The sequence below is a fragment of the Columba livia genome, chromosome 10 (assembly GCF_036013475.1).
Source record: "Columba livia isolate bColLiv1 breed racing homer chromosome 10, bColLiv1.pat.W.v2, whole genome shotgun sequence".
In the NCBI taxonomy this organism is placed as follows: Eukaryota; Metazoa; Chordata; class Aves; order Columbiformes; family Columbidae; genus Columba; species Columba livia.
The window spans coordinates 1,374,746-1,518,365 of NC_088611.1; the positions used below are offsets into that span (position 1 = coordinate 1,374,746).

The following is a 143,620-nucleotide window of genomic DNA, read 5'->3' on the forward strand; positions in this document are numbered from 1 at the left end:
TCCCGCGGGGGAAGCGAGTCAGCAAAAGCAGACGTGATTTCAACACCTTTGTTATAAATTCCATAGATTAGTAATTTGAACTTTATAAAACTCTTGCTAATTTGGGGCCTGTGAGACTTTCCACTGAATAACTTTAGCTTAAAAAAATTATAGGCACCGTCACAATGTTTGCATTCAGGCAATGGTAAGGATTCAAACAGGAACAAGATTTTACTTTGCTGCCCTATGGCTGCATTTGAAAACAGGCCATGCCCTAGAAAAGGTTCAGACAAGAGACAAGTAGCTATTATAAACTAAGTGAAGAATAATAATAATAAACTAAGCAAAGAGCATCAAGAATAAGAACCCTTACATTATTGAGACAGAAAAACGTGGCTATTTATACCACAATTCAAAAGTTATAGAGAAACCTTTTTTACAAAGGTAGAGATATCTACAGTGCTTGTATCAGTAAGCAATACCACTTGGAAACCTTATACCTCAAGGTGAAAAGAAAGCTAAAGAAGCAGCTCTCAGGAAAAAGGTACCACAGACCTCTAGGATCTGGCAAAAGAGTAAGGAAAGCATGCACGGTTTAAATTGTAACGTTCTTTAGAAGTAAGCATAGAAATCTGTATCTGAAAGCTAAAGAGAATTGTGTTTTCAGCCATCAGTAATATAGGTGGTGAAGTTCAGATGTCATTACATGACTGTGGGCTGTTAAATGTAATTAATGTCTCCTTATATGGCTGCAAAATTGTAGCTACCTCCTGACAGCAACTTGCATGTAATACGAACATATGCAAAATGCAAATATGAAATACATGAGTCTTGGAGACTGTCCATTTACAATTTTATTCTGTTATAATTCCCCAAATGATTAAGTTCTATGTATCAGCACACAATGATTCTCTGTTCACCCCAGGTGGGCAATGATGTGACAAACCAGGAAGTTTTATCCCATTGTTCTACGCAGCCTATATGTTAAACCCATACAATTAAATCTAGAACAAATTCAGTATGTGTAAGTTGTGCCAGACCTTAAACACTTGTCAAAGCATACATGTGAGCCTTCTCAGAGGTGTATTCATCACAGTGCTCTCTGCTTACAAGTGATTTTTCCTAGTCTAAGATCCAAATGCATAATCCAGTGCCCTAAAGGCATTTAGTAGAACTGTGATTCTCCCACGGGACTTTGTGGGTATGAATGGAACATATTCATCCATAGATGGAGTTTCCCATCTGTCACAGGTTGAAGGTGTTAAAGAATATCCCTCATTTTTCTCTAACGTTTCAGGACATAACGGAATGGAAATCACTTATATTAAATACATTAAATGCCTTTTGAAAGCCAGTACATTTTAGATAAATAAATTATGTGTGTAAATTTTACCTGCTATTGTCAGGGAAAGGATATGAGAAATGGGGTGTTTATGTATAATTTTGCTGGGTCATTCAAGTAGAAGTCTATGATTCGTGTGTTTCTATCCATTGTTTTACAAATCTGAATACCAGTATCTAGTAGTCATGTGACTGTTAATCAGTTTCTTCCCTTGTGATATGAAATCCAATCATGTCATAAATTGCACAGTAGGTTTCATAACACGCTGCAATGCGATGACAAGATTGTTCGTATTCAAATACAGCCACCCATATTGCTTGGCCACATGCCTCTGTTCTGGATTTATAGAAGGAGCAAAAGAATTGTAGCTTGTTGTAAATTTTATCATGTGTGAAAATAACCTTGCAGAAACATACAGTAAGGGCTCAACGTGGCTGCTGAAGAAGCTGTGCCTTTCCTCGGTGGCAGATAACGTGCAGAAGTAATCCTGAGGTAAAAGTACAGTGAGGACCAAGCACTTCAGTTTAGCCTTGAGTTAAACACACCAAGGTCATCTGTGAGTGTGGACTGGGATAATAGCACAGTTACATTATGGTAAGAGAAAATAATGCTTAGTCTTCTCTTTTTACTTCAGCGTAGTTCCAAGAGTTCTATATTCCAAGTTGTAAAAGCCTGCATTTTGAGCAATGGAGACAAAGCCTTCTGTACTATGGCAGCTTCTGTATTAATTCTTCCATTTCCAAGCCAAGTCCTGCATAAAACGCCACTCCTTCAGCAAGTTAGCAGAGGTAATTTTCAACCTACAATGCATCTTCCGAGGTTTAAAGCACTCTTGACTGGTCGTATAGCTCAGAAAAGTCCTGGCCAACAACTTCTGTCCTTTGCCAACCTCTTTAGTTTGCTCATTTTGTTAATATCTTATTAATATGTTCATACCTACACAGTCACTTATTTCAGAGACCATGCTCATGATCGGGGTTAATATGTTTATGGTTTTCAACGCTTAGCATAATGTAGAAAGTCTTTCTGGGCCATCTCCTTCTTTCTCACCCCCAGATTTCCAAATAATTTTTGCTTACAGAGCCCTCACTACTAAATAATGTTTAAATTCCATTTGATAGGCTTAGTATCTTCCTACAAAGACTGCTTTAGCTGCAGTAGCATGCCCATATTAGCATGCAGTTTTCAAAGGCTGTGCTTGACCTACTCATCCTGGCGATAACTGGTCACAGTTGTCTGAGTTATGAAGGGTGTTTTCAAGATTAACTGACTATTGGTAAACTACCTCAGAACAGTAGCATTGGTTTTTTGTTCAATGAATGTCAGACCGGCCATTTTAAAAGGAGTGGTAAAGATCATAGTTTTCTGCCAAGTCTCATTTTCATGACAGTAACCAGGAGATAGACATGATCAACAAAGCCTGGGTCTCTGAGCCTGATGTTCACCTCTGGAACATTGGTGTCCATGCCAGTGATCTCTTGTGTACCTAAGTTAGTGAAGATGCAGAACAACCGAGTGAAGATCACACATCCTTGTCCAACTACTTCAATTACACAAGATGTCCTCAAAGCCCAAGCCCCAGGAGCCTCCCTAAAGCTCACCATTCTTTCCAGTATGACAGTCTTTTACACAGCTTGACAGATGGAAACATGATTTTCCTAGTGTTTGCACTTCCTTTTATGAGTTATTTACTTTTTTTTAATCTGAAGCCTGGATTTCAAACACTACTGTGCCCACAGCTATAATCCTAGGGAATCCAGTCACTAGCTGTTTGTACCTTACTCATTGTTTAAACAAGCCCACATCATGTTATAACTATGTAAAGGGAACTGGCCTGTTTGATTTAGTTGGATCTATCCTGCAGTGGCATAACTATTCTACTTTTTTAACATGATTAGGTCAAAATTTGCTGTAGTTACTGCAGCTGCCACCATAGAACAGGCAAGGCCAAAACAGGTTAAAGTATTTCTGTAAGAAGTCTTTGAGAACTATTTGCTGTACTTCCTTTCCGAGTCTAGTCGAAGGGCTATGTACTTAAAAAGAAGCTTTTCAGTTTTAGGATTCACTTCTTCATGCCAGTGCCAATCCTTGTCCCATGGATCCAGTAACAGATGTGTGACAAACCTTTAGCCCAACGTTCGTCACAGCTGAGGCACCAAAAGCAGCAGAGCCCAGCAGGTAATGGGGAAATGAAAAGGAAGGATGTAATCTACCCTTGGGTTCAAAAGGAACAGAGAGGGGTAAGAACAGAACACAGGAAGGTCAGGGGCAAATGAGCCAAGGAACTATATAAAGAAGTACAAATGAGACACCAAGCCATGATCAGTTGCTCCCTCGGTTTATGGTAGGTAATTGTTTGCCTTTGTGTGCTCATAAATGCATTTAAAATAAACAGAACATTTCCTAGTATAGGCCATGGCACTGTTTTTTTTCCTGGTAAAAGTTTGAAGAATACCATAGGAATATTAAGATGCTGACACGTAAAACTCAACAAAAGAGCTACAAACCTTTTCCTGTTATTAAACAAACGGAAAGTAAATATTCAAGATCGGGATATATTCCATAAGAGGATGTTCTGTTTTTGTTTTTTTTTTTTTTTTTTTGTATTTAAAAACATATATACTTTTGGCAACAAATTGATTTATTTGGTTTATTTCAGTTCTTAGAATGTGATGATTTAGGGATTTATCTTGATTTGATTGTTATTTTGTCCTTTCGTCAGTTATGACATATGAACCTAGAGAGCATTCAGGATGAGCTTTGAGATAACTTCAGATAATATGTGAATCCAGTAGGATTGCTTATGTGCTTAAAGGCAGAGAGCCATGTTCAAGCACGTTCCTGGATCAGGCAGGGTCTAGATTAAATGGAGTGACACCAAAATTCCATTTTGCTATATAATAAAAAAACCCTATTCTGTTTCTTTAATATTGTAAGCGAGGTAAAAGTGTTGGACACATATTCAGTTTTAGATGCTACACTCACATCCATGGGAATGATAAATCACTAGTGCCTTGTTTGCATCTGGTCCTGGAAGCTGCCTTAAAACGGTCTGGTACACAGCTTTCCCTAAAACCCATCCTCATGTTTAGCAAAACTGAAAATGCCTGGAAACCAGAAGAAAAACAGTGAACAAAATCTCTCTTCTGGGTTATTTGTAGAACAGAATTCGGTGATCTGAAATAAGGCCTTCATTTCAGCTCTCTGGAATTCCCTAGTGTTTGAACTGCATGGCTGGTCTCTGACCTGGTATTAATGAATAGGAATGCAAATCACCAGAACAGCAGAGGACATAAACCGGTATCTCTGTTTGCAGCATTACAGGTAATTAAGGAAGTGAGTAAGAATGTCACTCATTCGGCCAGATAAAGATGACTCAAAGCCTTGCTGAGGCAAATGAGCAGAGCCATGGCAGAGATGCTCTTCTGCCAGCGCAGACAAAGCGATGGCTGGAGCTGGAATTTCCCAACAGTCACCGCTCTTGCAGCAGATGAGCACACACTTAAAACGAAGGGCAAACCTTGCTCTTCCCAGCCGCCAAAAGGTCCCCTTGTCCAGCCAAAGCGAGGAAAAGCATCTTCAGCAAGTGAATACCAAGGCCAAAAGGCCACAGTTTGTTGAAAATTGTGAGGGTAAAAAAGAGCGTCTGCTCAGTTACCGAACTTACGTGCACTCAAGCATAACTGTGCTTTCCAACACCCATGAGATAACCAGAAAAAGTAGGTAGATATTAGTCATCAATATTTGAAGAGAAATATGATCAACAAAGCAATTTTTTAACAATTATGCAGGTGTACCTAAAAATCGGAGCCACTGGTTTAGGATTCTGCACACATCTGAATGCAAAAGAAGAACTCTGCATAGAAAAACTAGAAGTCAAACTGAAAACAAAACAAAACACAACAACAGCACAACACTAAAAATCTTGAAAGCTTTTTCCAACTGTTTATTCCTACGAGTTAATTCAAAGCACGTATACTTCGAAAAAGAATAAGAAAAACAAGGTTGTGAACAACCAGAGGGGCAATACTCAATATCTGAAAAGCCTGCCAGCCTTGCAGGGCCTTCTTCTGAGAGTGTAGGATGTACAAAGTGAAAGGTGGGTTTTGGGTGTTCTGCACCAGGCTCAGTGCCTTTGAGACAAAGAGCCAGGTGCACAACTTCACTAATACGAAAATCTATCTTGTATTTACATCTTTCAGTGGAGCGTAGCTATTTTTATGCATTTTGCACAGGGCTTTGTTCATTGAAGTTATAATTGAAAATTGCTGAAATATAGACATCTAGTGGAGACATCGAATTATTACAGTCTCCTTTCCACTTGATATCCAAAATAAAAATGGAATGGATTTTACTGATTCTCTTGCTGGAGCCTGGAGTTTTGTCCTTGCTTTTCACTGCCTGGCCCGTTGCTTAGTTGCATGAGGTGAAGGTGACAGAGTCAGAATTTGGCAAAACAGAAGCTGTGCGTCACTTAACAACTTGCCTAGGTGACTGATGGAGCAGAAAATCTAACGACCCGTGAAGGAACAAATGTTTCTTCAACAAAAGGTAAATACACCTGATATGGGATCTCAAGGGATGGTCAGAAATCAGAGGTTCTAAGTGCCCTTAATTTCCCTGAAACTGCCAGCTCAGACTTTTTGCATTAGTTTCCATGGGGAGAAGGAAAGTGGTAATTTCAGAGGTGTTAAAAGCCTTGATGCAGCAAAAATGAATGTTTAGATTTGCAAGCGCGTATAGGTTGTAACAGAAATTGGGAGCTAGCTATGAGGACAAAGAAGTGACACTGTGCAGTGTGTGTCTGCAGAGAACCCGCACATCACGGGTTGATGTGACGGGATGTCAGCTGGATCGGACGGTTCTGTAGGAATTCCTTGTCAAAGTGTGTTTAATCCACAAGAACACAAAATCATTTTCCACATAGGAAGTACGCATGCTAACTGCACCTCAATTTGAACGTTCTCTTTTCTCATGCTATTCACTTTATTGCCGTCCACCTCGGGATTTCTGCTATTATGGGATTTCTTACTGAGTTGATGCTTGGCCAATATTTATCTGACTTCGCTTTTTTTGTCTCCTGTGAAAACCATCTGAAACTAAGCAGAAACTAACCTTGATTTATTTCTTTAATAAACAAAATGAAGATACTGCATGTTAATAAAAATGAAAACTATTCCCTAGTTGTTTTTTTAAAAACGTTTCCAAAAACAGTCCCATATCTCTGTCAAAGTTAATGTAACCAGAATTTCCATGGGAATTTCTGTCAGTCTGGGGAAACTGGAACTGGCTAATGTAAGTAACAACAGCACATCCTCCCACTACTGTTCAGATCACCTTGTGAGAAAGGAATCAGCTTTATCGAAAAGGAAGTGTCACAATGTTTCTTTTGCAGACTACAACTAGTATGGGATGAGAAAACTTTACAGGAACATTCTGTGGAAACCAGAGACAGAAATGAACCTAATGATGAATCATTACTTGAATTTCATGGGATTCTATGCAAAATGTTGTGGGTTTTTTTTGTTTGGTTGGGTTTTTTTTTTTGTATGCAATCCAAAATTACCTAAAGACACTACAAGAATAGGTCATTCTGTGATTTTATGACTAACTTCCTTGAGAGTGCTACGTAGGCAAATAGTTTTACGAGCTAACATTTCTGTTTCTTTTAATACACCTAAGAATGTAAAATATGCATTTAAAGAGTACCTGGTCTGTATGTTTTGGCTGAGATAGGACTGGGAATTAACTTCCCAACTCCCTATAAAAGTGCCCAAACATCCAGAAAACAATCGCCTTGGATAACGAAACTCTCTAGCACTTTCCTGCATATGGCAACTTAATTTTACTGGCAGTAGAATCTTCATAGCATGAAAATTATTTAATATTAGCTGTTAAATATTCGCTAATATTATATTAAATGTATAAACAGAATGTTTTGTCGGAACAGTTCCAGATGAACTTTGTAATACGACTGTTATTGTGGAAGGACACAATAAACCACAGAAAGGCTGAGAGTACACGATTGCAAAAGTTGTGAAGATTTTAAAGGATATTTCTGCATATATGGTCACAGAAAGTGTTTAATAAGCCTAATGGTGAGAGCGTCTCTTACCATTGTAACTGTATTTCTGTTCCACTCCTCTACCACTGACTGAGAAACCCTGTAACGTTGAGCAGAAGCTAGCAACTTCCCCCTGAAAGACGTACTGCTCATTCTGAGGGACTAGTCTTGTGCACTGGTGTCCCCAAGTGGGACAACGCTGTAGGAAATTCTGGGGATGACAATGCAAACATTAGGAAACAGCCAACTGGGAATTACGCAGCAAAGGCAAGTGTGTCAAAGTTTAAGGCGACGCATTTCTAGAACTGAAGGGATACAACCAGGTTGTTCTCATCATGATTTGTAAAAGAAGGTCATATTAAGTCTTTTCAGAAAGCGGACACTGGTTTGGACCTTAATTTAATAGAGAGCAACAGAATAATTGTTCTGAGTATCAAGAAATAGTCAGCAATTGAGTATTCTGCATTAGAAGCAATGAATCAGCCAGAGACAACTTGAAATAGTCTGTTCTCATAATGACATCCCTGAACCGAAAGCCTGTACAACAGGAATGGAAATCTCAAAGTTGATTTCACAGAAGCAGCAGGCGTTCAGCCTCTGTAGGGCAGCATCGAGATTGCGTTTTCTGCCGCACTGCAGACATCAGAAAAGCTCCTGGAAGGACAAATCCTGAAAGCTCCCCTGAAAGGGATTTTTGATGCTTGTAGTGCAGTCTGTTGTCTCAAGGCAGGATTAATTTGAACCATTCATGAAAGACATTTGCCTTATCTGCGCTTAAAATTCCCAGTGATGGACATAATACACTCCTCACAGGTAATAAGTGTTGTCCTCACCTCACAGGTACAAAATTACTTTGCAATATAATCTCCTTGCTCATTCTGTTATTTTCTGGTGGTCATGTACAACTATGTACTCTTTGCAATACTCTTTTGCCTATTTTGCCTTTTCTAGACTGAGTAATTTCAGTCTTTCCTCATAGGTCACTCTTGTCACTCTCTTCTTGACTCTTGACAGCAGTATGACATTTCTGACTCATTCGCAGTTCGTGAGTCACTATCATCTTGAGGGTTTGCTTTTCAGACCTACAGCCTAGTCATTTAGCTGTCACCTTGTCATTTGCTGTCTCATCACAAAAAGGGAGATCCAGATATTTGTGAAAGTGTCTGTACAATTATTGATATTCTAAAAAGTAAATTGGCCTGACTCATCTTACAGACAGCTTGTCCTTCAGATAGCAAAACGTCTGGCTGAAGCACAATCTGGGCTTATAATCAGAAACGGGAGCAGATATTTGGTTGAAGAAATATGAGAGTGATTTGGTTCACTGACGGAGTGGCGTACGCTGCGGTTTCCCTCTCAAGGCTCTAGGAAGATAAGGAAATGCGAAGGAAAGGAACTGACCCATCGCTTTTTCATGTTTTGTCTGCTGCTCACTGTAATCTACGTCTCACAGCAATGTGTCTGCACAATGATAAAATATAGATGTATCTAGCATAGATAAATTCCATTTCCATTTAGACGAGATTTGACAAATGTAGAAGGAATTTTGAGACAGTGACACCTCTGATATTGGCTTACGTTCATGTTTTTCACTAGAATACTTTAACTCAAGGGGTTTTAACAGCAGAGCTCTAAGAATGAACCTGAATTGATCACAGCATTGCTGTGTGCTTTGGTGACAGGAATACAACAGCACCCTTTGTGGTTTAACTTCAACATTTTGTATGTGAATCAACCAATGTTCAAAATAAATTAACAGTCATTAGATGGTATATAAAGCGACCTCTGTGGGAAATAACTGTAAGAACACTAGCTTAGTGTTCTTGTGTTTTGTGTTACATTTCTTCTGTAGCCTTATAACCATTCCTGCCCTCTCTGTGCCTCACTGGTCTGTAAGGAAAATGGGAATGAGAGATAAAATACCTCGTAAGAATGATGTATTTTCACAACTTCCACCGGTGACTTCGCCGATCTCACTGTTGAAAATCAGACAGATTTTTCTACTGTCTGCACCCCTGGAGCCAAAACGTCTTCATCCTCTTTCTTTGGTAGTGGTACTTCACAAAATAACCTGAAAATAAGAAAAACTGTTGCATTGTAGTTGCCTGTGTGACTGTGAAGTCGATGAGCAAAACTGGTAACAAGTTCACTGTGTATGAACACAGAAAAAGGGATGCTTGCTCCTCACTAGCTACTGAAAATGCCTCACATTTTATTCAGATACTTTTTTTAAAAAATTGCACCATCACGTCGTCCTGAATCCAGCTCTGGCAATAAGCTGCACCATCACAATTACCTCTGTTAACAAGTTGTGTCAGTCCCACTGCATTATCCCAGGCAGTTATATGAGTCAGGGCCATGTCAAGGGTTTGTTACAGAGCCAAAAACAATTGCTCCAAGCTGAAAATTATATCCCCGCCTCACCTCCCACAGCTATAAAATTCCATCCACCCATATATCTCAAATGCCCCTCATTAAGAAGCTCGTAACTCATTTGAGGGTGGGTGTTCCGCACAAAATGTCATTTTTCGCTCACTTTATTAAATGGCCAGCACGGGTGTGTTTGCAGTCCGGGGCGTCACTGCGGTTGGCACAGACACGAGCGCAGCGCTGCGGAGGCCCCGGGCAGCGCGGCCTCAGCTCCCCGCCCGGCAGCCGCGTCCGCACGGCCCCGCCGGCTCCGCGCACACCGGGGCGGCGGTCACACCCGCGGTGACCTGCGGCAGGACCGGCCCCTCACAGCGCTGGGGACCATCCGATCCCCTCAGACCGATGGGGACACTCCCCTCACAGCGCTGGGGACCTTCCTCTCAGATCGATGGGGACACTCCCCTCACATCCATGGGAACACTCCCCTCAGACCGATGGGGACGATCCCCTCACGGCGCTGAGGACGATCCCCAGATCGATGGGGACAGTCTCCTTACATCGATGGGGACACTCCGCTCACAACCATGGGGACACGTCCCTCAGAACGATGGGGACAGTCCCCTCACATTGATGAGGACACTCCCCTCACAGCGCTGGAGACCTTCCTCTCAGATCGATGGGGACACTCCCCTCACATCCGTGGGGACACTCCCCTCAGACTGATGGGGACACTCCCCTCACATCCGTGGGGACACTCCCCTCAGATTGATGGGGACACTCCCCTCACATCCATGGGAACACTCCCCTCAGACTGATGGGGACACTCCCCTCACATCCATGGGAACACTCCCCTCAGATTGATGGGGACACTCCCCTCACATCCGTGGGGACACTCCCCTCAGATTGATGGGGACACTCCCCTCAGATCCATGGAGACGATCCCACCACATCCATGGGGACACACCCCTCACAGCGCCGGGGACGTTCCTCTCAGGTCGATGGGGACACTGGGGACACTCCCCTCACGTCCACGGGACCGATCCCCTCACAGCGCCCATTTCGCCCCGCCCTCGCCGGCCCCGCGCGCCTCCACAACCGGCTCCCGCCGCGCGTCGCCCTCCCGCCAACGAGATGGGGGCGGGGGCGGGGCCACCCGCGAGGCGCCCCCGCGCGCCGTCTCCCCGCGCACGCGCGGCCTCCTCGTGCGGCGCTGCCAGTGAGGCGCGCGCGGCCTCCTCGCGCGGCGGTGACGGGTGCGTGGGGCGCGCGGTCGCCATGGCGACGGGCGAGCGGCGGCGCCGGGCCTGTGGCCGCCGGCTCCCAGCAGCTCGCCCCGGGCGGGGCTGCCGGCGCCGGGCCGGGCTGGGCGCTGCGTGGGTGGCCGGGCGGGCGGGAGGCGCCGCGCTGCCGGCCCTGGGCCCCGCGGCGGGGCTGCTGCCGCGGCCGCAGCGCCGCGGTCCGGGCGGGCGGCGATGGGCCCGGCGGGGACGGGCCCGGCCTTGAGGCCTCTCCCAGGCCCGGGCAGCAGCGCGGGCACGGGGGGCGCCCGGTGGCTCTGTCAGGCGGGGAACCGGGGCCCGCGTCCAGGGAGCCTCGGGCCCTGTCCCGCTCCCTGTTAAATCTGCCACGCTGCTGCTCCTTCTTCATTATTCCCATAATTATTCAAAACAGTTTATTTTTAGGCGCTTTTGTGCTGTGGTTTCTCCTATTCTACTCCTTCGTCTTGCTTTATTCTTGAAACGTTTTCAGCAGTTTATGTGCTCGCCTTTCATCTTAAGTTCACTTTATAAACTCTTGGCTGAGAACAATCGCTTCCTGGTGTCCAGGGCAGACTGCGTGCCCGCGAGAAAATATGAACCGAAAACGCTGGCAAATCGCTGCTTGTGTTTGTCAGTATAATGGTTATGGAATTGAACCTGGGTTATTCTGTAGCATTTATTGCTAATTTGCTGCTGGGAAGGGAAGATTACTGAAACATGGAAAAGTAGGTGAACTGTGACTCCTGAGCTTTAAATGCTTTGCTTCCGCTTTTTAGGAGAAAACGTTAATTTTAGGAAATGGCAGAAGCAGTTTTTCATCCGCCAAGAAGGAAAAGAAGAGTTTTTGAGACATACGATGCTCCCTTTCCTGTGGATGTAGGTGGGAAGGATTTCAGAATGTGCCGGGCTGAAATCATTAACAACAATGTTATTGTGAGGAACCCTGAAGATATTGAGCAGCTGTATAACAAGGTGCTGTACCCTGTTTGCACACTATTTTTAGTGTTTTAAATGTCGGTAAAGCATAATACTTGTTAAAATCTGCCTGCCTTTATGGTTTACTTCCTCTTTAGCCACCAATAATTTTCTGTTTCTCCCTCCTCTCCTGAAATCAGTACCAAACATATATTCTGTATCAAACATAAAAATGATTTCATTCTTATCCCAGCAAATACATTTTGTAATGAAATTATGTTGTGAGCTATAAAAAACAGCTGCAAAGACTTCATGTTTGTTATGTTTATTTCTTTTTTGAACATTTTATGCAACCTTGCAAAAGCATTTTATATTTTTAAAGATCAGGAGATTGGAATATTAATGTTTTATAAATGCTTGTGTGATTCTTTTAGTATCAGAGGGATTTATTTCTGAGTAAAATAAGCTACATTAAGCTTCTTACATCCAAGTACTGTTTCACCACCATTCTTGCCCATTAGTTTTATCCATCTTTTTGTTTCGTGTTATGCATTGTCACAGCATTGATACACAGGTGGTTTCTTCTGCCTCTGCTTTCAAAAGTCTGCTTGGAGACATCGACTGACAAATATTTAGAACTGAGGAAAAAGGCCCAACACCCTCCACTGGCTAAATCTTCGAGTGCACGTGTTTGGTATTGAACTAGTTATCAGAAGCTAAGCACCAAGCTTCAGGCATAGCTTAAATGCTGTAGAACTTCAGTTATTTTTTTCTCAGCTGGTCTTCACTGTAAACATTTTCTATTTGGAAAAAAGTTTGCTCTTGTGTGGTGATATAATAAGGCTTTTTCCTTTTCTCTGAAGGGCTATTTTGGAAAAGGTATCCTTTCAAGAAGTCGCCCGGTGCACAGCATTTCAGAACCTTCGCTGGTTACTAAGTGGCAAGGTAAATTGTGCCCATTTGTGCTTCCACCGCTATTCACAGAATCCCAGGTTGTCAGGGGTTGGAAGGGCCCTGGAAAGCTCATCCAGTGCAATCCCCCCATGGAGCAGGAACACCCAGATGAGGTTACACAGGAAGGTGTCCAGGCGGGTTGGAATGTCTGCACAGAAGGAGACTCCACAACCCCCTGGGCAGCCTGGGCCAGGCTCTGCCACCCTCACCCCCAACAAGTTTCTTCTCAAATTTAAGTGGAACCTCCTGTGTTCCAGTTTGAACCCATTGCCCCTTGTCTTGTCACTGGTTGTCACCCAGAAGAGCCTGGCTCCATCCTCCTGACACTCATCCTTTATGTATCTGTAAACATTAATGAGGTCACCCCTCAGTCTCCTCTTCTCCAAGCTAAAGAGCCCCAGCTCCCTCAGCCTTTCCTCACACGGGAGATGCTCCACTCCCTTCAGCATCTTGGTGGCTGCGCTGGACTCTCTCCAGCAGTTCCCTGTCCTGCTGGAACTGAGGGGCCACAACTGGACACAATATTCCAGGTGTGGTCTCCCCAGGGCAGAGCAGAGGGGCAGGAGAACCTCTCTGACCTACTGACCACCCCCTTCTAACCCACCCCAGGTACCATTGGCTTCCTGGCCACAAGGGCCCAGTGCTGGCTCATGGTCACCCTGCTGTCCCCAGGACCCCCAGGTCCTTTTCCCCTACACTGCTCTCTAACAGCTCATTCCCCAACTTACACTGGAACCTGGGGTTGTTCCTGCCCAGATTCAAGACTCTACACTTGTCCTTGTTCTATTTCATTAACTTTCTCCCCACCCAGCTCTTCAGCCTGTCCAGGTCTCTGATGGCAGCACAGCTTCCAGTGTCACCACTCTTCCCAGCTCGGTGCCATCAGCAAACTTGCTGACAGTCACTCTGTTCCCTCATCCATATCACTGATGAATATATTGAATAATACCGGCCCCAGCACTGCCCCTGAGGCACTGCACTGGATACAGGCCTCAGCTGGACTCTGCCCCATTGACCACGGCTCTCTGGCTTCTTCCCTTCAGCCGGTTCACAGTCCACCTCACTACCCGCTCATCCAGACCACACTCCCTCAGTTTAGCTATTCTGATAGTACTTTTCACTCTTTCACTCATTGAAGATATGTATTTACAAATTACACACAGAAGATAATCTCTGTACTGGGTCAGATCAAGGATCTGTCTCTGCTGATGGCCAGTACCAGATTCCCAGGAAAATACAGGGCCAGTGAATGTGTTGATAGCTCCTCAGTGTGTTCTCCAGCCTTCACTGGCCTGTTGTGCAGGAAGACTGTAATTAAAGGTATCACCCCTGGACTTTTCTTCCTATAACTCTACAGTTTTTATTCATTTTAATCTGTAAATTTTAGTGTCCATGAAATCATGGGGCAAGGATATGTGACATTTTTAATCTGCTTATAGCTAATTACATCTGGTCTGCTCTTTTTACAGGCTGGAGAATAATAGCGTATTTAGTTGTTCTGCTTGTGCAGGGTGTTCAGTCTTTATCTCTGTACCTTTTCTAGTTCTGCTATGTCCTTCTTTAATACAAGTTGGGCCAAAATTTCATAGAGGATTGAAAATGTGCTTAAATATTAGACTGCAGATTGCCTCAATGCTCAAAATAACATTTTTATGGTGGTGAAATAATGCATGACTTTTCTTTATACAGGTGCTAACAAAAACATGCCTATAATTACATCAAAAAAGTAAGTTAATTTATTTTTTTTTACCCAAATGATTCTGTTTTATGTTTTATCTTGCTGTTTTTCAGATAGTTGGTTGTGTACACGCTGGTGACTTGCTTTTATTTCCGTTCTTTGTGTTTCATTTATAAGTCACATTAGAAAAGGCAGAAATAGAGTAGATGATATTCAGCATGGTTTTTTGTGTAAGCTTGCAGTATTAATTGCTGCCTAGAAGCCAGGATTGAGGGAATGCATAGTGTAATAGTATGGATAACTAATTCATTAAAACATCAACCATAATAAACTTGTTCTTTAGCTGAGGAGGAGAAATAGGTGGTTTTGGGGCAGGTGACTTAAAATAGCTTTCCCAACTTCTTATTGAATTAATAACTGCGTGGGCTGAAGCAGCTCCTGGTCTTTTATAAAACATAACCTTTATAGGTTAAGGTTTATATAACTTTCTTTTCTAAGTCTCTATTAATATCGCCAGTTTGTACATTTAAGAAAACAGAATGTTGAACCGCATATTTATTTTGCTCTGCTTAAATGGTATATGTGCTAACTGCAAGAGTGTGCAAGTTAGTTACTCTGTTTGCTTAATCCTATGATAACTTAAAAAAAAAGTTTAAAAGTTAAGCTACTTCAGTCCTCAAGTTTAGGTAAGGCAAACAGCAGCAATGTTTCTGCTATTACAGTTATTACTGTGTGCAGAAATGCTTTGTGACTGCTTTGTGTGTCAGCAAATACAGCTGAACATCGAGGAAAGTGTCATTGCATTGGTGCAGAAGCTGCATCAGGATCTGTCTGAGGAGAGGTCTCTAAGTGCAAACTATATGGTAATTAAATCACAGGACAAAGAGGAGTCTATTTTTTATGACAAGAAGTACAGCACTGAATCATATGGCTTTATTATGAGACTTCAGAGGGACTCACATTTTGTGTTGACATATGAAATTTGCATTTAATTATCTTTGCAGTTCCTCGTTACCTGGTCTGTATTTGCTGTGTTAGGATTTTATCTGGGGAAATAAAGAATATTGGATTGGAGTTGTCCAGGTTTGAATGACGGCTGCACTCAGCTACCTGTAACTTTCACAAAATGAAGATTAATGTCTTCAACTGGATATTACTGTTATCTTTCAAGGAGAAATAATTGAAGGGGAACTAAAACCTGACAACTGGGATTATCATAATTGAAAAATATTAGGAATACTTACAACTTCTATTAGGAATACTTACAACTTCCAGCTACTGTCTCACTGATGGGATTATCGTTATTTCTCAGGGATGTGAAAATGAAGGTAGTTGCTGCTTAAGTTTTTTATGCTGGTGCTTTTGGCTACACCATTGCTACTTCAAAGATAGTTACAACAGAGTTGTAGTTAGCTGCATAATAGATGAAGTGTGTGAGAGATATGTATGCAAAGTCTTGTTGCGTGTTTTAACCATGCAAGCTCTGATACCAAGATGTTTTTGAAAGAAATTCAGGCTTAAGGTTTCTGTGGGAGGAAGGAGATTTTGCTTGGTGAAGTTTTTCTTGCAATTCTGTAGCAGTAGTCATTGTGCAACGTTCGGTAACGGTGTTTGTTGACACAGAAATTCAACATGCAAAACAAAGTCAAAGAGGGGAGCAGAATCCTGGTGATCAATAATGGCATCTGCAGCTTCTCGGAGACCAGAGTCCTGTTCCATTGTGCGTGCTGTATTTTGCATAGCGGTTATTGGGCGGCGTGTTCAGATTTGCTTTGTGAACTGTGTTGAGTCATCCTTTTTAAGGTGCTAAATAAAAGACGTAACACCCTAGAACTTCTCATTTATTTCACTAGGTACCAGCGACGTGTTCAGTGGGCTAAAAGTATTTTGCAAGAGCAAGGATTTGATGATGGCTCGGTTACCAGAATTCTTGAAAATTACACGAAGCCTCTTGAGCTGCCATTGTTAAAAGAGGATGGAACCGAGCCAACCGGAAATAGTTGCAACAGAATGGGCCCAAATACAGATCTTTCCAGACAGTCTTCTACAGATACGGGAAATATAGGAGCCCTGAGTGCTGAGAACGAGAATGCTGGCTGCAAGCAAGCCCGTTTGGAAGGGGACCCGGCGTGTGCTCCTGTGACCATATGTGGCTCTAAAGAACGGCAGCAAGGGGACTCGAAAGAGAGAGCCGAAGCGTCCTGCCAGGAGCGCGGTTTTCTCGTGTGTTGTGGCTGTGAGGCGAAGGAGAGCGTGGAGCAACAGTCCTGTGAGACGATCGAGTCAAAAGAGTGTGCTCCAGAATACGTCTTGGTGGAAGAGGAAGATGAAGGCAGTTTACATCCAGAAGGTGACTCTGCTCACGAGCAAGAAAATGTAAGGATGAGGAGCATCCTAATCTTTTAGTAAAGTTATATAATCAGTGCTATTTTCAGAATTCAGTATTTTATCTAGGTTTAGTAATACATTAATTTTTTCTCGTAGCTTGTCAAGAAGGAAAAACTAGTATGCAGAAGAAATCCATTTAGCATTTCTGAATATTTACAACTCAGCTTGGAAGAGGTACGTTTCAAGTACAGTACAAGTTGTTTTACTTTTAATCTGAAAAGTAAACATTAAGCTGTATTACAATGTAATTTAATACCTGCTTCTAAAGTACAGGGTTCTCCTGTGTCTCTAAAGTATTTGGACTGTCTTAGTCATTAAACATATTTTTAATAACTGGAGACAGTTACGTGATATGGTTAAACAATATATGAATGGTCCAATCCCAACCGATTTATATGAATAATCCCACTGACAAGGACAGCACTGATAGGACTTAAGTATAGAAATACCAGGAATATAACATTTGTATAAATCCTGCGTTGATTGTGCTCCTTCTAAATATATTCATGTGTTAGTTTTAACACAGCGCCTTCAGGAGTCGGCAGCAAGTGCATAGACTTGTTGTGGTGCTTTGTCTCTTGAAATGTGAAGGTCGTGAAGACAAATCTCTAAGGAAACCTTCAGGCAACTTATTGCTCTTGGTGACATTAGGATTCTTGTATAAAATGAATCTGAGCCTTCGTTCTTGAATGGAATGTAAACTACAGGTGGAGTCTAGCTATAGTTAAACTCATTATTTTTATTTTTCAGGCTTTTTTCTTGGTGTATGCTCTGGGATGTTTGAGTATTTATTATGGTGAGGTAAGAGATGGGATTAAGTTTGGATTTCTGTGGATATCATTAGTTTGGATATGTTTTGATCTGAAATGTTTACTGACACTGGCGGGATTTTATACTGTTAATTCTGAAGGAGGAAATACCAAACAGACTAATTAGGAAGTTTTTGTTATAAGTAAGGATATTTCTGTTTATTAAATACTGGTCTGAAAGTGTTATGTTTACTAAGGCAAATTTAGCTAAGCACAGTCCTTCTGCAGAGAAAGGTTTTTCTCGTCATTTAGGCAGGAAATATGGGGAAAGCAAGTATGGAAGGAATAATGTGGTGAATACTCTCTCTTTCCTGGAACAGGAAAATGCTTTGGAGTAAGCATTGATCTATATCAAGCTACTTTTAATGTAATGACAAAATAATTGAAACCTATGTGTCTAGTTCAAAACATAACATATTTTCCTTTAAACAAGAGCATTATGGGACTGATTGTGAAATGCTAAAAAAGCCACTCCATGGAGCAGCAGGTTTCTGTCTTGTGTTTAAGAATTGTGTCTTTATTGCCCAAAGTTCACACTCTTAGCGGTAGACTGTGATATCTGATATTTGGCTGTTATGCTCTAATATACACAGTATTTATACTGTATTATATACACAGTATTTATATTGTATTATATAGTTATATTAATGCCTTTGGTTGTGATTTTTAGGAGCCCCTAACTATTTTGAAGCTATGGGAAGTTTTCAGCGAAGTCAAGCCCAACTTTAAAACGACGTACATGGCGTATCACTACTTCCGCAGTAAGGGCTGGGTCCCCAAAGTCGGACTCAAGTATGGAACAGATCTCTGTGAGTAGCTTCCTTACACAAATGGGATCATTTGCAGCCAACTTCTCTTCAGGCAATGCCAGACTCCAGTGCCAAAGCTGAGCAAAGTACATGCATCTCATGATTCATTTAATGGAAGCCGGGCTTCTGCTCAGCTTACTGTTAAGTCTGTTTGTATGTTGTTTTTTCTCTTGGGTCAGAGGAGGGGGAAGGGACTTGCTTATTTGCTAATGTTGGGGTTTTTAATCTTACAGAAATAATCAGTAGCATCCATAATCCCTTGCTTAGTAATTCAAGAAGTACATTCAGCTCACGTCAACATAAACAGTACAGTAACACCTGTTGTTACAGGAAAACGTGCATAAAGGGAGATATTTTTTAATGTATGCACACAAACCAGCAGATGTTTTAATACTGCTGAAGCACTTTTATAATTTAGGGGTTCATGTATTTGGGTACATCGAGGTTGTGCTGAGCTGGTCCTTTAGATCAGTGTGTAGATTTAGCTGAATTCACCATCTCTGTTCTTAGTACCTTGGGCTGCAGATGGGGTTTTGCTATTGAGCACCTGGTGTATATGTGAAATTGTTCACCCTTCTTTTGTGTTCTGGCCTTTGTTGTTTATTGTATCACTGCCTTTGGATTTGTGCCAGACAAAGGAAGTGGATTAGTTTAGGCTAGTGGGGGATTAGTTTAGACCAGTGGGAGCTCTTACCCCTGAGCTCTGCAGGCTTCTTGTTCTTTGGCGATACTTTCGTAGGATTGGTATTAATTGCAATTGCATCATTTGCAAATCATGGTTGTTGCTGGAATTAAATGCTGATCATCCTTTTCCTGACAGGGTCTGGGCAGCTGTACAGGATAACCTGTGTGAGTTAAAGTCCCCTCTTACAAGCTCGTGACCAAGGGAAGAGAGGACACGAAACTTTTTAGCTCTGTTACAGCAGAGCAGCCGCCATGAGTCTTGTGTTATCTTGGCTAGAGGAGGAACTTCTAGGGGGTCTGGTGGGCAGCATTTAAGAACTTGTGCCCTTTGCCTCTCCTAAAACTTGTGGAAAATGCTTGTTTGAAGCAGAAACTCGGTGGCTTATTGGGATCTTTCACATGTACTCCAGTGGCTTAACTTCGATTGTGAATACAGCGTTAAAAGCACGAGTCAGTTGCAGAAAAATTCCATCCTAAACTGTTTGCCATGGCAATTGCTGCCTGTCCTTTGACTTTGTCTTCTACCTGCCACTGCTCTGAGCCACCCTGCTGCTCCCATGGTGGGGTTTGTCTCTTCCCTCTCTCTCCACTTGCTGGGACAACTTAATTCTGAGCAGAATTCAGAGGTGTTGACGTTTTGTCTTGTTTCATTAAAACTTAAGAGAACATTTGAAAATATTTATGGACCCAGGTATTAAACTCGGATGGAAACTCAGATTATCTAACTAAGGTGCTTCTCTTTCATTTCAGTGCTCTATCGAAAAGGCCCCCCCTTCTATCATGCAAGGTTTGAAGCTCATGTTTCTGTCTCATTTCTTAGTTTCAAATTAGCATATTTCTCTCACTGGTTAAGCACATATTCTTCACTAAAAACCCTTTGCCAGATACATTCATACTGGCTATTCCAAAGTCCTTTTAGCAGTGGTATTAACACAATTTCATTGAATTCATGTAACAGTGATAAAACATCACAAATTGAAAGCTGGAATGAGCTTTTTTAGCACTCATGTGGTGAATACACTCAGGAAAGTAATTTGATTTAGTGATATTGACTTTCAAAAAGAAATGGTATGGATAATTTATGTAATTTGGGAGAAAAAGGCTGTTAAGGGATGATAATTGTCTTTATTTGCTAGCAAGCCAGGTTGAACTCCTAGATAATAAATTGATTGTGAATGTCAGATTGGCATTGCTAAGAGAATGCTACAAACATCCGTAGAAGGGTGGGGAGGGAAAGTGCCTGTATATTCACAACTTCATCTCTTCTCCTCTTTGCTTAGTAGAAAGAGACTCAAGTTTCAAAATTTCCTCACTGCCCACTGACATATCAACACAAATTTTAGACTCTAATTCTTAAGTTTCACGCTGTTCCTAAAATGGTAGTTTTCTCTCTGCGAATTGTCCCGTCTGCTTCGTTTTCCAGTTACTCTGTCCTTGCTGAATTAGTTGATGATAGTTTTGAAGGTTCTCTTCGCAGACCGCTCAGCTGGAAGTCCTTGTCTGGCTTGAACAGAACCACTGCTAATGCTTCTAAGGTAAGGTAAGACGTTGGGTTTAAAATGGCTCTAAAAAGATAAATGCACAGTTTAGTTCCAAAGAACAGGGAGTTGGAGTGAGGCTGGAAACTGAATCCTTCCCTTTCTAATCTAACACATTGAGTTGGCAGTAGGCAAACAGGAGGCTCCTTTGTCAATATCCAGATGAATTCTGGAAGAAGCTTAATAAAGTTCTGTCACCTGTGGGAACATTAAAAGTTGTGTGAGGAGCAGAAGGAAGACCTGAGGGACACGTATTTCCTGCTTGCCACTTGTGTTTTAAAGCCCTCTCCATGTACCAGGATTTTCTTTTGAAGAGTGAAACTGAAAGTTTCTAAAATGTTTTCTCTGTGATAGAACCTCAGACATGGCCCTTCTGTACTCATAGCTGTATTGCTCAGGTGTTGTGTTGCAATTCTACTTTATCTGATAGCAGTATTATGCTTTGATAAGAAAAACGAGATGTGCATTTTATACAGCTCTCCCCTAGCTTGGTTTGCAGAAGGCATCTTCTAGGAAACTTGGTATCTGCATTTCTAATTAATCTAAAACTCGTATAGAAAGGAATCGGTTGGAATTAATCTATCCATGTTTTCCATTTGCCAACAGGAATTGATGTTATGCTATTTGATTAGACCATCTGACATGACTGAAAAAGAAATGTCGACACCAGAATGTATGAAAAGAATTAAGGTTCAGGTGAGTAATTCTTTATCTTCTTTGCCTTGGGGCAGCCTGACCGCTCACTATAAGAGCCCCCTGAACTGTCAGTTGCTCTTCAGCATGCTTTGGTTTTTGCAGGCATAGCTGCAGTAAAATAAACAAGATTCCTTTGTGCCCCAATGCATGACAAGTGCATTGCGGGCTCTTTAAATACTTCAGATCTTCTAAATTTTGATGTAGCTGCTACGGTGAATGTAAGCATTTGCCTGGGGACACAGGGGTACCTATGGAGACTGTAAGGTTCATGTGTATTAAAAAATGGAGAAAAATGTGATGGTGTTTTTTAACTTCCCACTTCTATAACAGTTGCTGTTTTTATTTCAGGAGCTGATTGTAAGTCGTTGGGTTTCTTCCCGTGAGCGCAGCGAGCAAGATGAATTTTAACTGACTGCAGAGGAAAGGCTTTTCATTTTGAAACCACATCTTATTGGTTTTTACCTGATCTTCTCATGATGAACCATTACCTCAGAACAGTTTCTATCAACATACTGAGTTGGTATGTATAAATGCGATTTAAAATGAGGTATATCCTCTTTACTGTCAAGGATGTTGTATTGAAAAACATAACTGAACTGCATAGGAAGGGAAAAAAATTAAAGCTGTATCCCAACTCAAAATACTTGTTTCCTTAAAGCTTACAAATATGTATCTTTGATATACATTGGCTAGACTGTGGTGAATAGAGGTCTGCAGAGCCACGCGTGTCCCAGCCCTCAGTGTCTGCCTGAAAGCTGAAGCAATGAGGGATCAAACTGTTTTCCACGAATTCCTCGCAGATTCTTGAGTCGAATTTGGGGATTGTAAGGCTGACTTCCCTTTGCAGCTACAGTTCTTCAGAAATGAGGACTTAACCTTGATAGTCCTCAAGTTTGCTGCTGTTTTTTAACTTGTTAATTATAGCGAGTCAAAGAACCTTTTGCGGTACCAATGGTACCCTTCTAATTCAACCAAAAACTGACTTTGTGGCCTTCATGAAGGTGCACAAACTGCAGTATGGGAAGAGATTGGCTTGGTGCGATTTTGAGCGTTGTAACACATTGCTGGTTGTGGTCCCAGCTGGAAGTGCTTATTTTCACAAGCACTGCTCAGAGCTGAGGAACTTTGCCCAGATTGTGCAAGGATTTAAATGAATTGTGGGGTGTGGGCAGCTGACAGCAAAGGCGTTAGGCAGCAGGGAGTGCCGGGGCACCTTTCCCCGTTGCGGTGAGATGTCTTCCTTCCTTTGGGATTTGCAGCATAAGATTCCCCCTCGAAAGCAAGGGCCTAACTGTGCCCCCAGGATGCCCTGACTGCATGTTGATACCCTTTACTTCTGTTAAACATGGGTTACAGCATAGAAATTTGCTGAGGTAGTGAGAGGAAGTCAAGTCTCTCTAGTTTGGCAACTAGAAGTCACACTTTCATTCCTTGCTTTTTTCTCTTTTATCCGGCAGCTACAACAGCCTGCATTTTTTTTCATAGCACACTCGTAGCTCTTTGCCCTGGCATATGTTAAAAAGACGGGGAGACACGGCCGCGTTAGTGCGTAGTGAGGTTCGGCCCGTGCTGCGCAGCTCTGCCGTGCCACTCTAGGTACCTGCTGCTGCTTTTTCCTAAGACTTAATCGTCTAGCTTGCAGGTTCTGAAATGCCATGTTTGCTATTGCTAAGCTGTGTTTGGAAAACAAACAAACCACCCCAGCGGGTATCCAACTGTCTTTCAAGTCAAGTCAGGAGGTTTCAGTATCAGCTACGCTGCATTTTAAGTACTGCTGCTTTAGGTTCAGGGATTTGCTTTCCATCATAGTCTTTGATCAAGAGGCTTCCTTGCTTCACCGCGCTGTTATTATTTCCCTGTGTCATGAGAACACGTTTGCTGCACCCGTAATGATGCATTACAGCTGGTGACAGTTACACTGTTCTGGGTTTTCTTTGTGCTGTTTCCACTCACTGTAAAAGGAGTTCTGCCTTCTGGCTGCAGGAGATTTGGCAGGGCTGGTCAAACTTCTGTCAGCTCAGGCCCACCAAACACAAAACCGCAATCTTGTTTACTTAAGCAGTTCAGATTGTAAAATCGTGTTGTGAATGCAGGAGACTACACACAATTCCAAGTGGAAGATTTGCTCGTCTTTGCTTTCATTTAGTATGTCCCTACTGGAAAGAAGTAAACTGAAAATGTTGATGGCATAATAGCTTTCCCAAGCGGAACAGGTACGTATGTGTTGACTGTACATGGCAAGGTGTTTTATTTCTAGCTGCAGATGACTGTACTTCATGTTTCAGTACTGTTGGATCAAATAACTTACACTAGACAGTTGTACACACCACTGATACTTGCCATTGTATTTATATTTTACCAGTTGAAATACAGTATTTAAATGAAGTATACATTCTGATTCACTCCAAAGTAGCATACCATGATTTATTTTTGTAAGCCAAATCCCAGCTGAAGAATTCTGCACTAGGAATGGGTGGACAGGTCTCTAACAGCAGCCAAATTGCGCGTTTCAAGCTGGTTGTCTCCATTGTGTTGTGCTTTTTTTAATATGCTTTTAATGGAGCTGTAATTTAGAATTTAGCAAGAAGTGGAAGAACGTGGGGGGAAGTGTGTGAAGTGTGGTGTCTGCAGCTGGAGAGCGTTGCGGGCAAGGCTAATGCAGTTTGTGTATAAAAACGTATAAACTAGATGTGAGCGAAACCCCAACTGCTTGAGATTACTTCTCCATCTTTGATAAAATAGGACTTACATCTTCACTGAAACCAGAAATTAGTAGAAGGGAAAAAAGCTGGTATTATTTTCTTTAATTAGAATGTAAATCAATAAAGTGAAATTGCACAAAATTACGGACTGCAGAATTTTGACCTCAGCATACATGTCTGTGTAATGCACAAGAGATAAAAGTGCTATTGGAGGATCTTTTTAACTTAGATTTCTTTTTGTTAAGTTCTAAAGTTTTAACTCCAATGTAAATCCTGAGGAGTCCGTGGCTTATTACAGATACTAACAGAGACAGACACTAAATTATTACCCTTTAATACTAAGCATCTGTTTTGCATTGAGGAATAAATGTACAAAATGTAAAGAAGAACTGGAAAATAAATATATCTGGCAAAGAGGCAGGATTTACTTGTTATATTTATTAGTAATTAAAGAAAAGGAAAATAACCTTGCATGTCGTGAATCTGCATTAAGTTGTGGACTTTGGATTTCAGTAGCACACAAGCACAAATTCCCTTTTTTTCCACTCATCAGTGAACAAATGTGACAGGAAAAAAAAACCAACCACCATTTTTGTTTGCTACAGCTTTAGTTACCACAGTTCACTTGTTAAACCCTTAACTACACAGCAGTTACGATTTGTGGTATTGAATGTCCTGGCAGAACAGACCATATGGTGATTTAAATGGAGCTGTTTTCCATAGGAATAGTTCCCAAGGAAATTTTCTGTAGTGTGTACATTGTATCTATGTTATTCATTCACATGCACAAGTTCAGGTGCCTGATCCTTCCACAAAGTGCAGGTCAATGTGTAAGTTAATTGTGCGATTAAATACGTTAGTAGATCATGCATCGTAATCCCTGAGATTTGGAGTCTGAAGACTTTTTTCCTGTTGCAGGTTGTAGATGTTTTAATATAGCAGCTTGTCACGTTCAGCCCAGTTCTTCCTGCTGGGGAAGGGGAACAATGTAGAACTCGTTAGCTGCTAGCTCCTGGTGCACGGTGATGTATCGAGCAGCTCTCTTTGTCTGTGGGATCACAAATCTCTCTGTAAATTCACTTTTACTCATTTCCCGTTTGCCCTGTGCGGTCAGGATGCTGTTAATGAATGCCAGTGCGTATGTGTAGCAGTTGTGCTCATGTTCATCATACCTAGGAAAAACATCTCGTTAGTAAGAGGTAGCCCTAATCCCTTAATGACTGTGCGTGGAGGAATATTTTACAGAGGGAAAGACGGAAGCGCATGCTCTCCAGGACCTATTGCCACTTTCATGCTGATGCTTAAAAATACATTCTGTTCATCTCGAGGTGTACTTTCCATGCAACTGTGACCATCAGAAAAAAAAAATGGCTGCAGACTTTCCAATAATTTATTTTTTATGCTTATTTGGCTTTTACCTTGCTAACCTTTGCTCTTCCATGTATTGTTACCCTATCTTGAACCCTTCTTCCTGCAGCAGTGATGTTAATCGTGTGCCACCACGTGCACTTCCCTTCAGCGTGGCATTAACTTGGATGCTTAGTTAAAATCAAATCAATTCCATCACTGATATGTTGATACAGTTGCTGTACGGTGTGCCAGTCAAACTCCTGCTGGCAATAATTCCTGCCCATTGTGCAAGGACAGAAACACTAACTGAATAGAAGAAGCAGTGATTTAAAATGTTCTTGCCTTTTATTCTCTCTTACCCGCTACCCTGCCCTAGGAGCGCATGGCACTTCACTGTTCTTCTCGCGGTCAGAGTTTCTCGGGTTCTCCCCAGTGTTTCACATTGGCCACTACCAATTTCAGTGATTTATCCACTCGCTCCCCGCAGTGCTGCTTTGTCCTCTGGCCCGGTACAGCCGCACTGGACACAGACCTGCCTCTGCCTAATCCTCAGGCTTCCTCCCTAATTGCCTCATCATCCGTCATTCTCCCCCATTCTTCCTGGCCCTGTGACTCGTTCCAGCAGACCAGCTTTGTATTTATAATGCAAAAGACTCTGTAATATACTTCTCACTACCATCTGTGTCTTCCCGTTAGCATCCCATTTTTGGGAAGCATGTCTTTATATCCTGACAATAAACCTGGTATCTCTCAGTACTTTCAGATATTGGTGGCTGTGGCTGCTGTTCTTTGTTGCTATGATAGATGATCCTTCCAGTAAATAAAAAGCAATCAAGAAAATTAGAATCAGGCTTGGCCTGAACCCAAAGGAGTTACAGGATTAATTTAGCGCAGTTCCTGTTCATTGAAAAAATAGAGGAGTTAATTTAACATCTCAAAAATTCTATTGTAGGTCAAATTCTTTCATCTTCTGGTATTAGGGAGATAATATGTTATCTCTGAAATTGTATAGTCCAGTGCACAATGCATTGCTAGAACCTGCTTTTGATTTGTTGTGGGTTTTATTTTAGGCAAGATGATGTCTGTGTTCACTCACTTGAACAGAATGATGCTCAGGCTGCTTGTCACACGCGCGGTCACCGAGCAGCAGTTCCAGGACGGCTGTTTCCCTGGAGAGCAGCTCACTGCTGTGGCAGCGCCTTTTAGCCGGGCTGTGTAACTTGTAACGCTCTCATTGGGCACTGACTTCAAGGAAAGCTACAAAGAACTGAACGTTCTCGGTGGAACATACCGGTTTAATTCAAAATATGTGGAAGTCTTTCTGTATTTAACTATCCAAAGCAATGTTATGAGCCAGCTGGAAATGAGCCTGTTTCCCATTTCTGGTCGTTGGCAACAAAGAAGTCACCTGGATGCGAGATCTGGGCAAGAATCCCATCAGTGTGGTCAGCCTGTGCAAGCAAATACACCCAAAACTGTTCAAACTTGGAAGAAATAATTACAGAATTGCACCTGGACTTTCTTTCTCAGCACTGTCCTCTTATAAGAGACGCTTCATTGAACTGTTTCACAGAAAGTTCTTTTGTTGCTGGAGAAAACTTCCCTAAAATGATTTTAGAGCTTTTACATTCCAGCAGATGAGTTTGTTATTTAGAAATCTAAAATATTCTCTCTGTTCAGCACGGCCTGTACATTTCAAGACAGCCTGACAGCGTTGTTCAGCCTGGTTTGTTAGACATGTGTGTTTGAAAGGAGCGAGGCTCTGAATGAACAACGGAATAGCCCCATTTCTCATCCCAGACTAAAAACTCCTCTTGCGTCCAGCTTTTAAACTCTGTACCTGTGAGGCAGCCAGGCCTGTCCCGCGGAAAACTCCTCCAGGAGCTGATCCCACTGCTGCAGCAGCCCAAACATGTGTGGCTGTACCAGCGGGACACTGATGCACTGCTCCCAGCCCGTCCCAGCTCTCTGAACGCCCTCTGCATCGTAATTATACACCACGCCTGCAAACAAAAGCAGCAGATCGTCAGGTGGCACTGGAGCGTCTGATCCATGGCCTTTGGTGTTGGTTTTGTTCTGTTTTCGGTGAGGAAAGCTACTACTATTTCTCCATCCTGCCGTTCTTTCTTGTGCTGGCTGTACCATGGCCTTCCCATTGGTGGCCTCTGTGGCTACAGAGTAGAAAATGCAGCGCTTGCTTTTATCACAAACCTGGTCTTATTTTTACAGTGCAACTTCGGCTGCCTTCTGATGATGCAAGCAACTTGAGCACAACCAGGCTGCTTTTTTAAACCCACACATGAGACAGCTTTTATATTAAAGAAACATCTCAAGCGAGGTTTTGCAGGTTGGGCCTACTGTAGCAGAACCTGATACAATTTTTAACGTGGGGATTTTTCTTTTGAACGAGGACTATATTTTAGAATTAGCAAAAACTGTGCTTAAGTCAAAATTTCCTGAAGCTACTTTCAAAAAGCAGGCTGTGAAGCTTTTTATTCCCTGCATCAGGAATAAAGTCACCTGTCCATTCTATCGTGTGCAGTACGAGAGGTGCTTGGCTTTGATTTGGAGCTTTGTGTGTGCTCGCTGCTGCAAGGTGAAAGAAATTCTTTGGAGTCAACATTTTATTTTGATCTTTATGTGATATTCCTCTGTAGGGAATAGCTGAGCGCCCAGTTCTGACACCTGCGGCGTGCTGAGGAAGCAACAGCAGAGCACCAGCTCTTAGGATGCTGCAGCTGGCATCCGCAACGGGTACCAGAGGCGGCTCTGAAATACCTGTTGTGCAATTCGGATTGTCACAGGTGGAGGGGACAGACCTGAGGGGTGACTCATTCCTGGGGATCAATATGGAAAGGGGGAGTGTCAGGAGGATGGAGCCAGGCTCTTCTGGTGACAACCAGTGACAGGACAAGGGGCAATGGGTGCAAACTGGAACACAGGAGGTTCCACTGAAATTTGAGAAGAAACTTGTTCCTGGTGAGGGTGGCAGAGCCTGGCCCAGGCTGCACAGGGAGGTTGTGGAGTCTCCTTCTGTGCAGACATTCCAACCCGCCTGGACACCTTCCTGTGTAACCTCATCTGGGTGTTCCTGCTCCATGGGGGGATTGCACTGGGTGAGCTTTCCAGGGCCCTTCCAACCCCCGACATTCCAGAGTTCTGTAAACTGGGCATGCAGTCTGAATACAAGATACAGGAGATGGGCTGTAAGGAAATATGAAACACTTTTTACCATTACTGTTGGTTATTCCAACATGAAGATCAGATTTCCCGTCGTATCCTCTGAAACAGAAAGAGGGGTGTTGGTGGTGGTGGAAGTGCTGACAGAACTGTCCCAATCCCGGCTGTGTCGGAGCAAAAGGCACAGGATGGAGGCACCAAGGTGGTGCCTGTGGCTGCGATGGGATGAGGAGGCGAAGCTGCACCAAAACCACCAAAAAGGCGTTTCCCTTCCCAGAAGAGGTTTGGTCAGGACTGGCACAAGGGTCAGGTGTGCGCCCTTGGGTACCAGCCTGGCAATGGCAAAACCAGGGAGAACGTGGCACAGGTGTGATGGGAGCGGCTGAGGGAGCTGGGGGTTCATCTGGAGAACAGGAGCTGAGGGGAGACCTTCTGATCTCTGAACTGCCTGAAAGGAGCTTGGAGCCAGGGGGGTCGGGCTCTGCTCCCCAGGAACAAGCGCCAGGAGCAGAGGAAACGGCCTCAAGTTGTGCCAGGGGAGGTTGAGGTTGGATGTGGGAACAATTTCTTCCCCAAAGGGCTGTGGGGCATTGGAACAGGCTGCCCAGGGCAGTGCTGGAGTCACCAGCCCTGGAGGGCTGGACAGACGGACATGAGGTTCCCAGGGATATGGGGCAGGGACAGGGGTGGGGTAACGATTGGACTCGATGATCGTGAGGAGCTTTTCCACCCAAAATGACTCTGTGCTGAGGCGGGCGTCCCTGCCCGCGCTCCCCCCGCAGCCCCTACCCGAGGAAGGTTCCGGCCGTGGGCCGCAGGAGGAAGGCGCGGGGCTGGCGGTGTCCGTGTCGGAAGGGGCTGGGCAGGCGCAGCGGGGCGTCGGGCAGGTCGGGGCCGCGCAGGGGGCGGCCGCAGTCCGGACAGCTCTCCGGGACCCGCCGGCTGAAGATGGCGGCGCCGCAGTGCCGGACACGCACGATGCCGGCCTCCGCCATAGCGGCGCTCCGCCCCGCCGCCCCGCTCTCTATGGTCACACCGAGCGGCGCTCTAGCCCGGCCCCCCGCGGCTCCGTGAACGGCGTTACTGCGGGGGCGGCGCTGGGCCCGGCGCTGGGCGGCAGGATGAGCACCCGGCAGGTCACCTGCAGGTGGGTCCCCGGCATGTCCCCACACGGCCCCGGAGCCACCCGGGGCCCTCTCGGGACACGGTCGCGTCGCGGAGGCCTTCCCCGGGCCGGGCCTGGCGCGGCGGGGCCGGGCCGGGCCTGTGGGGCCTAGTGGGGCCTGTGCCGCGGGACCGCGTTCTGCTCAGCCCCCCGGGCCTGTGGGGCCTAGTGGGGCCCGGGCCGTGAGACCGCGTTCTGCTCAGCCCCCCGGGCCGGGGGCACGATCGGCGGCCGGGCTGTGGGGCCGAGCAGGGTGCCACCTCCGCTCCCCATCCCCAGGGCCGGGCGGGAGACGCCGCCGAGGTTCCCCCGGTCCCAAGAGGCCTCTGAGCAGCGCCGCTCTCCGCAGGTACTACATGCAAGGAGTGTGTCGGGAGGGAAACAAGTGTCTGTTCTCGCATGATTTGGCTACAAGCAAATCCTCCACCATCTGCAAGTATTACCAGAAGGGACAGTGCGCCTACGGAACGCGCTGCAGGTAAAGAGCCGGCTCGCCTTGGGACGGGGTTCTAAAGAACTGCACATAATAATCGTGTGTGGTCAGCTTCAAACCCCGGGGGGTCAAAGATCAAGGCGACAAAGGGAATGAAATAATATATTAACTATGAGCTTTTTCTCCCAGTACCAAAACCAGCTTATGGATCCGGTATTATAGTTTTACTCTGTCTTGGCTTCTGCAGTTATTTCAGTCTGTAGAAATTAAACTTTAGATTTCACTTATGTTTTTTATCTGGTTCTTACTCTACTAAAGCCAATTAAATGCAAAAAACCCTTTCAGCAGATTCACGTTTCCTTCCAGACGATGAAGCGGCTGGAAGCAGGAGTGTCTGGGCAGCGCTTTGCGCTGTTGTCCTGGGCAGCTCGCAGCCTCCTTCCTGCAGATCCTAAGGCACAACTTTGAGGACATTCAGTTCTGTGTTGAAGTGTTTTCTTGCACTCCGCTGGGCTTGCAGGGAAAGCTGGACAGTCCCACACCTTTTCCTGGAGTCTTCTGTTTTCAGCTCCTTGAGAAACGCTCTAGGAAATACTGTGCGTTAGTGAATGGCGTTACATTCCATCAGGGACGTGCCACGGGGCAGCCCGGGGCTCCCTGGTGGAAAATGCAGGTCACGTATGAGAAGCTGGTGTTTGTGCCTTCGCCTGACGAGAGCAGCATCTCACGCGTTGCTGGGATTGCAGCAGCTTCCTTGTGTTTCCTTTGCCTCGCTCGTGGTACCAAACTGGGATCTGGAGATGGAACATTAGCTGCTCACGTTAATTAGCGATGTATGATGCTGCTGGCGGCCGTGTCGCTCAGGGCACCGTGTCACACGCAGACTGGGCCGTAGCAATGGCTGCAAAGTGTGTTGCTGTTTTACTCCAGCTGTGTTGCAGGAGTTTGGGGCACTGTGTGCAGGAGCAGTTCATGCTACGGCACATCTGTGAGCGTGTACGGGCCCTGAGCGTGGGATCAGAAACAGATGTGGACAGCGTTTTTGTTCCCATCAAAAATATTCTACAGCGTTCAGGTACATCCAGGGCTTTACTGGACCAGTCTGTTTACTGCACCGCTTGCTCCTGCTCTGCTGCTGGAGCGTATTTCTGTGCTTCACTGGATGTTTCGGGTCCTTTTCTATCCCATATGCAGACCCCACATCCTGTCCTGTGGTGTGGGAGCAGAAAGTTTGAGTGTCGCTGCTTGCAGGGGGTAACCGAGATCACAAAATACCGTTCATTCCTGCGCAGCGTTTGGATGTTGCTTCTCTGAGAAACGCCAGCAAACCTGTGTGTGTGAGGGGATGACAAAGGTCTAATTTAATACGCACATGAATAATGTTCTTTCAGCTATGCTCGGTGTCTGTGGAGAAGGAAATAAAGGTGTGCTTTCAGAGACTGAGAAACCTTTTAGTCTGGCTTTAGAAGAGACTGAGCAGTTCAGTCAACTTGTCAGAACAATCCTTTTAAAGAAAAAAGGATCTAATTAGTTATATTTCATTTGTGTCCTGCCACTGTGCCGAGGTTAGCCTTTGAGTTCTGCCTTTTTCCTGTGGCAGGTACGATCACATCAGGCACCCACCGTCGGGGGGAGCGGCCCCCGCGCCACCTCCGCTGTCCTCGGCCGCGCCACACAGCCACCGGCCCCCTCCCGAGCACGGCGCCCCCGTCACCCGCAGCAAACTGCACGAGACGGGCAAGCGGGAGAAGAAAACGCTGGTGCTGAGGGACAGAAGTGAGTGGGATGGTGCCACCTGTGTCCTCCTCGGTGCTTCGTAGGCGTCGCGTGGTTTTTCTCCTTTTAATACTCGAGTTCTGTGGACGGCTGGCGAGGTGCAGTCACACTGACCACCCCCTGAGGCCTCATTCGTGGAAACGCTTGTGCCTGTTGGTTCCTTTTCCTGCTTGTGTCCAGCCAACTGGTTTTAGGCGTTCCCTGAAGGATGGGATTTGTTTTGAGGGATTTTTAGGGGTGTTATTTTGTTTTGATTTCTTTGGTTAAAATATCTGCACCTCAGATCACAGAATCCCAGAGTGTCAGGGGTTGGAAGGGCCCTGGAAAGCTCATCCAGTGCAATCCCCCCATGGAGCAGGAACACCCAGATGAGGTTACACAGGAAGGTGTCCAGGCGGGTTGGAATGTCTGCACAGAAGGAGACTCCACAACCCCCCTGGGCAGCCTGGGCCAGGCTCTGCCACCCTCACCAGGAACAAGTTTCTTCTCATCTTTCAGTGGAACCTCCTGTGTTCCAGTTTGCACCCATTGCCCCTTGTCCTGTCATTGGTTGTCACCGAGAAGAGCCTGGCTCCATCCTCCTGACACTCCCCCTTTCCATATTGATCCCCAGGAATGAGTCCCCCCTCAGTCTCCTCTTGTCCAGCTCCAGAGCCCCAGCTCCCTCAGCCTTTCCTCACACGGGAGATGCTCCACTCCCTTCAGCATCTTGGTGGCTGCGCTGGACTCTCTCTAGATTTTTTTGTGCGTTCTGTTCTCCACGTGAGGGTGTCTGAAATGCAAAAACCTGGTGGCTTTGTGCCAGGCACATGCCGGTGGAGGTTGTGCCAGCCCTTAGGGACAGCAGGACAGAGATGTCCTCTCGTGCCTGGCAGAGCAGGGGGCTCATGCACCAAGTGGGGCAGTTGCCCTCGTGTGAAATAAGGGGACTTTTTAATCCTACTTGTAAACAGCAAACAGCTGAAGAGACCTTGAAATTGGGCTTTTCCATAGGTAATTTGTAAAAATCCTTGTGATTTGTGAGCAAAATGGGCTTAGAGATGAGATTTCATTAAGAAGAACACTTGGAAAAAAAAAACAAACCAAAACCAACCTGGTAGTTATTGGAACAAAATAATATGGAGCTTCTTGTGCAGGGTTTTGTGCAGCTTCTTGCGTGGTTCATATTATGTTTCTGTTTCCCAAGACCTGTGCGGCTCCAACGAAGAAAAGCAGAAGCCCATTGCTACGGGTGATGTGGTCTATTGCAGCGACCAAAACGAGAATCTGGAAATGAAGCCCCACTCGTATTTGGAAGCGATTTGCAGCGGGCTGGAAGAGCCGGTCGCTGGTGGCTCCGGCGCCGAGGGAGAGCAGCTGTGTCCCTACGCTGCGGCGGGCGCCTGCCACTTCGGGGATCGCTGCCTCTACCTGCACGGCGACGTCTGCGAGATCTGCGGCTTGCAAGTCCTTCACCCTTTCGACCAAGAACAGAGGAAGGCTCACGAGATGGTAATATTGACGTGAGATCAGTGGGAGGTTTGCTTTGCTTAGGGCAAGGTTTAGTTTGTTTGCCCTAAAATCCAAAGATACGCTTTGTAGAAGAGTCTGTTGTTCCAAAGAGCTTTTGTTTAATTGTTATTTAGCTATGAAATGATTCTTAGAGTGGTCTGTCCAGGCATCTGGGGCTTAATTGGTACTGATGATGCACATGGCCTTTTATAGCAACTTCTTTTTTCCCCATTTCGTTCTGATGGGAACCTTGCCTGCAGCCTTCTCCCGGAACACCCTAAAACCCTACCAGGAGAATGTCGTTTGTAGCTTACGTCAGGTCGCAGTGGTACGTTGTGTACAGTGTGGGAGAGGAATCGCGATCTGCCGGGGCGCTCTCAGAGGTCGCCCAGCCCCTCTGCTGCCTCGCCGCTTCACCTGTCTCCTCTTGGTTGGGCTGATTTCAGGGTGTGTGAAGATTTTGGAGCTAAACCTGCAGTAGAACAACTGGAGAGACTGGATGGGGAATTGGCTGTGCAGAGCTGGGCTTAAGGGGCTGCTCTTCCCTGCCTGGCTACCAGATTTAGGTCAGGGCTGGTCAAGTGCACAAGTTCTCAAGGCTGAGGAGGAGACAGACCAGCAGTGTTGGTGGTGACTGAATCATAAGTCTCTCTGGAGTTCAAAGTAGAATCCAAGGGGTTATAAATGAGTTGTGTGTGGTCGGCAGGTCCCTGCAGATCGCATGGCTGCTGGTGGGACCTGGTTGCCATCTGGCACCGTGTCCCGTCATCGCTGCTCTCAGGCGCTCGGCTCCGGAGGTGTGTGCTAGGGCTCAAAATGCTGCTGCTAATGTGGAAGTGGTTTATGTCTGATATTTTATTATTGTAATTCAAAGTCTTCATTTTGCTTGTCAAGTCCTGAGAACATTGAAAAGCAAGAGGTAAAACCATGCAGGTATAAGCACCAGCTCACCTTGTAGTGCTGTGAAATGTAAATTGGTTCTGGGTTGTCACTTCTGGGATGCTGTGTTGAGAAATGCTGTAGGAAAGCCGGTAACAGGAGACTAAATCCTTAGCTGGGTACAGCTTAGTGTCTGGCGAACGAGCGTGGCCTTAATGCTGAGCAGCGTAACATCTGGAGTGTGGCCCCTGTTCTGGCCCCTGAATTAGCTGGTTTTCGGGGTATTTGAAACATCTCCTTCCATGACAGACACAGAAAGGGGTGAATGCCGAGCGCTGGGGCAGCCTTGCCTCTGATTCTCCTGAAGCTGCAGAGAACACTGAAGGGTTGAAATACGTGATTGAATTTAATGTTCTTAAAGTTAAATGATGACAATGAAGGGTAGGAACGATGCTTCTGAGGAGTGACCCTTGCTTTTCCTGCAATAGATCCTTTTTGTAGACACTCGTGTTTGAGAAGGGACAGCCCGATACGCGGACTGCAGTTACCAGCGATGTCTCTCCCCCGACAGATGTGCATGGCGACGTTTGAGCACGACATGGAGAAGGCCTTTGCATTTCAGGCCAGTCAGGACAAGGTGTGCAGCATCTGCATGGAAGTGGTGTATGAGAAACCATCGGCCTCCGAGAGGAGGTTTGGGATCCTCTCCAACTGCAACCACACGTACTGCCTGTCCTGCATCCGGCAGTGGAGATGCGCCAAGCAGTTCGAGAATCCCATCATCAAGTAAGTCGGTGTTACCAGAGTTCTCTGTGCTCTGTGTCGGTGCGATCGGCTCCCCGCTGCGCTTTGACTTGATACAGAAATAAAACTGCTGGTAGCTGTACATGTTACCGTAGCCATTTGTAAGTCTGAGCTCAGAAAATCCCAGTCCAAGTGCTGGCAAATTGCAGGACGTTGGAGCGTGGCTGTGACAACGACTTTCAGGAGCAGTAGGATCCATGGGGTCCTTTGGTTCCTTGACGTGGGGAGAGCTTGGCCCTGTGTCACTTTGCCCTCTGGTTATGCTGATGATGGGACAAAGCGCACGCCGGGCTCTGGAGCAGCTGAGACCCTCCCAGTGACCTGTGTACAACAGCAGCGGCTCCTTCCTCCCTGTGTGTGTGTTCATTACGGGATTTTTCTCTAAGTGATGGCTGACTCAAGCTAAATGTCCCACTAATCACACATTTACCTGTATCTGAGTAAATGCCTTTGTCTTCTAGCTGTATAAAAAATGTATTCCAAACGTGCTCTTCCTCAGATGAGAGAATTTAAAACATCCTATTAAGGCAATTTCCTTTTTTGAGCACCTGTCTGAAAACTCAAGTTATAAGCACACTGAGGGAAAGGTGGGAAACATTTTGTCTTCTGCCAAAGGAGACTGTTCTGCACAACTTTCATTATAAATTTAATTGAACTGTAGCTCGTTAGGACGTGTATTGGACATGAACTCCTGTTGCGCAGGTACTGAGATATTCAGCCTACAGCAGGGACTGCGAGGGGATTAAATACATTAGTATTTAAAATTCTTCAAACAAGTTTTTTACATTCTTCCATAATGTTGAACATACTGGTTGCTGCAAAGTTAATCTAAAGGAGGGACTTGGCTCAGTTCTGTTGCTTGCTGGGGGACAAGGTGTTTGACAGGACGTACGGGGAGGGGGTAATAAAGCCCTTCCTAGGCTTGTCGAGGGACCGGACATGGCGTATTTGACTCTTGATCTTAGTTCCTCACGTTCCTTAGTTCCTCATGTAGAAATCCATCTCGTAAACGCACTAAGTGAACAACCCATGGCTGCTGGTGGAGGTCCGATCCCGTTTCAAAAGGCTTTGAGACCTTCCTGTGTCTTTCTTCAGCTGCTTTGCCTGCTGCAGCACTCGAGTAACAGGTTTATTTCTGGGATTAGCAGGGACAGTTTGCTTCTGCGTACTGAGGAAATAGCTGTTGTTTTGGTCAAGTCTAGAAACAAGCACAAGGCAGCGCAAGCCCTGGCTGCCTTGAGTTGGGTTGTTTTGTAACATCTGCCCGCGTCTGACACGTCGCGGTGACGAACATCTCCCGCTCCCTCAGGAGGCGGCTGTTTCTGGCAAATGTATGGAGGAATATTGCTCTCGGGAGGTAACAGAGCGTTGCTGGTTTGTCTCCATCCGTTCAGGTCTTGCCCGGAGTGCCGTGTGATATCCGAGTTCGTCATTCCCAGCGCGTATTGGGTGGAAGACCAGGAGAAGAAAAACGAGCTGATCGAAGCGTTTAAGCAAGGAGTTGGGTAAGTTCAGTGACCACAAACACTATTTACATCATCCTTAAGACAAACACACTAAGACTTAATCAAAGTGCTCATTAAACTTTGTATAATTACAGACCTTTATACACAAAACCCTTAATCTCTGTCAACACTGTGATTTAGCGTTGTGACTGCCACAAAAGGGTCTGTCACGTAATTACACATCAGGAATTATTCAAACTCAGTGTGCTCTGAAGCGCTGGAGCTGTTTCAGCGTCATGAGTTTTCTGTTGATCCCTCGGACATACTCACCTGGAAGGTTGTCACTTACTGAGAACAGGTAGGGAAGGAAAATGTAATAGTCCCTTGAAAGATGGGATAAAAATTCACGAGGCTTTTGTCATGTCTGCTGGAAATACGTGCACCAGCCTTTAAACACGCCTTTGGACAACAAAAAAAACCCCAGGCCTTGCCTAAATCTGTTGCTACGAGCTTTCCAGCTGCTTCAGAAGCTGTTGGGCTCTCAAGTCCTGTTATACCACGGCAGAATTGCTGCGAGCAGCACTGTGGCGTTAGATGTTTAATCCAGCGTCTCATCTTACCTTACCGTCAGGGAAAATATTTGAATAGAATGAGTCACTTTAAATTGAGGTTCTTCCAATATGGTTTGGTTTTCATACCCTATTGCTGTCGTGGTTTTTCATTTTAATTCCCAAGGGCTCTGAACTGGGGGGAGTAAGTTGGGCAGTTTTTAAGTGGCCGCGTTCTGGGTGAGATCAGCTCGGGTGTTACAAACAGGAGCTGTTGTGTACAGGAGAATCTGAAACGGGCTTTGCATCAGTGCTCAGCTAACAGCAATACATTGTGTTGGAGACAGTTTCTGTGCCACCGAGGTTTTTGTGAGTAGATCTCTTGGCAGTCAGGTTAACTTGGGGATTTAGCATTGCATGGAGTGACGACAAGCTCATAAAGGGGAGGCTGAATTAAGAGCGGGGGGTCACGCCAGCACAAATCCATTCTGATTTATATGCCAGCACAGGATGAAATAAGTCAGACCCAGAAACGTGGAATTTGTGTTCCCAACCAAGACAAATTCGTTCTGCTTTTAGTGCACTGCCTGGCTGGGGGGTTGGGGTTCATTGGTGGGTTTTGTTATTATTTTTGAACTTTCTTCTCCATGTAGTTGCTATTTGCCAGAATGGAGATGTGGTAGATGTCTTAGAAATCAGTGCATGTAAAGTTCCCAAGTTCAGCTGCGTTTTCTCTGCAGTTTCCTCTGCAGATGTTTTTCATTGTAGAACAATCCATGGACCCCCGTCCTGGGTACTGGGGGTACCAGTACACCCCCCCGGGTACTGCTGCACAACCTTTGTGAGGAACACAGGTATAGAAACTTGCTGGGCAGCTACAGCGGCTTGGTTCAACACCAAAGCTGATGGAACTTAAATTAAGGAATGATTGTCATAGATCTTCCAAAAGAGACGATGAGAAGAACTGGTTTGTAATAATGAAGTGCTAGAAAATACAGGGGAGGAATGCCAGAAAAATAGCAAGAGATTTGGCCACTTGATGAAGATGTACATTCTCTGAACATCCTTTGCTTTTCAAGTCTTAGGATGTTTTCAAGGTTTTTTTGTTATGATGCTGGTTTTTTTATATCTTCGTTCCTTTTTAATAATCTTTCCCATCTATTTTGATTGCTGTCGGCTGGGGAACAGCCCAAACCTCTGGGTGTGTTTGTTACCAGGAGCAAGTACTTCGCGTCGCTAAGGCTGAGATGATGAGCTGATGCCTGCGTGCTGCCGCAATAACACTCTCTCCTCTCCTTACACCAGGAAGAAACCCTGCAAGTACTTTGAGCAAGGGAAAGGAACTTGCCCGTTTGGCGGAAAGTGTCTTTACCTTCACGCGTATCCAGACGGGACGCGAGCTGAACCCGAAAAACCGCGCAAACAGCTCAGCTCCGAGGGGACCGTGCGGGTAAGGGGCTGCTCCAGCCAAGCGTCATTAAAACGTTGTAAATGGAAAGGTGTTTTGCACCCTGCACGGCCTTAAAAAAGCATATACAGCGTCCCTCAGCTTGCCTTGAGGCCAAGGTTTGTTATCGGGAAGGAGAAGGCACCTTTCATTTAATTGTAAACATTTATTACCGTTTATTTTTTCAACCAATCCTTCTCGTGGCAAATCTTCAGAGGGATTTTGCTGGTAAAGCTGTCACCGATGGTGCTGAAAACTGCTCTGGGCTGCTCGCACACAGCTGGCAGTGAGAGCGGCTAACAAAGTCAGAACCTCCCCAAACACTCACAGGGCCGGGGCAGCTCCTGGACACCGATCGTCATGGGAAAGAGGGGCTGTCACTGTGAATTTAACACCAAACGGTGCCGAGTGTTAAATCCCAGCACAAACCCAGATTTTGATTCTCAGCTTCTGACTTGATATTTTTTGCATCAAGAAATGAGGCTGGTAGTGGACACTACTTGGATGGAGCGGGGACAAGTGCTGGTTCAAGCTCAGTCGGATGTTCTTCTATTGCAGTTCTTCAATTCGGTTCGCCTGTGGGACTTCATTGAAGACAGAGAAAGCAGGACTGTGGCCAGCACAGACGATGACGTTACGGAACTCGGAGAACTGTTCATGCACCTTTCCGGGCCCGACGAGGATTCTGCCACCTCGCAATAAAGCGAACGCAAGGTGCTGCTCTTCGTTTAGCGCTGCTTCTCCTTTCTGCAGCACCCTGGAACGAGTGTGCCCTGTGGTTTACTTGTGCAGTCCCGGTAACGTTTTCGGATGGTTTTTTGTATGGCAACAAAAATACTAAAATATATTTAAAAAGTGAAATTGATTGCATGGAAACAAATCCCTTAATCCCAAGGGGCTTTTCTCCCTCTTGGACGTAACAGCTTCTGTCTTGTGAGTTGAGTGGTGGTTTAAATACAGCTCCTCTCTTACCATTTAAAGCTTAAGCTGTTAAAAACTGTTGCTAAAAATCTATTTTGGGTGCTTTTTTCACTAAATGTCTATCTACAAAACCCACTGGAAATGATGGTCAGTGTAGCTTTTTCTTCCTTAAAAAGGAGCTTTAAGAACTAGTACGTTTATACCTCAACCAAAGTAGTACCTGGAGGTCACAATCATGTTTGGGGAGCGGGTTCCCGTCCTTGGGTTAAAAATAATCTTGGTTTAAAATAATTAGAGCGTATAGTGGCAGGAGGAGTCTCAGAGCACCTCCTGGAAGGCAAACACCACTATACTGATGAATAGATTCGGGCAGAGCAGCCACAACATCCACCCGAATTAAACCCACAGTGCCAACTGGAACCTGGAAACTGTAAGAGAGTCGTTACTGTCAGCGTTCATTGCAACAGTAATAGTTAGATTTTTGTTCAATTTAATTAGTGCAAATATATTTGACTGGAAGGGAAACGTTGATTCAGTTAATGCAAATGAAGTAAATGATTTTCTGGTCTTATGTCAGTGATGTTACGCACAGCAGCACTGGTGACACTGCCCGCAGTGTCCTGGGAGGGACAGCAGCACAGCCCCAATTGCTGTTAACGCAATTAACGCACATCTCTGCTGAAGTAACGGAATTACAATCATTAAATAACGTGGGTTGGAGAACACCCTTAAGATCATTAATCCAACCATAAAATCGTTACTGAATTTTACTTTTGTCAAAAATTTAGTTCATGTTTGTGTTGCAAAAGCAATTTGTGGAAGTTGAGCCAAGAAGTTAATTCTGCTAAGTCATTTGTCGTTAACTTCGCGGTTAAATTCAGTCTGGCCACGACTGAAATGGTGACTGTGTGATACAGCATTAAAACACTTATATTTAAGTTTTCTCAAGCACATTCATACAATTTTAAAGTAAGTAGTGGGGCAATTTATCCCATGGCTGGAGGAGACTGTGTACCCGAGAGGCTGCTTAAGCACTCCAGAAAGATTCAGTGGTGAGACTGCGGGAATTATTTGTGTTGTGAAGTCTATTTAGAGACACTTGTGCAAAAACACCAGGGCGCTGCTCCGCTGGGGAAAACAGCATCTGCGTCACCGTCATAACGCAAACAGCGGGACCCTTCACCTCAAACCACCTGAAACAGCAGCAAGTTAGTGACACGAGGATTATCCGCCTGGGTTGGAGTTTCTGGGTCAACCCTGGAGCTGAGCAATGTCCTGGATGGAAATACTGCATGTCTGTAAGGGTGAGGACCTCGGCAGCTGCTGTTTAAAACCGCCACGTGACAGCACCAGGAAAGTCTTAACGCAGGAAGCCATTAGTGTAATTCTTCAGCGCTAATTACAAAGGTGAAGGAAAATACCGTAGCGCAAGGAGAGGTGGAGAACTTGCTGTAAGGTGAAGGTTCACCAGCTCTTTGTATCCCCAAGCCCCTGGACAGCCCTTTGCCTCCCACTGAAGTTTGTTTCTAGCTGCTCTTGCACATTTTTTCCAGAGAGAAATATTTTTAGTAATAAAATATACCTAAAAAAAGTCAATGGAGAGGATGTTCTTTACCTTAAACAAGACATTCCCGATTTACTTTGCCCCAAGAAGTTCTAACCAGGCAACAATAGCCTGAAATAAAAAAAACACTTGTTTTCAAAACTATCCAGGGACAACATAAAGAGGAGTTTGAATTTAAGGGCAGTACGACTTAGAAACTTAAATACTTCACTTAGAAGCTTTCATCTATTTTGACGTCAAATGCTGGTCAAAATAAGCCTATTTATCAACAATATTTTAATTTTTTCAAGTGACACATGGTCAGTTTTAAAAAATGAGGCATTAAGAGTTTCTTTTAGGAAATCAGAGCTAAAGCAGTTGACCATTTCTCTTTTGTTCTCCCTTTCTTCATCTGTTTCTTATTGAAATGAAGGTAAAATGAGAGATAAATGACGTACCCTGACACATAAGGACAGAATCCCAGGCTCTTGCTTCAGGAGTGGAACCTTGGCTTCCATCCTTGCCCTAAGGATCATATTTAAACAGAAGGACATTGGAGAAACTGATTCTTCGATTAAATCTATTGATCAGTCACCTGTATTTGTCATCCGTGGAGTTCAGCCAAGACAAAACACTCCTACCTAAGGAAACAGGTTCACAGAAGATAAAACACCGAGATGGTTCAGTTAAGTTCCTTGATGGTCCATCAGTAGATGCTGCTGAACAATCACTACTGTAAAATAAAAAACATATTGTAAAGAATGTGATGGGGAACCTCTGGGTTATCATATCAAGTGTGTTTTTACTTGAGCTGCTATTATCTATCCCAGTGATGTTTTAAAATCTATTCAGAATGTCGTTTTCTGAGGTTTTCAAAGCCAGATGTACATGTTAGAAAAATGGATGACTGCATTAAATGATGACATTGAATCTTACACCTAAAATTTAATTTATTTTATTAAAATAAGATAATCAGAGGAACCTTGGCTTACAATAAATGCATTTTCTCAGGAGCAATAAAAACAAAATTAAAACCCAAATCAGCAAGAAAAACTGTATACACTCAGTTTCCTCTGGCTAGTGCATCTCTCGGACGACAGCTCCCGGTGGGACGAAGACTCCGCTCGTTTTTGCACAAGTATCCGGATCACGTCCACTCGCCTCGGCCCCCGGAGCCCGCGGTTCGCGCCTCCTGCCGCTCTGGGCCGCAAGGAACAAGTCACTAGTACCAAAATAAGCTGCTGAAGTTACTGCGGGTGCCCATAGCGAGCCTGGCGTAGCTTCCTTCTCCGAGCAGTACAGCTCCAAACAGATTCCTTTCTTTTGCAAGAGTTTTTCTTCTATGTGCAAAACTATTTTGTGTTGAATTAGCATTTGAACTTATTTCATTGGCTTGATGAAAGCTCTTAGGCAGGAGCTGATTTCCAGAAAGTTGGTTTTTGTTTGTTTTTCCTCTTCCCTCAGCCGTGTTTGCGGTTCCCCGTGTCAGGGCAAACTCTCCCACAGCCATCATCTTGCCTTGGCCACCTAGGCAAGTAAAAAACACCAATTCACCGCCAGATTCCAATCCAGAAACGCTGCCGAAGAACCATCCATCGCTTCTGTGTATGGGGAAAAATAAGGCTCAAGTGCATCTATTAAAAAAATAGTAATAGATCTCTTGATTTACAGTCTGTTAACTACCCCAGTAAAAGAGACGGTAGAAAAAGGCAAGGTGGAGCTGTGGCCCTGCAGGAGAACTGCAGGAATCCTTAGCAGCTTGTTGTTCAGCATGGGCCGCAGCTGATCTGCGGGCACTGATCCTGGACACGGAGGCATCACACGCACAACTTCTGTCCTGCTGTCCTTCCCCGTCGCTGTCGAGAACAAGGGAAGGGAGCGCCAGCCTAAAACACGGGCAGTCTCGTGGACGTTAATGTGCAGGAGTTGATGTCCTCTGTGTGGGCAGCGCGGTGCAGGGAGGGCTCCGAAGCACTCCGGTTGATTTTGGGTAAAGAATGTTGCAACAGTTCAATGGACGACAGTATCTGAGGGAAACGCACAAAGGGAAAAGGTGGCTCGTTAGAGCTGCTTGTCTTTTTCAGTCTAAAACCTTCATTTATTCTGACATAGAATCCCAGAGTGTCAGGGGTTGAAGGGCCCTGGAAAGCTCACCCAGTGCAATCCCCCCATGGAGCAGGAACACCCAGATGAGGTTACACAGGAAGGTGTCCAGGCGGGTTGGAATGTCTGCACAGAAGGAGACTCCACAACCCCCCTGGGCAGCCTGGGCCAGGCTCTGCCACCCTCACCAGGAACAAGTTTCTTCTCATCTTTCAGTGGAACCTCCTGTGTTCCAGTTTGCACCCATTGCCCCTTGTCCTGTCACTGATTGTCACCAGAAGAGCCTGGCTCCATCCTCCTGACACTCCCCCTTTCCATATTGATCCCCAGGAATGAGTCCCCCCTCAGTCTCCTCTTGTCCAGCTCCAGAGCCCCAGCTCCCTCAGCCTTTCCTCACACGGGAGATGCTCCACTCCCTTCAGCATCTTGGTGGCTGCGCTGGACTCTCTCCAGCAGTTCCCTGTCCTGCTGGAACTGAGGGGCCACAACTGGACACAATATTCCAGGTGTGGTCTCCCCAGGGCAGAGCAGAGGGGCAGGAGAACCTCTCTGACCTACTGACCACCCCCTTCTAACCCACCCCAGGTACCATTGGCTTCCTGGCCACAAGGGCCCAGCGCTGGCTCATGGTCACCCTGCTGTCCCCAGGACCCCCAGGTCCCTTTCCCCTACACTGCTCTCCAACAGCTCGTTCCCCAACTTACACTGGAACCTGGGGTTGTTCCTGCCCAGATTCAAGACTCCACACTTGCTCTTAAAAGCGCTGAAGTACCGTTTGGAGGCTCTGAGAACAGCGCTCCAGAATATTCCAGGCAGTGCCACTGCTATAGGAGTCGAGTTCCAGGGGATGGGGAGATACCTGTGCTTAGCTCGCAATGAATTAACAAACATCTACACAATTCTCCAACAGAGTAACCCAGCAAGAGTTACATCTTCTAACAGTCCGTTTAGAAGCCGTTTAGAAAACCTTCTAAACAACAGAAGTTGTACTTGATTCTAACTGTAAGAAGTTATTTTTCCGAAAGCTGCTGATGTTTAATTCCAGCTATTTAGTGAATCTAAAAAAGCACCTTCACCATCCTCAAAGTGACAGGAAAAGGTAAAGCATCCTTTGTAAAAACACCAAAACCCGCTACATGAATTTGAATTCCCCGGTGGTTTTGTGTGATTGATTGTAGTTGTGAGGAAGGTAAAGAGGAACAGCCTCTCACTTCCCCCAAACCTACACTCACATAAAATACCAATACAAAGATTTTATTGTGTTGGGGCTTTTTTTGCTTATCTCTAAAAACTGGTCAGCTGTTGAAAGCAAATTGCTCTAGTGTTGGTCTAAAAGTGCTTCAATCTGCTTGCATAAATATTTTTGTGACCTTCACAGAACTACGTACAATCAGAACTGCAAAAGATGTGCATGTGAATAAAGACAAAAATAGGAAGGCTCCACTTTATATAAACCAACACTTGTACCTGTGTGGAATGTTTGTGTGCTAATGGCTACTTAGGAAATACTCTGAAACACCACTTACTTGTGGAAACAGAGGTCGTTCTTCCCTGACTTTCTTCAAACAATCTGCTACGAGCCGCTTCATGGCCTTGGGGCAGTTCTTGTAGAGTTTGCTGAGGTCTGGAGACGCATACCCTCGGCCCACCATGAAAATGATCTGCAAAAAACCCACGTTGGAAAAGCTGTTTCACCAGCTGACGGCTTCAGTAGCGTTAAGGCGAGTACCACAGGCACAGTTGTCCAGAGGAGTTCATGGAAACAACGGTGCTGCTGTTGGATTAAACCAGTGACGCTGGCCTGCGTGGCTGAGCCCCTTCCTTCACTTGAAGGCTATAGCGACTAACGAGCCGCAACTCGGGCCGTTAGAGCAGCGCCCAGTTTGGCACCACAGCTCAGTCCACCAGTAGCAATGATTTTGTGGAGGTGAGGAGAGGTTAGTCGGTGTTCTTTTGTTACTTTGTACAGGACCATAATTACACACTTGCAATCAGACTGCATGCAACTGAACCCCCTTTTTTCACTCTGTCCTGCATGTGTGTTTCACTGGGAATGTGTACCGGGTTTCAAGACCTGTTGTGTGTTTTCATCGTGGCTGACAGGCAGACAAGGATGATTTTTTAATGCATACTTGTCATTTTGAGAATGTATTTTCTAGATGTTTGAGCTCAGATTTTGCATGTATTTAAGCATGAGCTTAATTTATGCACACGAGTAGTCCCACTGAAATTAATACTGCAGAAAACTGAGCATATGGGTAAGATAAGGTGGGATTTTTAAGCTAATTAGCTGCAGCTGTACTCCCAAAAAGTGACTATGAAACGGCACATTGAGATCCCACAGTTTAAGAGCCCTTAAAGGTTAAAGTAAGTAAATCCATTTCGGAAGCTCATAACAGGATCTGAAAAGTCAGCTTAGGTTCTGTAACCAAGATTTTTGTCATAAAACCTAAAATAAGGAGAAATTTCTTTACTTTGAGGAGAAACTTCTTTACTTTGAGGGTGACAGCACTGGAGCAGGCTGCCCAGGTCGGCAGAACCGCTCACAGCTGACGCAGCAAAAAAGGACATGGGGTTGGTTTTGTTTCCAGACAAACACTAACACATTATTAGTGTTGGTAAATACATTTTCTGGTTTAGTCCAAGTCATCGTTTTGGATTTTCATCAGACTTCAGTAACCTTAACAGTTGCCTCTGTCATGCTGGTAGGACTGTTCCCTGGGAAATGGTGGTTGGCTTGGTTGGGTGACGGGAGTTCGGTTGTTTGAGGGTTTTACTGGGGGCAGGAGGGGAAACAGAACTAATGGTGCTACTGGTTCAACTCGTGTTGTCTCAGAAAAAAGAACAGCTCGATATAATGTTGCTAAAATAAGGTCTTGGTGGCGTTCTTCAGGAAATATTCCATCCCTTCCTGGAAAACTTAGTTGAGAGGCAAGTGTCACCTGTTTTGCAACAGCGATGATTAAAGCCTGTGTATAATTTCAATGTTCTGAACTAAAAATCTGCCTTACCAGAGCTGGCCTGTCCTATTTGCAATACAGATTATATAACACAATAGACACTACAATCTAGTAGTTTGTCCCCATACACTCACACTTTCCATTATAAGATCTTAATTAAAAACAAAAACAAAGCCAAGAAAACCACCAAACCACAACTAAGGATCAGCAAAACAGATGAAAAAGATGCGAGAGTCCGAAGTTCGTGCAAATACATAAGCCAAGATTTTCATGATGTAGCTCTAACAGGGCACTTAAAATGTTTATAAAAGAGATTTTTGTCTTTCCTTTTGACTGTCGCTATTTATTTAAGTAAACACACAATTACACAAACTTACCGCTGAAACAAATTGTGTTGTAAACAACATTTCAATTCTTGTTTTGCAAATGTTTTACATTTCTGGAGGACGACACAATGCATTATGCCCAGAAACCAAACGCAGCGTTCAAAGAATCTCTCTTACCTGATCTCGGTTGTTAATGTGGGAGTACGGCAGCTCGCCCGTCATAAGTTCATATAATACTATTCCATAGGAGTAGACATCTGACTGGAAACTAAACGGGTTACTGTCCTGCATCCGAATCACTTCCGGTGCCTGGAAGAGGAAAAAAAGAAACAAATTATAAGCAATATTAATAGAATTTAAAGACAGAAAGGACAGGAGAAGGGAAAAGTATTTGGAAAAGAGAGAGAGTGAGCACAACCAAAAATGAGTGCCTGAAGGACACCTCAAGCCTTCCATGAGCTGTTCCTAAGGCTCTGGAAAAGTTCAGCAGTGCTACTGTACATCTTATTAAAAAAGAATAAATACAGGTGTAAGCCAACAAAAAAGCAACATTTTAATTCAACAAACATCTTACCATTAGTAAAATAATTACTCTGATTCACAGTATTTATTGACTTCTGTTGTATCTTACGTACAGCTCAGTGTGAGTCTCTCCCCATCGGTTCTTAAACAAGTGTTGATATTAAAGGGGAAAAATACAAAATTCTAATACAGGCTTAATCTCTTGTAAAACTGATACCAAAACACTTACATGAAATGTGAAAGCCAAATTCAAACCAGCATATATTGAAGATAGGGGAAGAAATGCAAGAACATCCTTGCATCTTTGCAAAAGAAAGCAAAATTATGAAGCTGAAGAACTTCAAGGAAACAACATAAACCAAGATATAAACCATCAAAATATCTTTCCTGTTGACCAAAATATTTTTTCCCCCTCAGAATTAAGGAGCAAAGTACTAGTTAAAGTACAACAGCAAAACCTCAGAGATGGTATCAGCCTCCAAGGAAACAGAATGAACCTCTGCTCCTCCGTAACGACAACGCGGCAAAGATGGTCTAGAAATGATTACAATGAGAAAAACTGCAAAGAGCAAAAATGCAGGGGTTTTTCTAAGATGTGTTTCATGTTTCCACACACACCGTTAGGTAAGCTGGGTTTAAATCCGTCAGGGGAAGCTGTAAAAAGCCTTGGCTTGTAGTTTCTGGTTTGTAACTTTGTTTCAGGTGATTTGTGTATTTTATAGGTCACAAACAAACCTTGGCCAAGCATCCTGGTGTTCCTAACCAACACTCTCTGGCTTTTCTCAAAATACAAATACCTCCATACCAGTGAAGGCTGCAAGACTAGTAATAATGATTTCTGAAAAGGAAAACCTGTTTCCGGTAACACTTTGAGGTCATTCAGTGATAAATATCAGAAGATTTAAAATGTACTAATATGCAGCATTCAGCATGTCATTTTTATTTGGTTTCGCTCCCCTGAAGTACACGCATCAAATGCCGCGTGTGCTGCCCTGGGAGCTGGAAAATATTGGTGCTCAGTGCCCGTGCTGAATGTAAATCAACTGCACAGCACGAGCAAAAATGGGTCGAGTGAAACTTCAACAAAGTATTTCCTCTGAGCGCCAAATAAGACATTCTCGCATCACTTAAATGATGTGGTAACAGGCACTGCTCCACTTTTTCCATTTACTCTATTGAAGCCCCACACTGAAAAGTTCCTAACTAGCTTTTCTTCAGGTGATTTTTTCACGGGAATATCGCGGAGCTGCCTCGCAAGTTCTGGCGGCAGTGAACCGCCAAGCGACTGCTGGGAATGTCCTCCGGGACAAGGAGGTGGCAAGAAGAGAACGCGGGGCGGCTGCCTGAGGGCAGCGCTGTCCGCTCACCATCCACAGGATCGAGCCGGTCGGCTGCTCCACCTGCTGAGATCCGCTCCACCGCGACTTCACCGTCGCCAGCCCAAAGTCTCCTATTTTCACTGTGAGGCCTTCATGAAGAAATATATCTAAACGTTCATTAAGGAAATTCTGTAGAAAGCTTGAGTAAACAACTCGGAATTTTCTGACACGATCACAAAAAGACTGGTTAGGTTATCACAAATCCAAGCCAGCTATCCAAGACGAATGCTGATTTGTTTTTTTTAAAAACAGCTATGAGATGTGTGTTAAACAGAAGAAAAGTAATTTTATGGCATCCATATTTACAGAGTTTACATTTAAGACTAAACAAAATGTGCCACCATATAGGGACACCTGGACAGGCTGGAGAGCTGGGTGGGGAAAAAATGTAATGAAATATAACAAGGGCAAGTGTAGAGTCTTGAATCTGGGCAGGAACAACCCCAGGTTCCAGTATAATTGGGGAATGACCTGTTGGAGAGCAGTGTAGGGGAAAGGGACCCGGGGGTCCTGGGGACAGCAGGGTGAGCATGAGCCAGCACTGGGCCCTTGTGGCCAGGAAGGCCAATGGTACCTGGGGTGGGTTAGAAGGGGGTGGTCAGTAGGTCAGAGAGGTTCTCCTGCCCCTCTGCTCTGCCCTGGGGAGACCACACCTGGAATATTGTGTCCAGCTGTGGCCCCTCAGTTCCAGCAGGACAGGGAACTGCTGGAGAGAGTCCAGCGCAGCCACCAAGATGCTGAAGGGAGTGGAGCATCTCCCGTGTGAGGAAAGGCTGAGGGAGCTGGGGCTCTGGAGCTGGACAAGAGGAGACTGAGGGGGGACTCATTCCTGGGGATCAATATGGAAAGGGGGAGTGTCAGGAGGATGGAGCCAGGCTCTTCTGGTGACAACCAGTGACAGGACAAGGGGCGACAAGGGGCAATGGGTGCAAACTGGAACACAGGAGGTTCCACTGAAAGATGAGAAGAAACTTGTTCCTGGTGAGGGTGGCAGAGCCTGGCCCAGGCTGCCCAGGGAGATTGTGGAGTCTCCTTCTGTGCAGACATTCCAACCCGCCTGGACACCTTCCTGTGTAACCTCATCTGGGTGTTCCTGCTCCATGGGGGGATTGCACTGGATGAGCTTTCCAGGGCCCTTCAACCCCTGACACTCTGGGATTCTGTGATTCTGTGAAGAACAGATGTATTATTATCGATGCATTTATTTTCATGGTGAGTTAGGATAGAAATCAACCATGTTAATTAACATCCATGACTGCAGGTATGTAAATAATTGGTGTCAAGAGACACGTGGGGAAACAGCACAGAAGCCATCACAACTCAAAAAAAAAAAAAACCACCTAAAAGAAAACAATTAGAAGCAGAAACAAATATCACAATAAAATCTGTTTCCATGAAGTTCTCTGGCAGATCTCCTGAGATTTAACTAGGATTTAACTATTTCAACAGGAAATACAAACATCTGTACTAATTGTAATCTATCTACTTAATTGATTTGTGTGTTCAGGTTGATATGTAACACTTTCTTTGTTTGGCTTATTTTAAGATATTTTACAATTTCATTTAAGAATGTTTTAAGTTCAAAAAGATGATTCAGAAATATAAACATGAAGGACTCCCTTCTCAGTTCCATGGCAGGTGAAGAATTCATTTATTCACAGAAGTGGCTGTAATTACGAGGAACCACAAACTCCTGACGTCCTGTACACTAAAACTCTTTCTAACTTGCCTGAAAATGGGAATCCCCTTACATTATGAACTACTGGACTTGGTGTGGGTTTTCTGATGACATTTGCAAAACACTCTGTGCACATTTTATGGAAGAAGTTACAATTTGCATTGCTAGCTCAATGGGCAATTTCAAAACCAGGCACTCGCAAAGGCCAAGGACAGCAGTTCACAACATTTTAACTCCATATGCATTACTAAATCTCTGCTTTTCCAAGAAATACAGCGGGGTAAAAGGTTGTCTTGTCTTGAGTTGAGAGTAAGATTTTGGGGTTCGTTTCTGCCAGTCATGTGAAGGTGTTTGACGTTTATTAAAAATATGTAAGAAACAGCAAAATAAAGCCCGTGTGTGCACGCATCACTCAGCATGCGCACGCACGCATCTTCCTTCAAGTAAAGAGTGCGGCTTCTCACCAGGACAGCGTTTGGGTAACAGAGAATGACAGAAACACATTTTCAGTAAAATAAGACACTTTCAGAGCACAACCATTGCACATCCTTTTTCATCTTTATCACAAAGCACATATGTTCTCTGAAAGTCTTTGCTAAAAAGTAACTTCTTACTCATAGGAATGACTCGTTATTAGTTATATACACTAGAAACTGAAGTTAGGAAAGGATACTATTGGATTTCATGTCTCTGTGGATGATGTTCTTCGCATGTAAATAGCTGTGAAAGCAAAAGAAAATCGCTGTTATGAGGGGTGTTCACAGAAACAGAGCCTTGCAATTTACACATAGCAGCGCAAAAAATACATCTCGAGAAGAGAAAGAGCAGCGTCAGGGCTGGGGAACTGCATCATGCCCTAGAAAACCAGTGCTGTACTCATACACTCGAAGTTTGTATGTTATCTAAGGTTTACATTTTACAAACTACTTTATTTTGCAGTCACAATATATGTTCCTTGTTTTCTGGGTGGGTGACTGGAAACCTGGGTCCTGATATACAAAATGGGTGAGCACTGACAGCATCAGCGTCTTCTGCGCTGTGAACATTGTACCATGTTCTGAAAAGCGGTGAGGTGGTTCCTGGATCAAGTGGGACACCTGGAGAAAGGTTCCAAAATACAGCAGGTGTAGGAGAGGAACAATCATCCTCCCATCTCCCCAGAGCACCGTGAGTATGACTGAGTGTTTGCCGAACATTACGGTGTCAGAGCAACATAATGAGGAAAAAAAGGCAAAAGTAATTCTGTGTTTAGAAGAGGATCTCACCTAGAGCAGTACAGTAAGATCTCCAGCTACAGAAGAGCAGAAAACGTTCACTGACTACTGGTTTAACGTGAACTAAAGCAAGAATCCATGAAAAAAGAAACACCAAATGAAAGTAAGAACGTATACAACAGTGCTGAATTTAGGCTGCACAAACACTCTTGGTGTATTTTTGACCCGTTTTTCACCCAGTAACTCCATGTGAGTTTGGGGAGGAGAAGGGAAACACCTTCCCAAGAAGGAAAACATCCGCCATCGCGTGTCCTACTCACTCCATGCCCTGTGCTGTCTGCCGAGCGATGTCAATGAGCTGGAACATCTGGAACTTGGTCTCCTGGACGTGCAGGTGTTTATACAAACTGCTTCCTTCGCACCACTGCGTGACGATGGCCAGGTTGTCTTTAGTCATGTAGCCCATGAAGAGCAAAATATTAACATGCCGAGTCTTCCTAATAGAAAGCAGAAGAGAGAGAAATCAGTATCTTAACAAAAGAAAGTTTTCAAGTTCTTTACTCAAGGAACATATTTCAGCTTTTGAGTCCAAAAACACGTTTCCTGCAAAATTTTTGCTAAGTGGGTGTGATTGTAAAGTTTGTCTTTAAAAATAATCACTATATGCCACAGTTGCCAAATTATTATTGTAATTAATTATTGTAAATAAATAATAATAAATTGTAAATAATAAAGAAAAAAATAATAAAATATAATAAATTGTAAAAATTGTAATTGTAATTGTAAAAATATAATAAATTGTAAAAATAATAAATTGTAAATAAAAAATTATTGTAAATAAAATCAGCCATTTTTCTGCTTTTCAGTTAAAATACTCCCTTTTAGTTCCAAAGAAGTTATTTAAAATCGACCTTCAAGAAAAAGGCGTTGTGAAAATTCAAGCATTTTGAAATTAGTGGCCAACATTGGCACTTGCAAGTGGTATTAGATAAAGTTATTGGAGTAACAGAAATCACCCTGGAAGCTGTGAAAGAGCGACAGCTTTAGATAGAAGCCTGAATCCCAACAGGGAAATAAAGGGTCGTCATGAACTGTGAGGAATTAACAGCTGGGAGGATAGTCGTGATGTACTCAAACCGCTTCAGTTACAGGATTAAAATTACAGACAGTTAATTGGACGCTACAGAAACAGTATTTGAAAGTAAAAAACATGTAGATCAGAGCATACATTTAAAAAAAACAAAGAAAAAAGGAATTATGCTGCAATTGTAAAAGGTACAGTTCAAGTGTTCTGTCCAGTGGTGAAAATTACGGCAGAATTGGTTAATCCTCACCTTTTATTTTATGTCAAATGTGACCTGAACAATTATGGCTGTTAGTATTATTTATCTCAGAAACAGTGAAGAAGCACAGGGACCTATGTCTGTAAGTGCTCTTCCATATAGAAGCACTTCCTTCCATCACTTTGTCTGCCTGTGTGTCCAGGAAGTTTGATGGACTTTCTAGTGGAGCTGTTCTGGAGGAGCTAAAACAGGCACCAATGTCCCTGGACTCTTGCAGGTTGGGGTAAGACATAAGATTTTGTAAATCAAATTGGACCATACTGGAGATTCAGAATTTGCAGACTTTTCAGTAGGTTTCTTCCAAGGAATAAACATACTTTGCCTGTTGTCATCAGCAGGTATGTGGTTTCTCAGCTCCTTTAGCTTTATTGGGGACTATTCACAAAGGAAGGGGGCTCTTTCAAATCAGAGAGAGAACTTCCCTGGCAGCCAGCATGGAAGCCACCAAGGACTAAGCACCACTGCAAGACTTTCCACAAAGAGCAAAGCTTGCATCTTTACCCTGACACAAAGAGCATCATGTACAGGAAGAAAACAAAAACACTTCTTCCCTTCTAAAAACTGTGATAGGATCCCTTACAACAGATGTGAACAGACCAGCATGATAGAAGACATCTACTGCGTGTACTTCTTGAAAAAAAGATGAGGGAATGCCCTGAAGTACAACAATATTCACAAGTATCACTATATGCTCTGGTTTTACTCTTTTTCTCCAGAGAGCTGCTTTTTGTCTACCAAACAAGGGATATTGAGCAAGACAGCTTAAAGGAGGGGGAGCAGCCAGTTGCGGGGCCCTGGAATAACAGAACTTAGTGACAAAACTCCCAACTCACCTTAATACAGCCACTTCATTTCTGAAAGCCTGGAACTGTTCTGGGGTTGGATCGACAACCTTTAGTATCTTCACTGCTACATCCCCTGAAAATACATTTACCGTAAAAGTTACTAAAAATGCAGCTTGTTTTGTTTTGTTTTTCAAAATAGCATTAATATACAGTATACTTAGAATTCCTAATTTGTGCAGCTTGCCTCTACTAATTCATACATGGGTCAAGACTTCTCTGTAGACATATAAACTTTCATACCATCGAGCAATTAATTTATCCGAACTTCAGTCTAACAAACCTTCTATTTTTTGAACAGACATGGCTGGCTAGAATTACATGTAGGACATGAACTATTAAAATCACCACTAGTTGTTGAAATGAATGCATTCTAGCGTAGCTGCATTCTCAGCACGTTATTTCAAGTGCACTCACATCAAAGTCTCTCCAAACAGTATCCAACTTCATCATTTTCCTTCTTCTATCCAGCTTCAGCACACATATTATATACACCTTTGTATTTTTATATAATTAAGTTTATATACTAAAGTTTACACATATACATAAAACATATGTATGCATACACAGCCTTTACAATATAAAGCTTATAAAAAAAACCTTTCTAGATTTAAATACTACTCTTTCAGGAATGAGAGGGATAAATCTGTCCAGGAATAGGAGAAAAATCATGAATTATACAACTGATTTTAATATTTCAATAACAAATTTAGGGACTATAGAAAGCAGAATATCTTACTGCTCCTTAAGCTGACACGTTATAAAATTTGACTTAAAAGCTTCATTTGAATTGTTTTTAGTGTCAGCACTTGCTTTAAATTTCAGTATCTGTTAAAGGGCGATACAGAGAGGAATAAATGATGATCCTGTGCTATCTGTTTAGAGACTGTTTCCAGAGAATAAAGCGGTAAAAACCTTTACAGTGTACGTCTAGAAAACAGTAGAATAGAACTGATTCTAAAAAGGTACAATAGTGGAACCGTTCTAACAAAAGGAAAAGCACCAACAGCAAGACCCACCGACTTCTCCACAAACGAAGTAAACACCATGTTCATTTGAACTACTGATAGACAGCACTTTAGAATTCAAGAGGGGGATCAATTTGCTCTGAGACTGTCATAGGAAGGAAAAAACAGCTCAGGAAAACTGAAACTTCCACCTCAGTCCACACGCAGTAAAAAGATTTGAGAGATACTATACTCAAACTTATCCCAAGGTTTAAAGGGCTGCCGCCACTTCACGTCACTTAAAAAATATCCCTAGAGTGAAAGATGGCTCTGCTGCCACAATCACTAATTATTTTCTTCTTAATACAGCCTCTTTTTCAAGATATATTTGAAAAATACATTAGCATGTCTCTAGACATGCCAACAAAGTAGGAGAAGGATTTGGATTTGCAAACTGGTACTGGGAAGTTTCAGAGCACCCTGAGTGAACTCCAGGATCTCCCGCTGCAGTTACCAGGTGCTTAGTCTGTCACGTGATTTGAAGTCATAAAGACACACAAATATTGAACATATTATTATATGTGTGTATATTCTTCGTTTAACTTCAGTAAACGCAACATGCTTCCTATTTCATCCTCTAGCATCTTCATAAAGAGCACCATCTCGATTTGTAGCGTGCCTGGTGTTCTAGAACTTAGAGATCTCTCTGCTTGCAGAGCAGAACAGAAGATATCTGGTAGAAAACAGGCATTTTCACAGGACCACCAAAACCACGGGCTTTGAAGCAGCCAGTTCCCACTGCAAGTCCTGCTGATGTACAATGCCAGACCAACACCTGAAGTGTATTGCTATGAGCTACACCAAGACAAGGCGAGGATGCGGCAGGTCAAACGATTTCAGATCATTTTTCAATTATGATCCTTGCTCTGTGGATGAAAAGATGCTTTTAACCTTACGCTGTTCTTACTGAATCAGGTGCCACACTTTTTTTAGGCTCAATGGCATTTCCTGAGCAGTTTTCTCTACACAAACAAATACACAACAGCACTTTGGTTTTTTCAGCAGCAACCTGAAGACAAATCGGCTTCCGCCACCCCCCAACCCCCAACTCCCTAGAACTGATTACCAGGGTCAAAGGGAAATGTGTTTATGACAGGTAGTCTTCCAACCCATTTAAACTGCCTTGCTTCTCTTTCCGCCTTTTAAATTTAGAAGCATGCTACAGGACACTATGGATCCACATGGGGTCTGTAACAGAAGTGGTGCAAAGGCGAAAATTAGTACTTAACCATCAGAACACGCTGGAAAAATATGGAAGTGCTGTTCAACGAGACACACACTCCTCAGAGCAAGACTCCTTTGTTTTTACTTTGGAAGACTAAATCAGGGGAGCTTGTTGGGAACCTACTATGGTGCAGAGTCTTCCATGGGTACACTGCAAGCAGCTCTTCGTAGTTGAGCATGGTAGGAAACCCTCTAACTCAACCTGGAATTTCTACGTAAGCTTGCAGCAACCTGCCCACTTCAATTCATTTCCTTCAGCTTCACCAAGACAGTTTTATTGCTGCATTTGCACTATTAGAATAGGTTACAACAAAAAAAGTCTGCAGTTTCACTCATTTGTGCATTGTGAGCTCCCAGCTCCTTAAACTCCAAACAGAAAGGACTTGCAAGAAATAGAAATCCTTTAAGACCACACTGCGAATGATGGTGTAATTTAACTTTGAATTTCCTGAAAATCAGGACAACTATAAACTGTTACCACAAATAAGATACTGAATCTGATCAATATCAAGTTGGGTGACAGCCACACAACCATCTTGTGCACACAGCTGAAGGCTCTTCCTAAATATGTAGCTCAATGTATTTCCTGTTTAGTGCAGGAAGAACCAAAGTTCCCGATACACAAAGAATATTTATTAACATAAAATTCAAGTATATCGACAAGGAATTCACCTTTATTACCCTTAGGGAAATCTTACTTTTTCTTTTTCCTTAGAAAAACACAACTGTAAAAAGAATTTATGAGTTTTCCTTTCCCTGCCACACTGGCTATCAGTATGCTAATTAAACCACAGAGGTATTTAAAAAGAAAGGTAAATGTAATTTAACATCAGGCTGTGAAATCTCCCAGCTGATTCTAATTCCATCCTGCTAATGGAAAGCAAAACCTTTTCAGAAAACAAGCTGCTGTAGAACATGGTAACAAAGAAAACAACGTTCGCTCCAATATAACGAACATGTAAGATTCAGATTTTGACGCCTCTTCTTTGCCTTAGTTCCCCCACTGCTAATATCAGGAAAAGAGTATTCCTCACCTAGTGCCTTTGGTGGTAGATAAGGACATGGCACCACTACAAGGATTTTACCTTTTCCTGGCTTGCCGTCCTACAGCATCAACATTTTGAGAAGACACTAACAATGGGCAAGACCTTACCATGCCATTTGCCTTTGTAAACCGTTCCAAAGGAACCCGACCCTATTCTGGTGGAGAGCATGACTTCGCTTGCTTCGATTTCCCAGTAATAACTGGAATCTCTCTGTCCACGAGGCCTCTGGAACAAAAACAGATATGGTTTTACCCCAAGTATTTAATCACATTATAATATACATACACAAGAATGAAAGAGCTTCCTTTGTACAAATTCAGGGTGCACTGAAACCTTGAGGGTTTTGTCCTGCATTATGGACTTCTGCTTTTCTCCTCAATTTGTCAGAGGTGGTAGGTTTTGTTACCCCCCCAAAAAAAGAGCACATGAGATCTTAAGAGGAACAAATATTTTATCATCAACTATTTAAAGACTTACTGACTTTTACAAAATTACAATACTAAAATTTAGGAATTCATTCGCGTATTTAGAAGGAATAAACCAAAAAGGTGAGAGCAGAATTCTCATATGTTTAAGCGGTTAACAAGTGTAATGCAAGGCAATAGTGCTACCTTTCCCAGATGAGTCAGAATTATATTGTTACTACATCCACACGGGGCAGGGAAATCCAAGATTACCATCATCTTGTATTGGTTTTTGTGTATAGAAATTTATCCCAACACACCACTGTCCCAGCCTAGTTTAATATATATAAAAAAATACATTTAAAAAATATTACCATACTTACGATTTTGTTTTTTTCTTGTGTATTGGATGCAGGGGCTCTCTCTCTTTGGGCTGGGACTGGGGTTTTGGGCTGAGACCAGCCAGTGGGGCTCATATTGTTAGGACTTCCAGACAGAGCAGAGGGTGAAGCTTAAATATAAAAAGAAATAATAATTAAAAAAAAATGAACAACTAGAAAATAATATATAATATTATTTTGTGTTTATTTCATTTTTGAAAACCATACCTGATTCACTATGGCTTCGAATTGCATCCTAAAACAGAGGAGACAGATAAAGTTAATAAATATATGAGAGCATATAAAGGAACAAGCAGGAATAGCATTGAAATAGTTCCTGACAGTTCTGGTCAAGTGTGCTACAGTACTGACCAACCCCCTCCAAAAGATGACAGCTTGGTTATTTTCTAGTTACAAGAATCCTATATGCTAAAAACCATGCAATTTGTGAATACTTACAAAACATTACAAATATTCACAGCATATTAAATGGCATTACTACCAAAAAAAAAAAAAAGAAAAAAAGAAAAGAAGACATGGAACAAGATGAAACACTAGAAATACTGTCTGCATTCCCACCGCTGGAGTTTTGTACATGCTCGTCTATCAGATGTGAACACAGCTCCTGTATCTCTAGAGTACACGTTCTCAAAAAGGTTTTGGCTTACAAGCAGGAAACTTTTTAAAGCCCCTAAAATACCCCAAGTCAATGTACATTTTTTGAAATATCTCTACTGTACTATTTCAACCCACCCCCACAAAAGGCTACATCTAGTGGCCTAATGCAAACACAGCTAATTTCCCCAGCATTTTTCCATTTAAAGTGTGATGTTCATACACGGTTCACTAGTTGGTACAGTGCGACAACTCTCACCTCATGCCACAGGCACGTTACGACACAATTCTACAGCCATGCACAAGATCAACTAAGCTCTGACAAACAGGACTCCACGGCTTTTCTCACCTGCTATGTATTATCCCAAAGTACATACAGGAAAGGTAAAATATCCAGGTACTGTATAAGTACAAAGCAAGAACATGCACTACAGAAATGTTAAACACCGTCAAAGTTAATAGAAGGCAATTCAAACTTTTGAACTAGTTAGTAGCATCATAAATGTAAGATTTCATAGGAGGACAGAACAGGCCTGCATTCCACCAGTTTTCAAGTTAACTCAGATTATCCTTAGTAAAGAGTCATTTATAAAATACATGGTTTTAGCTAGTTAGTTGCATTCTCCCAGGCTTGACTCTATACCCGTGTTCTTGCAGAGAATCTCTACGGCTGAGTGGATTAAAATCTGCATTCACTGCCCAGGAAGAACTCTCGCAAGTTCCTACTTTTGTCCATTCTGAGGACAATACAAATCTTTAAGAACCTGAATTAATAATGAGTGATGGGTTTGTACATCAGCCTGAGAATGTAACTGCTTTCAAGTAAGCTGGCAAAGGATGACTAAATCATTTAAAATTGTTCTCATACTTATGTATATCTAATTCTTATTTAAGAAAAAAGTATTTTTGAATTTCAGTCCTGATGTATTTTCTTTTTTACTTACGAATCCTACAGCAAATGAACCAAACCCGGTGTTCTTTGGAGTTGTTCTTACAACATAAATAATACCATACACAGTGCTGTAGTCTGTCACCTTTACTTCGATGTGAAATACAAGCAGCACATCATGTTCTTAATCTAAGGGGTTTGTAGAGCTCTATTCAACGAAATAGTTCCAGAGCAAAACAGCCACACAATAGGTGTGTATGAGAGGGTTTTACTTTAAAAACACTGTGACCAAATGCATCTCTAATCCAAGACTATAGAAATTCACGCCAAATTTAACAGCGGTGTGGATTCACCCAACTAAACTAAAAATGAAGCTCTTCTATCAATTTGCCTCTTCCAATTAGCGTCCTCAATATTTAAGTAGAAACATGCTATGAAGGTTTTCATCAAATCAGCTCCAGATTAAACATTTCATGTGAATACTGCCATGGCTTGCAAGTTATAGCAATCCTGTTAATCACAAGAAAACAAAAGGCACCAAGAAAATACCTACTCTTCCCCTCAAACAAAATCGTCTGCACCAGGAACTGGGAGAAGCATTCAGGCTGTTATTCTAGGCCAACACGGTAAGAGATAAAAGAACAGAGGAAGTATAAAAAATATATATTAAATGTTAGGATAAATGAAAGAAAAAGTAACCTAATTTGTTTGCTATATAATAATAAAGTGCAGTAAAATTTTGAAGACAAAGCATTCCTGTTCAAATGCAAAAGTCAGTAGCATCCATCCTTTGCTAAACACTTTATAAAGGTGATCTGCCTCATGTCATATTAGAAGGTCTCTACTACCGGATTTTGTGGTGTGGCGTTTTTTTAAACATTTTTTAAAGCCATTGCCTGTAAGATATGACAGCTATTTTTCTTCAGTCCCTATGATACTATGAAGAGCCAGACTAGAAAGCATTTCTGTCTTTACCGCTGTGCATGAAGGTTAAAGAAAGCCACGTCAATGAAAAGGCTCGTCACGCTACAAAGTTCAGTAATTCATCGTCCCTTTCTTGAGCGCTTCATTATTTTTCATGCCATAAAAGACGGTCAGCCAGGTTTCTGATGCAGTAAAAAAGGCTGTAAGCCTAAGAAACCCAAAGAGAAAGGTGACGTATGTTTCCCCATAAAACCCAGCTGACACAAAGCTTCAAACCATAAAAGCTTCATGGGGCTGCTGGGCACTTCTCTTCAGTTCCACCAAAGGCCCAGAGAACTTCTCGGGCATTTTCAGAGGCTTCACGTTTCACATAAGCCTATAAACTACCAGCTGAAGATGCAAGTAAACTCGATAGTCAAAGGCTTCTGCTTAGCCTGAAGAGTTTTTAAACCATTACAGAGAAAACAAGCAAACAAAATTAAAATAAGCCAAGAAAAGAAGAAAAAAACCCAAACGCACTGCACCATGGTGCTCTCTCTAAAGCCCTGCAGTTCCTTCTGCAAGCCTTTGCTTCATACCACTCCCTTATTTTGCTAAGGTTATCACAAAACAAACAAAAAACCCCACTTTAGGCCTGAGTTCAATGAGCTGTCTCTCACTACTGCCAGTCTAAGGTAGGGAAGATAAAAGAAGGTGCTTGAAAGGAAGTAACAGCAGAAATATTCTCAGATACAGATGGCTTTAGTGCACAAGCCCAGAATTGCTGTTAATTCTGTACAGGTGTAACACAAAACCTATTGCCAGTAAGCTTTGAGTAGTCCAAAAACTACCTCCAGATTAACAGTACCTGAAGTCTGACTTAAATAAACACCAGCCCCTCCAACAAATCTGGATTTGTAAGTTTAAAAGAACATTTTTAGACATGCCTAATAACACTTTCTTCAGCAAAAATGAGCTTATTTTCTTTTCAGATCTGCATAACTCGATAGTTAAGCTCCCCCACATGTTTACAGACACCAAGAACCTATCTAGAGCTTCAGCAAAGTCGACAGGCTGCAAGAATGAGCTATAACTTTCTGTGCAAATGTGTCCCCTGTATTCTTCATCACTCAGCCAGCTGAGGCAAACAGCAAGCAAATGACAGAAAGCAAAGAAGAAAAACCAACCAGTGACTATTAGGTAGCCAGTCCCACTTTTAATTTAACTTTACGCTCTTCCCTCCCTTCCCCACGTTACCTCGATTATCCGGTTGTCTACAGGCATCGTAGTGCTGACCATGTGGACATTTGGTGTGGACGTAGATCGCTGTCTTTGGGAAAGGGAGCCCTCAGAGGAAGGGTTTGATGTGTTGAATGTGAAGGCATGAGGTGTGGAATACCTGTGCTGGGAACTGAGAAGGAAAGAGAGAGAAAGGGAAAGTTACGGATATTTTTTTCTCCTCTAGCAGTTGAAAAATACTCTGCAATGTAACCTGTTCAAAAGCAATTCAGACATAACTCCAAACAGAAAAAGTTGGGACTTACATGCTAACTAGTTGAGTCAGTTTGAATCATTACCAGTTTAACTTGGGAAATAAATTTAAAAACTTCAAGCATGATCTTACCAGTTCACACACTTACTGAGCGTGTTTAATGCAAGTCTGTTTCTGCCATTACAAAATTCACCTCAATCCTCATCAAATCACATTTAATATACTGATAAAATCCTGGCTCTGCTGGATTAATTCAGGTATGTGAAATGTAAACAAACTGATCATTTCAAGCCTGTGATGCAGAGCTTAAAAGCTTCTTAAAAGCCCTGAATTTGTAAAGGTTTGCAAGACTGTTCAATGGGTGGCACAGAACAGCCAGCAAGGAAGTCATGAAACCCAATACCAGTTAAAAGGAGGCCAACCCTAAAATCCAATTGAACAAAGACTTATAAATCACAGCCAAGGCCACTCAAACCCTATTTATCCCAAATCACACAAGAATCTTAACTGAAATCAGCCCACCTTAACAAAAAACTTGGAAAAACCTGTCAAGTTAATGCGTCATTGTTCAACCACACTGGAAATAAGAGGGCAAAGAGAATATAAGGTCAATTCCTGACGCAGTTCCCACTAAAATCAATCAATCGATAGATACATAGAACCGTTTGCAAGTCAGCTATGTGCTCTGTGCCTCACTCCTCAACAGGCCAAGAATTTTCAAAGGGATGCAGAAAAACCAAAAGAAATGGCCTGCCCTCCTCAGCCTCTCGAGTTTCAAGGAAGAGAATACAGGCACGAATGCGGCTCAGAAAACAGGCCCCTTTGAAAGTAAAGCCATTTTTATACCAGCATTTAAAACTACAGGAGTGTTCTCTTTAGGTCACAGAATTTTCTTTAAGAGGAACATGTTTTCAGCTTCCACTGTTCTCTCTTTAAACTCTTATCTGTCATCATAACATTAGAACATTACTTTAGTTTCTGTATGCAAGTCATGCAAAACAAGTCATGAACCCTTACAAGTACACTACCTGATCAGGTGAAACCAAATTAATTCACAAAAATACCAAAGGGAGCCTTGAATTTTCTTAAGCAGGTGAATAAAGGTCTCCAGAAAACCTTTAATACCCTCCCTTAAAATCTTAAGACTAAGAATTAAAAATATAAAATCCCAAATAAAACTTTTGCTTGAATCTAAGAACAAGAAAGGACACTATATATTATCTGTGATGAGGTGGTGTTGCCTTCTTGCACATTTATCCCAACCTTCTATATGATTGTTTAATTTTTGACAAGTTGGGGTAGTTTCGTTTTTGTTTGTTGATTTTTTTTCCTTTTGTTTTGTTTTTGTTTGTTTAAACAACTGTATTTCCCAAAATAGAAATGACAGGAAATACCAGCTTACCTAACAGGTATCCGGGAGACAGACTCCCGCATCCGTCTCATTGTCAAGGGAGGTAGTGCAGGGACACCACTGTCACTGATATTTGAATTTGGGAACAATCTGAAATATCAACAAAAACAATTACAAATTCAACTGCTACACTACCTCCTGTACAATGCTCTTGAAAGCTGAAAATTTAAAGGGCTGTTTCTTTTCAGCATAATTACCCTCATGAATGCATTCCTATCTTTACATAACCATTTTCCTCTGTGTATGATACAACTAAAAACTACATCTTCCAACTCTCTAAGAAAATTCCCATGAGTTCTCTCTAAACTTAAGAGACAAATCTTTTTACATCAGATTTTCCTCAAAGAGTATTTGAGCCCGGATTTTTAAAGCTCTACTAAAGCCGGGTAAGCACTAGACACCCTACACTCTAATGACTCATCAGTATAAGAAAACACGTAACTGTATGACCCAGATAGTGATAAAAACATACAATCACTACGTAAGACTCATAAGGTCAATTATAGGTTTTAACACTTCTACGTAAAAGGACTACTCCTAACATAATGATTTTCAACTTTTTCTAATCAATATTAGGAAAGTCTTTATCAGTTTTCTCACGCTTCCATGCATTTTCAACAGGGTGACGGATTTGTGGTAGTTCTGAACACTCACACATCCAACAGCTAAAACACAACTAAATCGTGACCTGTCTTCCTTCTAACAAAAGTGCTATATGAGAAGAATTACTGTGCCTTCCCACGTTGAAGCAGAGGGCATTATAGCACCTGCCTGGTCATTCAAGATCTCTGTTTGCTTGTCCCAGAAGATTAAAATGTACAGCAAGAACAAAATGCATTTAATGGAAGTGGCCTTCACCTGGGAACAGACAATCTTTGCTGGCTGTTTTATGAAATCAACACACACATTCCATATACTGATCAAAGTGATGACACTTCCCAACAATCCACATTTATCTCTATCACAAGAGATTAAAAAAAGATGCTCGTCTGTCACAAAGAATCACTGTTGCTATTGAAAAGGAACAGTCCTTACAAGAGTTGCCTGATATTGCTCCAGTCGACACACATGGTTGGAACTTTGGTGCTGCAGTGTTCGTGGAATTTATAACCGCATGTCTGACACCGAAACCCATTTAGCAGGAACTTCTGACAGATGTCACAGAAAGCAAGCTTTAGAAACGTCTTCCGAGCCTAGAAAACACATTACATTATTAATCCAAGCAACTAGCTTCTCTTCACTAGCTCAGACGAACATCTCCAGAGCCTGACATAAAGAAATACCAGGTTAAAATGTTATCAGTGCCCCTGAAGTGCTGCTGAACTTAAAACTACACTTGGCTATTCCTGCATATATTTCCAGTTTGGCTGGAAAGCTGACAAACATTTAGGACTTTGTGCACCTGATTATTAGAAAGAAAGAAAAGAAAAATGTTTTGTCAAATTCAAAGGCACTGTTTTGTGTTCAGTAAGGTGACAAGAGTTGGGGTGAGCCAAGAATTGGGGTTTTTGTTTGATTTTAGTATCATCAAAACTCAAGAAGGATCAGATTGTAAGAACTACCTCATCATTTTTATTAGTCAAAATGTTTGGTTTGTGTTTGAATAACCAACACCCCTTATGCAAGAAATAAATTCCTTAGTAAATGAAATACTTCAAGGAATTTCTACTTTATTTAAATGGTATCTAACATTTTTTTACAGCTTCTCAAATACCAAAGAAGAGATTAAAATGAACCAAAGGGTTCCTTCCTCCAGAACACATTGTGGAGGAAGCTCAAAGTCTGAGCTTTTTCCACATCTGGAGAGAAACACTTGTTTTCTGCTGACCGAATGTAGAAAATTTTATTTCTGGTTTTCTAAAAATGTCAAGTAGAAGCAAAGCTATTGTCATGTTTTTTTCTTATATTAATCCTAACCTTTCTGGTGGATATAAATGATAATCCTTTGCTTTTGTCACTTGGTACAATATATTTCTAGGACAAAATAGAGGGAGCAGGGGTGAAGGAATCAAATCATCACTTCTAAAATGCACCCCCTCTGTTTAGAAAGCCAAAAGGTAATTAATGCCTAAAACATTCTTTGACTGAATATGTCAAAATCCAGCTGAGGACAAGCTTACAAAATTGTGTGTGGTGAGCGGAACATGATCAAGAAAGTCCACTTGCAGTTCCTCTCCAATCAAGGAGGCAGCATCTGTATTCCAATCCAAACGCACTTTTTTTCTGAAAAAGAGAGAAAATGGAGACAACAACATTACTTAGGAGGTAAGAAGTCTGGCCTAATCAATGATCTGTGTTTTGTGAGTTTTCTTGAGTAAACCGAAAACATACCAAAAAGTGTGGCTAACCTCTCATAGCGAGCTACATTTCAGTGCCTTTCCCTTAAGCAACTTTGAAACCACAGCGATTCACCTCTATTTCTGTTTATTTTTCAACATGTAAGTCATTTAGATACATAGATTATTTGAAGTAAGATACCTAGAAGCTGTAATGGAGTCAAAGAAACACCTTGATAAACAAAACAGAAGAAATTATGAATGGCAGACTTAGTGACATAAAAGCCATATTACGTGCTTCAGCACTAAAGTTACTGGTGACCCCAGAATGGACTCAGTTACACGGAGATGTAAATCCACAAATGGCTGCCTCATGACTGAAGCTTAAAAGAGCATTAAGCCCAAGCCTTACGAGGTGTGAAGTTAAATGTATTAACTCCATGAGACACCTTCACTCCCTCAGCTTGTAAAAGAATCATTTGGTATTTAATAGCAGCATCCCTGGTCCTACAAAAAATAAGGAATATCTGAAGTGAGATTTCAACCCAAACACTGAAAAGTTGTAGAGGAATGTAGAGCCTTAAAACTGAGTGCACAGAGGAGACGTTCATTTAAGTTGGCTAAGGATCACTAGCGCTGAAGTTTACCAACTACAAATTGTGAAGAGAAACGCACCTCAAATATGAAGGCATATCACATCATTTCATCTCGAGTATGACAAAAACCTCTAAGATACTACACGTGCTTGAGTGTACCATTTAATTTTGAGCATTTTTTATACTTAGCTTTAAAACAATAAAATTTTTAATACCCAGGAAGCGACAAGACTGGTGAAGGGGCTTGAAGACAAAACCTACGGGGAGAGGCTGAGGGAGCTGGGCTTGTTTAGTCTGGAGAAGAGGAGGCTTAGAGGTGAGCTCAGCACTCTCTAGAACTACCTGAAGGGCAGTTCTAGCCAGGTGGGGATTGGTCTCTTCTCCCAGGCAGTCAGCAACAGGACAAGGGGCCATGGGCTTCAACTCTGCCAGGGGAAATTTAGGCTGGCTATTAGAAAGCAATTCTTTGCAGAGAGAGTGGTCAGGCATTGGAATGGCTGCCCAGGGAGGTGCTGGACTCACCGGCCCTGGAGGTTTTTAAACTGAGATGGGACATGGCACTTAGTGCCATGATCTAGTCAATGGACTGGAGTTGGACCAAGGGTTGGACTTGATGATCTCTGAGGTCTTTTCCAACCCAGTCGATTCTGTGATTCTGTGAAGGAGTTGACCTACAGGAGAGTAAAGAAGGCAACGCGGAAGCCTTCGCAACCAAACTGCCCTTTTAAAAGAAACTAGCCAGGGAGAGAGGAAGAGAGTATTATTGCCACTAATCTAAACCCAAGATGTTTACATTCTCTAGTTGAAAGTTTCACATATAACATCACAGGCTCTTACCCTTTTGGTTCCGTAAGAAGTCGAAAAACCGCACAGCATTCTGGCTGCAGACCTCTTACTTTAAGTGCCTTCATAAGACAGTCATGTAAGGTCATCCCATTCCGCACATTCACCTGTGACCAAAGGAAAAAAAATTAGTCAGTAATTGCAATTTTTTTCTCTCTTTTTCTTTAGAAGTTCCAGTAAAAGTAAACGGCTGTTCCCTTTTGAAGTTAATAAATAGGTAAATAAAAATTACTTGTGTGAAGTAACAACAGACTGCTGTGTCTTCCGATTTAACCCACTGCCCAACCAATCAGGCAGGCGTTTTCTGCCATATACATTAACTATTTTGTACTTATGCAAAGGAAGCTTTGAAGTCGTTTTACAACTTTTTAATTTCTTACAATTACTAAGTTTCTGTGAAACAGGATTTCATACAGCACTCACACAAGTCGGTAGCTTGTAAAATAACAGAAACGGAGACAAATGCAGTTAACTTAGGTACAGAAAAAGGTTTAATTTAGGTTTCAGAGAACTTTGCTTGAGACTATTATTAGTATGCTCAGCTCCAAGAAATCTAATAAAAGTGATCCCTCAAGTTTCACTTCAGCTTTAACCACCATGCTTCACTGTGGGTGTCCAAGTGAAGAAAATGGTGACAGAAATGACTACATGTTTTGTTTCGTGCAGGCATCATTGCTTACGTGGGTCTAGACTAGAGTCTTTTAATGTTAAATTTGTAAGAAAAGTATCTTGCTCATGTGTATTGGAAAAATACAGCACTGAGGTAAATATGGGTTCTCAAAATACGTATGTGTTGTTTTCAAAATATGTCCTCTAGAATTACCAAACTGATGACAACACACTTAACCACAATCAGACCTTTTGTGAAGCTTGGCATTTCTCTTGGCAGATCCACATCCCAGTGTGAGCACTGGGAACAGCGTGACATTTCTTACAGAAGCTGATCTAGACTTACCACGGTGCGCTGCTTGTTGGGCAAGAAAACACGAATAGTGTTACTAGTTTTGGAAGTATCTGATATTTTGCCATCATCAGATGCTCGGCGTTGGTAACCAAACTGCTGGACGATAGTAGGTGAGATACAGTTTGGGCCATCAAAGACAGAATCCTTGAGTCCAAAACCATTACTGATAGTCTTCCAAGCTCCCTGAATGTGCTCCATTGACGCAGTCTACAAAACAAAAATTGAGAGAGTCAGGGAAAATGACAATATCCTTCCTCATAAAGCGGTATTCTTTCTTCCTGACACAACAGACCTCACAGCCTCTTTTGAGAGCCTTTGAGAACTGCCGCCTCCTCCTTTTGACGTGATCAACCTACACGAACACGGCAGTTCACCCACCTCTGCAAAACCAGCCTAAGTCCTGAAAGCTTTTGACTTGTGACACATGCACAGATTGTGGCTAATGTATGTGTAACCCTGCTCACTGCATCTCTGGTGTCACAGGAGCGTCACCATCATGTACATCATAGTGCCTGAGGGGCCTGCAGAGAGGTGGCGAGATGCTGGCTGCAGGCCAGAGGAACAGTCCTGCAAGCATCAGAACAGCCTGTGCTGTTGAGAAAAAGCAGCACAACAGGAATTATAATTGAAGACATTAACTGAAATAATTCTACTTTTTATCAGTGATTTTGGGGAAGGGTTTTTTTTCTGTTGGTTGCTTTTTTTAAAGAGTACCAAGTTTAGTACTGTTAGTATCCAAATAACCAGATAGCATTTAATAGTATCACAATTTATGTAGTACGAAACAGAAAAAACAAACAAACCACACTATGCTGTTACATCTCAATATAAACCTCTCGCAGTACAGGGACATGAGCAACCCCCTGCATATTCCCAAATCAGCACACAGTATTATTTTTGTATACTCATGGACAAAGATAAAGGTATCCATGTATTTTCTCCCCAGCTATCACAACTCCAATGCAGCTTGAAGTCCAAATTATACTCCAAATGCGTCTTATTCAAAACTAAGCAAAAACGAAGCTTGAAACAGTTTGAACAGTGAAATGTATTCCTTGTTAAATTTCAGAGTACCCAGATTCATTCCCAAGCTTTCAAAAAGAACAGAAATAATCAAAAAGGAACAGTGAAAATAAGCACAGTAGTTTACTTCCCCCATAAAACAACATCCTTCTTTAAAAATCTGAGAAACTGATGTTCAATAGTACACAGTGTGAATGCAACTCTTGCCACCAGTCTGCAGTGGCTGTGCACACCACCGATACTCCCAGTCACCTCTACAAAAGGGACAGAAAGTCATCTTGAAGCTGCAACGTCAAAAAGCAGCCAGGAAATGCCAAAACAAAGGGCTTCCAAGCAACCCTAATTTCACCCCTTTACGGTACAGGAAAGACTTACATTGAAAGACCTACATTGTTCCCCTGAAACCACTAACAACTTAATTCAGTATATAATACCAAACACTCCTTTACTGAACATCTATGAGTATCTCTTAAAGTTTTATTCCATGCATGGTCCCATGCCTCCTTTGTTACAAATATTCGAGCCATTCAATTCATTTCTTCCCGCTCTTTTGTGCGGCACCCAGAGCAAGCTTCCCTTATCCCAAATACACGCTTCTCTCAGAGAAAAGACATCTCCACTACTGTAAAGCGTCCATTTGGGGAGGCCCAGAAGGACAAGCTTTGAATTTCAGAGCACAACACCAAAAAGCCTTGGCTAGATCCCTCAGTACTCACCATGGCTAGACCTCAACCCAGATCTGCCTGCTATAATATCTAGAAAGGAAACATGTAACAACGAACTCAAGGAAAAGGTTTGGTTTGTACAAAGGACCTACTTTCACAGGCAAACTCTACAAATAAAGAGCTCCAGGCCTCTTATACTCTCTGCCACAAAGGGATCTTCTCAGTCAGTTCACAGCCATTTCTTTCACTGACACCATATACAATGACAACATACACATCCTCTCCTTTCCTGATCATTCCTGCACCCCGTTGTTCAAGGGTTCAAAATATTTAAATGTCATTAAGATTTCAAACTCAACACCCAACTGAAATCTAATAAGGTTGAGATACTTGGTATTATTTTCTTTTTTAAATCTACAGCACATAAATGACAACAGTCGTACGCTTGATGTAAAAAGGGAACATGGAAGACACAAAGACATTCTGAAAGGAAGGGGCAGGAGCAAAGATAAAACCGAGGAACAGAATCAAGTTCAGCATGCACAAAGCATCTACAGGTATGACAATCTCACAATTCATATGCACTGCCCTACTGTCAGCAACCAGAAAGGTGGGACTTGAACATAAGACCTACGAGGAGAGGCTGAGGGAGCTGGGGTTGTTTAGTCTAGAGAAGAGGAGGCTTAGAGGTGAGCTCAGCACTCTCTAGAACTACCTGAAGGGCAGTTCTAGCCAGGTGGGGATTGGTCTCTTCTCCCAGGCAGTCAGCAACAGGACAAGGGGCCATGGGCTTCAACTCTACCAGGGGAAATTTAGGCTGGAGATTAGAAAGCAATCCTTTGCAGAGAGAGTGGTCAGGCATTGGAATGGCTGCCCAGGGAGGTGCTGGACTCGCCGTCCCTAGAGGTTTTTAAACTGAGATTGGACATGGCACTTAGTGCCATGATCAAGTAAACGGACTAGAGTTGGACCAAGGGTTGGACTGGATGATCTCTGAGGTCTTTTCCAACCCAGTTGATTCTGTGTGATTCTGTGTGAAAAAAAAAAGTTATGTGCAGTTGCAACAACCTTATTATGCACATGGACAGCTAAAAGAGTAGCTAGTTAGATGGTAACAATAAAAAGAGTGGAGAGATAAACTCTTAGATAAGAGAAGTAAGATGAAACCCAACCAGTTTGTACGTTTTCCTCCTGACCCACTGTGGGGAACGCTCCTCTACTTCACCCCTCTAGGGAACACACGAGATAACACAAGAAGCTCAACTGGGTTTCTCTACCGAGCAAGCTGAGATAAGGAATAGCAGGGCAACCATCAAAACCTCCTTGTTGTCACTGCTCACATAACTGGACAACACCCTAACGTTACAGTCTTTGTATTTATTATTTTGACAGGCTGATGTTTCCTGAAAAAAATTAAGAAAAAACAGGAAATGACCAAAAAGTCAAACTTGCCAAAAGCTAAGTTTCATACCAAAAAAAAGTTACTTCTCTGCTCTAGAGGTGCTCTTTTCTTCAAATCTGAAAGGCCAGCTGCATATTGCAGAAAAGCCGTCTGGAGGTGGTGGTACGCGCAGTCAGAAGAACACAAACACAGCAACCGCTATCAGGCTTCTGTACCGTACAGATGTCAGGTCTGTCTCTGACGATGCATTTGGATCCTTCTCTTTCCCAGGATCTTCACCTCAAGTCAGTGCTGGATATTCTCAGGACTGTGTAGGATTGGCACAATCCTCTCGTCCAGAGTTGCCCTGCTCTCTTTTGCCATCACGCTTCACCAGTGCTGCTTTTTTCCCATCTTTCTGGCTGCAGCGGATGACTGCGTCCCTGGCAGCTTGGGTTCACTCACAGAGGTAAATCCTTCTTTTTCTAGAAAAATTAAAGTACTTGCTTCCTCACCTCAGCAGGCAAATTTAAACCACGCCATCTTTGGCTCTCCTTCCTGCCTAAACTGAAGGCTACGGCTCCTACTCACACGCCTCAAGAAGCCACCACTGAAGGGAGATGAGAACCTGGCTCAGATCTGGCTTGGAGTGGACACAAACCTGCGAGTGGCCCAAGGGTGGAGGAGCAGGGGAGAAGAAAGAGAGGTTTAAAAGATATTTGCAGTCTCCTGGGAAGAGACAGGGAATCGATCATGAGAAGTTGCTAAACCTGCTCTTGGCTCCCGTGACACAGGGACATGCAGCTGGGAAGGTGGAGCTTGCTGAAGAAACAGCAGTAACCCATTGTCCTGCTGCTGACTTCTCCAACTCCTGAGGTGACCCTCGTGTGGGATGACAGGAGGCTCCAGGTCCTCAGAAATAGTTCTCAGCTCAGGCCAAGAACAGTCTAATCAAGAGCACTTCAATTGTGATCCCACGTGGGTAGCTGCTGGACACATTCACTTCTCAGAACTAGTCACTATTCTTATTCCAAATCATTACCATGGAAGAATGGAGACAGTCATAAAAGCTGCTTCTTAAGAAGTCATTTTACAGATGAATTACACTCCTCCCCTGCCCTCTAGCGTAAGGAAAGCTAGCTTAAAAAAATTATATGAATATATACAAACACATCCAAACAGCTCACTGTATTCATAGATATGAGGTAAGAGAATTAGCCCAGCAACTACTTGACCAGCTTTGAACTGCCAAAGAAAATATATACACAAAAAACACACCGTAATATTGCACATACACACATGATTTCTAGCTGGTACACTAAACTGAGGACAGAACACGGCAGCAGAAGCCAACAGATGTGCTGGTTCCCAGGACAGCGTGTCCCCCTTCTGGCCACCTTACCAGATACGACACGTGCACGGCACATTTCACCTTTCTATTCATTTGCAGTCTTTTCCTCCAACCAGTAACTGATGGAAGCCCTTTTTACTGAAATTCATTTTCTCCAGCTCTCCCAAGATCCACATCAATCCATTCCAGTGAAAAGATGTCCAATATGTTTGAAAGAGAAACTTGAAGTAAAAAATGAAAGATTTTACAATAATGCATTCATAAATATATAATTCTTAGTTTGCCTATTCCAGAAAAATTAGCTTTTCTCCTTTAAATGGGTTATGTTTCTGAAACATAACCATTAGCAGATACTAGACTTATATTTATGCCATGCTCAAATAATCCATTGCCAGCTGAATGTTTTCACGCATCTAAAATTTTTCTTTGTGCAAATCTTCACTTTCATGAAAATGACTTCAAACAGCCTGTCTACAACTTATAAACTACAACAGCAGCATAGAGTGTTTTAAGCTATTAAAGTATATCAGTCCCCTTGTGGATCCAGTACTGCCAGGAAACCGATACTGATTCATTTCATATTAACCATCCAATCTGAACAGAAAAAAACCTCACACTATTCCTCTACCTGCCACAGGTAAACTGTAAACTGTGACCAAGATTGCACTTTTTCATTAGTCCTTTTTGCATAATTACAGATTTTGATAGTCATTTGAACACGCATTCAAACGAGATGCACACAATGTCTATGCAATGTGCACATCTAACAGTAACGAATTTCTGGAGATCATTCACTCACATCCGCTCAGATCGTACACTTGTATCACTGATTCATATCCAAAAGACACTTTAAGTTGCTTTAACTTTTTCTATGACTAGCAAAAAGTGTTTAGTCTGAACTGCTAAGAATTTCAGCCTGTCTCCCTAAAGAATGCTGGAACTGGTGATGAAGCAGCCTCGGAGTTCACGGGATACAAAGCTGAACTCCTCTCGGTATCGAGTTTAGGTGCCTCACCTTCTTTATTTCTGAAACAAAGACCAAAAGCTTTCAAAGCAACTGTAAATACAGTTCCCCCTCCCAACACACACATGCTACCATTTCTAACCACACAAACCATCAGAAGTCACACTCATGTTTAATGAAATACATATACAAAAGCGAAATGCCACAGAACAAAACCCAGAATCCATTTCAAAACAAACACTTCTGTTAGAAAATATAAGTTTTAAAAGTTGCTTACAAGAAAAGTTTTCATCTCTGCCACAAAAAAGATCAAGAATACTCTTAACTGCGGCCTTTTCTCAGTTCCCTTGCCATGCAATAATTCTCAATTGATTGATATTGCATGAGTGACCATCTGTTTGGTGAAAAAAAGAAACACTAAACAAGTATCTATTGTGATGTACAGCAGTATTTTTTAAAAGCAGATTTTCATAGCAGTAGAAGATAAATATGGATGCACTTCCATATTAATAAATAAAGCTGTGATCCATGTAAACGTAAATGCAGGGCAAGAGTTAGGATCAATCTAAGAACCCAAGCAGATCTCCTACACACCTACAGGGCTGGCATTTTTCCTTCAAATGTCCTTCATTTTAAGAGACTGACACCAAAAAGCAAGCGCCCCCCTAATAGAAGTGACCCAAAAAATATTAAAAATTAACAGGAGGAAGTGTTGTTATTCAGGAGAAAAACAAACCAACCCCAACCAATACTGAAAAATTACACGTCATTTCTGCCTCAGTTGTTGTGATCTTGGAAGTATCTTGACTCATCTTTTTCTCCATTTCTCTGAACACTGCATTTCTTAGTCACTACTTCAGCCATTGTGCTGCTAATGTAACTCTGAAATATTTAAGGAAAAAATAACATTGGTCTTCCAACAACTGGGCTCTACGATAAGGTGGGCACAAGCAATGCAACTCTCAGGATGATGTGCTTCCAGATCCATTAATCCTTTGCAAGACTAACACCTTTCTGTATATAAGAGCAACTTCCAGAGTAAAACTTAGGTTAGTAAGCATCAAACAAGTCATACAATAATAGCTGGCTGTAGCAGGCTGTACTTTGGGCTCTGGTTAGTAGGGATTTGTCACCCAAACCACCTGCACCTTTGGCCGCTTTGTTGACTGCGACGGCTCCGGGCTACTTTTCCGAAACAATTTTTATGAAGACCTGTCATCCCCATGTCAGTCACCCATTTCTTCCCACGTTCAATTTGTATTAAGTCCAAATGCGGGGCTCTATTAAGTTGCCCTACAAAACGTGACTGACTTCGTTAGAGAAACAGAAGCACGGAACACTCCGCTTGTATCTAAAAGAGCACCAAGGGCTATCAAATCCAAATACTTCCCTTTTCCAAAGGAAAAAAGCCATCCCAGGTAAAAAGAAAAATGCAACATGTGTTTCCAAGCACTCAACCAGAACATTTTAAAAGTTTTAGTTAAGTACTGCTGCTAAGTCTATAAAGATTGACAAAAAAGCTCATAAAATCGCTATTAAAACAGCTACAAAAGGAAGGCAAGTGAAGTACACAAATTTTACATATATGTTTTGTACAAGTCTTGCTAAAAAAGCACTTGAACTCTATGTCATGGAGTAAAACCTCCACTTTTTTTAGTATGCTAATTTATCATTTTTATCTTATAATAAAAATTGGTAATTATTGAGAGGTGGTCACTCCATGCTTTAACTGTGTTAACATTATAAAGACTATGGAAGCTGAAGCTGTTTCAGACATTCTCCTTTTTTAATTTGGTAAATTTGAATGCATTACTAGAAATCAAAGCATACTGAACACTGCTTTCTTATATCTGATTGTATCACCATCACATTATATTACATTCATCTCACGCCTAGACTTCTTGTTTCTTCACCATAATGTTAAATTCTTTACAGCAGAATCCTCCAAAGAAAGATTTTGAAAGACAGAACTTTAAAGCAAGCCTTGCATTGCAGGACTGTGAGTTTACATGTGTGTTGGCATTACACAGACAAGTAATTTTTCCCCCAAGTCCTTCAATCAACTGTTCATACATTCTCAGACACGTGCCTATTTGCATTCTGAACTTGCTCACACTTGAATTGTTTCAAGTAGGGATGAAAGCCCCAAACTGTGTTTACAGTTGCCTGGAACTCATCCACTTTACAGCAAGGATGAAAAAGTTACTCACATGTCAGCAATCCACCAAATGCCCTTCCCACACAAGTTCTCAAGGATTAAACAAAGGCGACTGAGAATCTCAGCGCAAAGAATTCCTGGCTCGGTCCTCCCTCAGTTGCACGTAATGCTGAGGACATACCAGTCTTCAAACCCACCTCAGTTTTGCTGAGAAGGAGCACAGCCTGAGATGAGGTTATTCAAGGAGCTGCTAGTGATGCAGGTGAACTGTACAGCACAGACATACCCCAGGTACTGTTCAAATACTGCTGCAAAATACCAGACACGTGTGACTATCTGTACTAGGATGCAGTGATCCAGCTAATTCAAGAGTGAGGTGATCTCTGCATTCACTCGGGGGAGCTTTACAGTAATAAACTGAGTTTATTAAATGTCATCTTTGTGCAGGCAGCTGTGCCACCAGGTCACTGCTACAGTTCTAAAAGCCGGGGCAGGGGGGAGTGCGTGCAGGGAACAGGGACAATAGCACCAAGGTCTGCAATGGGCCTTGAGTTATTTTTCTGTGAGAAGACAGGGCAAATGTTTCTCCCTTACATTTTATAATTAAGCGTTCCTAGAAATAGCTGAACATACCCTTCTGCAATATGAACTACATCTAACATGATACTACTTGAGCATTTCAGTTACAAACTGCCTGGACTGCTCTCCTAACTTTATTTTATTGTCTCCTATACACCACTATTTGCACAGAAGACTGCATGAAATGGTAAATAAAGACTGAACATAATTAGAAATTACAGATTGTATACAATCAAAATTACTTAGACTATGTCAGACATTTACTGGTCTGAGTGCCTCCAGAAAGAAATTATGCTCCATTTTAACTCTGTCTTATGCTATTTTAGTAAATATATCCATTAAATTACAGTTCTGGTTTGGGTGGGTTTTTATTTATTTAAGCAAGTGCCATAACAGACTTTTTATTTCAGAGGTACAATCTCAGAATAAAAATAAAATAAAATATAAGAGCACCAGTTGTAAGATAACTTCACAGACATGATTTACATTATGTCTGGATTATTCACAAGAGATCTGCTGTAGCTGTGTGGAAAGGCAAATGCTACCTGGAAAAGACAGGCAAATACCAAGATATAAGGTTCTAAACTGAGGAAGGGCTTTCCCCCTGCAAAGTAAATATCCATGGAGACTTACTAAAGTAAGAGTTTAAGTTAAACATACAGGATAAAGCAAACACTGTATCACACCAAAAATAAAGCCCAACTCTAGCAGCAGTGAAGAAATACAAGCACAGAGCTTGGTTGTGGTAGGGTCCCCTTCCCCCAGGAAAGACCCAGGGACCTCAGAAGAAGGAATGGGGCAGAGTAAGGAGGAGAGGAAAGATAACCAGACAAAGTTATTTATACCTTTAGTTTTTCTTTAAGCAGATGAAGTCCTATGACAAAAGGATGAAGTACATCATCTGTGGAAGGTAACATAAAACCAGAAGATATTTACTATTTTAATAGACAAACTTATACATAAGCACAACATAGCGAATTAATAACAAAATAATACTCTGTGAATTACATTGACAGTAGAGTTAACTTACCACCCTTCGACTGTTAAGAGTTTTTGGGCCTTCTAGCTTTTCCTTATTTTAGGCAACATTTTGGTATAATGAGATGCACTGTATAAGGCCACACTGCATGACAATGCTACCCCAGCTCAATATTATGTCATTCGGAAACATCATACAAATCTTTTACAGCTAAAAACACACTAAAGTAAAAACTAAGCAGAAGTTGGATACTTTCTTCTCAAGACATCAGTTCCTCAGTCATACACAAAAACACCTTTGCTGACTCACAAATGTTATGACAAATCTTGGATCCAAAACAAACCAAAAAGTAATAAGCTAGGCCTCTGAAGGCTACCTGTATCTTGCCTATAAACATCAGCTGCAAGACGAAGAATTTCTATGGAAGCTGAAGAAGTCTTGATTAAAAGACTGGAAGCTCAGATCAGTTAAAGAAAGAAGCATAAATCAAATATACAAAAATATTCACTGGACAGTAAAGGGTAAAATGCTTTCTTAGTCAAAGCTCCCATTCTAATTAACAATTCCTAAAACAACGCTATGCAGAGATGATTAGAGAGGACAAGGATGCAACCCAGTCATGGAGCCACTGAGGCTGGAAGGGACCTCTTGAGGTCATTTAGCTCCCCCAGGGCCAAGCCCCTGGGCTTTGAGCAGCTCCACAAATACACGCTCCACAGCGCGATTTGTTGCAGTGTTTGACCACCCTCAAAGTAAAAGAAGTGTTTTCTCATGTTCAGATGGAGATTCATGTGTTTTAATTTGTGCTCACTGCACGTTGTGCTGTCACTGGGCACTCGTGAGAAGAGCCTGGTGTCCTCTTCGTTCCCTCCCAGCAGTGTATTGATACACATTGATATAATCCTCCACAAAGCTTCGTCTTCTCCAGGTTGAACAGCCCCGTCCTTCTTTAGATGAAATACAAGAAAATACAAATAAGAAAATCTAGAAGAGATCTCATACTGCAAGCTTGCATTTGGTCAGAAGAATCATCTCTCCTGGGCAGCGTACATACATGAAAAAAACAGCTGCAATCATTGCACCCAAGACAGCAAACTTGCAAAGACTACACCAAGAAACCAGAAGAATGCTCCGCGATCTCCACCTTGAGTTGCTTAGTCATTTTAAAATTAAAACCTATTTACAGTCTGAACTGTACATTTACCCAGCTTACTAACTTGCATGCCTCTCTACAACAAATGTTTAAGAACGTGACCTATAAAATATTGTGAATACGGTTTCTGTCGTGGAAAATGATAAGCAGGACTGGGGAGAAGGGAGGAAGGAATTCTGTCTTTCACACGCCTGAGGAAAAGCTGAGATCTTTAGTTCTACCAGAAGACAACCAGTCAGCAATATGATATATTTAGGAAATAATCCACAGTGAATCAAGGGGGAGGAGGTGTTTGTTTGTTTATTTTTAACAGATTACTGAGGAATAAGGTGTGGGAAGTGATGGGACCAGAAAGTATGTGGGATCCAGAAGCAGAGAGAAACGGCGAAGATCAAAACCACCTTAAGAACCATAAGAATAAGCAGAGGACCAGAAAAAGACACAGGAACCAGTACAGGCATAGGGTGAGAAGGGGGAAGCGTTGGCTTTTTGTTTTTTAAAAGGAGCTTGGTTGACAACTAGCAAACTGATCAAAACAAGGATACAGTTGTGATCCTCACATTCAGCTCAGAAGTCAAGAGATTTGCAATGAATGGTTCCTCAGGAAAACAAGAGCTAAAAACTGAGCTGAAAACAGTCTGAGACAAACTTTGAGAAAACAAATCCAGTCAGTATGATGGATAATGCTGGATGAAAAAGAGGAGAGAAAACTGATGGAGAGCGGTAGAGGTTTTACAGATTGAAAACTCAGAGCATTTCTATCAAAGAATATATATACCAATCAAGAAGGGAAGGCAAAGCATAAAACATGACTGATGGGTTAAAGAAGGAGCGGGTACAATATTTCTACCTGCAACCAAAGTAACAGCTGTAAGGGAGTAAAAAATCATATCTTTTCCTTGACAGATAGGTCGTACATGAAAAACAAAAATCAGCAAGAATATTTGCTAACAGAACTGGCAACAAGGAGGATTTACAAAGCAAAAGAGTTGACAAAATACCAGCTGTTATTGCAGATGTGAGACTCAATTAAACCTGAGAAGTAGAATTGTTCACCTAAGACAATGGCAAAGCCAAGGGAGAAGAAAATGACTCTGTACTGGAGGAAGTTTGCCAGTTTGCAGGATTTCCACCCGGGATACCCCACAGTGCAAGAGAAGGAGCAAGGGAAGCAGGTGTTCTGCAAGGGGAACACTCAACTTGACGAGCTGATCGCTGATCATACGTAACTGTCAAACCATTGCTTCGGAACAATTCAAAATTCTGCTGCAAATATACACCTAATTGCACAAAAAGCCAGAGCAAGAGTTTGAAACGAACAGTTTTAAAATCACAGGTTTGTGTTTCAGTCTTGTCAAGTTACTTTTGAACTAGATGCTGACAGTTTTAGAAAATATACCTGGACAATATTATATTTAAGATTAGGTAATCACAAACGTTAGCCACTTCAGCGCTGTGATTCGGACGGTCATACACCTGCATGTGTGACATCCTATACGTGCTATTTCTCCAACTGCACCCCAGCATTACCCTGTTACGGCATTCTTGCAGTTCCCTCCACTTTTCACTGCAACCAGTTTGGTAGATACAGCGCTTGGTCACTGGCAGCACTGAAAATCTATTCCCAGATAAACATCAATTTCATTTTCTATTGTGCGAGAGAACCATCAACTTAAAATTTAAGCAAAATCAGATAGGCTTTTGGGAGTAATGACAAAAACCTCCTACTACGCTTATTCCTGGGCTACACTGTTAATTCCCTGTCTCTAAAATGCATATTGCCTATTTAAAGTCTCCACACAAGAACCTGAGAAAGACAAAACGCTCAATATACAAAGGAAATCAAAATTTTTAAAAAGCCAGACATAATATATGCAAGCAAAAGGGAAAGAATCTCTTACAGTTACAGCAGCAGTATTATTTGTGGTGACAGAAGAAAAACTATTTTCCAATGTAAGACAATTTTAGTCTCAATCTGCCTGACAACTTTATTGATATCTTGCTTCAGAGCATACAGCACTTCTGTAAAACAAAATAATTCCAGGTACTGTCCTGTAATTTAACATTACACAGGCAGATCTTACTGGAATAGGTAAAAATAGCACTAGTGAACATGCCAAAGGAGAGTCTTTCCACTATATGGCCAGTGCTTAGATTGCAACATCAGCTGGCTCTCTTTTTATAACCTCTAGATTGCCAGTGAACAAGTTACACAGTCAACTTAAAAGCTTTGAGAAATCCAAGAGTAAGCTCTGGAACTCACTTTCAGCTGAAATCAATCCACTATATCACTCTGACATGACCACTTTGTTTCAGTTGCCATTATTGCCTGCGTAAGCTTTATCCCTGCTTCTAAAGCATTTAACACAGATGAATGACGTAATTCAGAACACGGTTTATTTTTTTGTTAAATGTCAGCATAAAATTAGAGGCTTGCACACTTTGTTGTTTCTTTTGGCTGCAACACATTCTGGAAGCTGCTTCACTCGCAGGCGCTCTTGCAGCCGCGCGTGCCATCCTGCAATGAGCCCGTTTGGGCTCAGTTCTGCAAAGGCAGCCCCTCAACCCCAACCACCCCCTGCACCTCAACTCCACATGGGTTTTCTGCCATGTTTGCTCAGAATGATAACAACCGTCACCATAGGAATGTTTAAAACTGTTAGTTGGTGATCAGATGGAGACAGAAATGTTGCTCTGCTGGAAGAAATTCATGTTCCTCAGCCAGCAGCTTGGCTTAGAGATGACTGAGATTGCTCCACCTTCTAATGAGGTACAAGGGAAACCAGGATCCTCCCACCTCCAACACCACCGGCTTTCTGCCCACTCGTGACCGTGGATTGGTATTGTTCACACACAGCTTTCAGAAGTTGTCAATAGGGAGGGAAAAGGCAGACAGAAAAATCAGGATGCCACCTAGCTCGCACAGTTACTAGTATAATTTTTCCCTTGTTCTAGGAAACACTGAGTGATCACAAACATCTGTAAGTCTCCTTAAATTTGAAAGCACTGCCATGATCAAAAATGTTTTGTATTTGCACACAATGGCACCAGTAGTATCATGGGTATATATGAAGAAATACACATATGTTTCATGCAAATTCAAAAGCAGAAAGAGCTTAGACACATTTGCCGTACTCAATGTGTGGGGTTTACAATATAGGTTTTACAAAAATCCCCATAAAATTGCCACAAGGGCACAAAGAAAGAACTGATTAATTCTTTCAGTGGGCTCATGAAACAGATTAGATCTGAAGGAATTCAAATTCTATCCCAAATTATCAAAATAAGGAAAATATTTACCTGAGAGTAATCTTGGAATTAACGGTTGCTAGATAAATTCTGAACTTCTGGAATTCTAAGAAAATGGGTATATAGAATCTGAAGCTGAAGTCACATCCTTTGTCATACATATGATCAGCTTTCAGTGAAACTTAGAAAACAGTTTCTAAAACAAAGTTAAAATAACCTAAGTGTCATATATCAAAATGCACCTTTTCAACTGGAAGCTAAAGAGGTAATTATAGGATCTTTCATCTCCATATTAAGTGGAATTAAAATAAACTTATAAAAATATTCTACTGTCTATGATAATCCTTTGGGAATAACATAACTAGCATTTTTTGGGTAGCAATAAATTAGGAATTAAAAAAAAAAAAAGTTAAAATATTATTAACTAGTATTTCTTCTTCCCAGCAGCATTGCCACCACTGGAGCTCCACTCTAATGGTCCTCCCCCCATTTTTATTACTTTGCAGGACTATTCCTCTGTGTTCCTACATTTCTGTAACAACTCCATGCGAAGACGAGGGAGTACACGTTTCTCTACATGTTTCACTATGCCTCCTCCAATTGCACCAAGAAACTCTGAGGTAAAATCTCATAGTTTCTTCTACACTGGAAAAAAATAGAAGAAAGCAAAAAAGATGATAATTTACTTGTTCGTCCAACAAGGAGTCACAGTGGGGGAGCAGTGCCTTTTGTGGTACACCAACAGACTTTAAAGACCACGCTAGGAAGCACTGAAAGTATGATGAGGCTTTGAGCGAACACTGTTAAATGTTTGAGAACGGAACAAAACTGGAGTATGCAAAAATGAGCACAAATTACTGATAGATTTGACAAGGATATATACTGGAAGCAAATGACTAGCAAAATAAGACATTACAGAAAAATAGAAAGGAAGATTAGTTCCATATTAAAGTTTCTCAATATATGTTAGCCCTGCAGAGGTACAAAGGCATTAAAGACACCTTTCTTGTAGCCGTGCACTACCTTGCATTCTCTCTTCTCTTGCTAGTCTTCTCCAGCTTGGGGCTCCTCAAACTCTCGTTTTCAAATCTCTAGCTCGCTCTACAGTGAAAAGAATTATCTAACAGCAAACTATAATGGGGGCTCTGAGCCATTTTTTAAAAACCTCTGAGCCAGGTTTAATTAATATGGTTAACCCCACGACACACCCAGCTGCGAGTTAGTGAAGCAACCTCCCTCTAGCTTGTGAACTAAAAATATACACGGTGTCTCAACTGCTCTTAACCGATACTACGTATTTCAATTGGAATGCAATATTAATTAACAGCCTTTTGTCAGCTGTTTGTCAGAAACGAAATATTTTAGGGTCGAACCAATAGCAAGTATGCGACGTAAGCTGAAACCTGAAATGAAGCCATGTAATGCAGCACTAAGAGAAAACTGGCAGCGCCATCGCAATCAACATCTGCAGGGAGCCACAACACAGCAAGTGAAACGATTCCACAGAGCAACGAAACTGAGAACAACAACAACATAAAAAGGGGCTCATATCAGAAGAGCTGGAGATACAGGTCCCGTGTGCAGATCTTCAGATGAGTGCAAAGAAAACAAGGCAGAGTCGCTTACATATTCACCACGGGCACAGATGATTTGCAAGGCAATGCAAAAAACTCTTTTGCCTGAAGTTAAAACCAATGGGCTTTGATGTAACTGTGCTCCTGCTCCGTTTCTGCAAGCATGCAGGATCCGTTTTGAACATGCAGGAGAAACAGCAGAACAGACACACCTGCAACTGCAAACCAATGCAGCGACCTGCATCTGCCACCCTGGCGTCCTACACAAAGCCTCTCCAATCTTAGCTCTAAAAAGCCTGTTGTTCCCCGTAAGCAAGCAAAAACCTCTGTAAAATATATAATTCAACCATACCGACTCTGTCACTAAAAACCCTGAAAAAGGGATACTCACTTATGTAAACATTCTGTTCCTTAATGATCAGTTATAATTCTTAGCTCTGAAGTCTACCAAGAAAACGCTTTACTCGTTTACAAATGACTCAAGAACAGCGCTTTGTTTATCCTCCTCTACTGCATGCACTGCAGAATTTCAGTACACAAGATGACCATATTCTATCAAACTGCAAAAGGTCAGTACACACTGCTGCAATAAAATCAGCTCCGTGTGAAACAGATGACATTTATTGTACAAACACAATATTCAAGTCACTAAAGGAATAAACGTGCACCAGCTGCTTTTCAAAGCAAAATTGGTTTTTTTACAAAAAATAGTGTATGCAGTGAGAGGCAACAGAGCACTGAGAATTATTCACAGAACTTTGTCCAAAACAGACTTTCTTTTCAGAAAAACTAGGAACATCACTAAATATATATTTGGATTACCCACCCAGAATACCATACGGGGTAAGTTGTACCTGCTGGATGCTGTCTCAAAACCCATGCACTAATGCACCCGCATTGCTAAAATACCTTGTTCATTTGTCAGAAAGTATTTTTACCTGATCTCCTAGTGCTGCATCAACTCATCTTTCCATTAATTTCTAGAGCTGACAAAATATTTCCACCACTTTATTCAATGCATAGTGGATCTATTTCATACTAGAAAATACTGAAGGCTTTTGCATAAGCAGTTATGCAAAATCAATCAAAATTAGTACAATGCAGATGTAAACATGTCAGCTCACTCACAAATAAAACTTATGTAAAACTTACTGAAATTGTGTTTCTACTACTGTGCTTGAAATTATAGATAAATCACAAGTTTTAATCTTGCTTTGACTATTTTTGCCACTTCCTCAAATAAAGAGAATTTTGACTTATACAATATGATGTTTTTATGAGAAAGAGAACATTCACTCCTATTTCTCTTCACAGCTACACAGTCTTTAAGTTAAAAGATGGCCCAGGAACTTCTTTCTTAGAATACAATCATCCTTATCAATTATTCATCTGTTTCAATATGAATTAGCATTTTGGAAATTCAATTGCACAAATAAATAAAAGGAGTTACCCCTGTTTCTTAGGCAGCTGGTCTTATGTGATCCTGCCACCCAGCTGTCCTGCTGCTGCTCCTCCAGCAACTCCCATTTCAACTAAACAGTTCAGGAGGGGCATCGAGGATACAGATTTCCCACAAGCTATGGCAATATGGAAATAGGGAGGCAGAGCAGGGAAGAATCCTTCGCTCTGCTCATCCTCCTCATTGGAACCGCAGCAGAAACCTCTGGTGGGAGGCTAAAGCCCCTCTTGCCTGGCTGAGAGGCCAAGCGGCAGACAATCAACACACAAATGGAGGGAGAGGAGAAAAAGAAAACAATTGGAAGGTGTTTAAGTATGACAACATCAAAATGAGGAAGCAGGAGGTGCTGGAGGTATCACAAAAGGGTGGCAAAGGGAACGGCTGAAGGTGAGAACGACAGTATGTTTGCTGCAGAGATGATCAGAGATCAACACAAATCTCTGTTGAACTAGACTTGGTTAGTTCATTTGCTCTTATAACTTTCTTTGGAATATAAAAATAATTTAAACCTTCTGCATCCATAACACAAAAGTGAATTTGTCAGCACCACTTCAGCACTTCAAACTAACTGATTTTTAGACTTAGTCATACATAGCTGTTTGAACTGACAGCTTTTGGTTCCCATCTCCTCAAAAAGTTTCAGAACCAACTGCTCGCAGCATCTCCATTTAATTTGCTTTCAGGGGCAAACAGAATCTGTTTTTTCCTCAACTCCTGGTTTCCCAGTAGTGAAGGAGCCAAATAAACTGGGGGGAGGAGGGGATTACATGTCCCAGAAGAAACTAGTGCTGATTTAGCATACTAAGAAGTGCTGACCGATGATTTTTGTGGGTCATGTTTGTGGTTTATAAAGTATGCGTTATTTTAATAAGCTCCAGTAACTTCAACCCCTGATACAGCAGTAACTTCATATGAAATTTGAATAGACTTTGTTGTTGTTAAGGGGAAAAAAAAAAAAAAAAAAAAGGAAAATTTTATGTACACACCAAAGGCATTCAACTGAAAAAATAAGGTTTATGTCTTCTTTGGAAAAAAATCTCCAGATTTTCATTCAAAGCAGGTTAGTCAGCAGTGTTGCACAATAAGTTGTCCAGTCCTGAAGATATTAAATATGGCAACAAATCATATGAAAAACACATTCCAGATTTCTGAAAGCACCACTGCTCCAACCCAAATAAGCTAGTTCACATCTGATTTAATAATGTGAGATTAAATTGCTTACCATATTAATCAGTCATCCATTGCATGAATATACATACAGCTCCATACCGTTTTTATGATTAATTGTAGCCTTAGGGTTTACCTACAGAAAATATTCATGAAGACAAACTAAATTAAAGCCACTTCCATTCTGAATAAGTGTCCACAGAACAGATTTGACTGAACTGTCTGAAATTAACTCTCACATTCACCAATTCTGCCTTTTCTTCTGCACCAACACTGTAGACATGTCCTAAAGGATAAGCACGTGTGTTCAAATTATATTCTAGTTTTACCTAATGCAGTGATCCTTTAGGCAATATTCGGAGCTGAGTTTTTCAGAAGCATTAAGATAAAAGACATTTTAAAAGTCTTTTTGTAGAAAGTCTTTTGTAGAAAACTATTTTCAGATATGTTAAGCTGGCTTCGGTGTTTGAAGAACATCAGTTTTACTCCATTACAGACCCTTCCCATCTTGCATTCCTATGACAACCTACAATTGCATCTGGAATGCACACTGTGCTGCAGCAATTCCACTACAACTGGTTTTGAGGCCTCACCGTCCCAGGTAAGGTCCCTGTATTTATGGATGTCACTTAAAGGCTAAGAAGGAAAATAAATTCTATACTGATAATTTAGCCTGACGTAGGCCAGACGAACAATGGGCAAGAGCCGTGCTGCTGTTAGCACGGGCAGGTTATTTGTGTGTGTACATTTAGAATGTAGATAAAAAGAGCCCAGAAACAGCAATCTTCGAGCCCTGGCTCTGGAGTAACACCATTCATACATGTAAAAGCTGAAACAAGTTAGAACAACTTGGGAAATGAAACCATCTTACTCCAGTTTTCAAATGTCTTTTTTTCAAACTGAATCTAAGCCAAAAAAAAAGAAAAAGCAGCTCACACTGAAGAATGCCCAAGCAGAGTGCATTCAGTTATGCTAATACAACTTAAACGCGTAGGGTTCGGCCAACAAGGCTTCCAGAAAGGTGCGGGAGTCCCCACTGGAAGGGGACACGGAGCCGCCAGCCCCGAGCAGGCCGGGCCAGCGCAGCCACCGCCGGGCACCCCCCTTCGCCGCCGGGGCCCCGCGCCTGGGCTGCTCCGGGGCGGCCGCGGGGGTGCGGAGCCCCAGCCCGGACACCCCCGCATCGCCGGGCTCCGCGCTGGCACCGACAGGCGGCCACAGACACCTGCCCTCGCCTCCCCCGAGCCGCCGCGGCCGCCACGGGCCCCAGACCCCCTCACAACCCCCGCGCCGGGGCTGCGGCACCTTCCCCAGGCCCGGCGCACAGGGCGGCCCCGCGGCTGGGACGCCGGCCCAGCGCTGCACACCATCCGACCGCAAAGAGCTCGGCGAGGAGCCGCGACCCGCCGGGACGGAGGCGGCCGATCTCACCTCCCGCCTCCCCCGGGCCTGTCAGGGGCGAGCGGCCGCCCCCCCGCGCTGCCTCCCCTCAGGGCCGAGGCGGCGGCCGGTCAGCGCGCCCGGGGCTGAGCCCCGCGGGGAGCAGCCGGCGCCGCTCCAGGCGCCAGCAACGAGGAAGGGAGCGCCGAGCGGGAGCCCTTGTCTCCCCCGTTCCCTGCCTTGTCCTCTGCCGCTCCTCAGCCCACCGCCGCTCCTACCGATGTCACTCCCTCCCGGCGGCTCCCCCCAGGCTCTTGTGCCACTCGGCGCCGTTCCTTTCGTTCCTCATCTAAAATGGCGGCCTCACACTCAGCGAGACATTTATCCTCCGCCCATCGACCCGTCGGCACTCGGCTCCTTCTCTTTCGCCTGCCTCGCCTCCTCTTCCCGTCCCGCTCCGCCCCGCCCCTCGGCCTGAGCGCGGAGCGCCGAGCTGCCGATAGAGCCCGCTCCTCCCCGCGCCCCCCCGGGCCGCCATTTGCGAGCGGCGGCAGCGGCTGAGGTGCTGCGGGGGCACCGGAGCCTGTCTCCTCCTCCAGCCCCTCGGGATCCGAGCTGGGTGTGAGGGATGAGCTCTGCCGCTGCGCCGGGGCAGCTGGAGCGGGGCCTGGCGGGGCGACCCCGCCGCCGCCCCTCCTCCCCTCAGAGGCGCCCTCAGCCCGGCGGTCCCGCCGCTCCCGCCCAGCCCGGCCTGGGCTGAGCCTCCCGCTTGCTGGACAGTTAAGCTGTGTAGCTGTGCAGATAGAATATTCAGCTGCTGTCAAGTACCTTGTTATTTTCTGGGGATTGAAATATCTGGCCTGTTTGACTCTGTGGAATCTGAGTCAGGAGCAGTCTCTTGAGCCCTCAAACATTTAGAACATCTAGTCAGGTAAGAAAGGATCGCTGCTGAGGTCTGCCTGCAGCGTGCTACCACAGCATGCTACCAGCATTCTTCTGTAGAGGATTAGCATTTTGAAATTCATTAAATCTCTTACTTCTTGGGAAAAAAACACATATGCCTTAAATCGTATGATATCTGTGATACCCAGAGAGGAGAATGTGCTGAAGCACATGATGCTGAGGGATTTGAAACAACTTTCAGCATCTGCTAGATAATTCAGGTTACTTGGATTAATACATTTTTGGTTTTGAAACTGGTCATCTTATTAATTCTACCTCACCTACTGTCTTTAAACATGAATTAAATTTTAAGAGGCTCGTGGGCTCCAGGCATGTTGAATTTGGAGGGTCTGTTTTGCACTGCATGCTCAACTTTAGCATTATTCTGCCTGCTAGCAATTGCTTCAGATCAACATAAGCTGTTTTTCTACACCTGAAATAATTTTTGAAACAGTTTTTGAAGTGGAACACACCATTGGGTGGTTCCTGGTACTTCTGTGGCAAAATAGAATAGGTGATGGGCTGTTGTGTATAGAGAGCTAGGGAAGAGTATAGGGATATTCTGAAGTCGTTCAAGTTACATGATAATATCTGTTCCAAAGGGTTTTTTAAAAGAAAAGCTTTTATAACTACACTTCAGTTACACAGGCAGAGGATCTATGAGGTGAAAAAATAGTCCTTTAAAGCGCTTTCACTTGCTTCATCGTAACATTAACTATTTTGACTTTGTTATTGAATGAACCCAAGGGTTTTCTTCTATAATGCCGTTTGTTACCACTTTGTTATTGGGTACTTCCACATATGAAAGTTGTACAGCATACTATTTTTTCCCCAAACAATCGATGTTATGCAAGACACTTCAGCAGAATGGATATTTTAGGCTGGGATTTAAGTTTTAGGAAATGGTGATGTCTATGATTAAAAAACTTATGTCTGCGAGTCTGTCCCTCCCCCGTCCCGCTGCAGGACCGGCCGTGAGTCCCACCTGCTCCACAGCAGCCACGGGCTGGGCACCGGGCAGCAATCCCTAAGGGATGGTACATGCTGAGGGGGATGGGGCGTGAACTGAGAGGTATTTGGGGAGAAAGTATTAAAAAAAATACATATATGTATATATATATATATATATACATATATATATATATACATATATGTATATATATATATATATATATATACATATATATATATATATAGCGTGTAACCTCTTTTGCTGGAGGAGAAAGGGAGCAGCTGTCAGCCAGCAGCCCCTGTGTGAACTCAGCCTCCCACAGACACTGAGGGACTCAAAGCACCACAAACTAGCCGGGTGTAGGTCAGGCTTCAAAAACGTGCAGCACTGCGCATTCGATGGTAAACAATTCGTTTATTGCCCCAAACCAAAACTTCTAAGGATAGCCATTGCAAAGTAGAACGCTTCTCCTGACTTAAAGAGCATACACGTTTACATTTGCAGTCATGTTACATTAATTGTTAATTAAAGAAGCACTCCTCTAAAAAGAGCCTCCAGTAAAATTATCTCAGCCTTATGTGGGATTTCTCTACAGAAGGTTTATTCTGATATAAACCAAGGCTTCAGTTCAGCTGAAGTCGCATTAACCTCCGAGGCAGAGCAAGAGCGGCACTGTTGGGCTTGGCCCTCCTAAGGCCCACACAAGGCAAAGTAAAAAGGACCAAAAAAACACCATACAAAGTCTTTAGCTACTGGTGCCTCTAGGAAGAAGTGTGGTTGCCAAGTAATGGGAGATTGAAATGGGGATGGCAACCAGAGCTCTAGAAGGCTGCAGTAGAAATGTCCATGCCTAGAACACTGTGATTCAGTACCTTATTGCCATGTTTCTAGAAGTTACCTGCCTGCCAGTGTAATGATGCCTTCAATTTAGAGGACATTGCTAAAACAAAGATTTAACTAAACTTTTGCAGCACCAGGCAAACCACATGGATATATCAGCCTTCTGTTAGGAAAAGTGCTTATTCTCTTCCCCATTACCATGGGCTCAGATATACCAAAAAACACTAGAAAAACAAATCCAGACCAACAAGGTATCTGCTAAAGACAAAATTTATGAATCTGAATTGTTCTTTTCAAATTCTTATACAGTAACTTTTCTCTTAAGTGTCACATTTAAACTGCAGTAGTCCTCTGATGCACATACACAGTGTGCCTGACTTTAACAAGAGTCATATCCATGTATCTGACTGCGGGAGTTGGCCCAGAAGAAACAAATAAACTCAAAGCAGCGCGTAAAATAAATACTCACATAGCTTAAGACTAAGCATATCCATGTAAATGGTAGACAGTAGTACAGATTTTGGCAAAACATGCAAAAGGAGCTTGAAATATTGTAATATAAAATATGATTAAGAATATGCCATAAGAAGCTTAAAAAAAAGGAAAGAAAAGAGGGGTACTGGTGTTTTTTAGAGAAGACCATTCATAAATTCTCAAACTTCTTTTAAAAGAGTAGGAGGATCAAGGATTGTAGTCATGGAACAAATGAACACAGATATGGAGGAAGCCAAGCCAGATTTCAGATAGTTAAACAATGTAGCACATGCAAAGAAACACAATAATTACAAGAAAGAACAACAAAAGCGAACAAGGAAACCCAGCAAAGAAACTCAAACATTACAGCATTAAAGTAGAAGGGAAACAAAAATTGAACGAACTTTCCAAAATAAACTGAATGTTATTAGCATTCTTACTGAGGCTGATCTGGTTTGTGTTTAGTGGTTGGGTTTGCAATATGTTTAACATGTGAGTGTCCAGGGGTTGGGCTTTTTGTTTGTCCAGGCATAGAATAAAATCTTGTGTTGTCATCATCTGAAATACTTTCTATGTCTCTACAAAGCAGCCTGAGAAGTGATGAGGAAGGGGATGAGAACCAGTGCTGCTGGGTTATGAGCGGGCTGGTGCCTGTAACTTAACTCTGATTACCTGGGGAGTCTCAAAATTGTATATTAAATGTTTTAAGTGGTATTGAATCTTTAGTACATAAAACGGAGGCTCAGAAGAATGAGTAGCAACAATTAAGAGTGTAATGCTGGCCCGGAAAATGAAGAAATGTATATATATATATATATATATATATATAAAACTTTATTATGGAATTTTGGGTCTCAAACTTTACCCCCTTACTCCTCAAGCCAACGATTGCTATAGACAGACTGCCATTCTATCCAGGGTTATTCAGCCTGAGCCACACTCAAAGCATCATGCTTCCGCATGGTCTTTTGATATATGCTATAAATAATCCTCTTATTGCCCCATAAGATTTTTTTCTGAGTAAGAGAAAAGTTTGAGTCAAGTTAGATACAAAAGAAGTCCAACGTACAGAGGGCATGAAAGTGGCCTTGAACAAATCAAGCAATAGCAACCCAAAGGAGTGGTACTCCAAATAAGGAATATCTTATTTGTATGATGGTGCATAAACCATTTATATTTTGTAGTTCAGCTGAAAGACTTTATTTCTCCATGTTACTGAAGTGATCAAAGGAGAGGGGTGGGAACATAATGCATAGTTTGTTTGGGTTTTTTTCATGCCTTGTAGAATTTAAATTGCAGACATTACAACAATAGGACATTTTATACATGAAGCTGTTAAATAGACAGTAAACTTGTTTTGCTGGAATGGAAACCGTAGCACAGTCTGTTCACATTATTTGTGTTGTTTTATCCTGAACAAACTCTCCTTATTTTAACCATGTCCAGCTAACCGTGGTTGGTACTGTGCTGGCTACAGTGTGTATGTTCCTCCACTCTGCTCAGCAACTCTTCAGCCAAATAGTGAGGCTGAATCCCAGGAGTTCTTCTTTTCCTTCTGAAAAGTAACACCTGATTTCCCATGGGCGCAACGCAAAAAGACATCTCCTTCTGAGAGCTTCAGTCTTTAGCATCATAGATAAAGTAGGGACTTCACTGCTTCCCTGGAAGGGCTGGATTGTGGGAGCAGATCCATTTTCCTGTGCTTGGAGAACTCGGAGGAGTCACTTGGGCCATGAAGCGGACTCACAGAGGCTTGTGGCTCTGCAGGGTTTAACCCAAGAGGATTTCCTGCAGTAAATCTTCATCTCACTGCCAAGTCATGTACCTTATGATACAGAATGGACTGTCTGATACAAGCCTCCTCTACACTTCGTGGTTCAGTAGCTTATTTTTAACTTCACTTCAGCTTATTTGCTTGCAGGGTCAATTTAAGTGCTTTAGGACAGTTACAAAGAGCTGTCATGCAAAGTTTCTTTTGTTGTGTGACACACACGGGGACACACATGCACACCCCGTGAAACACTGCCTGGGGGAAATACATTGTGCCATAGTTGCCTCCACAGTACTGCAAACAAATTTTGCCTTATCTGTTGACCGCATAGTTCTGTATATAAATTTAAGTTATTCTTTATTTTTTCCTTCCTTTATTTTTTTTTACTGCTTTAACACTTCCATTTAAGAAACGTGTTTATCTAAAAAACGTGCTATTGCTTGTAATGTCAACGACTGTGATCCTCTACAGATTTGTATATTCTTCCAGAATCCATCCTATCTCAAACACTGGAATTCACCTATTAGGTAGTCATCTTTATATGGTTCTTGGGTTGTCCTTATATAAATTTAACAATAAAAATATTTGATGAAAATGTCAATTGCAATAGCTTTTCAGTACAAGTTTGTGTGGGAATGCTTCAGAGTAAAATTGAAACAGATTTGCATTAAGCCTTACAGTAATAAATAAGTTATTCTGAGAGCAACTCTACAAACAGAAAGCTGTATTCTCTTACTGAAGAAAAAAGTAATATATTACCCTTTCTTCACTGATACTCTTACATGAAGCAGTCTTAAAATTTTCAACAAACTCTCTACCAGTTTTCAATCCTCCATATGCTCCTACTGTAATTTATGGTATTACAGATATCCAGTGTCTCTGGGCTTGTTCTCTGCAGTGCAGCGGGGAATTTCTGCTTCTCCAATTTCAGTGCAATGCTGTTTGCTTCTAGGAAAAATCAGAGGCGCTGCACCACCCCAGCCAGTTCCCTCACACCTTCTCCACACAGGAGCAGCTCAGTTGCTCTCCTGAATTTCAGATTCTCGTTTGCAGTACTTATTACCAAGATTTCATTTTCTTCCAGCATGAACAGAAGTCGTGACACAAAAGAACGCTGGTCATAGCTTTGAAACCTGAGCTGTACATCGCGGGTCCTGCTTACAGACAATTGTCCCCGCTGCACAGTGTTGACTCATTTGCTGTTGTGGACCTTGGCTGCCCATTTGTTTGCAAATGCCGTACAAGCTGACTGAAAAAAATAAGAATACAAAAAAAACTAAAGCCACATTGTTTCAAAATGAACTCTTAAATTGTGTCTGCTGGGTATATCTGTTTTATCGGGGTGTTTTTGCCCTGTCGCTGGGAGTGCGGTGCAGGGACAGCAGTCAGGCTCCCAGCAGCAGGACGGAGAACCTGGGGAACGTGCCCTTTGTCACAGACACAGCCTAGGAAGCTCCGAAGAGGAGCGTAAGACAAACATGGCAAGTGAATTGGTATATCACCTCCACTGAGAATATCAAAGCGTGAAAATAATTTTAGAATAATGTTTTATGAAATTGATGTGCTGAACTGATGGGTGACACCTGCACGGTGAATAAATACTCAGTCTGAATAAACATTATTGGATCTCTAAGAGCGGAAAAAATAATCTAGGCTTTAATTTGTTGCTATTTGAACAGTCGTTCCTACTTCAGAGACAATAAATAGAGCACTTTGATTTATACATGCGTTCTATTTTTGAAACCTTACCAGACTGGTTTATTTGGTTTATTTTGAATTTCTGAAGAAGTCTAACCACAATAAAATCTATTCAGAGCTAGGTACTGCATAAAAAACAAAACGAAAGCATAAATAGCTCTTTTCTGACAACCATCCTTAAAACCTAGCCTGAATATATAAGTGCTCAGCTGCAGAATATTTTGTATTATACCTGAGACAGAGCTACATAAAGAGACTGATCATCTGGTTTGGCATGACCTCAAGCTATGCATTATTTTTTCTGGCATGGACAATTTCTAGCATGTGGTCACTGAACTGTATTCAATACTTAGTTTCTCTAGAAGTTATTCATTGTAATAATGTACATTAGGATGACAGGAATATTTCAGGGGTTGATGAAGGATCACAAGTATTGAATCAGGAGTGATATGGTAAAATAGGAGGATATGTATACATGCATATATGTTTAACTATATATGTTCAAAACGTGGAGAGATGATAGGCAACAAAAAGAAAAACATTAAACTTCCCTTTATCTTTTAATAAATCCTAATTATTGTGATTCTTCATTTTAAAAAGCCAAACTTTTTTCTTAATAATTTTGAGGAGGAACCTCTTCTTGGTGTGGTGTTTGTGTTGTGTACAGAAACACTCACTTCTGTTCTTTTTGATGTCACCCGCTGCTTTTATCAAAGGGAGATTCTAAGAGACAAGGAACTCTGAAGCAGCCGAGCCAGCGCTTCCATCCAAGCTGCTCTCCCGCTGCTGTTCCAGAGAAAGCCAGACTCATTAGAATATAGCTACACAGTTACAAATGCTGAAGTTTGATATATCTAGAAAGAACACACATTAAAAGTCCATTTTAGCCATGTGCATGTGTCCATATACTAGAAGAAACTGAACTCTCATTTACGAGATTCTGTTCTGAAGAGCTATGAAAAGTAATGAAAAATAAAGTATTTGGCTTTCAGTACAAGCCTATTTATCCGTTGTCTTTCAAGTTCATCTCCAAGATTCAGATAACCAAAGATAGCTGATCAAAGGCGTACGTTCCCTCCGGCAGCCGTACCCATGCTTCAGCTGGCCTTTGATAATTTGTGCCTCAATGTCGTGTACAGCAAATTGTGCTTAGAAGGGTATGACAATTAAAAATTACATTGTAAGCACATAACTTGAGAAACAGTATACTAGTGAAAATATGACAGTGGTGAAAGATCTTTATGATGAAGCTGTTTAAGCTTGGTAGCTGTGCAAGTCTAAGTTCGTAAGGGATCTGTGTGAGGCGTGTTGGTGTGTGGCATTGCACACTAAGGTGCATTGGTGAAAACGTCGCTGTATGCTCACGGCCCACGTCTCTGTTACAGGTACCAGCGTCGTGCTTGTCAGCAGCAGAATGCAGCACTTTTCCCCACGCGAAGCTCCGGAAGGGTGATACACCGGTGTGGGTATGCTATTTTCTTTGAAAAAACTGCATATGTATATGGCTAATTTAGTCTCCAATTATAAAGATGGGGAATGTTTTTGTCAGATAGTTCATGTCATTTGTTAAGGCTTTTTTTGTTGTTAAGAATTCATTTCTCTTAGACTGGACAGTGGTAATCAGATTGATTTCGTGCATCAGAATATGCTTTTTCTCCAATGGAAACATCAATTTAATTTTATTTCAAGCGGTTCCACTTAAATTTGAGAAGAAACTTGTTCCTGGTGAGGGTGGCAGAGCCTGGCCCAGGCTGTCCAGGGAGGTTGTGGAGTCTCCTTCTGTGCAGACATTCCAACCCGCCTGGACACCTTCCTGTGTAACCTCATCTGGGTGTTCCTGCTCCATGGGGGGATTGCACTGGGTGAGCTTTCCAGGGCCCTTCAACCCCTGACATTCTGGGATTCTAATACAAGATAATGTTCATTTTGGGCTTATTTTTGTAAGAGCTTTTTTTCTTTTTGCAAGATTAAAAAAAAAAAAAAAACCCAAAACAATGCTGTGAGCAAAACAACTAAATTACCCAAACGCTAATTAGCAAAGACATCAGGTCAAAGGAATGCAAACATACAAGTCTATTGCGATGCCGCACTGCACAGCTCTGGTGTGCTGCGTTAGGAGGTTTGTTAAATCTTTCAGCAACTGCAGAGAAATGAGTATCGACATGTCTGGTTTTACCTGAGTATTTTTAATACTTTTAAGATGTATATCTAATACTCAAATGTATTCAGATTAATTGATTCAGACATTCCTTAACCTCAAACTTATTTCTGGTGGAGACAGAAGCTTTGCATTAGCAACAAATTATGTAAGCCTCTCTTCTGCATTGCACCTGAGCAGAGCAGTGACATAAGAACTTAAGTAACTACTAAAACATTCTTGCTGAGACATCAGTTTATTTGATAGTAAAGCCAAATAATAAAAGGCAAAATCTTTTCTGGAGACTGAAGACCTGTTTTCCATAAAGTAAGTGTTGCTGACATCCTTGTGAGTTGGAGTAACCTGTTTCTGTATTCACACGTGCTATCTTTCAGACATGAAATGAAAAAAGTATTGTTTTTTCCTCTAGTATATGTAAAGTTGACAGAGGGAAAGGAACAGCAAATTCTTGTTGCCAGTATATAATGTATATTTTCTTACAATTCCAGCTTGGGGTTTGATTTCAACACACCACCATTTTAGTTCTTCTGTATATGCCATGCTATTATCTTCATCCTAAGCAGAGGATTACTTGCAGTATTATAGGGTCAGTGGTGCTTTATGATGGTTCTGTAATTCAAGTGAAGTTAAATCTTTCCTGAGGCAACAGGGCAAAACTCAAAAGCATTATTTCTGTCTGAGGAGAATTGATTGCTGAGACATCTCCCCAGGACATATTTGACAGATACACTTCTCTTACGACTGTCTTTGGAAAATAAACTCAGGTGAATTTTTTCCTCCTCTTGGGAAGGCCAGGCAGTGAATAAGAAAGAGCATGACCTAAGATACCTTCTGTTGGTGCATTCAGTCTTCAGCTACTTTCACCCAGCATCCTGGGTAAATTATCTGACTCTTTGTAGCTTTCAGGACCACAGACTTCAAAATCAGCAATTTTAACTAAAGATTTGGGGGGAACATTTGGTACAAAGCGACTAAGTTATTTCCCCAAGTAATGGATTTTGATTTATCAAGTTTTCAAGTTGGGTCATGCTCTTAGCTGACAAGAATGCAAGCAAGATTATTTGCCTTGCCTCCCGGCCCCGGCTTTGTTTAGCATTTGGTAACACACAGTCAACTACACTTATTCTTAAATATGTATGGGTTTGGGTTTTTGTTCAAAATAAATATTGCATATTTTTATAAGCATGTTTCCAGAATATTTGAAATATAGGATACCTTATGTATACTATTATAAATTAAATATGTTCTAAATTAATATTTCACACCTGCTTTGCTTATATCTAGGAGAGTTCAGGATATTTCAGATTTTCAGTGCTATCAGAGTAGAGCTTATTATGGAGATTGTCTGCTTTTGTAACCTTGTGTATAATCACTGTACTTCACTCTAACTTCTACCGTAGTGCTTTCTTACCCATCTTCACATAGTTCAGCGAGATATAGGAAGGCAAGATTTAACATAGAATTTTGAGATGGAGGATAAAAAAGTAAATAACCAAACCACGCAACAAAACACCGAATGCAAACCAAACACAACCTTAGAACACACAAGGATTAAAAAAAGAAAAAGTCATTACCTGTCGGTATCAGAGGACAGGATTTACTAAATTTAGTAAATTCACTATTAGTATTAAATTTAAAGTATAATAAAGAAAAATCTCTTCCAGATGTACCTGGCATTCTGCTTTGCTTCCAGATTCTCTCCAAGGTGGGCTATTACTTTTAAACACACAAACACGTAACGGTGCATGACAAGCATTAGTGCAATTACATGTTCATTTGAACACATCTTGGAGCAGTCCAGAGTATCTAAACATCACCAAGGCGAAGCTTCGGCATCATGCGCTACTCTAAGTGTAAGAGTTTGTCCTCCCAGTATTCAAAGTGGTGAAATCTGGTATTAGAATAGAGCCCAATTCCACTGGAGTCTGGAGGAGAAGTGGTGAGCGTTACCACAGCAAACTAAGTTAAAGACATTGAGTTATTGCACACACGTGTTACTCAGTGTTTTATATTTAAAACACTGGATTTAAGAAGCTTCCAGTTATCAAAAGGAGTGAGAGATGCCAGCTAGTTCAGACGTTTGAAAAACACAATGAAATCTCACATCTAAATGGTGAAAAGATCAAACGGGTCTATTCAAGAAGAATTTCTGTTTCTGTAGCAGTCCTAGGACATCTTTGGGTATGGGCAAGAAATAGCATCTGTTCTCATGTTTAACACAATATAGTTCATAAAAAATAATAGATCATAGATTTATCTCGTTTATTACAGGCCATGTAATTCACTTGAGTATTTAACTTAACCATGTGGAAAGTCCTAATTTCTCTTAGGGATAGGAAAGAGACTCAAGTGATTAAAAATCCCCTAGTTACTTTTCCTGGTAGCTTTTTGTCACTTGTTTTTGTAGGAAGTTAAGAATTCTCCGAGGAAAGCTCCAAGAGCTTTGTGTGGCTTTGTGAGTAATGGAAAGAATTTACAACAAAATATGCTACTGCTGCATGGTGATACGGAACAATAAATAATAAAATAGATGCAAAGTAAGGATCGCTAAGACTCCCTTTCTATAAAACAGCTTTTCCTAGAGGAAAGCGAAACTGCCGTAGAAAAACTTAAACGAAACATTGGAGCTGATGCTTGCCAAGGAAGCCTATTGTGGAATGTGGCAAAAAGCCAATATGTTCTAATTACCTTTACTTTGCAGTTGAAATTCTTGGTGAGAAAGCACTGCTTGGATGTAGCTAATACTGTAGATTTTTATAATCCTGAGTCAGTTAAATTGTTCTGCTGGGCCAGAAACCTAAGCAGTCTTTCAAAACAACCAAGAATGTACTGAAAATAATGTTTTATAAAAGACGACAGGGCTTTACAATGCTAGGTAACCAAAGCTGAGCAGTATTATAAATAATCATCTAGGTAGGTTATTAAAAATAACAGTCATTTTCTTGTGAAAATAGATAGTTTTCACCTTGAATACTGCATTCCTCATTCAAGAAAAAGAAAGAAGTTTCAGGATAACTTATTACAGAAGGAGAGAATATAGAATTATTCTTGCATGATGACTTAATGCAGTAGAAAACTTTCAAAGCAATAAGCCATATAAATACTGTTCTTACCTCAACTATTTACTACAAGGCATAACACCCTTGGTTGTCATTAGCGTGTCAGAATAAATGAATGTCATTATGTCATCCTGAGGCAGCTGTTGATACACTATACAGTTGCTTTCAGTTAATTAGCATCTATCTTCAAGCTATCTAAACTGTTTTATTTTTAAGCTTAACCTGAACTTATTATTCTGGTTTCCCGTTGATATCACAAGAGCCTTTATTGCTCTCTGCCTTCACAGGTTTCTCTCTCCCCTACTGTACCACTGCCCTCGGTTCCAAAGCTTCTGCACCGCCTGCGCTGTGTTAGATGTGTGCCACCCAGCGTGCTTTCCCACCTGAATGCCAGCGGCATGGATCTATTTATACTTAAAGAGATTGCTTTTTGATTCATAGAAGTTAGGCTACAAAAGTTTTGTAAGTTACTCTTACTAGAATTAGACACTGTCAGATTTAACCAAGTCAGGCTTTCTATTTCATTGGAGAACTTCTCATTTTTTTGGCTTAATTTCCTGACACCAGCTTTCACGTGCAGCATAAACAGTATGAGTGGTGACCTGAGAAACAATGACAGATGGACTCAAAGCAAGTCACGGGTCTGATCACGTGGACAGCAGTTTCGTGGGTTTTGTCTAGGGTTAAAGCATCACACCGTGTCAGAGCTTTTGGGCTACGTTCCTGCTGCTGCTTGGAGAGAAACTGTGGGTTTGGTTCAGTTCTCTGTACCTCAGGTTTCTCCTCTAAAGCAAAAGTGGGAACACTGCTGAGCTTTAAGACTTGGGTGCAATGTCCCAATCCATGTCCTGACTATATACTGCTGCCCAAGGGACGGTCCTTTTTCCCGTCTTGGCCGCAGCCAAACGTTTATGCCCCTTCTCTCACCTTACATCTGGCAGTCATGACACTGCCTGGCGAGTCAGATTTTGTATGTTTTCATGACTAACCTCACAATCCCAGCACTTCTTGATGAAAGCATGGGAAGGAATGAAGGCCCAGCTGGTGGGTGATGGGTGCAGAGACTGGAGTTGCCCCATTTGGCAACAGCCCACGGATCCAATTATTTGGTTTGTGAAACCGCAGCCTAAGTAGTCAGAAACTCTGTGATCCCAGAAAAAGTAGCTTTGTGCATATGCAAAGTGTGTCTCAAAGGCTCTACCTTCTTACTCATCTGTTTATCACACTGACATAAGCAGCAATATTATTATATACACTCAGAGGTGAAGTTGCTAAGTTAGTCTATTGTTCAGAAGATCCACATGTTATAATTATTTTGCCTCTTACACTATAGGTATTGTCTGGTTTGAAAAAAGCCCATATGACTTCTTCAAAAGGTTATTTAGAAAAAAGAACAATAGAAATAACTAGAAAGGCAAGAAAGTTTGCTGATAAAGATAATTTTTCAATATAGTTGAGACTAAAACACATACATTGAAAGAGCACAATATTAGATTATGAAATAGTAGATTAAATCTTATGCAAGTGAATGCAAAGCAACAGTCTAGGAAAAGGCAGCCTGCATCGTATGTGAACTGCAAGGGGTTCTGGTTTAGCTCTTGTCAACCAGATAAAGAGATGTGGGATTTACTGTGAACTGCACTCTAAAAACACCAGCTCCGCACTCAGCAATGGTCAAAATGAGATACAGTGTGAGGAATCTGGGATGAGAAGAGAAGATTCATCGCACTGTATAACTCAAAGGTGTACCCGCATGTTGAATACAGCGTGGAGATGTATTCCTGTGCCATGTACTCCGGTGTGTGTTCGTAGACATTTCCTACCCAGGTTCTCACAGCGCTTCACAAACCACAGTGAATCCAGTGATAGATTATTAGGAAGAGTGCTGGAAACATACAAAAATGCAAGATTTTCCTCTACCGGGTCCTCCCGTGTTCTAGCAATCAATGTCAGAAAATCGGCCTCTAATTCAGGAATTCTGTGCATTTGAAAGTCTTTGATAGTTTTATACATTCTGCAAGTTGCCTTTTGGGTTTTGAGTTCACCTTACTATGATTTTATATTTAAGATACCAGAGCCAAGGGCTTTTAAATTCTCGTTTAGAAACAACTTAGACTTTCGGACAAGTGACTTCTTGGAGCTCATAGTGCTCTCTTGTTCTGTGGTTTAGCCTTCATGGGTTAGGAGGGAAAGATCCTTTCAGCCTTTTTTATTGGTAAATAATTAAAGTCAGGAGATTATGTTGAGTCTCTAGACTAGCATCTTTAAACTCTGAACCACCTGCAGGTGTTTTATTCTTTTAGCTGTTCCTTCAAAATGAAAACAAGGATTGATTTGCCTAAGGGCACATGGTAATGAGGGAGATGGGGAACAAAATTGAGGAGCAAAGGCTGGCAATCTGTTGTTTGAATATACAACTATACAACTTTCCCCCCAAATTCTTATTGTATAACAAAAATGTTCCCTCCTCAGCAACAGTTATCCTGTTTCACTAAACTGCCAAACAAAGCTACAGGAGATACATGAGACCGCTAGAGCTGAACAGTATTGAAATATTCTTACACATCAAGATTTTGGGGTTGTTTTCTCTCAGGACAGACCACAATTACAGCAGAACATATATTGGCAGGGCACAATTGGGCAGTTCTAGAACCAATTCCGCATTTCCAGATTTCACCTTACATGTATCTCTGAAATCATGATACACAGATCTTCACGTTTGCCTACATGTAGCAAGCGCATGAAGTGTGATAGAATTGCACAATTTCCCAACAAAAGGTGTGCATACGGTTGGTTTGAAATTAATTTCTACTGTTGCAAAATGCAGCCAATATTACAAAATTATCACAGCTTGTCACCTTTAAGTGACAGCACCTCAGTTAAGTAATTGGAAGACATTTTCATCCCTTTCCTATTTGTGACCTGTGCTGATGGGATTTTGCTGGATTTCCATCCTGAATGGCTAGTCGATTACTTTTGTCATAGTCCAATTACTGAAATACCAAATAGGCAGATTTTCTTTGTCTCCAAAATGTGCCTAAAGCATGGGGCTCTGATTAATCCCAGTTTGACCCATGCGAATAAGCAATCTATCTATTGATATTTATTTTAGTTTAAATCATGCACATATCCTAATTCAAAAAGAATTTAGGCCATGAGATTTAGATGTAGATCTGCTCACCAAACACTCTGTGGTTGTCAAAATCTTGATCATCCAGGACTGCCTAAGCTTTTTAGGAAAACTATGGCTCAGACTTGTTGATGCTTTTGTTCCTCCACAAAACCCTCACAAAATTCTGGAGAGTTCATGTTTTGCCTCGCTTGACCTTTCTTTAATTAAATAGAATAAACACACTGTTGTTTCCCCAACACCCAGAAACTGCAGGGAAAAAAATAGCAACATGACATAAAAATAGTTAGAAAAATGTTTGCAGTTAAGCAGAAATATCATCTAGTTTAATTTTAAGGGTTAAAAAACCATTTGCTCTTCACAAAAATTTTGCAAATAAGCTGAAAATCCTTGACAGGTGTATCCTAAGGAGATATCTGGGGTGTTAGCCTCTGGAATACAGACACACAGAGCATATGAAAAGATGGTGGGCTCAGAGGTTTTGTTTGTATGTAGCACTTTCCGTGGCAACACTAAGCAGCATTAAAGCGTGCAGCGTGTTTTTGACAAGTAAGTAAGAAGCACACAGGATTGTCAGCCCAGACGGCGCGCAAAAGGAGACAAAAAAGACAAAAAGGGGTGGGAAGAAGAAAGAGAACATGCAGGTATTCTGGAAAGTATAGCAGACTCCTCCCAACATAGTAAACGGACACTTTACAGAAAAGCCGGGCTAAAAAGAGAAGTAAAATGAGGAACCCTGCAGTCAGAAAATACAGAAGTTCGCTAACTAAATAGACGTTCGGTGTTAAAATTTATCATCCTGATTCTAGGAACTAAGTGATACGAACACAGGCTACAAAAATAGCCACAGGAGGAGTCACATGGAGTGATGTAATGTGAACATGGAATAAATCCTTGCTTTTTTTAAACTGAAAGATTTATATTCAGCGAAACTCTAGGAAAAACACAAACCAACAGAAAGGTTATTCCTAGTGCACTGAATCAGGTCAAGGGCAGCATGCATCTGTACTCATTTGATGCTTACATCAGTGTCCCATGGCAGAAAAATCTTATATTAATGTTGGCGTAACAGTGCCAAGCACTGCACAGAAGTAATGGATGAGACCTTCATTTCTGGAAGAGTTACTCTGCATTTAAATGCAACATCGTATAGTGCTTCACTTCTGCTGTCCAAGGACAGAAATAGATACAGGAGCATTGAGCAGCCCCATTGTGAGGATCCGTCCTCATGAAGGAGGTTCATGACTTGTTGAACATGAAGGATTTTTGGTGTGTTGCTTTTCTCACATGTTCTTTTATATAAAGGAAATCTGAGACATAGCAGAGAGTAGTGGATTGCATTTCAGTTTTACCAGCCTGCACTCCTACTCCTGTAGGAATATGCTGCAGAATAAGGATTTCCAGAGTCTGAAGCATTTTGAAGAGACCTTCTTAAAAATGTAATCCTAAAACATTTCTAAGGAAGCCAGAAAAAGAAAATAAAACAGCTTTCAAGATTTCCGTGAGAGTATATTGGAAAACACACACCACAGCACTGAGCTGCGAGCGGTTAAAGAAAATTACTAGCTGGACGCAGCGCACTAATACAGTAATGCAAGCAAAGAGCATCATTCTGTATGCCCTGGTGCATGAGATCATTGGCCAAGTGGCTGGATATTTCAAACCACATGAGAGGAGCATTGCTCCTTCCAGTGTGGAATATGGCCAGGAATAAAAAGCTTTAGAATCTCCTTTAAGAAAAAAAACAAACCAAAAACATGGCCCTGCTGTGGAGCTGCACATGACTTGCCAGGTCTGTCTTTTAGAACTGCTCCTGAATTCAGGTTAGCTCATAAATACACTCTGTGTTATCTTCTCTTTCTACCACATCGTTGAGTAGTTTTGCAACATGCTCCTTTGGCTCTGGAGCCCGCCACAGCTCCTGGTTATTGAAGTTACTCTTATTATCCAGCTCCATTAATTCCAGTTTTCTTCTAGAGTACTTGAATATTCAAGAGTGATGCTTTATGCCGTTTAATTTTCTTCATAGAAGTAGGTGTTAATGAGGAAATAATGTGGGTTTAAGATGAAATACACAATAAAAATGTATAAAACCATATTACAGCAAATTTTGGATTGTAATGAGCAACAGCTACAAAGGCATTGGATTTCAAGCAGTGAAATGCTCAAATTATGGCTCTATGAGAAACTACTTAGTCAAGTCACTTAGGTGAGTAATTTAAATGTGCTTAAGCAGGTGTTAAATGCTTTACTGGCTCCGAGACCAAGTTAAATGCAAGAGAGAGATTTTCAAGAATGCCAAAATCACTTTCTTCGTGGAAGTGCATCAGTTGGGAAAAATTGTACAGTAGCAAGGCAGTAACAGGGAATATCCATCTATAGCCACACCTGCAGCTTCAAAGTAATTGAATCAAAACTGATATTACACACACACACAAATCCTGTTTAAGGATTGGATCTGACCCTTGGGGAGGGTGGTTTGTTTCTATTCCCTCAGCTGTCCCCATAAGATAAGGGGATAGCACATGTGATATTGTTGCCATCGTTCTCAGATTTACTTGACCTCGAATTGAAAAGCTCTTTCACACCCCCACAAGTGGGTTAGTTCTGCTTCCTCTCCCAGCCTGACTGTTGCTGCGGCTTCTAGCGGTACCGAAAGAAGGAAAACAGCTTTTCAGAAGAGCTGTGTCCCGTGGGGCGCTGAAATCCACGGCGGGGCTGGAACGTCTCACATCCTCACAAGACCGACACCAGTCCTCACCAGAAACCTCACCTGAATCAGGCGAGTCACAGGACTTGACAACACTCAACTAGAAAGACTAAGGTGAAACATCAGCCCTGCTGCAAGTTTTGCACATGTCTGTGTACTTGGGCTTTGTCTAAAGGGCTCTGAAAGAGGCATCTCCAGAGCAGCTCTAAGCACAACGCACCTGAGCACCCGTACCTACTGAACGTTGACCAGAATCTGCGCCAGCTACGCCTGAAGCTGTTCCACGAGGTTTGGATGGGTCGCACTGCAAAGTCAAGCTCAGAGCTTGGCTCTGGGAATCATCAGAGACAGTTTTAGTCTCCAGTTTTCAGTCTTGCTCTTTGTTCATACTTTACACTTCCATACCTGAGCGAGGAAGGATGAAGCAAAGAGAAGCTAAACATCACAAGACTCCTGGGTATTGCTGTAGCAAGGACTCAGTTCTAATGGTACGGAATGTATTTGGAAAATGTTTTGTAAGTAAGGGTCCATAGCCTCCTGATGCCTCAATTTTTTAATCCTTGAAATGGAAACAGGAATACTTCCCTTGTTCTTTCAACACTTTCAACTGTTTGTGAGGCATCAACATTGGTTATATGAGGGACATACTCATTCTTAAGCCAGAATTCCTTCTAGCATTGGACATAACTGGAATATCGACAAGAAAAATATCTCCAGTGCCTACAAACACTGGAAAGGCACAAAAACCAAACCAAAGCAAACTGTATTACTGAAGAGCGAGGCGCTGGAAAACAACAACAAAACATTTAGTACTTTGAAGAGGAAGGATTAAAGAGCATACTAGACTAGAAATCAGAACTGTTTACTACATAAAGCTCCCGCTTCAGCTGTGAATCCAGCTATGTAAGTGTTATTTCATTTCGTACCATGGAAGTCAGGCAGGAGTAAACCTCACCAACCTTCCTGGGCCAAGCACATGTGGGTGTCCATGCCTGGTAAACTTCACACCTCTGAGAGAAAGTCTCACCTGCAAATACCATCCTCATCCTCCTCCTTCATGAGGCGTCTGCCTCCTTTGCCATGGGGAACACAGAGAGAAAAGAGCTCTCAGTAACCAGCAGAAAAGCTCATAGAAGTGCATGCTCTCCAAAAGCAGATCCTTTCCCACTTGGAAAAGCTGGTTCTGATTTAATTTTTGTTTTTCATTCTCACCACTTGCAGCATTTGTATATTTGTTCTAGACATCTGCAAAATCTCATATGTCTACCTAGGAAGAGTTCCGCCAGCATCCTTGCAGCACAAACAGTCTGCCTTTGCTGTCCAAAACATAAACAGAATCAAAATTAAGAGTTACTCACTTCTCAGCATACTGAGATTACATTATAATATTAAGAACATGGCACTTTTCTGGCTAGCAACCCTGTTTGCCCTGCCTCCTGTGAAAGAAGGAAGAAAATTAACACTCAGCTCACGTTGTGGTAGTTGCAGAGATCCTCAGTTGCTCCTCTGATGTTATTTTATAGATGTTATTGTGTCCAAAATTGTGTCTGAGAAGTATCAAATGCAAATGCTGTCATAAATCAGCAAGATTCCTAAAGAATAAAGCTGATTACCACTTTGTTTCCAAGCTGGCTTGTGAGATACGGTTCTCTTACTTTGACTCATCTTTAATGGGGAGCACAATTAAACACTGTTGAGATATGAGATTCCAGGAGTTCTGGGGAATAGCAAGTAGTGTTGCTTACAAACCTCTTTTGAAATGTACGCAGACTCCCAGTGCAAAGTTTAAAATAAGAAGTTACGTGGCAACAACTTATCTGGAATTCTCTGCCACATACAAGTTTTTGTTTGTGTTAAGCTCTGATCTGCTGAAGCCGGTCGTGTAACAACAACTCAGTGTTTAATCCTGCAAAGGGAAATTCTTCCACGTATCATTAGTAGTATAGCTCATCCGTGATATAATCGTAGGAACAGACCGGAGTCCCTGACCAGTTCCTTTGAACTTGGAGAGTACAGCGTTATTAATTCTCATGTTTCTTCCAAGAGCAGAAAGATTCTGTCCTGTGAACCAGTCAGTCTGCTGGAAACCCAGCGACTGCAGCTCCCACCGCATTTCCAGCCCTGTCTGTGGAAATCTCCTTTGCCTGTCTGCTCCTCCCACCTCCTGGGGTCCAGCATCCAGGTCATTCCCTCACAGGACAGACGGACCTTTCTTTTTCTCCTTCAGTATCCAATATGATTTTTTGCAGCTGAGGTTAAATGAGAAGCAGAATCATTAATGCAGCCCTCATAGGGAGAAGCAGAAAGTGTCCAGAGGTCCAAGCCAGCCTTCATTCCTTCTCCTGCCGTTCCTGTGAGCAAAGCTGGGCTTTGCTGTCCCTCTCATTGTGGAGGTGGCCTGAACAACACCGGCCTTTCCTCAGTTTGACTTGAACACCCCAGTCTAGAAGCTGTCTCAAGCCTGTGGTCAAAGCAAGAGCACACCGCAAGCCACAAGGAAGAGAAATGTCATTAAGGGCATCATCTAAACAAGGGCAACAAAACTGATTAAATACAAGCTGGGTGCCGTAAGTATTGATGAGGGATGTTGTTGTCAGGGACATCACTAACTGATGTCAGCAGAGAGGATAGTGGAACAGAATGTGGGGCGTTACTGGCAGCCTTTATCAGGCAGTTTAAAACATTCCTGGACCCCAAAGGCAAATCACATTCTATATATTTTGGAGAACTGGCAGCATTATGGACTCAAGTTCAGAGTTCTTGGTATAATCAGATAAATAACTATAAACACACACTCTCTCTATATGCTTTTCTTGGTCTATATGCTTTTTCTTGTTGCTGTTGCAGGAGCGAGGGATATTTTCTTCCTCGGGATATTTTGGCATTCATCCTATGCTTTTTGAGGTTAATTCTGCAATACCAGCACTAAACGTATAGCTGAAGATATTCTCCAGCCATTCGACACCAAGAGCCTCTGCACAGCCAGTCCAAAGAGTGCTAGCTGAAGATTATGTAATTGAAATACAGAAAGTGGTATGAAGTCATAGACATAGAACTCAGTCATTAAGATATAACAAAGTAATTCAGGAAACTATATACATACTTGGTTTGGTTTTTCTTCTTTCCCTGCGTCCCCAAAAAAGAAAGGTTTAATCTCTCCTTTAGAGTGATGTTTCCAAGACTAGACCATGAGAGGAAAAGAGAAGATTAGTTACGATCCATTTGTTTTCCCATCACAAAGCATACCAGAGAGGGGGGAATCTGGTCTTTCAAATTCCACTTGGTGTGAACGGGGATGGTGCTGGGGAGAAAGAGTTAACTGGAAACCCTTGAAAAATGAGGATTGCTGTGATACTCTGTACAAAAGGCACAAGTAGGATGCTTCTGCTTTAAAGAAAATTCTTGGCTACTTACTGAATAAATCAACTACATACACCTACTTAAATTGTGAGCTGCGAGTTCCACAGATGTGTATATTGGCCTTCTTCAGATTTCACTTTTTAAAATACTTTTATCTGAAGGGAGGAATCCAGGCTTATTGAAGCTGTAATGATTGCACATCTATTTTCCACCTTGTGTCCCATAACAGTGCAACTGTATTTGGAACTGCAGAACAATTCTCCCTGGATTAGGAGTTACTTAGCCACGGGGTGGAAGTCTTCCAGCAAGAGCCCCCTAAGAAGTTTTAGGGGGTAAAGCCAAGACTATTTTTGAAGCTTGTCAATAAAACAAAACAAACATTAAGGGGGAAGTCTCTTGTTTACATGCTAGGTCACCAGATTCTGCCATAACCAAGTTGGATATTCAAACCCAGCACTGGCGGCCGGTTTTTAGTAAGTCTTCCAGTCTCTCCTGATGGAACTGGTTTATTTTGTATAGGTACACATGAAAAGGAGCAAAATCTTGGAACTTACTTTGTCCCAAGCAATTGGCCTCCATTATTTGATACTTTGGAATGATGTCTCATCTAAACCAGAAACTTTGTCTTGGAACACCGAAACCTCTCCTAACAAAACCTTCACCAAAATAAATTCATTTCCATGCAAAACTTTTGGGCTTTGAATCTCATTTTCCAGTGAAAAAGCATTTTGTTGAAAGACTTTTGATGACTTCTCTTTCTGAACAGAAGCGTTTTGACTAATCAGTGTGTAAGACAACGAAATGTTTGAAAATCATGAGCTTCATCAGTGTCATCCAACAGATGGATTTTTGCATAAGTAATTAACTTGAAAGATACGTACATAAGCATTCTGTACCGGTTTGCAGTTATTTTCAGGGTATAGCGAGTAAGCTAACACTGCATCTGACAGCAGCTGCAATTTATAGATGAGTAATCTTTGCATATGAATAGATTTTGATCTGTGTATGACTAATTTCTGCTGCTTCTGAAACAGATTCAACATGTTTTGCTTCCTGCTAGAAAGAAATTACAATTTATGTGGACAATTGCCTTTTTTTTTTTTCTTTAAAGAAATATTGCCTTTGTCAGTATTGAACACTACAGTTAAGATTGGAAGCTGTATTTCATTCTTAACTTGTTCAGATGCTTTCGATATCACCCAGCAAATTCCACTGGAGCAGAATCTGAAGGCCCATCAAGTGATAATTTATGGGACTCTAAGCAGTTACATTATATGAATGCAAGAGAATCTGAATGTTTTAAATTATCTTTGTACTTCAAACCAGATACATAATAAGTCTTTTTTCAGTCAAGTACTTACAATATATGCTACATTGCAAGAGCAGCTCACAATGTATCCATGCCCATTTTAGTATAGGTAGAACAAGCGAAAATAACAGTGAAGATAAGTTATTACGGATGTCAACCTAGAAAGCAACTTTAATATATACATATTCCCTGAGGGCTACTGTGAGTATTTATGCTTAAGATGACTCCAGTCAGTTTTATTGACCTTTAGACATGTAACAATCTTAAAGAAAGAAATGCCTACGAGTGTCAATACACCCTCTGTAGGGAACTCAAGTGCAACATCTGGAGAGGTTTGATGATAAGGAAGCTGTTCAAGAAGTTACTGCTAAGAGAATTTATTGGATATTTCAATATCTGAGCGCAGTTACTGGCACTAACATTTCTGAAATATGTTTTCCTGGATACAAAAGTTCCTGTAAACAAGACAAACATCATTCAATACCCAGTTTCTCAATACATTTTCCCTCTCCTAGTGGAAGACTGACTTGAATATTCTACGTCTGATTACTACAGCATAGAAGAGGAACCTCCGGAGCTCTGCTAACGTGGCCAGTATGTTTTTGTTTCCTGTCTGGCCTTTTTAAAAACCAGCACAACATCACTATAAAAGCTACCAATATTATATGAAGATTTCTGCAGCTGTGTTGAAAAGAGCTCTGAAATCCCGCGTTTTGCTTGTTGAGCAAGAAAAATAGTGTTGATCTGCTCATAGTTGGAGACACAAGCAATGAGATCATGTCTTTTTAGAATCTGAGGATTTAGTGTGTAATTGAAACCAGGAGAATAAAAACCTGTCTTTTGAAGGCAAAATGTTTCTATTGAGTATACAGCAACTCACATTTGGAGGTACAGGATATAGAAAGGTGGGACTTGGTGCAGTTTGTCACTATAAAAGGGGCACGGCGCAATATCATGTGATATTTTGCATATAAATCGATTGTTGATAATATAAAGGTGTGGCGTGTGTGGAAAATAGAAAGAGAGACAAGCACTGAATAAGAAGTATTAGCATGAGGGCTACACGGGTGGCACAAAGCATTCCCCAAACTCTGTGTCAAAGAATGACGGTCCTACCGACTCCATTGTTCATCTCTAGTATCTTTGTCCATAAGCAAACAAATCCCTTGCATTTACAATGATCCTGATCAGAATATACATGCTTATGATGTCCCATGGCATCTATTTAGACTTCAAAGTGGTATAACAACCAAATTTGAATCTAGACAATTACATCAACAAATTGCACAAGTTTCTGGGTAAGACCTAAATGTGTGAAACTTGACTCTGGTTTCTGTAACAGTTCTTCCTCATTGACCCTCACTCAACAGTTTGAGTAATTCTTTCATGAAGTAATAAATTTTTCACAAGCCCTGGTTAGCAAACGAACTTTGACTACAAGTAGCATATGCTCATGTAAGTTAGAAATCCACAGATTCATCATCTCTTTAAACAATATTAATTGCTTGCATGCTGCTGAAGGAAATGAGGTTGTCAAAGCATTCTTTTAGCTTTGTGTCTGTAGGGAGAATTGCATCCAAGAAAGAATCAGAAAAAGGTAAGCAAAGCATTTCCCTTGGGATTTGAGACTTTGAGGAAAGCACTGCGAGCTTTTGGCAATGTGTGAAGGAATCTGAATGTAACGCCTGGGAGAGAAACCAGATTCAGAAAGGTCCTGGAGAACCCTTTGTGGGAGGCACTCGCTGGCAGGATCCAGACAGCAACAAAATGCAGGACCTGGCAGGGGGGAATTGAATCAGTTTTGGGTTGTTTTTCACAGCACCACACTGAGCTCATTCTCACAGCTTCATTCTGGCCAGTGGATATGTCATTAATCAGCAAGACAGGGTGTTATAAACTTGATTTTGAAATGAAGGGCTGCCTATCTGCAAAGAGGTGGCGATTATCGTCCCTCACTGCTGCAGCCGGAGGAAACGGCTCCTTCACGTTGCAGCCACGTTCTACAACAGGTGCTCAAGTCACATCTCGCTCAGTTGCGCTCGTACATCCCTCGGCTACTCTTGTGTACCAGAGAAAGTAGCAGCACTGTGGAAAACAACATAGGGGCAGAACACTTTTAATGAACCTAATGCGATCTCAGGGATTTGCGAATTAGAACGTGCTCAGAGAAAGATTTGTATTGATAGAATAGAGAAGCGATAGGGAAGTGGTTTCCCTTGTGTTCACTCGCATACACAAAACTATACTAATCTGGCTTCTAGGCAGATTTGAACTCCTCTTAAATAATCTAATCTCGTGTAAATCTAAAAATAATAATAATAAAGTAGCATATAATCTGAGCGTTCTTACTAGTCTTTCAGATACAGGTTCCTTCAATTACATCAGAAGAAAGGCATAATTATCAAATCTGTGTTCTTTTTCATCTCAGTCCATAGGATCATTTAGCTCTGTAAGGAAATCTAGTAGTGTTTTCTCAGGAATACAATTCCTACACGAATCCCCTCCTCTACACGCCCACGCACCCCGAAGCATCACCTCCCATTCACAGCACAGGGCTGGGAACTTCCACAGGAGCAGAGGAAGATCCAATACCCAGTTAGGCTGCACATCCACTATTTTGTAAAGTAACTGCAGGGATTGTGTAAATGCCTGAGTTCTGGTTGCCATGTAGGCTTCAAGATCTGCATAACCATGAAGTATTTCTAAACAGTATTTATTTGACGTATAAGCTGAATATATTCAAACGGGACACAAAGCTGTCATAAGGGACCTTCTGGAAACAGAGAATTAAAGCTGTCTCCAGTCCACCTATAAAATTAGTTACACTATTTAAATGCTTTTCACAACTAACATAGTACCAATTTTTCATACATTAAATGCATAGCTTTCTCAGGATAGTAAACATGTATTTTTGTACTTAGTGAGCAATATATGATACACTTTTCAAAGCAAAACCATATCCACAATTTGAAACCCTTGCTCATGACAACACAAGATTTAGATACGTATAGCCAACTTTAATATACAATTTGAAGACCAGAGCTGCTTTTGCACCTTCAAAACATTATCTTTGATTAAATAGTGATTGCAATCTTCCCTCAGATAAAAAAAATAATATATATGTGTATATATATTTATGTATATAATTTCAAAATCAAAGCCTTGTACTTACTGCATCTTCTTCTGCATGTCATCTGATGGCACTGGGAACAGATCCCAGCATCCCAGAATGCAGCTTGGCAAGTATTTAGTCTCCAGCTTATAATTGGCTCTCTAATTGCAATGCATTTTTTTCCCTTTTGAACTAGCTAACTAACCTGTAATTTTTCTTGGTATCTGCCCAAAGGTAAATGAAGTATCTGATACACCCAAGGAATTCCTCATCTGCTACAGGTGACTTCAGATGGGGAGCTGCCATCACCAAATAAGAATGAATCTACATGTAACCAGGTTTCAATAATATCCCCAGGCAAGACAGATCGCTCATGCTTCCATTTTTATACTGTTTATTAGTTCTTATAAGAAGAAGCCCACATGCAAGTCTCCTCCCCTGAGCTCCTGCACAAGATTGAAGCTGAGAGAGATTCTGATCATTGAGCAAGTATTGACTTGATTTAATAAGGCAAGAAGAACCTCAACGAGCAATTACAATTGCTGCTGCTACCCACTAGCTTCAGGTGCTTAGCAATTCAGCAGATCAGCAATGAGCATGCTTAAGTTTGACCCACTTTTTCTTCTTCATTTTGCAAAATCAGGATTGTTCTTGTTATTTTGCGTGTGGCACTTTGCACTTAGGCAAACGCGTTACAGTAAAGTATCTTGCACTGTCACAATTTGAAAAGATTCTGCTGTTAATATATCGAGCTGTTAAAAGTCGATGCATATGTAAAAGTGGGGAGGAGGCTGCAGAATTAAATGCAAATTAGCATGAAATGATAATGGGCCTGCAGCAAGAAAAAAACATAAAGGAGCAGGTGCTTTAACTAAAATACTAACTAATAATAACTAACTAATAAATACTAATACTAACTAATACTAACATACTTCTTCATTTTGAGAAGCACTGAATTTGTCCTGCTTTCTGTTCCTTCACTCTGCCTATGGGCTCTTCTTCCTGCTGGTGTCCCGAGTAGCAGCTGAGGGACGTTCTGTCCTTACCAGCTGTCTCTGTTCTCCAGGTGAAGCTGGTGGGTGCTGGTGCCCTGCTCGTCTGTCAGGGGCCAAAGTCTGTCCTCTCCTCCCTCAGAGCATAAACAAGGAGTGGAGCTGCTCTCAGCAGGAGCGCGCTTGTTCTCCAGCTCTTTCCTCTCTTGCAGATCTATGTTCTGCAGTGCAGCAACTTGCTGGACTTCTCCTTTCTGCAAGAACATATTATTCTCACGCCCATTCTTTCCTTGTGGCCTCTGTCTCGTTGCATGTGAAGGAAAGTAGATGAGAATCCAGAAAATAGTATAGGACAAAGACTACTAGGCTTTTCACTCAACATACATGAGCTTTGGGTAAAAAGAAAGTCCATTCTCTTCTGGGAAGATGAAATGTTTTCCTAAAATATTGCATTTCTGGTCTACTGGACAAGAAATACACAGCCTTCCCCAGTAAAGCATTTCCTTCTGTTTGTAGTCAGACACTGCCAGAATGGCCATGGACAATCCTTTTGTTGTGCTCCTAGCCAGTCTCCGTTTCCCACTGCAGGTGTATATCCATGCACATTCAAATTACAAATAACACATTGCACGGCAACCAGATGCAAAACCCCGTAGCGAAGAAAGTAGACTCAGAAATCAGGCGCACAGTCTATACGATGCAGAAGGAATGTTGTAAATCATGCTAAGACAGCGGCTGCCAATAACACTCGCTGCCTTTCTCCAATGCACAAAGCCATTTCAGCGCACAGGGAAACGTAATAGTTCTAGCCAGGTGGGGATTGGTCTCTTCTCCCAGGCAGTCAGCAACAGGACAAGGGGCCATGGGCTTAAACTCTGCCAGGGGAAATTGAGGCTGGAGATGAGAAAGCAATTCTTTACAGAGAGAGTGGTCAGGCATTGGAATGGCTGCCCAGGGAGGTGCTGGACTCACCGGCCCTGGAGGTTTTTAAACTGAGATTGGACATGGCACTTAGTGCCATGATCTAGTCAACGGACTGGAGTTGGACCAGCAAAATTATCAATCCCAAGTACTTGAAGTTTGGCTTTTGAAGGCACAGAGAGTACAGGATTTAGAACAGAAAGCCTGGGATAGCGTTTACTCCAGATAGCAGCGCTGCTTTCTCCGCCTGAAAGTTCAAGCTTCTGTGTCCAAACTGTCTCCTGTCATTTAGTTTTCGTGACTACAAGGTTTGTTTCAAATCCACTCCAGATTTCCTAACAAAAAAAGGTTGGATAATTTTGCGTATGAAAGTTAGAGAAAGATACTCAGTTTTAGGCAACTGTTTTAGGTGGCACTGAATTGGTAGACAAACAGATTAAATTCTGGTGTCCTAGGAACAATAGTTAAATTTTTCCCATGTATGTGATGATGAGAAGTGAAGTAACCCAAGTAAAAGTACGAAAAAATGAGCTACTGGTTGGAAGTCTTAATTTTGAAATAAAATATTGTCCTGGTATCCATAAATTCATGCTTTTAGTTCTAGCAATTTTTCTCCATTTCCGTTCCCACTGATTATAAGTGATAAACCACGCGCGAGCGGCGGGAAGCAGATGTGCTCAGTGAGTCTCTGAATAACAGGCTGGGCTCAGAAGAGCTTTCAGCACTCATCGACATGTTTGGGGCTCTGCTTAGGAACAGCTTAAGTCCAGCATTGTCCACTTGCAGGTTCCCTGTTTTTCAAAAGAGGAAAGTACATTGGAAATCCAGTGGATGTTGTAAAGCAGAATCTCGTGTTGCAGCTAGCTTGTTGGCAAGGATCTCTGTGAGATGATTCTTTGTGTGTCTGCTGCTGCTCTGATCAGTGTGTAGATGCAGTGGGCAAGTTTAAAAGATTGGTAGGTATATGTGTAGATATTTTACAAAAGCAAAACCTGTCTACAGGTGTAGCTGAAAACACCTCTGCATAATATTCAGCCAGCTAGTTCAAAATGCTGGTAAAATCCCAGTGTCAGAGGGTGTGAATGTCATCATTTAGCAAAATGATTTGTCCTATATTTTCCCGAATGCAATTACTTTAAACTAATCGCTATTTCAGTAATGTCATACTGTACAAGATGGGGATTTGGGGCTCAGCTTCTGTAGTGTGGTTCAACTTTTAGATTCTTTTTCTCCAGACTTCTGTGCGCACAGTTTTATTTGTATCCAAACAATATTTGTGCAGGTGTCTACCTGGTGTTTGGGGCGTGCAAAAGCAGGGCTTGCCAAAACTTTGATATACATTTATTTATTTATTTATTTATTCATTTATTCCTACCCAAACAATGATCACATACCAGAGTGTCTGGGCACCAGAGATATGTGTTCTTCCATCTCAATGGAAGTCCACATTCTTTATGGAATTACTTATGCTTTCTTCTTGTACTGCAAATGAATAAGGGTACAAGACAGAGTAGAATAAAACCTTGAGACAGAATTCTGGAATCTTTCTCTGCTGCTTCCAAAGTAAGAAGGTTTCTGATTTAACCCACTGACACTCACTGCTACCTGATACATCCCAGGGTAATAAAAGCTGATTCTCACCAAATTTGAGGCAGCAGAAAAGAGTGATCCCTGATTGGCAATATTCTAAGGAGGGAACAAGTTAAAAATCCACAGACATGAGGTTCTTTGAGCACTTCTGCACACCTTGTGGGGGCAGAATGAGCAAGTATTAAATTTGAGCATCAAAGTGAATCCTCTTGTATTCAATTGATTGTGAAAGTTAATGTAATTCTGAGTATCAAAATTAGCAGATATTCAATTAAAGTTCTAGTGTGGTATGATTAAAAATGGAATAAAGCCGAACACATCTTTTGTGGGAGAACTGCATAAATATAATAGGGTTCTGTGCATGGATCAGTTGAGTGGCAAAGGGAACACTGTTCATTTTCTTGCACATGCTGCTCCATCCTTCGGCTTTGCATGCAGCCACTGCTCCTGTTCGTAGGTACGGCACCACTACCTGTGTCTGGCTTTCCCAGTAAGAGTGATATAGTAGCTTTGCTCTTAGGAGGGAAAATACAGTCAATATTCTCATGTTCCCCCACCTAGACAGAGGTACTGGAAGGAGCACATGGCTCTCTAGCAAATGGCTCCATCCATACTATGGGAATATGTAATAAACAGAAAAAAAGATAGCACTTGGGCTAACCACATCAACTATGACAGCAGAATCCAGACTCGCTGCCGGTGAGGGAGGGCTGATGGAATCATGGGGTGCAGATTAGGAAGCCAACTATTTGTCTAACATACTATGGATGCCCAGAATACTTATCCCAGGCTTTTTGCTTCAGATTTTGAAGAAGTACGGCATATCTGCCAATGAAATGACGTACAGTATAGCTTTGGAGCTTAGAGGGTAGAAATCTAGTGACCTGACACTCTGGAAAAAAATATGACTACATGTCCATTTTGTTATTCTTCTCCAGCCTGATTAATGGTAATTATCAACAATTTGGATTCAACTGAATTCAAGCTGGGAATATGACTAGACATCACTACTATTAACTTGTAAACTCCTTCTTCAAAGCAGCTGACAAACAATCTGTGTTTCCTTGTCAAACCCAAGCGTGCATCACTGCCAAGAGCAAGGAGGCTGTGCACAGAATGGCTCACCATCTGACCGGTCACCCTTTACCTACAGCCGAATTAGCCACACTATGGCAGTAACACTGAAATGAGAAACACCATTACGACATCCTTTTTATTATAGTGGGGAGCAAAGGTGCTTGAGGGATGAGACCTTATAAATCTGTAGTGAAACTGCTTTAGTTTTGCTGCTCATAGAGCAATGTTGTTGCTTTTTATTCTTGAAATGCACTCAAACATTCAAAACCCAATAAGCATGGTCTTTTAGTTCCGAAAGCAGCGTGGTCCCATACTCGGCAAACTGTGCCCTAGCTGAGGCACCAAATCAGTAAAATACTGGGTGGAAGTATACGCAACATTTTTGTCCTTGGCTAGACGACCATGGGTTATTTCACCTATGAATGGGAAAGGGTAGGTAATAACTTCTGATCTGTCCCTCTAAGATCATTTGGATTTACCCAGCTTGCCAGAGAATGAGAATCTGAATGATGGCAGCATGTTGACTCAGATTTTTCTAAGGAATAAAAGCAATGCGGTCATGTAACTGTGCGGGAAACTTTGCCCAAAATCATAAAATGCTTAGCTCTTTTTCCTTGTAGCACAGCCCTGTCTGTGTCATTCCTTTTTCATTTGTTGTTCTCAGCCTGAATTCCTTAGATAACAGAGTCTTAACTTTTATTGTAGATATGGAAAACGGCCCAGACGTTTTGCTCCTTGGTTGTTCTGGCTGCTTTCCTGCCTCAGTAATACCCACAGCACATTCAACTTGCTCCTGCAATCATTCTTCAAAATAAGGCCAAAAAATAAAGGACACCATTAAAAATTAACTCGCTGCTACCTTAGTTAATGACTTCAGAAACCAGCAAAAGTGAGTTGTGAGCTGGTTCTTTGGAGAGTTAGTCCTGACTCTGCTATACTGGTTACATGCGCCTAAAATATAGCAAGAGGTGGCGGGGTTAGTGTAGAGGTCAATAAACACTATTCAGCGCTGCAGGTCTTGAATTACTAATGTTTCTATGACCGCAAAACAACCAAGGAATTTTGGGGGCACATTGCAGCCTGCGCACACGTTTCAATTGTTCTCAGTGCCAGTCCAGCTTGCACCTGCCGCTGACAATAGGGAACATGCACGCGGAGACACCTGCCTTGTATTAGAAACCCTGTCAACACAAACTTCGCTGACTTCTGCGAAACTTTTCTGGCTACAGACAACCAGAAGGAAAAGTATGGAATAACAGGTGGAGTTACATGAAGCATATAAAGACAGTAAGCTAGATTTTAAAGCTGAGAACATGACACATAATAAACACCATACATCCAAGTGGTATAGATAACCATGCCCGCTTGACATTTCCAAACATAAAATCCTGATTTCTGTTGCTTAGTAGATTGCCAGCATACTATTTGGACTGTAAATTTTCGCGCTGGGCCTCTGCCCTAAGGTCATATTTTGTGTGTGTCTGTATGGATAAAATAGCAACGATCAGTTCCTCAAGAAGGAAAAATAGTAAGCTTTGCTCTGTTAAGCATTTTACAACTATTTCTTTGAATCTGTAGCGTGCCCAGGCTTTGGCGAGTGAATTGCTTTGGTTAAGGATGTGTCTATTGGCATCCTGTAGACTGAAAGAGTTTGCATTTCCCCACAGCGAGCCCTCTGATCCCTCTTTGTGCCTTCAGAGATGCACAATAAAGGCAGAACATGACACACAGACTTTGCATGAGACTTCTAACACATTTACCCTTCACTTGGAAGGTACTTCATGTATTTGATGTCCCCTACCTATTGTGTTGCCCCCTGTTTCAGTTATAAGACAAGGCAGGGTCTCATACAACACACATAGTGACTTATTTGTATTGAGTGGTGAGAGAAGGGATTTCACAGGAACGTGGACGCACAGAGGAGAGAACCAGAGAACCTGGATATCCACAAGACTGAGGGAATTAAGAGAAGTTACGATTCTGAGGCAGCTGAAGAATTTGAGTCGGGCAGAAACTCCAGAGCTTCCTGTGTGCTGAACGTCCTGGCTGACACCGGCTTTGATAAAGGAGGATATTATTGCTTTTCTTGCAACTGCTGACCTGCTGCCAGATATTGTTCAGCTGAGGACAGCCATCAAAAAGCTTGTGGGTTTTTCTTCTGTCAGAGGATATGAATGACTGTTATTTCCTTCAAATGAATTCCAAATAAATAGCTGAAATGTATTAAACCTCAGACCATCTAGGAAAAAATGTAAAACCTGCATCTTAAGGGGTGAGATTGACAGTTCTAATGAGGAATTCAGCCTGTTCACTCATCTTTATTAAATCAGGGCTTCAAAGGCAGTATTCTCTGGGTGAAGCTACAGTCAGACGAGGTGTCAGGGGAGAAGACAAGATCACAGAATGGCAGGATCACACAGAATCCCAGAATGTCAGGGGTTGGAAGGGCCCTGGAAAGCTCATCCAGTGCAATCCCCCCATGGAGCAGGAACACCCAGATGAGGTTACAAAGGTGAACCTCTGCTGTACGGGTGTCCTGGCACAGCGGGACCAGGTCCTGCAGGGCTGAGGGTCCTCACGCCAGCTCTGCCTGGAGCTGCGCTAAATCCGCCCCAGCCACCTGGTGAGTTGTGTAGGACAACGGAGCGATGTGTTCAGTTCCTTCATACTCCTAGAACCTCTCCCTGTGATCTGCACTTAATCAGCTGTGAAGTTGCACACCTGATGTGCTGCAAAACTATAAAGGCATCTGCCACGTTAATATACACAAGTAACGAGCATTTTGCATATATATTTTTAGGTGTTTTTTTTGTTTTGAACACACGCACACCTGAAACATGGTGAAACATCTTCAAATGCTTGCCTGATGATTCCGTTAGCTTCTTCCCTGCTGTAAATTAAAATACATGGGTCCAAATTTCTTCTACGGAGTTAATGAGGAAATGAAGAAATGTAATTTAGCAGTATAGTTTTTAAAATATTTAGATTATGTCTCTTAAATTGTTATATCTTGTTGTAACATTTAGTTTTACCTGCACTATTAAAAAACAATTAGCTTGCATAAAATGCTGCATGTGAAGTACTTTCAAGGTCACACCGTTAGGACAACAGAGGTTTGGTCTTAGAGTATTAGAAGGAACCCCAACAGAAATACCCACGCAGTTTTAAACACCACGTAATGCTGGCGGGAGCTCCATTCTAGGTTTCTTTGGAAAGCACCATGCGAACCACTGTACTGAAGATCAAGAACCAAAGCAAATCTCAGAATTGCATAACACAGACGGTCCGGGAGGTATCGAGCCCTATTGCCTCATCCACTGCAACAGACCCCGTTGCGGCAACGCATTAAGAAACTGAAGTCAGGGGTAAGATGAGACGTCGCAATATCTCAGCACCGTGACACGGGGCCGGGGCAGGTCCACGGACCCAGACTGGCCGTGGAGTGAGGAGCAGAACTTCACAGCTCTCACGAATGCTCACCAGTCCCGTGCCTAACCTATAGCACACTTGGAAAATGCAATCCAGAATACACATCATCGCAATCATCGTTTGGAAACTTCCGACCTACATGCAGGCTTGCGAGCAGCTACCCCTGCAGATACACTATCGCTGCAATTACAGGTAGCCATGGAGCTCCGGGATTGTGTGTGTATAATATTGTTATGCAAACACACATCGACTTTTAACCTCAGTTTCACAGTCATCGTGGTTTTCATTTCAAAGGAGGAAAAAAGAGGCAGAAATAAAGTCTCCTGCAAATAGACCTTGATTAAATCTAGAAAGAATTTTTGCAAACAACTCAAACGCAGGCAGGCTGAAACCCTAAAATGGCACCGTGCTGGCCAGAAAAGGACAGTTACAACAAACATTGCACTTGAAAATTCAACTTTGTACTTGGTAAGACTTCTTTCTTGTCCTGGTTTAATATTTAAATAGGGAAAGACGATTTCAAAGATTATTAGAGTTTCCCTCAGAAAATGAGGACATTCCCACCAAATTCTTTATAGGAGATCCATAAAATGCCCTTTAGAAATAGCACTTGGGCTTTTCTATCTGATCTCAGACTAATAAATTTAACCTTGAGAAGCAGTCCAAAGGAAGTACTTAATCCTGACCATTTAGCCTGGATTCCCAGATTCACTGACCATTAAAAGTGCCGCAAAAGCTGTGAAAATCGTATTCCCTCCCACCTGTGCCCCCAAGACTCACCAGAGCCCGGGGCTGCTCCCCGCGCCCGGCCAGCCCGCGGGCACCATGGGGAGTGCGCTGGATCCGAAGGAGAAATCCAAATGCTGATCCAGAGGAGAAATCCAGCGGCTGGGATGGGGTCTGGCTGGGAAGATGCAGCAGATATCCCGGGGTTAACGGCTCTCAGGGAGAGCAAAGGCAAGAAGCCAGTCCAGACGATTCGCCTTTCCACGGGGCTCTGGGGCGTTTTTGCATTTGCAGAAATACCTGGACCACAGGCTGAGCTTTGGAGCGTCACATGGGTGACAGAGCTAAAAAAGGCGAACCCACAGGCTTGATTTCAACCCACCCAATAAATTAGTGTTTTCCCCCGAGACTGCTTATGTGCCCCTTCCAAACTTCTCTCCAGTTCTCCTGGAATTTTAATATCCTGCTCTCTTTGGTTTCGTACTTTTTCGCTCTTTTATTTTTAGATTCAGTATCTCACAGTGGTCTGCAGAGTCTGCTTGACGCCAGCAAATGTAACTGGATCCCGGGTCCCCGCGAGCCAGGAATTGCAGCCATGATCAGCCTGCTGCCGAGAGCGCAGACCTTGGCACTGCTCAAAACCAAATAGTCTGAATCCTCTATTTATCTTACGGCAGGGCTTGGGAAAGGAGGCTCGAAGAGTTCATCAAAATGTAAAGGATAGCTGGGAAAGGTTAGGGGTAAGTAAACAGAAATCAAAGGTGCAAATAGGTCTGTTCTACAACAGATCTCTGTGACCAGATTTCCAAAAGCGAGAGCAGGGATTTGCTAAAAAACAGCGATATTTCATTCTCTAGTAACCTAGTAACGCAACAGGCATGCACAGAGCAGATTGCCTTTTGAAAAGGCTTGTGTCAGCAAGGTTGACTTCAGTGGAATAAATAAGAATAGGCTGCTTGGCAGCAGGTCAGTGCTGACAATAATCTCACAGGTCAGATTTTCCGAGTTACGATGGCTCGTTTAGCACACACGTAACTGCAACTACCAGTTCTGTTTAGGATTAATTGGGCTGCCGTCTTCCACCCATTCTTTGGTGCGCAGGTGTCAGGTTTTCACTCGGTCTCTGATACTAAGGAGCTGAATCACCTCGCTTGAACTTACTTTTCTGTTTTCTATCACTTCTGGCCTTTTCTTCCTGTAGCAGAGAACAAAATGACGGATTGCCAGTTTGTCTGGTTGAGAAATTGTTCATCCTAACTGTTCTAGGATCTGTAACTATGGTAACTAGTGTCTACAACGGAGTGTGACCACTTCACGGAAGGAAAACCAAGCGTATCACAGCAGTTATTTCCCAAAGGTGACGTGGTGAGTCAGCAGAGCACGGATTAGAATTCAGCGTTCAGCCTGCCCGTCCCAGCCACCGCTCCCCCTCCAGCCTCCAGGGAACAAAGTTCATTTAGGTGGTAAATGCTCAACTCCTGCCCTCACGCTTCACCTGGTTATTTATCGAAGTTTTGGCAGCCTGGATTGTTTGTTGCCAAGAAGGAGGACAAATCAAGAAAAACAGAGAAAGCTTTGGTCTTACCATGGGGCAAAGGGCACTGTGACAGCAGAAATGTACTTGGAGGGAACAGGAGCACTTGTCTGCCAACACACTGAATATATAGGTTGTGTGTAACGCTGAAATTGCTTGAAAAGGAATGTTTTGCAAGGCAGCTTCTCTGGCTCTTCGTAAGTAACAAATGCAGAGTAAAAGAACTGTAAAGCAGAGATCTTGAGCAGAGCAGCTAGTGTTACTGGTCAGTTTTCTATCTGTTTTTTAAATTTATTTTTATTCCTGGCATATTTAAAACTGGTTTAGGCAAATACTGTAACACGAGCATGTTTCCTTGGCATAGATGGTATTTGGTATTCGTGTTTGCTCAACCATATTTGCTGGTGTTATTTACTCTTGACACTGAATATCACAGTTTAGGAGCTGCTATTGCCACTGTGATGCTTCAGTGTCTCATCATGTCAAGCACAGCTGAAGTGCAAAACCTTCTAGTCTCCCATATTGATGCAACATTTCTGTAGAGTTGTTCTTCTCAGGGAGGTTTTTCCTTAAATGACCCAAAGCCTCAGCTTTCTTGTCCTGGTGCTGGCAGCCTGAGACACTGACATGAAAGTGCTTCAGATCACGGATTCGTGTGGCGTCAAAGATTGGGATGAGCCAAAGACTCATCTGTTGCAATTTGCCCACTGGCAATTTGCCTGTTGACTTTTTTTTTCTTATATTGGTAAAACAATAATGTTGATTTGTTAAGGGAGTTCCTGATCTGCTAATTATTTTTGTTCTGTTTTCTAACATTCAGGATGTAGAGAGCTGATGTCAGACAGTGTGAGGTGACACAACAGTTGTCAGGAGCTCAGAATTCAGACTGTCTCTCTCTGCTTGGTCCACAGGGCTCGGAGAAGGTGCCTGGAGCAGAAATCATGGAATCACAGAATCCCAGAATGTCAGGGATGGGAAGGGACCTGGAAAGCTCATCCAGTGCAATCCCCCCATGGAGCAGGAACACCCAGATGAGGTTACACAGGAAGGTGTCCAGGCGGGTTGGAATGTCTGCACAGAAGGAGACTCCACAACCCCCCTGGGCAGCCTGGGCCAGGCTCTGACACCCTCACCCCCAACAAGTTGCTTCTCATCTTTCAGTGGAACCTCCTGTGTTCCAGTTTGTACCCATTGCCCCTTGTCCTGTCACTGGTTGTCACCCAGAAGAGCCTGGCTCCATCCTCCTGACACTCCCCCTTTCCATGTTGATCCCCAGGAATGAGTCCCCCCTCAGTCTCCTCTTGTCCAGCTGCAGAGCCCCAGCTCCCTCAGCCTTTCCTCACACGGGAGATGCTCCACTCCCTTCAGCATCTTGGTGGCTGCGCTGGACTCTCTCCAGCAGTTCCCTGTCCTGCTGGAACTGAGGGGCCACAGCTGGACACAATATTCCAGGTGTGGTCTCCCCAGGGCAGAGCAGAGGGGCAGGAGAACCTCTCTGACCTACTGACCACCCCCTTCTAACCCACCCCAGGTACCATTGGCCTTCCTGGCCACAAGGGCCCAGTACTGGCTCATGGTCACCCTGCTGTCCCCAGGACCCCCAGGTCCCTTTCCCCTACACTGCTCTCCAACAGGTCATTCCCCAATTATACTGGAACCTGGGGTTGTTCCTGCCCGGATTCAAGACTCTACACTTTCCCTTGTTCTATTTAATTAAGTTTTTCCCCGCCCAGCTCTCCAGCCTGTCCAGGTCTCTGATGGCAGCACAGCTTCCAGTGTCACCACTCCTCCCAGCTTGGTGTCATCAGCAAACTTGCTGACAGTCACTCTGTTCCCAAGCTGGTCTCTGGGGAACTGGAAGCAGCCATGGACTGTCTGCCACCGAGGAGCCACAACCCACGAGGTAATTAGTGTTAAAAAGCAGGTGTGGCCACCAGGATAGAAAATGTGACACCACACTGGGCTCTGCCCTGCTGGGGAAGCATCCTCCATGAGAAAGCATGGATGGCCACAGTACAAGCCCTTACAATGTTGAGACCCAAAGCATAATTTTGGAGTGTATATTACATCCTATTTCATAAGTTACCTCACTAAAATGATTTTAAGTGTGGTATGTGTTTTTATACAGCTTTGAATGTACGTGGCAGTGCTTTTTCTATGATGGGTGGTGCAGAAATGTTTGTGCTGGGCAGAAAATGCAGCCAGATATTCTAGGGAGCCCGCAGGGCAGCCTAAGGCTATAGAAAGTTATAAAAAGAAAATGGGGTACTGCTTGGATGAGTTAAACAGTAGGGACTGACTTACCACTGCAGGTCATGATTCATCGACTTTTTGCATTTCTGTCACCAAGAAATATAGAGGAGCGAGTTCATGAGAGCAGGACACACAAGAAGACTTAAGCTCTTAGCGTGTAAATATTTGTAAAGCAGAGTGAGTCCTGTCCATGAGAGTAAACATCAATTCTTCTGTTTTATTCTCAAACGCAAGTGTATTTTATTCAAACCCTAATCTGTGTGCAGTGTAGCTGCCACTAATAAACAGTTTCTCCAAATAATCTCTGGAGAAAGATGGTGTTCGACCTACCCTGATGTGTTTCTTGCAGGTGTGTTGCTCTTTCCTTCATTAGCTTATTCTCTCTTTTTTTTTGGACATGATAAAATGTTAGTCTAGGCATCTGTATTGTGGAGAAGACAGATTTTAGAACCAGTTATATGGAGATAATTGTGGAAGGCATGGAAAATTTCAGATCAAATCCCAAGGCTTTTCTTCAGTCCTTCAGTCCTGGAACTTTAAGGAAAGTAACCTGAGTCTTGTTTTTGAGAAGGGATGGGAGTATCCACACGGTTTAACACACAGTGTTGAACTTTGGGGTCTCTGAGGAGAGAAATGGACTCTCATTTTTATTTGAGTTACTTTCTGGAAGATCCTGCATCTCTTTTTTGAGTACGGGGTGTGCCAGGATGAGCAGAGCCAAACCATTTTACAGTAATTCCTTCAATGTGAGGCTTTGGCTTTAGCTTGAGAACGATGTGATTTTCTCTCTCTCTTGTTTCACTCGGAATTAAAAATTACGCATATGTCAAATGTTAACCAGATTCAGATCCCTGAGCTAGACTCGCATTTTGTTCAATATATGGTTCTCATTGACACATTTTTTAAATGCAGTTCCAAAACAGAGCTGACAATGTGCCTGGTGTTTGTGCCATCAGCCAAAAAGCTTAAATATCTACTTTCATAAGTACTTCCCTCATATAGGGAAAAAAGTATATTCCTTATAAGTATATCCCTCATTTCTTCTGTATCATGATCTGAACTTATCAATAGACTGCACATTCACTTATGCTTTGTACTTCCTTTGAACTAATCGTTCATGTGCAGGGAAATTATCTGAATTAGCTCTAGCAGGTTTGGTGATAAAAACCATCATAGATGCAAAGAATGTTTTCAAGGAGCTCAGTTTCCTAGCAATACCATTCTGTTATTGGCTTGGACTCGCTTCTTGAGTCTTGTTACAGTATTTTTCTTGGTTTCTTTCTCATTATTTTTGGGTATGATTTATGGTTGCTTATGCAGGTTAGAAACCCAAGCCCGAAGGAGGCAAGTGCTTTCAAAACCAGGGCTAAACAGACTTGGGCAAGGCGGGCGGGCAGATGCCTGGATTTCTGTAGCAAATAAGAATCCTGGTTACAATTAAACACGTCACTACTAAAATGAGCAAATACGCTATTCCAAACAAAATCAGTTTTAGACGATACCATTTATTACAGCGCTTAAAGAATTCCCCCTATCGACCAAAATATGCCTTATGCCCTCACTCTTGTGGGTTAATACTCAAATTAAAAGCAAAATAACATTAATAAAATCCTGGGTTTCTTAGAGAAGTTTCTCTACCTGTCCATTTTGATATTCAAAGGTCATGTTAACAATAGTTAACATTTTGTTTGCCTCTCTTATACAGGCTCTCAACACCCTTGAAATGTCCATATAATATATACTGCTTTATAGATGGAGACACTGAAAACCAGGATCCAAATCTGAGCAGAGGACTGAACTCCTATATGACTATTACACCATTTAGAAGTATCACCAGCCTCTCTCTTTCTTAGAACAGTCACACCTTGTTACTAAATAGCAAACTAGATTTTTTGGTATGTCTGGGACAAGGCTGAGTCTAAAAATGTTAGCCCTAAACAATGCAGGAGTAATATCATTTGGAGAGAAAGAACTCTTTTTACCTCGTAAAGCTGATGACCAGAATAATTCTGATGATTCTGATAATTCTGAGTGAGCTGGGGTGTCCTGGGTTCATTTGTGAGTGCAGCAAGAAGCGACAAATTGTTGGGCCTCATAAACTGCCCTATTAGCACATCAGCATCTCAACAGAGGCAGAACCGGGCAGAGAATGCCCGAGTCATCAGTTCCAACGGAGTTGTTATAAGGACTTGGGGGACAGAATTCTGGGTTTCAGTCCCAGACCTGCCACCATCATGTAACCATGGACAGATTTTGCGTGTTGCCATTAATAACATAATCAAATAATATAGTATTGGATGTTGTACGATCAGCACGGTCAGCATACTGTCCAAACTGCTCAGAGCAGCAGTAAAGATGCATAACTAGGATTTTGAAAAATGTGTACTTGCTGTGTATGTATGGTAGGTATAAAATATTACCATTATAGGTCCTTTTAAATAAGCAGAAGCTCCAGTAAAGACAATGTTACATGGAGAGTGGCATACATTCTTAGATCTTAGATCTCATTCATTGACCTCATTAATGTTTACAGATATATAAAGGGTGAGCGTCAGGAGGATGGAGCCAGGCTCTTCTGGGTGACAACCAGTGACAGGACAAGGGGCAATGGGTGCAAACTGGAACACAGGAGGTTCCATCTAAAGATGAGAAGAAACTTGTTCCTGGTGAGGGTGGCAGAGCCTGGCCCAGGCTGCCCAGGGAGGTTGTGGAGTCTCCTTCTGTGCAGACATTCCAACCCGCCTGGACACCTTCCTGTGTAACCTCATCTGGGTGTTCCTGCTCCATGGGGGGATTGCACTGGATGAGCTTTCCAGGGCCCTTCCAACCCCTGACATTCTGGGATTCTGTGATTCTGTGATCAGGCCAGGATTTCAACAGCGATTTTTGGAACAAGGTCTTTACACTTTCTCGGCTGTTCGTTCTTGCTTATCCCATGCAATAAGACACACACTGGAAAAGCAAGCGTAAAGCATATTTATTCACGATACAGGTCAAGAGCCGGGATAAGAACAAAGACACTCCTTGGTGCTGATAACGACGGCTTTGTGGTTGAAACCGGATCCTTGATGTTCAGAGCCGCGTTTCATGTGGTGGGGCGGGAGAAGCCCCTTTGCTCCCTGTTCTCCTGTTATCAGCTGGGAGCCAGCGCGGGAGTTTCTCTCCAAGTGCAGCCTGACTCTCTAATTTGTACAGGGGGCTAAAAGAGCTATTGGAGCAAGTTTGCTTTGTGAAGGAGTTTGGATTCAGTGTCCTAATTTAAAGAAGAAGGAGAAAGAACTACAAAAATCAAGCCAATGAAAACAGCTTTTTGTTTTATACTCACATACATGTCCCATATTATTTGCAAAACAAACAGAACTGTGCAAAGGTATCAGTAGATCCAAGTTCTGTTAATCGATCTAGTTTCCCTCTCTAGAAAGAAAGTGAGATTACAGAAACTCTAGTCCAAAGGAAAATAGCAGTTAAATTTCAGATCTAATCATTCAGCTACTCAGTAACAATAAGAACTTTATTTTTTTGAATCCTATATTTAATTACACAACCACAGACAGACTTTCATTTGCATAAGGAGACAATCAGGGCCACACCGGCCCTGCAGCACGGTGCTTCTTGCCCAGCTTCACAGCCAGAGAATTTGACACAAAGCCACAGAGCCTTCGTTTTTTCAGTATGACTTTAACAAAGGTCTGTGTCTTGCCCGGTACTTTACTTAAAGACGCCTGAAGGCGGGAAGTAAAGCCTTTCAAGGATGAAAAATTGTGGGGTGGGTGGGTTTTGCAGCCACTGCAAGAGCAGTATACAGTTGAGAAAATGGACATTTTGCAGCTTTTGAGTTCAGATGAGCATCAGCCTGAAATTTTTTTGGTCATTCCTTGCGATTTACCATACAGAAAATAGAAGATCCTGGAAAATAATAGAAGAAATACTAATCAGAGTGAGTTTTCTCTAAGCTCAAAGAAGAACAGAGCAGAAAAACAACTTGTGATAGGAAAAGCCTCTGATCATTTTTAATGTTTAGGTTATGTCATGCGTGGTATTTCTAACGTTGACTGTAACTGTTAAACGTGGCTTCTGGTCTAATTGTGACGCTTGGAATCTCGCTTGGTTTCAGTTAAGTCACCTCAAACCGTTCCTAAGTTCTCCAGACAGACGGCGGGTACGTGGGAAACAGCTGCCTGTGTGTTCAGCCGTGCCGGGGGCTTTCTAGTAAGAAAAGCACAGCTGAGCGAATAGTTTCCGTCGCGGGGAGGGTTAAATGAGTTTCACTTGCACATCCTCAGTTGCTGTCTATGAAACATGAGTCAGGAGAACCCTGCTTGACTTCAGCATCTCTGGGGAACAGGCAGACTTGGCAGTTCAAGGAAAAACTTGTTTATAAAACGAACAAACGGCCGACAGATTGAAGGAGCCCTCCCCAGTGTCACTTTTGGAGTCACTTTGAAGATCAGAAACACATGTAGGCTGAGCCTGTCACCTGCTCTCGCGCCTGTTGACTGTACACATCCCCAAGTACCGTCACTCCTGCTCGCTCTCTTTCTCGGATCTGCGTGTACCTTTTCAAAAGACCTTACGGCAAATGCCTAATGTAAACCTAGCTCGCTCCTCAGACAGTCTGTCAGCTTTCTGCGCATTGTTCGGCAGAGCAGGGGTTATCTGACACTGCGTGCCGGGGAGGTTAAGCGAATGTCAGCGCCTTGAGAGGCGCCTGTACCTGGAGCAGCGAGGACCGAGTCTGCCCTTCGCCTGTGGTTACACGAGGGCTTTTCAAAGTGACTCATTATATTGCCTAAACAGTTGGGGCTATTTCAGACTGGGTCTAGATTCCAAATGACACCAGCCCCTAAGGCTTTTTTTATAAGGGTAACTGGGCTCTTGCATATATGGTAAAACATGCTGATCTGCTTTGCCTATTTTTCTGCTCCGGAGCCAGCCTGTCTCCCAAGGCCAAAGGCACGCTGCTGACTCAGGCCCAGCGCCGTGGACACTTTGGAGGAGTTCTGTGTCTTCAGCCAAGTATCCAGAGGAGACACAGAGTAATCCGTTGGTGAACGAGGCACTGTGAAGCGCTGAGCGCAACTGCTAAGCCAGAAGTGAAATTTTAGCTCTAGTTCAGGATTAAATCAGAAAAGTCTTTAACTTAGAGGTGTTCCTGCAGCTCGAATCTTCCACATTGCATGTCCTGGATACTTTATGGTATATGCAAAGAGCAAAGAACAGTAGCAGTTGAGGTTTACCTGGCAAAGTGAAATGCATAGACAGAGCCAGGTTAGCATGAGAGCAATATGACCTTTAAAATTCACCAATTTTTGCATGCTCAGTCTGTCTGGTTTAGGGGGCATTCATATTTCTCCCATATCTTCTTCACACAACTGTGGAGATACTCAGATGGGAGAGCTTTTGCACCATCTTGAGGAAGGAGCTATTTGGTTTATATCTCCAGATTCTCTTCTGTGCAGATAAGCTCACTGCAGGAGTGCTGACTGTGCAAAACCTGATCCCTGGCTCTGTGTGGCACATCGTGCAGACCCCAATGATGCTGGGAGAACCTCCGAAAAGAACGACTCCCAAAGCAACCCTACCCTGTCATGGCGAACCGAGAGTCACTGCGGTTCTCCTCGGTCCAGACAGACTTTTGAAAAGATGCCTGAAGTTGATTAGAAGTTTTCAGTAACCAGAGGGCAACATTTTTTTATCACAACATTAAAGTCTCTTTCCTTTCTGCTCCCACTTATTGAATAATTCGCAGCTGAAAACCCATTTCATTTGGTCTTTCACACATGAAAGTTGGCCTTTGATCTAGAACGAAGCATGGGGAGCTTTGACCCAAGAGGAATGTATTTATTAAAGCCAGAAACAATAGAAGCAAGGGTGTTAAACTGACTACCAACACTGCGCTTTCAAAGGCTACTGCGTGAGTTTGCTAAGGTTGTCTATAAAGCTTCAACTTACGGATAAAGTATAAAATATTGTATTGATCGGAGCTATCTCTTCTGCACAGTTCTTCCCAAAATAAAGAGTTAGGCATTCTAATAGTTTTAATTTATTGAGAGCTTTTGAGCCCCTTTGCTCCCCTTGCCCGTGGGAGTTCTGTGGCTGGCTAAGAAGTGTCCCAGGACATGGGCAGCCAAAGGCTGACACTGAGGGAGCTTCCAGCCCTGCATTGTGTTAGTCGCCTTTGAACTCCTTCCCAGAACACAGGGGATCCTGTACAGAGGGAGATGCTGAAAAGCTTCAAGAGAACAGTTTGAGATATAAACACGCAGATCATCCTTCCTACATCATTAAACTCCACTGAAGATTCAGTGGTTTGAATGGGCAGGCTCAGTGTGGCTTAACTGCTGTTTCATCCTAGGGCCCCAGTCAGGTTAGTTCACTTCTGGATTTCTTTATAGAATGGAAAGGAAATCAGGGGAGATTTTCAGCCTTGAGAGGTGGATGTGAACCATACCGCATTTATTCTGATTCTGCTCTAGTAGTTCTTACACCTTCAGATGCCTAAAGGCAGGAGATCCATACCTTGCAGCTGTGGTAGGCTGCAACAGACACTATGATTTCATGCATTTCCAGCTGAGGGAAAAAAGAAACAACAATCACAGTAATCGCAGGACAACCACACAGGTCCCAGGGCTATGCAATGCAGACTCGAGCCAGTCTGGACCGTCTGGTCAGGGAACCAAGGTTATTTTCCAGGTATGGTACAAAAGGCAGCATCTCCACCCGCTGGGAGCAGCCTGGCACGATGAGTCCAGTTTTCTGTGCGACCATCACAGCCGTTCCCATCTTCCTGCTGAGAACACGGAGCGGCACAGCACACACACACAACCCTGGTTTGGGGACAACAGTTCTGTACTCAGCAGGAATTTGCTTTAGAGAATTGCTCAGTTTTACAGTCCCATGTGAAACTGATGCCTTGGTATTAGTCCTTTTTTATCAATTGGCTGCTGTTAATGGGATTTGTGTCCGTCACTGATGCTGTCTGGACACACATGGAGTCAGAAACTCAGTAGCAGACTCCCTGAAGCTGTAGTCTCCATTCTGCAAACAGTCTGCCATCCCACAATTCGTAATGTTACATAGAACATCATAAACAGTCGCCAAGAGTAGGACAGTGCTGCACAGAATGAGATAAAATTAAACTGTCTGACTTATAAAGCTGTACTAGTTTAGCCTTAGAATTTCACTGGAAGTATTTTCTGGCTAAGGAGTTAATATCTGGTCTTGAAAGAGTTTCCAGTTCTCTGACTGTGAATCCTGACCTGTGGCCAAACTCAGAGCCCCAAATATCAAGCTTCTTGAGATTTAAGTCAAAGAATCCTCCTATGTAGGTAGGACTGTGATGAAGCACTGGAAACGCTGTTTTTCTGAAGTTTTGCAAGGAAGATTACAAAGGAGACGGCTTGTGGCAAGGCCAGAACGCTCAGGAGACAAGGCTGCTGAGCCTGTGGGGTGTACCTGCACCTCCCCACCGCCGCCAAGCGCCCCCAGGCATGCCATGGCAGCTCTGCTCAGCACTTTCCCCAATGAAACAGGATGAGTGACGTACAAATACAGTGTGTCGGGGGTGAGGTGGCTCATGGGGTGTCCCCAGAAAACAGAGGAGCCACTCTGAGACCGGCTGGGGGGCTGAGACTCAGTGACAATAATACGGGAATTCGCTTTCAGCTTCCTTCTTGTTTTGCCCATTGGCTGTAATAAAACAATCAAATATCTCTAGCAGATAAATTATGCATTTGGGGACATGGGCCTACTTGCATTTACATAGGGAGGTGAGAGCTTTTTATTATTCTTTGTTGTTTCATAAAGGTTTGAAGCCTGTGTATGGTAAAGTGCTTAGCAGTGAATGGGTACTTTAATACTCAGAATGAGAATTAGAAATCAGAAATGGTAACTGAAAAAGACCTTCTAATCACAAGGATCCAATATGGATAAACTTGAGGTTTTTTTAGAGAGTCGTTGCTGAGACAGAGAAGCACACATCTGTGTAAGCCCAGATGACTTTAGTGAGGCTGCACAGCTAATAATAGATTGCCTTCTACTAATTGCAAAGCTATAATACAGCTAAAATACAAATGTTCCTGTTTTCTTGTCCAACAAAAGACACAAGATGCTGTACTGATATGTCAGTACCACCCAGTACACTCACATTTCTTCCAAGATTATTTTTATAGGTGTTTCTCTGACTCCCTGGTGAACAGACCCTGAAAGTTTTTCTCCCTTGGGAAGCCTGAACAAGGCTTTAATTTCTGCTGAAGACAGAACAAGTCTGGCTGGAATCTTGCATCATATTCTCATTGTTACCATATTTACTTTCTTATTCACATCAGCAGCAATCTGAAAATATTAAAGTGTCCAGAGCTTGAACGGGGAAAGCTGCGTTGCACATACAGCCTCACTGAACAGGACGTGGATCCCTTGAGGCTCTGGTAGCTGTGATCTGATGGACCTGGTCCCAGCACAGCGGATCTGGGATCAGAGCCCAGTGACCACATGGATGGAGACAATGTGCTCTCTTGAGCATACGCTGCATCATTTGGGGGATTGTATTTATTGCCTGATTTTAAACATGCACTCTGCATGGACTTACCTTTTTTTCCAGCAGCATAGTTTCAGGCTTCATCTCAACAAGAGGACCAGCGAAGGTAAATCCTGCCCTCTCTCTTCATGACTCAAACCAAGTGACAATGTCCCATGGAATGTTATGAATGCCAAGACCCTTGACTGATGCTCTAGGCCAATAATGGGATTTGGATTGTCTGGAGCTCCTAAACAAAGCACTGACTTTTCTGGCTCATTTTTAGATTACAGGCTGCCCTGGAAAGAGTTAACAATAATTTTTCTGCAGCAAGGCTGTTCTCCTGCAAAATACTTGCAGGCAGGTAGAAATGAATACCCACCTGGATACAGGAGCATGGGGGCTTCCGAAAACCTCTCCTGCCGCTGGCGGGCAAGCAGCAACAGGGGTCTCTTCTGATGGAAAATGTCGAGTTAATAATGGTTGTGATGGTGTTAGGTGGACTAAAAGGGTTAAGGGGTTGAAAACCTGATGCCCCTCTTTCACAGGATTTCACAGCCTGGTTGGGTTGCAGGAGCTCTGTAGATCCCCAGCCCAACCCCTGCTCACGCAGGGTCACCGAGCAGATCACACAGGTGGGTCCAGGCGGTTTGAATGTCTCAGAGCAGGAGACTCCACACCCGCTCTGGGCAGCCTGGGCCAGGCTCTGGCACCTCCCAGCAAACAAGTTTCTGCTCATGTTCAGATGGACCCTCCTGTGTTTCAGTCTGTGCCCGTTGCCCCTCACCCTGGCGTTGGGCACCACTGAACAGAGTCTGGTCCATCCTCTGACACCCACCCTGAGCTATTGATCCATGGATCAGATCCCTCTCAGCTTCTCTTCTCCAGCTCAACAGCCCCAGCTCTCTCAGTGTCTCCTCGTCACAAAGATGCTCCAGACCCCTCAGCATCTTTGGAGACTCTGCAGTAATTCCTTGTCCTTCTTTAACTGGGGAGCCCAGATCACTTTATTCTAATCCCGTGTCACAAAGATTTGTTAACACTTAAGTCGTTCTCAGATCGTTTTAAAAAAAAGTGAACTAATACTGGAGTCTGGGTGCTGTGCTCACTGGTAGGACGGGAGCGCTGGAGCTGGTATGTCATGGCTCTGGACTGAAAAATTCCAGCGACAGGAATATGAAGAACATGTGGAAGCCTCTGCAGCCAAGTGCTTGCAAGCCATAAACCACGGGCTGTATCTGGGCTTGTGCAGATGCGGAGCACTGCAATTCATTAGCAAGCACAGCCGCACACGTAGACAACAGGACTCTCAATGTGAAGATGGTTTTGGAGCCTGTGTCACTGTATCACAGGCCATTGCTGTGGTACAACTGGCTGAGCTGTTCTGAGGGACATCGATGCTGTCCAGCATTGTCATAGTTGTGCTTACTGAGAACAAAATCTGTGTATTTGTAACGAACAGCGAGACGAGGCCTGAGAAACAAGCACAAAGATTTACACCTTATACCTATTCCTCAGCCAGTGTAAAGAAGCAGAAAAATAAGTCCCTATGAAAAATCAAGCTGCATTTCATATTTTGCTTCTCAGCTGTAGAGACTCAAGCCTGACAGAGCAGCCAGACAGCTGGACAAAATAAATACCCAGTCAAAACAAAAGTACTACCAGTGAGTGGTTAATGTCTAATTCTAAATTAGAGCTTCAGTTCTTGGAAGTCATGTGTGAAGTGTCCCCTGGGCAGAAGGTTACGGTGTGCCTGCCCGTGGGGTCGTTGTGCTGGCACCAACAACCTGCTGTGAACTAACTCCGCTGGGATTATTCCATTCACAATAACCGAGTTACTGAGTTAATCTGTACTGGTGTCCAAACTAGGGCATAGAATTAGAAAGCAATTCCTTGAACCTCTGGTCCGTTCCTCCTCTATCCATTGGGTGATGACCTGCCATCTCAAAATTCATTCTTTTCCAAATCCTGCCTGACTCGGTGGGGAAGCCTGAAGGATAACCTAGGACTAGTTGTATGAACAGAACTATCATGGTTTTCTCTGTGTCAGCTGATAAAAGATATGTTTGTTCATGAATATCACCCAGTTGAAAACATAAAATTTGACTCATTTATTTTTTTTTTGCTTTTTAGGCTCTCCTCTTCAATATTCAGGTGGAAATATGTTCATTCAGCTGGCAATGTGTAAAACAGAAGATAGTGAATCTGCAGAGAACAACCAACTTGTAGTGAATTGCACAAGTAATGGTAACTATTTCAAACCAAAATGTTAATGTATTTTTGTAATGGAGGCCACCATGAAGTATATGCTGAATTGAATAATTCTAATACCTAAATCTCTAAGTTCTGGCCGTTTACATTTTCTGTCATTTGGTCTGTTCCAATGAGACACACAGTATAATCATCATATCAAACTCAAAAAGCCAGCAATCATGAGAACTTGGTATTTATAGAATGGAGAAGTGATAACTAGTACTTCCAATGTAACGATTTAAGCTTGCTGAAACTTTTCCCACCAGGACAGTTTTCCATCAGAAGATGTTGATTCAGTGGAAACTTATTGGGCTGTTTCTGGTCAATTCTTAATCTTAGCATCTCTCATTATACTGATGTTGAAATGTATCCTGCTTAATTGATGTGAATGACTCCTTCTTGCTCATTTTCTCCTTCAGCTCAGACTCATAAAACTGTAGCTTCATCTTTGGCACTCCAGCACTGTGCTGCTAAACATGTAGGTACCGCTATTTTTTATTTAACTGTAGTTTTAAGTATTGAAGTTCTTTTTTCACTCAAAAGAAACTTACAGATACAAACACGTGGTTGTCACTGCCACATCCCTTCTCTGTCTGGGTTATTTTCCTCCATTTGCTGCCAGCTGACATGACCCATGGTGTAGAAATTTGATTATTGCCACTTATATCACTGGAACCTCCCACTGTCAAGTGACCCCTGTGCATCTGAGGAATATCGATATCCATCCTGGCGCTGCCAGGGCAACCGCTCTCCGGATTTGGTGTATTTAAGGGGAACTCCTCACCACGTGCAATGCTGCTGCCTGGCTTCTTCTGAGTCTGAGCAAGGTCGTGTCACCCTTGTCTTCAGACTTCGCCGACTTCTCTGTCTGTGTAATATTGTAGTCGAAACTTTCCTTCTTGCTTTTAAAATTATCCATTTTCTTCAGATTGTCTCAGACTTTGCCCTGCTACTTCTGCAGCGCTAGTTGCTTTTGTCTCTATAATAACACATATATATATATATATAAAATGTAGCTACATATAATTCTATATCTATCCAATAACGTATTGGATGCAACTGCTGCCTCCTGTGCAGCTTCCCTGGGCCTCATTAACTCATGCTGAAGTTTCATATTTCAGATGCCAGTTTAAGGCTTTGGTCATAATCTTCAAAGTAGTTAATAGATCAAGCCTAAGCTACATTAAAGGCTGAATTTTGATCTGTGAACCATCATGACAGCTGCATTTCCTTGGGGCAATGTAGATTAGGAAGCCCAGGAGGAAGCGTATGAAAGGGAGGAACAAGGCAATCTTAACTGAGAGATGCAAGTGATGGATAAACAACCAGAAGATATTCTGAGGATCCAGACCTTTCAAAACTGAATCACTCCAAATGTTGATTTCCCCCTCTATCCTAACAAACAAGAAACCAAACCAAACCAACCAACCAAAACCCAAACAGCAACAGCTCCGCACCATCATTAATACAAATTCTGAGTATTTTTTTCTAGAGAGCTGCCAGAAAGTCAGCTACAAATTGTGATTTAAATGCAAAGTTCTCAAATACCCAAGTGCTAGAACATCTCTTCTCCCTCATCGTCAGTTGTGCCGCTGCATTCACAGAATGTCCCAGTGTTGAGATTGTTCATATGAAGCACAATCATCAACAAAAACTAATGCAAAATATTCAAATAGAAACAATCAAATAGAGATGAGTAGCCTCTTCTTCAGGAGGGATTTTTTGGGAAGCTGGTGATGAATATAGTGCACAGTTTACTTTTGAAGTTAAACCAGACTTTTTCACTCCTATTCTAAGCTAAGGCAATGTATTTCAGGCTTAGGGCTTATCCAAACACAAATGTCCCACTGGTTAATCTTCCACAGAGGTTTCAACCCATTCAGTTACACTGGTATAAACAGCTCCGTAAAGACTCTTAGCTTAGTTTATGTCAATTTGGAATCTGTTTATGGCAACCCAAAACAAGCTATTCTTGTGCTTGACTACAAATGTCAGCCAGCTTCTTGCACCGAATTTGACTGAACTGATTTAAAATAGAATCCTAACGTAAACTAGCATGACTTTGCTGTAAACTGGAAACTTCTTGGGTAAGCGGGGATCTTCAGTACCGCATGTCACGTCCTCCCTCTGGTGGCTGAAGATCCGCAGTGTTGGGGAACGTGCGTTGAAGCCCTAAAATGGGTTAGGCTGTCCCTAGCCATGGCCTGGGGACAGGGACAGCAAACTGGCAGTTGTTTTGGTATGCGAAGAGACATAAACACAGCTTTATAAAAGGAGAATAACAAAATACTTGAAGTTGTTAATCTGAAAAACGGAATTTGTCGTTGTTTTGGAACAAACTCCTAAATTACCAGTAGGCATTTCTGTTAAAATTACTATACTAGTGGTAAAGTCCTACGCTATCAGTGTAGTTTACCAATATATTATATTACTGTTAGTAACCTACCAATGCTCGTATAGCTTGTGCTCTGGGAGGGCGCTAGAAAAGGAAAGTTGTGTGGGATGGATAACCAGGAACCAGGGGGGCTTGTTTGAGGTTGGGACAAAGGGAGAAGCTCCAGAGGGAAAGTTTTGCAAATTTGAGAGATGGTCCGGAAACTGCATTTCTGAGCTGAGGTCCCTTGGGCTCCTCTGGTGACAGACAGGTGGGTGACAAGCGGGATGACGGAGACATGAGCACCCGGGGGCTGCGGATCCACCGTGGGGCCTCCCGACCCGCTCTGCCCCCCGGAGCCTGGAGCTGGGGATGCAAACCAGTGTGACCGGTGGGTGCGGTGAGCTCTGCTGCTCACAAATCACAAACAGCTGCCTCAGGCTTCAGTACAAGAAATGCTAAATTATATAAAATAGATTCCTGCATTCATTTAGTCCTTGCCTGATTGATTGCCTGACAGAGCCGAGCAACCATTAGGTGATTTTCAACACGCTTAAGGGAGACTTGAAGTTGCCCTAAGGACCTCACTCCTACATTCCCAGATTAATGTAATTGTTGTGATTACTTTACTGACACTATTATGAGGTTTTCTCATGTGAAATTTTGCCTGAAAAGGCTTGGTGCCAGATGAGTCCTCTGTTCTCTTGCTCCACCCCGCCAGGGTAAAGCTGATGTTCCAGCAGCTGACAGAATTCGCTGCACCGGGCAAGCTGGGCATTGCGTAGGTTAATGCAAAATAATCAGCACCAGGTAAATTGTTTCTGGTTTGCAGCAGGACTGCTGGGATAAGCAGAGTTCTGCAATCATTATTACTCGAGATTTTTTGTTCCAAGTCTATCTTCAGTTATGTTGTCACCAAATTTTGTGTTTTCTGAACTGTGGGGGATCCGTAAACAACTTAAACCTGACAAGGCTGTGCGCATTGCCAGCTGCTCCCCAAGGGACAGGGAGCCAGAACACAGTGACGCAGCCAAGGACCAGCGCCGTGGTCACCAGCTCCGTGGTCACCAGCCCTGGCGAGCAGGCCAGACCCACAGGCAGCAGCGAGGTTCAGCCACGATCCCAGATTATCCCACAAATTCACCAACAGGTTAGGACCAGGATCAGGTCCAGTGACTGCTGGGGAGGTCCACAGCTCAGAGACAGGTCCAAGGTCAAGCTGGGAGCTTAGTCCAGCAGTCGGGATCAGTAGAGAAGAATAAAGAATCCAGGTGGGGAAGATAACTGGCTGGGACCCCAAGGACTCTGGAAAGATAAAGTGTGTATCAGCAAAACTTTTTGTGGCCCATTTTGGACAGGCATGGTCAGGAGAGAGAGAGATTCTGCTTGTTAAATACGTAAGGAGCCAGTCTGGCTGCAATCTGCTCAGGTTTATGAAAGCATTGGGCTTCTATTCCCCAGAACCAGTATGAGCCTGGTCACCCGGTGGTGACTCATTATAGGACTCAGCCCTGAGAGGAAGAGAGAGGGACACTGAATTCAAAGCGATCCTGAGTTCCCTTTGCCACAGTTACTCCCATTGCTTATGAAATTGAAATGTAGGGTGGGAAAGGACTTCAAGAGAACAGCCAAGCAAAGGATGAAGCATCTCTTCCAGACTGAAGGCCAAATAGGTCTTTGATGACCCACAGTAACCAATTCTTACTGTCATGCAGTAACAAGATGGAAAAAAAAAAGGATAATATGGCTGTTTAGCTTTATGCTGGAGTTTGTATGTCTGGCTTCACAGTTTGGGCTCCTCCTGTCTGATCTTGGTTATTCCTCTGTGTTCAGGAGCAGTAAAGTGACAAGTGCCAGTCCAGGTAACAGTGCAGAAGTTATCTGTGCTGAACAGCAAGGGTATTAATTGACTGGACATAATGAAAACTGGACAAAACTGTTGCAAAGTTCATCTTTTTTACGTGTACTAATGCAACCCACTGACACAGACATTTTTAACATCCTGCTCACATGGTTTGCATTAAAGCATTATGAAATCCCAAATTCTGGTGCCAGATGGTTTTGGATTACTTTGCTTGTATAAAGGGTTTAATTTGGGCGCGTGGAAAAAGTAAACTATTCTGGTAATAGCTTTAGCAGGACTACATAGTCTGCGTTTGCTTTATTCATCAACTGTGCTATCTGCCTTCTGCACATCAGATTCCAAGTCACAATAAAACTTCAAAACGAATTCAAATGTACTGACTTCCCAGAACAGACTATGCTCTGTAAAACACTCCAAGGCTTTGACGTGAAAGGAAATATTCCTGAAGACCGGCTATGCTGAGAAACCACACGGTGAATAAAAATAGCCCTCTTTTTCCGAATACACGGCCCCGAAGAACGCACTGAGCCTGGCCTGAATGTGAAGCGAGAAAAGCGAGAATGGGTAAAGGTCAAGCACACAGCTGTTGTTCCTGCCAGCGAGCATTTTCCGTGCTTTACTTGGTGAGCCGAATGAGCTTTTTAGCCACTATTAACAGGGATCACATTTTTCAGATGATCTTTTCTTGGTGCAACAGATGAGCGCCAGGAGTACAAATACGGAGTTAACTTGAAAGGGGATCTGTTGGAATTCACCCATCCTGTTCTACGCGGCATGCGCGGGGTGAAACGGCCCCCGAGCTCTCTGGGTTTCGTCCTGCACGGACCAACGTCACGTCACGTACTGTGTGGCTTCTGCCTTGTCATTATTCAAATATAGAATCACTTCCCTGAGCCAGTCACACTCCCAAGTGCAAGTGGACGTGGTGACCTGGTTAAACAAGTAGCTTTCTAGGATATAGTAATAAAAAGAAGCTGGGTTGTATTTTAGGAGAACACTTTAAAGTTACTTCTTTAGCTGGATGTCATTTTAGTATATTAGTTTAAACTCTAGATGGGGAAGCCATTGACTAGTTGGCGACAGTCTCTGAATCCTCTTTCCTAGTTTTCAGAAATAAAACCCTTACTTTCAGGGGCAGCACAAAAGTAAGGGATGCCATACAAACAGTGACGGTGTTCTCACAGACACAAAGGGAATTCAGCTGGTTTTACAGAGGGATTCCCCTGGCTCTGCTCAACCACTTCTAGCAGTTTGCACTCCCTCATTTTCCATGGGTGTTGTTTTCCCAAGTTTCGGTGTAAAGCCCAGAACGAGGTGTCATAGAAAAACAAACCAGGACTTTCAGATTTGATTTTGACAGGTTTAGTTTTGCCAGAGTCTGTGTTTGCAAAAAAAAACCAAAACCAAAACAACAGACAGAAAATCATTGACTTGCATTACATTTGATCAGTCTTGGGAGGAATTTTTCTATCAGGTTATTCTCTTAAAACAAAGTGAAGCAAAGCAAAACTTAGGAGTCTTGCGAGCTGCCCCGCAAACCTGTGAGCCCCACATGAGATCTACGTGGACCAGCAGACAATTGCAGGGTTATAGAGGAATCGTGACTCTGTGAACACTCCGCGCTGTCACATATTCTCAGCTGAGTTTCCTCAGCCTCACCGATGTGACTGAAAGGACCTGCTGACATCAGCTAAGTCTCTGCTCAGACCTAGAATTGCTACTGGAGGTGGAGGTGGGGAGGAACAGGAATAACATCAGCAGGGACATCAGGCAGTGATGAGGTGTGGGATGGCACAGCCCAGGTCACGCTGGCTGTGGGGAACTCGCTCAGAACCCGGATGTGCCGCCAGTTTTGCACAGCTCCTCTCTGGGCTGTGGGGTGGGGACATTTCATAGAATCCCAGAATCCCAGAATGTCAGGGGTTGGAAGGGCCCTGGAAAGCTCATCCAGTGCAATCCCCCCATGGAGCAGGAACACCCAGATGAGGTTACACAGGAAGGTGTCCAGGCGGGTTGGAATGTCTGCACAGAAGGAGACTCCACAACCCCCCTGGGCAGCCTGGGCCAGGCTCTGCCACCCTCACCAGGAACAAGTTTCTTCTCATCTTCCAGTGGAACCTCCTGTGTTCCAGTTTGCACCCATTGCCCCTTGTCCTGTCACTGGTTGTCACCAGAAGAGCCTGGCTCCATCCTCCTGACACCCACCCTTTATATATCTGTAACCATGAATGAGTCCCCCCTCAGTCTCCTCTTGTCCAGCTCCAGAGCCCCAGCTCCCTCAGCCTTTCCTCACACGGGAGATGCTCCACTCCCTTCAGCATCTTGGTGGCTGCGCTGGACTCTCTCCAGCAGTTCCCTGTCCTCCTGGAACTGAATATTTCAGAAAGGGCTTTTCAGAATTAAAGAGGCAACAGACTTGGATATAATGGGAGGAAGCAGATACAAAGCTTAACATTGCCTTTAGCTGCAGGCAATGCCTCTAAACATTTATTAGGATCTGCGTTAGAAAGCGTGCGTGAGCAACGCATGTTTCAAATGAATGACTAGTGTGGAGACACTTGTGTGAGTGGTTTTGTACGCTCTTTAAAACCTTGTTGGTTAGCCTGTGTTGTACCAACAATACACTTTTTATAACTGGAAAGACAGAAATTCCCCTGTCTTCCTCACTTTGTCAACTCTTCCACTGGCTCCCCTATCTATCTAGAGATAGTCCGAAGAGGGATAAAGTACCATGGATTATTTACGAGTGTTTTCCTCTGGAAGACTCTGTGGTGGGTTCCTTGTGACTCTACCAAATCTTAATCATTTTCATACAATTTTCAGCACGGATGTCGTCCCTCACCTGGTTAGACACACACTCGGTTTAACTCAGGACAGCTTAATAAAACTAATTCAACAATTTTCAGGGATGACCCTTGGCTTAGAAGAAGTTCCTGTGACATATTTCCTGGTAACTCCAGTGCTCCCATCCTTCGGCGTTAGGACTTGCTACAGCAGTGGTCATTCCTGACTTCTGAGTGCCTCAAATATACAACCTTTGAAAATTACACATATACATTTAGCCACCACCTCTGACAAGTTTAGTTTGTGTGACCTGTCTGGTATCACACAGGTGACCTGTGACACAAACATGGACAGAACTCAGTTACCCAGGACAAGTGCTCGGAGCCGTGAAATTGTCCTTTCCCTTTCCTGTGGTCTCCTGTGTCGTCGTGCATCATTCCATCAGCGTGCAACCCCAACCGCTCCAAGGAGGCTGGGAAAAAATAGCATTGAGTTATTTCACTGAAGGCTATTGGAATTCTGTCCACAAGGTTCCTAAATTAAGGTTGTAAAAGCAAACTTATAATAACTCTAGCATGTCTCCAATTTGGAGTGCCTGGTCTACAACCATTTGCATGTATTCTAATAACTGTGTTTCTTTTCTGGAGGAGTTTCATCTAGAAATTCACGTGCATCATCAACACTCGCAGTTACTGTTTCTAGCGGCCTCAGTGCTCAGGTATGTGGGCCTGAAGATTTAACAATTATATTCACCAGCACCTGGCCAAAAAGTGCTTTCCTGTCTCAGTAGAGGGAAGTTTCATTTCACTGAATGAAATTTTAATGGAAGAGCGCAGAAAATGTACAAGGGGAAGAGATTTCTGTGTCCACCAGATGAGGAACGAGGAGCTGTTTGATTCACGTGCCTCTCTGTTCTCCCTTCAAATGGAAAGCCTGTCCAGACCTGCAGGAATCACCCGTTGCCTTGAGGCAGCACAGACTCCCAGCTCCATCCAGAAACAGTCGGGCTGTCAGTCGCAGTATCGCAGAGATTTCAGCCGTCAGGACCTTCTACAACACAACTTGCAGATGTACACGGAGTAAGTTACAGTCGGCAATAGTCAGTCCAGTCAGAGGTCCTGCATT

The 143,620-nt window shown here is 42.7% G+C and overlaps 4 protein-coding genes across 28 annotated transcripts; 2 read left to right on the forward strand and 2 right to left on the reverse strand.

The window, feature by feature from the left end:
• The first annotated feature begins 10,644 nt into the window (after nucleotides 1–10,644).
• On the forward strand, nucleotides 10,645–28,069 carry TSEN2 (tRNA splicing endonuclease subunit 2). Of its 9 annotated transcripts, none has more exons than XR_010474932.1 (13): nucleotides 10,855–11,008; nucleotides 11,791–11,986; nucleotides 12,793–12,874; nucleotides 14,573–14,609; nucleotides 16,415–16,937; nucleotides 17,046–17,123; nucleotides 17,700–17,750; nucleotides 18,429–18,567; nucleotides 20,002–20,038; nucleotides 20,675–20,786; nucleotides 21,396–21,485; nucleotides 21,834–22,005; nucleotides 26,608–28,069. XR_010474932.1 is itself a non-coding variant. In XM_021288042.2 (12 exons), the coding sequence occupies exons 2-12, from the start codon at nucleotides 11,813–11,815 to the stop codon at nucleotides 21,891–21,893; spliced, it is 1,383 nt and encodes a 460-aa protein (XP_021143717.1). In that variant the 5' UTR covers nucleotides 10,645–10,749; nucleotides 11,791–11,812; the 3' UTR covers nucleotides 21,894–22,126. The 9 variants fall into 9 exon arrangements, 3 of the variants coding, with proteins under 3 accessions (XP_021143717.1, XP_064930524.1, XP_005502876.1); XR_010474931.1 differs by lacking the exon at nucleotides 26,608–28,069 and adding an exon at nucleotides 23,632–24,603; XM_021288042.2 differs by lacking the exons at nucleotides 10,855–11,008; nucleotides 26,608–28,069 and adding an exon at nucleotides 10,645–10,749 and having other exon boundaries at nucleotides 21,834–22,126.
• Nucleotides 24,606–29,723, reverse strand: MKRN2OS (MKRN2 opposite strand). The gene is made up of 4 exons (XM_005502837.4): nucleotides 29,507–29,723; nucleotides 28,770–28,819; nucleotides 27,378–27,540; nucleotides 24,606–25,359 (listed from the first exon to the last, which is right to left on the reverse strand). Exons 1-4 carry the CDS (start codon nucleotides 29,710–29,712, stop codon nucleotides 25,140–25,142), a joined length of 639 nt encoding a protein of 212 aa, XP_005502894.2. The 5' UTR covers nucleotides 29,713–29,723; the 3' UTR covers nucleotides 24,606–25,139.
• On the forward strand, nucleotides 29,648–42,104 carry MKRN2 (makorin ring finger protein 2). Of its 2 annotated transcripts, none has more exons than XM_065074450.1 (8): nucleotides 29,648–29,864; nucleotides 30,232–30,360; nucleotides 31,916–32,091; nucleotides 33,278–33,582; nucleotides 35,033–35,247; nucleotides 36,660–36,770; nucleotides 38,564–38,708; nucleotides 39,264–42,104. In XM_065074450.1, the coding sequence occupies exons 1-8, from the start codon at nucleotides 29,839–29,841 to the stop codon at nucleotides 39,405–39,407; spliced, it is 1,251 nt and encodes a 416-aa protein (XP_064930522.1). In that variant the 5' UTR covers nucleotides 29,648–29,838; the 3' UTR covers nucleotides 39,408–42,104. The 2 variants fall into 2 exon arrangements, with proteins under 2 accessions (XP_064930522.1, XP_064930523.1); XM_065074451.1 differs by having other exon boundaries at nucleotides 29,822–29,864; nucleotides 30,162–30,360.
• Nucleotides 42,105–42,108: 4 nt separating this feature from the next.
• Nucleotides 42,109–121,186, reverse strand: RAF1 (Raf-1 proto-oncogene, serine/threonine kinase). 16 transcript variants are annotated; one of them, XM_065074433.1, is made up of 20 exons: nucleotides 86,947–87,086; nucleotides 85,344–85,424; nucleotides 76,553–76,608; nucleotides 67,578–67,793; nucleotides 66,617–66,729; nucleotides 65,028–65,130; nucleotides 63,943–64,100; nucleotides 62,899–62,997; nucleotides 61,262–61,415; nucleotides 59,655–59,714; nucleotides 57,826–57,853; nucleotides 57,601–57,728; nucleotides 56,921–57,038; nucleotides 53,528–53,612; nucleotides 51,672–51,848; nucleotides 50,811–50,857; nucleotides 48,448–48,566; nucleotides 46,736–46,867; nucleotides 44,799–44,933; nucleotides 42,109–43,196 (listed from the first exon to the last, which is right to left on the reverse strand). In XM_065074433.1, exons 4-20 carry the CDS (start codon nucleotides 67,782–67,784, stop codon nucleotides 43,056–43,058), a joined length of 2,004 nt encoding a protein of 667 aa, XP_064930505.1. In that variant the 5' UTR covers nucleotides 67,785–67,793; nucleotides 76,553–76,608; nucleotides 85,344–85,424; nucleotides 86,947–87,086; the 3' UTR covers nucleotides 42,109–43,055. The 16 variants fall into 16 exon arrangements, with proteins under 16 accessions (XP_064930505.1, XP_064930507.1, XP_064930504.1 ...); XM_065074435.1 differs by lacking the exons at nucleotides 85,344–85,424; nucleotides 86,947–87,086 and adding an exon at nucleotides 120,973–121,169; XM_065074432.1 differs by lacking the exon at nucleotides 85,344–85,424 and having other exon boundaries at nucleotides 86,947–87,093.
• Nucleotides 121,187–143,620: the final 22,434 nt, after the last annotated feature.

Excerpts from the sequence above, each read along its gene's own strand:
- TSEN2 (XM_021288042.2), top strand. The coding sequence starts at position 11,813 with ATGGCAGAAGCAGTTTTTCATCCGCCAAGAAGGAAAAGAAGAGTTTTT. Across the intron at positions 11,987-12,792 it reads TTGAGCAGCTGTATAACAAG|GGCTATTTTGGAAAAGGTAT; the intron begins GTGCTGTACCCT and ends TTTTCTCTGAAG. Across the intron at positions 17,751-18,428 it reads TGAGTATTTATTATGGTGAG|GAGCCCCTAACTATTTTGAA; the intron begins GTAAGAGATGGG and ends TGTGATTTTTAG.
- MKRN2OS (XM_005502837.4), bottom strand. The coding sequence starts at position 29,712 with ATGGCGGAGGCCGGCATCGTGCGTGTCCGGCACTGCGGCGCCGCCATC. Across the intron at positions 28,820-29,506 it reads ACGGCCGGAACCTTCCTCGG|AGGATACGACGGGAAATCTG; the intron begins GTAGGGGCTGCG and ends TTTCTGTTTCAG. Across the intron at positions 27,541-28,769 it reads TGGAATAACCAACAGTAATG|GCGTGGTGTATAATTACGAT; the intron begins GTAAAAAGTGTT and ends TTTTGTTTGCAG.
- MKRN2 (XM_065074450.1), top strand. The coding sequence starts at position 29,839 with ATGAGCACCCGGCAGGTCACCTGCAG. Across the intron at positions 30,361-31,915 it reads GCCTACGGAACGCGCTGCAG|GTACGATCACATCAGGCACC; the intron begins GTAAAGAGCCGG and ends TTCCTGTGGCAG. Across the intron at positions 38,709-39,263 it reads GCTCCGAGGGGACCGTGCGG|TTCTTCAATTCGGTTCGCCT; the intron begins GTAAGGGGCTGC and ends CTTCTATTGCAG.
- RAF1 (XM_065074430.1), bottom strand. Across the intron at positions 62,998-63,942 it reads AGCAATATCAGGCAACTCTT|ATTGTTCCCAAATTCAAATA; the intron begins GTAAGGACTGTT and ends TTGATATTTCAG. Across the intron at positions 57,854-59,654 it reads GATTTTGTTTGAGGGGAAGA|GATGCAATTCGAAGCCATAG; the intron begins GTAGGTATTTTC and ends CCTCTGTTTTAG.